Source organism: Ictalurus punctatus, chromosome 6 (genome assembly GCF_001660625.3).
Source record: "Ictalurus punctatus breed USDA103 chromosome 6, Coco_2.0, whole genome shotgun sequence".
In the NCBI taxonomy this organism is placed as follows: Eukaryota; Metazoa; Chordata; class Actinopteri; order Siluriformes; family Ictaluridae; genus Ictalurus; species Ictalurus punctatus.
The window spans coordinates 975,250-1,118,930 of NC_030421.2; the positions used below are offsets into that span (position 1 = coordinate 975,250).

General features: G+C 40.2%; 9 protein-coding genes across 23 annotated transcripts in view; 1 reads left to right on the forward strand and 8 right to left on the reverse strand.

The window, feature by feature from the left end:
• Positions 1-15,495: 15,495 nt before the first annotated feature.
• Positions 15,496-47,595, reverse strand: LOC108266882 (zinc finger protein 585A). 2 transcript variants are annotated; one of them, XM_017470702.3, is made up of 9 exons: positions 47,377-47,595; positions 46,811-46,883; positions 46,004-46,097; positions 45,759-45,881; positions 44,314-44,585; positions 42,222-42,289; positions 41,884-42,074; positions 29,178-30,756; positions 15,496-21,309 (listed from the first exon to the last, which is right to left on the reverse strand). In XM_017470702.3, the coding sequence occupies exons 2-9, from the start codon at positions 46,871-46,873 to the stop codon at positions 19,782-19,784; spliced, it is 3,918 nt and encodes a 1,305-aa protein (XP_017326191.2). In that variant the 5' UTR covers positions 46,874-46,883; positions 47,377-47,595; the 3' UTR covers positions 15,496-19,781. The 2 variants fall into 2 exon arrangements, with proteins under 2 accessions (XP_017326191.2, XP_017326190.2); XM_017470701.3 differs by lacking the exon at positions 29,178-30,756 and adding an exon at positions 22,339-22,401 and having other exon boundaries at positions 15,503-21,613; positions 47,377-47,591.
• Positions 47,596-52,904: 5,309 nt separating this feature from the next.
• LOC108266897 (zinc finger protein ZFP2) lies at positions 52,905-62,916 on the reverse strand. Its single transcript, XM_047155825.2, has 8 exons — positions 62,602-62,916; positions 62,117-62,177; positions 60,995-61,106; positions 60,749-60,871; positions 59,579-59,850; positions 56,106-56,173; positions 55,749-55,939; positions 52,905-54,804 (listed from the first exon to the last, which is right to left on the reverse strand). The coding sequence occupies exons 2-8, from the start codon at positions 62,165-62,167 to the stop codon at positions 53,714-53,716; spliced, it is 1,908 nt and encodes a 635-aa protein (XP_047011781.2). The 5' UTR covers positions 62,168-62,177; positions 62,602-62,916; the 3' UTR covers positions 52,905-53,713.
• A 1,912-nt stretch (positions 62,917-64,828) lies between these two features.
• On the reverse strand, positions 64,829-72,103 carry LOC108266891 (E3 ubiquitin-protein ligase TRIM39). Its single transcript, XM_017470716.3, has 6 exons — positions 71,438-72,103; positions 71,181-71,276; positions 70,858-71,088; positions 70,707-70,729; positions 70,502-70,620; positions 64,829-68,116 (listed from the first exon to the last, which is right to left on the reverse strand). The coding sequence occupies exons 1-6, from the start codon at positions 71,834-71,836 to the stop codon at positions 67,572-67,574; spliced, it is 1,413 nt and encodes a 470-aa protein (XP_017326205.1). The 5' UTR covers positions 71,837-72,103; the 3' UTR covers positions 64,829-67,571.
• A 5,162-nt stretch (positions 72,104-77,265) lies between these two features.
• LOC108266872 (histone-lysine N-methyltransferase PRDM9) lies at positions 77,266-91,731 on the reverse strand. 3 transcript variants are annotated; one of them, XM_053680635.1, is made up of 9 exons: positions 91,468-91,730; positions 90,874-90,952; positions 90,502-90,667; positions 89,720-89,991; positions 88,577-88,644; positions 88,257-88,447; positions 86,691-87,175; positions 86,304-86,514; positions 77,266-81,015 (listed from the first exon to the last, which is right to left on the reverse strand). In XM_053680635.1, exons 2-9 carry the CDS (start codon positions 90,940-90,942, stop codon positions 79,931-79,933), a joined length of 2,547 nt encoding a protein of 848 aa, XP_053536610.1. In that variant the 5' UTR covers positions 90,943-90,952; positions 91,468-91,730; the 3' UTR covers positions 77,266-79,930. The 3 variants fall into 3 exon arrangements, 2 of the variants coding, with proteins under 2 accessions (XP_053536610.1, XP_053536609.1); XM_053680634.1 differs by having other exon boundaries at positions 86,691-87,199; XR_008396508.1 differs by having other exon boundaries at positions 80,932-81,015; positions 83,405-86,514; positions 86,691-87,199; positions 91,468-91,731.
• Positions 91,732-96,301: 4,570 nt separating this feature from the next.
• LOC108266884 (histone-lysine N-methyltransferase PRDM9) lies at positions 96,302-107,568 on the forward strand. 4 transcript variants are annotated; one of them, XM_017470706.3, is made up of 7 exons: positions 96,302-96,571; positions 96,980-97,052; positions 98,527-98,686; positions 100,710-100,981; positions 103,892-103,959; positions 104,092-104,282; positions 105,768-107,568. In XM_017470706.3, the coding sequence occupies exons 1-7, from the start codon at positions 96,441-96,443 to the stop codon at positions 106,859-106,861; spliced, it is 1,989 nt and encodes a 662-aa protein (XP_017326195.2). In that variant the 5' UTR covers positions 96,302-96,440; the 3' UTR covers positions 106,862-107,568. The 4 variants fall into 4 exon arrangements, with proteins under 4 accessions (XP_017326195.2, XP_017326194.2, XP_017326196.2 ...); XM_017470705.3 differs by having other exon boundaries at positions 96,304-96,571; positions 98,524-98,686; XM_017470707.3 differs by having other exon boundaries at positions 96,512-96,714; positions 98,524-98,686.
• LOC108266903 (thyroid receptor-interacting protein 11) lies at positions 99,043-116,956 on the reverse strand. Of its 4 annotated transcripts, XR_008396515.1 has the most exons (11): positions 115,918-116,956; positions 115,703-115,806; positions 114,863-115,009; positions 114,513-114,605; positions 114,149-114,328; positions 113,896-113,988; positions 113,535-113,714; positions 113,142-113,225; positions 112,836-112,927; positions 111,532-111,732; positions 108,168-108,449 (listed from the first exon to the last, which is right to left on the reverse strand). XR_008396515.1 is itself a non-coding variant. In XM_017470729.3 (10 exons), exons 1-9 carry the CDS (start codon positions 116,084-116,086, stop codon positions 112,838-112,840), a joined length of 1,140 nt encoding a protein of 379 aa, XP_017326218.1. In that variant the 5' UTR covers positions 116,087-116,956; the 3' UTR covers positions 99,043-100,936; positions 112,836-112,837. The 4 variants fall into 4 exon arrangements, 3 of the variants coding, with proteins under 3 accessions (XP_017326218.1, XP_017326219.1, XP_053536638.1); XM_017470729.3 differs by lacking the exons at positions 108,168-108,449; positions 111,532-111,732 and adding an exon at positions 99,043-100,936; XM_017470730.3 differs by lacking the exons at positions 108,168-108,449; positions 111,532-111,732 and adding an exon at positions 107,691-107,813.
• A 3,197-nt stretch (positions 116,957-120,153) lies between these two features.
• On the reverse strand, positions 120,154-130,782 carry LOC124628225 (E3 ubiquitin-protein ligase TRIM35). 6 transcript variants are annotated; one of them, XR_008396512.1, is made up of 8 exons: positions 126,167-126,418; positions 123,769-124,148; positions 123,284-123,379; positions 122,961-123,191; positions 122,810-122,832; positions 122,605-122,723; positions 120,914-122,131; positions 120,154-120,532 (listed from the first exon to the last, which is right to left on the reverse strand). XR_008396512.1 is itself a non-coding variant. In XM_053680650.1 (7 exons), exons 1-7 carry the CDS (start codon positions 126,273-126,275, stop codon positions 121,587-121,589), a joined length of 1,503 nt encoding a protein of 500 aa, XP_053536625.1. In that variant the 5' UTR covers positions 126,276-126,418; the 3' UTR covers positions 120,154-121,586. The 6 variants fall into 6 exon arrangements, 4 of the variants coding, with proteins under 4 accessions (XP_053536625.1, XP_053536626.1, XP_053536624.1 ...); XR_008396513.1 differs by having other exon boundaries at positions 120,768-122,131; XM_053680650.1 differs by having other exon boundaries at positions 120,154-122,131.
• A 198-nt stretch (positions 130,783-130,980) lies between these two features.
• On the reverse strand, positions 130,981-133,980 carry LOC108266892 (E3 ubiquitin-protein ligase TRIM35). Its single transcript, XM_017470717.3, has 6 exons — positions 133,269-133,980; positions 132,783-132,878; positions 132,460-132,690; positions 132,309-132,331; positions 132,104-132,222; positions 130,981-131,624 (listed from the first exon to the last, which is right to left on the reverse strand). Exons 1-6 carry the CDS (start codon positions 133,665-133,667, stop codon positions 131,080-131,082), a joined length of 1,413 nt encoding a protein of 470 aa, XP_017326206.1. The 5' UTR covers positions 133,668-133,980; the 3' UTR covers positions 130,981-131,079.
• Positions 133,981-143,392: 9,412 nt separating this feature from the next.
• Positions 143,393-143,681, reverse strand: part of LOC108266894 (zinc-binding protein A33-like) — a 4,151-nt gene continuing 3,862 nt past the window's right edge. The window contains exon 6 of the mRNA XM_017470720.3: positions 143,393-143,681. This exon is cut by the window's right edge and continues 1,015 nt beyond it. The gene's annotated coding sequence lies outside the window, so the exon portion shown is untranslated.

Genomic DNA, 143,681 nt, shown 5'->3' on the forward strand with positions numbered 1-143,681 from the left:
CCTTATATACGCACACACGTCATCTACTGTGTGTTGTGTTTAATACTGTGTTACTGTATGATCATGCATCTCTAAATAAATATGTAAACTAAAGAGTGCTATGAGTGTGTATGCGGACGTGTTGTGAGCTCGTTAATGCGTAGAGTTGTCTTTGGGTCAAGTCTGAGACGGAGTAGGTTCTGTACCAGGCAGTGATGCTACAGGTCAGTTGAGGATGGGAGTGCGTGCAGGAAATAGAGATGCTGTTGTGCCTTTCTTCACGATGGATAAGGTGCTGAGGGACAATGACAAGTTGCCCATGTGTAGAATGGTGTGAGATACTCGGGTCTGCCTGAAGTCATCTCTTGCTAACATTCGGGCTCACTTATCTTTTTTTTTACCTCCAGTAAAGATGTGTGTAAATGTTTGCGAAAGCAAAACTCAACAAAAAATTTCCACTAGAATTCTACTCACGCATTAATTACCAGGCACGTCCACAGCAAAGCTGATTTCCATTTGGTGACGCCCATTAAACTCCATATAAGGCATAACTCGTACAACTGAAATGACGAGTAAACGGCAGAAAGTCAGAAAGACTTCCTCAGAAGTCGAGGGGAAAGTTATTTTGAGCTATATCTATAATAAAAAATATATTATGTAACAGTGTAAATGCAGCAGAAAGACCCGAATCTGGAGCTAAATTACAGAAGAAGTGAATTAGAAGTGAATTAACGTATTAATGTATTTCCTATATTTAAACATAATTCAGCGTGAGCTGATTAACACTCGGCCAAAAGAGGAGTAACCTTTAAAAATGTTTAAAGATGCACAGTCTTAATGAACTAGCGTTAGCTTTCGTGCTCATATGCTGTAAATAAAGCGACTTTACAGTGCTCATTTCATGGAAAAAAATGGAAGAGACAGTATGGAATGGAAGAAGAAGGTGTGTGTGTGTGTGTGTGTGTGTGTGTGTGTGTGTGTGTGTAGAACTCCAGTGGTGATTTGTGCCATTTTTTCCTGCCATTTCAGGAGCACATGCTACCTGCTAACTGTCATGTTCGCGTGGCGAATTGTACTGTCCTGTTCACATCCAGATAAAGAGGACACTTTGTAGAGCTCAGTGTGTGTTTGTGTGTGTGTTTGTGTGTGTGTTCGTGTGTGAACTCCAGGTGTGTTTATTCTTCACAGTTAGAGGAGCACATGGTAACGCCATGGTTCATGTTGCGACTCATACTTTCCTGTTCACATCCTGATAAATCTGGGGCTCTCTCTCTCTCTCTCTCTCTCTCTCTCTCTCTCTCTCTCTCTCTCTCTCTCTCTCTGTGTGTGTGTGTGTGTGTGTGTGTGTGTGTGTGCGCGCGCGCTCAACTGGACGCTAATAAACTCTTAAATCCATTCTCTCCACCCAGGCGTAGCCTTTCACACATTTAAACTGGAGAAATGCGTATGGAGGGAATGTATTAGCAGCTCACACACACACACACACACACACACACACACACACACACACACACACACACACGCTATATCATTGCAATATTCCAATGAGAATTATTTTTACATTACAGATGTCTTTTGATATTCAAGTGTGCTTTCTATTAGAGACACCTCTTAAAGAGCCAGAGGTCAAAGGTCAGAGGTCAGAGTATAGAAACTGCTACTTTTACGAATTCAATCACTTGCTAAAGAAGTGCTCTAAACCGACTTCTAGTCCTTTTTCCAAAGCGGTTACAACAGAGATGGTGTGTGTGTGTGTGTGTGTATAGTTATTGTAATTATTATTATTATTATTATTATTATACAAACGTTCACTTTACCGAACTGAGTGTGCACTTTTTTGAAACACACACACACACACACACACACACACACACACACACACACACACAGAGCGTTTGTCTAAATGTCAGATCGGATTAAAGCCGGTATTCAAACATTAAAACAGTGACAAACTTAAAACACAATGCCACATTACACACAGGTAGTGTTTACTTTCAAACGGCTGTGGCACTCTGACATTAGAACACACAAACACACACACACACACACACACACTCTCTCTCTCTCTCTCTCTCTCTCTCTCTCTCTCTCTCACACACACACACACACACACACACACACACACACACACACACGCACTGTAACAATACCAAATCAGCTTCAATCAGGTCGGTATTTATTATTAACGTAGAAATGAAATGAATGACGTTTATCAGAAACTTTGGGAGCCATTGAATACTTCACCAACAGTGTAAAAGTCAACATTTACACACGATGACTGGAGTAGTTCAATCAATATTGAATTTACGTTTACCTTTCAGCGCTCCATTGTTCACACACACGACTCATAAACTGCCCTTCAACACCCAACCACATGATATAATTAACTCTGTGTGCAAATGTCATATCTATGTTAAACATACTTCAGCACACTCACTGAACTCACTGTGTACATAATGACTTAAACCCCTGACAACTGACTTATTCCCACTGTAGTCATACATATAAAAACAGTAACGCAATATGTATTATTATTACTACTATTATTATTATTATTATTATTATTATTATTAACAGCAATTATGACTAATAATAAAAGAATGTGAACATTTTGTAACACTAAAACCTTGTGTCAGCTTTGACAGGAGTTCAAATCACAGGTTTATATTAATGTGTTCGTTCTAGCACATTAACACTAACTCACATGGGGACTTATATGGCGGAGGTCCCACACAAACAAGTTCAAATTCGGTGTCATCGTTAATACTAGAGGTCGAGTGATAGTGGCTTAATCAACCCATAGTTTTTAAAATTTTTACTGAATGAAAACATAACCCTCGAAGTAAAGCTTTATTGCAAATAAACAGTGCTGACTGTACCATGAAAATGTACTGTAGTTTTAAAAACGTTTTAATTAAAATTAACTATTAATAAATAAAGTAAATAAACGATATACGTCCGAACTGAACCAAAAAGTAACACTCCAAATAACAAATAAAAATAAAGACATCCAAAACCTTTACTACTCTTTAAAGAGTACTAGTAGTCTTTACTTCTGGTAAAGAGTAGGGGTGTAACCCCGGTGTCCTGGCAACTTCCCCCATTGGCCCTTCTCTATCACGGCCCCCTAATAATCCCCATCTCTGAAATGGCTACATCACTCTCTCCTCTCCACTAATAACTGATGTGTGGTGGGAGTTCTGGAGCACTATGGCTGCCGTCGCATCATCCAGGTAGAGGCTACACACTATTGGCGGTTGAGGAGATTTCCCCATACAATGTAAAAGCACTCTGAGCGTCTAGACAAGCGCTACATAAATGTAACTGTAACTAACTCACTAACTAACTAACAAAATGAATCAAAAAACACTTCAAATAACACAACAAAATTTGCCAGAATTTTTTTATTTCACCTCTAAAGGCCGCTCTTGTACTGTATAATGACAGCTCCTGCAGCGGACGCAAGCGGGAAAACTGTAGGTGTGGATTTTTGCTGATAACTGATAGTTCCTGCAATCAGTTATCTGTGCCGATTGATCGGCAAAACCGATCAGTCAGTCAAACTCTAGTTGTTATGGTGACGTTTTCTGTATGGAGATGTTTATGCAACATTTATGGAAGGAGTCTCGAGTGTCAGCGCTGTGTAACAGTCAGAGGTAAAGCTGCAACTTTACATTTTCTGACATCTTCAGGACAGAGGAGTTTACACTTCTTTACTGTTTCTCTGTAACACAACAGTCTCTGTTTTCAAGAGAGAGAAAAAGGTAGTAACAACAATAATGAGACCATATGGCCAAAAGTATCTGGACACCTGAACATCACAGCTATATGTGCCCATTCCAAACCATGGGCATTTACACAGAGTTGGTCCACCCTTTGCTGTTATAATAAGCTCCACTCTTATGGGAAGGCTTTCCACTAGATCTTGGGGTGTGGCTGTTGAGATTTGTGTTCATTCAAGAGTGTTATTGAGGTTGAGGTCAGGCGCTGATGTTGAGACTCCAGTTCCAGTTCTTCCCAAAGGTGTTCAGTGTGGTTGAGGACAGGGCTCTGTGCAGGACACTTGAGTTCTTCTTCCACCTTGTTCCAATCTTCACACACCATGTCTTCATGTAGCTCACTTTGTGCACTTTGTGTCTCGCTGGAACAGGTCTGGTTCCTCCTAGTTCTTAGGGAAATTTTAATGCTACATCATACAAAGAAATTCTGTGCAGTTTTGTGGCAGCAGTTTGGGGAAGAACCACATACTGTGTGGGTGTGATAGTCAGGGGTGCACATACTTTTACCATATAGTGTAACGTGTTTCATGGACCTTCCACAACATTAAATGTGACAAAAAATGCATAAAAAGTATGACAAGTATTCTTTAATTAATAAGATTTTTTTCCTTTTAGGTGAGTACATGTGTTTGAAGGAGTTGGTCTCTAGATCAGGGTTTCTTAATCAGTGGTCCGTGGACCCCTTGTGGTCAGTGGCATATTTACATGGGGTCTGTGCTTGTGTTTCTAAAAATATTTCAGATATGTCTAAGTACGTATGTGGTTTTGTTAAATATTTCAAAATATACTTTAAATATATATTTAGGCTCATTACATTTCAGAAAAGCCACCAATAATGATTCAGAGTGATAATCACATTGTGTGTCATGTTAGCAATAAAATGTCTGGACATTTTACTATTCACGCTCAGCTGTGAAAACCTTAACTTCAGGTTTGACAGGTGCTTTACAGGTGCTCCAAATGCACCCGTCTTTAAAAAAAAATACACTTTATAAATTAGTGTCCCATGTGTATCTCATTTTGAGACAATTAGTGTCTCATTTTGTCTCTTTTCCTCACAGGGACCAGCCAGATGTCCCCACAACATCAGATATTCCTACCAGAAGTTGATCTGAAGAGGATAATTATACTGAGAGCTCATTTGGCACAGTAATGATCGGTTCATAGCATGTAGCGTGGCCTGATAAATATCCAGGCTTTACATTGCAGATTTTTTTAGGATCAGAACTTTTTAAGGCAGTGTGTAACATATAATATGATGCTCACCATAATTAGCTCAGACTACAAGTGAATGCAAACCTAAATTACAGCAGCATATCTAGCAAAAGCTAACTTAAATTAGCTAGTGAACGCTAGCCTGCAAAGCTAACCTAGATTTCCTGAGAACGGCTATCGAAGCTTAACTGACCCATGATTATCTAGTGAGTGCTAAAAGGAAATTACCCCAGACTAGAGACCTAGATTACCTCAGAGTAGGCTACATAGCAAATGCTAAGCTAAATTATTTTCAACTAGCTTTAGATGAATTATTTTCACACACACACACACACACACACACACACACACACACACACACAACCCACTGAGCTATAGGTATGTGTATTTTCACATGATTTGTGTGGAAACATTTTTCATATTTGCTCACAGAAACAGGCCGGTGTGGTAGCTAGTCAGCTAGCTAGCTGTGTTTGGTAGCTAGAGTAATGCTAATTTATATTAGCTATTATTAGCCAGATTCCATGGCTACGTGGGTTAAACTTAATTTGAGCCATACTTTTCAAGTCAGTGCATAACGGTAGCCTAATATAGCAATGGATAGATTGCCACCCCAGCATTGATTATATCCCAATAATGGCACGTTCTGAAGTGTTTCATTTCTTACGTACCTTTTTTAATTTTAAACTTTTGTTGCATTTAATGTTGTTGAACATCCATGAGACACGTTAGTTCCAGTTCTCACTTATTATATCAGCTATAAATAATCATTCCCTCACCAGCCTCTATTTTTTTGTTCCTCTTAAAGTTAATAATAAAAACAACAAACACAAAAAAAACCCAACGCAGTTTGTCATTTTACTTAGAAACCAAGACATTTAATGTAAACCGCATAGTGTAAACTCCCCTGCTGAAAAAATCCCCACTAGAAACCATCACAGAAATTATAATGGTTTCCACTATAAATACCATTACAAACCATTACCATTATTGGTCCTTAATGATAGCCAGTAGACATAGCCAGCAATAGAAGACAGCAAATTACCAGTAGAGTCCCACAGGGACCATTACATTTTCCGTTAAAACCAATACAATTCCCATTATAACCATTAAAACCATTACAAATTCTATGAGGTGAAATTCTTTTCTGTTGTTGTCGTTTGTTTTGTTTTTTTACAGCAGGGTCCTTTTTCCTGTGTTAGAAAACTTAAAGTTACAGCTTTACTTCTGACTGTTACAAAGCGCTGACACTGGAGACTTCCATCAGAACCAGTACCACACAGCATCGGAACAATTTTTCTACACAACACTGTTCATTCATCTCATCCGTCTACAAACAAATCAGCAGAACTGACCTTCCCTTTCCACACAGTGTTGAATGTGGACCTACTCACTTTTGTAGTTCTTGTGCATTTACACACTTGCACATTATATGATCTGCTAAGTTAAATGCTTTTGTACGTGCATATTTGGCAAATTAAGTGATTGTGATTTTAATTAGAGAAGTTTTAGGCTCATCATGTCAGAGCACTCGGTATGGTGAGAAAACTTGTTTTCATTACTCCGACTTGAGCACTGCAGCAGATGGAGTGGGGTGTAGCTGCTAGTCAGGCTACCCAGCAGCAAGGAGTGCCAAGCTGTTTAAACACCCCAAAGTACACTGTCACTGCTAGCAGAAGAAAAGGATCTGCCCTTCCCCCGTTTGTTCCGAGGCTCCTCAACTCCTTCAGGTGGTGGCTGAGGCACAGCCCTGAAAAGCCAGAGGATATGGTTGATCGAATAGTGGTGGAGGAATTTGTCTCCTGAATTCAAGAAACAAAGAACAATATCATTCCCACACTCAGGACTGCCCTTGCTAAATCCTAAGTGAAAGAAGTCCCCGCAGGAAGCTTGATTGTGAGGACCGACACCCCTTGCTGCAGAAATGAGAAATCGCCCAGCAGATGCTGATGAGAGGAATGGCCAAGGGAGATGAGACTCAGCGTGTCATTGACACAAGCCCCCTGCAGCGAGCGACCCAATTCCTTCCATACCTATACCTGTACTAAACTCTCTTTTCTCTCCTCTCTTTCCCAGGGTGCTTCAGCAGCATTCAGAGCGAATGCACCTAATAACAGTCCATATTCAAGGACATAAACAGGCTTCAGAGGATTCAGGCTGTACCTAGATCCTTTTTGAGGTGCCACTCGAAATTGAATTCACGGGCCAAAATCATTAAAAAAGGTTCCCTACTTTTTCCACGGGGTAACTTCCGGAATTAATCAGTCCCTTCAGGATTTCACAATTTTGCGATCGTAGAAAGGGAGCGTGCAATTTTTCACAATTACCGCAGATGTTCTGCACATTCGGGCCGAGACGTGTCATGTGACATCATCACAACACGCATTCAGCCAAAACCCTCTTCAATTCACATGCATCGAACATGAGTACAGCTAAAAGCACTTTTTTACCAACAATCATCACTGTGAAAGCTGTGCAATTGCATTTTCAACCAATTCAAGCAATTTTCCGCAAATAAAAGCACTAAATTCTTTGAAGTTTTCTGAAAAAAGCTGCACCGAAATCAAGCATTGCTGGCCACGACAATCACAAAAAACCTCTGCGAAATCCTGTACAGGCTGATTTAATCAGCCAGGGTTTATTCAGCACAGGAGCAGTGTCCTGGCTAGTAACGCGGTGTGTAAACCCGATGTAAGGTTTGTGCTGCCCCAGCAGAGGATACCTTTGAACAGGTGAAATTTATGTGCACAGTATTCAGGCTGGGATCGTGCTGACCTTTCACCCATTTCAAAATTATTCACAATAAGATTTATAGAGTGCTCTCGAATTTGTTATAAAGACGTTCATGTATTGCCATTTTGTTCACTAGATAAAACTAGATAAAAGCAACAGTTGTAGTTTTTAACCTAATGTTCATGTTAAACATTAGCACAATATTTTCATAATCTTCAGTAGAATGAAGTGGTTTATCAGCTTGTATTTGTTATAAACTGAAATATGTTCATTTATATACAGTTGCCTTACATTCAGCCTGGAATTCCCAATCATTGTGTATGTTTACTTTGCACAATCACATTTCTATACTATAGTATAGTGTATAGTATCTTCAGTAAGCATTTTACTCTGGACAGGTTCATGATGAATCCGAGTCTGTCCTATCCTGGCCTGGGAACACTGGGAAATTACCCTGGATGGGTGTATATATGAACACAAGACTTTTTGAGGACAGTTTGAAGTCCATTACGCTTTTTTGCACAATTTGATTCCTCATTAGATGTTTGTATTTTAAGATGTTTATATTTTAATGTGTTCATTTTATATTAACACAATTAAATGTATTGAAATATGGTAATACAAAAAAAAAAGAAAAGATGAATGGACATAATGCATGTAAACACACGCACACAGTTTTAGCTCCATGCAACATATTCAGTTAAATAATCAGAAATGAATGAATGCCCTCTAGTGGACACGATAGAGAATCACAGCCTCTGTGGTGTTTTAGTGATTTATATATTTTAGGGTTTATGAATATATTAGCGGTGATGAGGGAGTTTGACAGTAACAGAGTTGGTGTTTATTACTCACACATTACGTTATTATTTTATTATCATGTCTCACATCAGTCTAACTGTATTGTTATTCAACGTTATTGTGTCAATGACACTGTACAGTATATAGCAGTGTTCAACTTCTAAACACCAAGATTTGTTTAAGAGGTGAATCTGCACACCAACAAATGTAGTGTCAAACGAGAAAAATACACACTAATGCACCTATTTAGCAAATGTATGAAGTGAAATAATGACATACGTCTTTGAAAGGAAAAACCATGTTGAATCGCACTAACCGGAAAACAATAATGAGTTGCATTAACAGTTTTTGCATTTTAATGCATTGTATTTTCAGGGGCAGCAATTCAACATGGTTGTATATTTGAGCTGTGAATATTTCAATTGGTAACATTTCACACACAATTTCATTATTAAAAATTAACCTTATAAAGTTCCTTTCCAAAATATTCAGTTTGTTTAAAAATACCACCTATAATATTTGATGGGCAAATTTCGGTCCATTTCATTACACTTAAAAAAATTCACTTCCACAAATTCAGTGGTTCTGATTCAACTGAAATATTCACAGCTTAAATATATAAACATGTAGAATTGAAGCCCCCAAAAATGCAAGCCCTGAAAATACAAATTGGATCGAGCTGCCAGGAAGAACATAGTAACTCATATAATCACTCTTTATAACCGTGGTGAGCAGAAAAACATCTCAGAACACACAATACATTGAACCGTGAGGTGTATGGGCTACAACAGCAGAAGCAATATAATGACTACATATTGAAATCTGTTGTGTCTTTTTGTCGAGACCTGAGGTTATTTGTTTGTTTACAGATGTTGGTAAGGTCCACATAATTGTTTTTAGACCCTAATAACTAAAAACATAGGATTGAAGAAGGGTGTACCGTTTGTTTTCTGACAACCAAGATGTTTCATTGCTTCTGAGGCTGTTCAGAGGTCATGTAGAGGTGAGTCAGCACGATGGTAACAGATTTGATTTCTCTGTATCCATGTACAGTGGTGCTTGAAAGTTTGTGAACCCTTTAGAATTCCTAAAAGTAGATAAAGAGAACCCAATTAAACAAATGGGACAAAAATATTATACTTGGTCATTAGGAAAATGATCCAATATTACATATCTGTGAGGGGTAAAAGTATGTGAACCGTTGCTTTCAGTATGTGGTGTGACTCCTTGTGCAGTAATATCTGCAGATAAACGTTTGGGGTAAGTGTTGATCGGTCCTGCAGATCGGCTTGGAGGAGTTTTATCCCGGTCCTCAGTACAGAACAGCTTCAGCTCTGGGATGTTGGTGTGTTTCCTCACATGAACTGCTCGCTTCAGGTCCTTCCACAACATTTCTACTGGATTGAGGTCAGGACTTTGACTCGGACGTTCCAAAACATTACCTTTATTCTTCTTTAACCATTCTTTGGTAGAACGATGGGTGTGTTTAGGGTCGTTGTCTTGCTGCATGACCCACTTTCTCTTCAGATTCAGATCACAGACAGATGTTCTGACATTTTCTGTTAGAGTTTGCTGATATAATTCAGAATTCATTGTTCCATCAATGATGGCGAGTCGTCCTGGTCCAGATGCAGCAAAACACGCCCAAACCCTGACACTACCGCCACCATGTTTCACAGATGGGATACGGTTCTTATGCTGGAATGCAGTGTTTTCCCATCTCCAAACATAACGCTTCTCTTTTAAACCAATAGTTCTATTTTGTTCTCATCTGTCCACAAAACATTTCTCCAACAGTCTTCAGGCTAGTCCATGTGATCTACGTATTAAACTGCAGACGTGCAGCAAGTTTTTTTGGAGAGCGGTGGTTTTCTCCTCGCAGTCCTGCCATGCACACCATTGTTGTTCAGTGTTCTCCTGATGGTGGACTCATGAACATTAACATTATCAAATGTGAGAGAGACCTTTACTTGCTTAGAAGTTACCCTGGTTTCCTTTGTGACCTTGTGGACTATTGGAGTGATCTTTGCCAGTAAAACCAACACAGGACTCCTTTTGGTTTCAGTGAAATTTTACAGCACTTATTGATGATATGGGGAAACTTGATAAAAGAAGCAAACATACGCATGGTTATGTGGGACGTATGAAGTCTGTAATTTAAGTCATAATTGTGACATCTTTCACCTAATAGTAGCCGTCAAAACATGACACTCATTCCATGGTGTTCCAAAGTACTGAAAGCATAGATAAATTCTGTATTTTTGTTTGTTTTACATTTCATTTAATTGGTCCCAGGCAGTGTGTTGTAGGAGGGGTATCGTAGCATTGTTCTTCACTTCCTGTATTCTATTTTGTCTGTATTTCTGACTAATTGCACATTTTCAAAGACTAACAGCTAATCAGAGACTATCAGCTAGAATAAAACACCATACTCTCTTAAATTGCCATTTGAACCAACTGGAAAGCAAAGACCTTTTAAAATGCACCGAAATTATGATGTTTCTTGATAGATAATGTGTTAACAGTGATGCTTGATTATTAATAGTGTTTGTGCTCCCTGGACTAAAGTGGTAAACCTCTGTACAAAATTAACCTGTAACCCATGAAAGATTATTTCAATATAAACAATACTTACTCATCATTGGGCTCACAAGTTACTACTCATGTCTAATTCATTGCGAAGAATTTCTTCAGTAAAAATTAAACGATGTGCCTTAAAACTTCACTAGCAAGCATTTAGACTGAAGAAATAACATTTTATACAAAACCAATTTAATAAACAACAGTGTGCGACATATAAAATACAAATAAAATGAAGTAAACAGGCTGTATTTTTATGTAATACTTTTAAAAATGCTCAAATCTACTAAAATCTGATCATATTTTATTTTGCTTCCATTCAAAAATGTCCAGTTGGGATCCCACTTCCTTTTTTTTTAACAAAAAAAATTGCATTTCTAGTGGCTCCTCACTACAAAGTTGTTTACATCTGGCCACAATGTCTGACATTTAGTCTCCTCGTTTAAAAGTTGTTCGAAATCGATTGTAAGCGTCCTCGTCACATTCTGCCAGCTCAGCAATACATGCTGAATCAGCAACCGTCTTCCTATCTATGCCAACTTTAGAATTGACCTCTGTCTTTGTAAGTCCTGATACCACTGCTTTCAGGACCCTCTGATACCGGTCCAGTGCATGATCTGGAAGGAGAACTGTGAGAGGAAAAACATCAAATTAAGTGTCGTAGCAGTAACACTGGTTAGAATCAATAACTCAGTACTGGTGGGTCTGTGAACAGACATCATGTTATATACTATGACTATATACTTACCAGTAGATAAAAGTACAGCACGAACTACACTGAACAAAAGATAATTAAATAAATAATCATTTTATAAAGATGTTTGTAGTAGGAGTCCAACTACATTAGGCAGAATGAATGGTAAATGGCACACTTATATAGTGCTTTTGTCCAAAGCGCTGTACACTGTGTCTCATTCACCCACACACACACACACACACACTCACACACCAATGGTAGCAGAAATTGCATCTGGAATGCAAGGCGCTAACTTGCCATCGGGAGCAACTTGGGGTTCAGTGTCTTGCCCAAGGACAACCCACCCTACTACCTGAGCCACAGCCACCCATAACATGTTAGGAATGGATAACGTGTTTGTTAATTCATCTTTAGGAACTGCCTTGTCAGGATTGTGGTGATATTTCAATTAGGCTATGATAATAGAAAATATCGCAGGCAGTAACAAAAAAATAATAAATGGGTTTTAAAAAAACATCTAATGCTGACACGCAGAGACTTGTGTTATGACATTTTTTCTGTTTAGTTTAATCGAATTCAGATGAATACTGTTTAATTCAGAGCAATACCGTTCAAAGTACATATTTAAGTGGAAATTTTCAATCGAATTTTCCCTCCATCCATTCATTTCCGTCTTCTATAGACGAGCTTGTGCTCTGACCGATATAGATTTTTTATAACCGATAACGATACAGATTATTTGCATGTTTATGTGCCGGATAAACGATATGACAACCAATATTTATTTATTGTTTTACTGTTCTGTTTTTGACAAAATGATACCAGTGAACTGAACAAACCGTTTTATTTATGACAATTTTGTCAATTTCACTTCCTCCTCGCATACAAAATAAAACTCTTATTTATACACCAATAAATAGAGTGGTTTGCAAGAGTGCAAAATATAAAAATAAAAAAAAACTAAAGTGTTACTATTACTAAAGTGTTTTTTTTTTTAAATAAAAGCTTAGATGAGGTAAACATTATATGACTCCATGAGTTTGTCTCTATTTCTTAGCAGGAAGCTGCTTAAACTCCATATCAAGCAGTGATGTAACACATCTCATTTGTGCATTAATGGCTGTTATGTTAAATAAAGTTTATTAATTAAAGCAAAGCAAGTAAACCTTACCTGTTGACTCGTCTCCCTACAGATTTAGTGCTGCAACAGCGCTCCTGCGCCGCGATTCTCAAAACTCCCAGAAGATGGCGCCATTTATCAATTTTTACTATATTGTAAAACCGAAAACCGATTATGGAAAAATGCTTAAATATCGATAAAACCAGTTACTGATCGATCTCTAATTTAAACACTATTTACATTGAAGTGTTTCGATACAAGAGTCGCTCAAACTGCTGAATACAGACGAGTTAAAACACTTCACAAATGCTTTCAGTGAGAATTCAGTTGGTTTATAATTAATTTATTTTTCCCAGCACTTTTCAGAACAAAATTAAATCCTTTTTATTTTATATGTATCATTCCTACACTGAAACCATGAAAGTCTGTCTTGTTTTCGGGCCTTCTTTGCTGTGTAAATAAGTAAGTTCCGGTGTGGGTCGTGCGAAAGCGCCCCCTAGAGGACATGCACATGTTATGTGCAAGTACAAGTACTCCAGCCTGTGCTCGACGTGCTCGCCGACACTCCTGCAGGTGTATAAATCAGCCCTAATGTCACTAATAATGCAAAATGTAATGAATGTATTGAACATACCTCTTTTCTGCCTTTTCTCACCAACCCTGCTCTTCTTTGTCTTTTCCTTTCCTTTACCCTTTTTATGCTTCTTTTTCTTTGCAGTGAAGACGATGATGAAGAGGACGAGGAAGGAGAGGCAGAGGAGGAAGATGAGCTACATTCCCTCTTTTTAGACACTTTTTTTCTTTGTCCTCATCACAGGTGCTTTTCTATCTTCTTCGAACACTGCGTCCTCTTCCAAACCAGTCACTTTCTTTGCAAGTGCTAAGGCAAAGACGTGCATAAGAAATATCTTAGGACTTATTGTGGGAGAAATTAGATAATGAACAGATCTGCACAAATGTAAATGTTTTTATTCCTTTTTTTGTAAACAATATCACAACTGTACATAAAATGTTATTTCTATACACCCTACCACTGACACCCACCCCTTCCAGTGTGTAAGAATCAAAATCACCTGCTGAAAGACTATTCTGAAGAAAGAAAAAAAAATCTTGTCAGCCTCAAGGGCAGCTACCCGCTCTTGAAGGATGTTCATTTTTTACCTTTAATCTTAACTTCTCATCCTGACCCTTTTGTATGCTACTTGAAGGTTTGAAGTAGCTCCTGCAAATAAAGTCAATGGTTGTTAGTTGGTGTCTCCCTAAACCATTTTTACATTGTCAAAATAATAGAGCACAACAAAATAAAATGTATAGGAAGATAGAAGAGAACAATGTGTACTTTATGAAATGTGTGACGAAGAAATGACTCCTTCAACTCTTGCTTCATTGTGTTATAGATTGGTGTGATTTAACTGACTTTTTTGGCCATTAATCTACATGGAACAATGTGTCAAAACAATGACAAAGCAAAAAACAACAACAACAACAAAAACGTTTTAAAGGATTTTTACGGAAAATTATTAAAAATCAAATACTGAATTATCTCATTTAGCAAAGTATTCAAACCACTTGGTTAAGTCACTCCAAACTGAGCTCAAGTGCATCCTGCTTGCTTTCTCGATGTCTCCCATACTTGACTGGAGTCCACGTGTGCGAATTCAATGGGCTTCTTTCATTCACTTAAGATTCATTTCAGTTTTAAAATAATGCGGCACAGTTTCTGATAACATCGATTGTTTGGAGCTGAGTGACTACCTCAAAGACTAATGCTCTAATTTTTCACATTTTCAATAAAGAATTGATTGAAATTGAAGTTATTTGACTAGTGATTGTTTTATATTGACTCATCCAGGTTATATTTGATGCCAAGTCTACTTACAGACAGGTGATACATTTTGAACAATGAAATGTGTTTTCCTTTAATTTGTCATCCTTCTGTAGAATGCTATTTTTTTATAGCACAATAGCATCTTATTTAATGTGATGAAGTACATATTATATATATATATATATATATATATATATATATATATATATATATATATATATATATATATATATATATATATGAATTAGACTTAGAAAAAGTGTAAGAACTGGTATTTGTTACTGTTAGAACTATGCGTTAGAACTAATTTCTATTTTGATAGTTTAAGATTTTTAAGTTTAAGTAGCCTTGTTTTTTTTAGTTTTGCTCAGATTCTGGTTGTCCTGGTCTTCTGGTTTGTCTGTTCCTAGTGTCCATTTCCCTGAAATAAAGAAATTCTGTATTTGCATCCACCTCCATGCACTCACTTCAATTTGATGATTTATGCTTATAATGTTTAAACTATTTGAACAGAATTCCACACGAATCCTTGGCACATGTTGAGTTCATCAGCCCTTAAGACATAACAACTTTTAGTTTTTTAAATAAAAATCTGTAAAATTTTTCACCAAATTTCTTTCAGATGATCTTCAGGTGAATTTACATGAAAGTTATAAGAAGGATTTTTCGTGTTCAAAACTGTTCTCCTGTAACATGCAACTGAATTGACAGAAGTCACCAAACAGGAAGTGAAGTCATATCTTGAGAGCAGCTAAATGGATTGGCATGAAACTTACTTACTTTAATTACATGTCATTTGAGCACTAAAGAGCACTGAAGCATGAAAACCTGTGTTTTTGCTCTTTGCTTTGGAGCCATTTTGTTCTGGTGTCATCTAATTTCCAACATGATGACCAGAATGCTTTCTGAACACATATTTTTACGTCACATTTTTAATTCTGTGCTTTGATTATAGTCATACAGTGGACACAAAGTCTAAACATTCCTGTTAACATTACACATCATCCTCACTAATACTGGCACCTGTGGTAAATATTTGGCTGCCATTTAGGCCAGCCATGCTCCTGTTGATGGAGCCTCTGTGGGGCAACATCGTCTAACTTCGAGGTTTTTGCATGGTGTCAGGAGGCTGAGACCCATCTGCAGGCCGTGCATACCTTCCTGGGACCTTTCTGTGGTCCTGGAAGGTCTGTCATGTGCCCCATTTCAGCCCTTAGAGTGGATCTACTGTCTCAAGCCGGAGGGCTGATTTATCACCCTCGCCCGGAACTATGGAAACTTTGGGTCTGGCCCCTGAGGGGCACCAGCTCATAGATTCTGGTCTCACAAGTGATGTTGTATAGACCATGTTGAACCCTAGAGCACCATCCATGAGGAAACTGTATGCGCTCAGGTTGCGGCTTTTTGTCTTGTGGTGTGAGGATCACCAGCTAGACCCAGTGAACTGCGCAATAGGTATAGTCCTGGAGTTCTTACAAGGATGTTTCTCAGCGGGGTGGGCTTCTTCTACAATCAGGGCTTACGTGGCTGCCATTTCAGCCAGCCACGCCCCTGTTGATGGAGTCTCTGTGGGGCAACATCCTCTAACTTTGAGGTTTATGCATAGTACAGGCGGCTGAGGCCCATCTGCAGGCTGCGCATACCTTCGTCAGCAAGCTGGCTTGTTTGGATGTCGATGTTACAGCTCTGCTGGACCCACAGGGTTTCCTTATTCTCCCGCTTATCCTATCATTCCATCGGTGACCCATGTTCATGCCTCCACTCAAACTGAAGCTCAACTTCTTCCCATAAATTCTGTGGAGAGCCCGTTTATTATTTCCTCTGATGATGACAGCAACTTGGCTACAAACACATCATATGACCTCTCACCTACAAATTATTCTCCTACAAGACCTATTCCCTCCCCAGAATATGTGTATGATAGTGATTCTCAATACACTACATAATCTGTTACCCTCGTGTTTTCCTGTCTTAAATTTATTCCCACACCTCATTACGAGGAATATGTGACACCTGTGTTATGTTTGTAATTGTTTGATATCTTTGAGAGCAGAGTATTTTTCTGATTTTTTTAACAAAAGATCAAAAGGTTAAACAATAAAGACAATTTTTCACAGCCTTCTTTGCTCATATTTACCAAGGTTGGCAATATTAGTGGAGGGCACTGTATATGGTTGAAATGACAATAAAGCCACTTGACTTGAAAAGAATAAGGTCACAGTAGGTAGTGGAAATGAGGTGATATGGTAAGGGACCAGGAATCAGCAACCAAAATAGTTGATTCTCCAAATGGAGAGAAGCCAGTTTAGGTAGTTTGCCCTGGTCAGAAGACCCGGGATCCACTAGAATGATTATGTTACACAGTTGGGTTGGGAACAACTTGGGTCCTGTGATAGATGTAATCTTTGGCTGGAGATCTCTGGGCTAACCTTCTCTTCATGCTGCCACCATTGCCCCAACAAGAAAAAGCAGAAGGAAAATCAATGGATGATTTATCCTTTGGAGGAATCCTATGTACATGTGAATAGCCTGATTGCCATTGCCCTTTCTTGGCTAAATACACTTTCACATACAAGGAATTTAACATTATCAAGCTCTCATTGTACAAGATACAAACAAGGATACTACTCAAAATTACTATTTTAATCATTAAGCATGTACAGTGTTAAAATCACATTTTTGTGATGTAAAAAATTAAACCAAGATAAATCATGTCAGATCATTTTCCATCTTTAATTTGCTACAGAAGCCTGTGAACAACATTCAATTGAAAAACAAGTAGAAAAATTTTAAGAAAAAAAGAAAAAGAAAAAACTTATAATCACCTGGTTGCCCAAGTCTGCACACCCCTTAACCAGTACTTTATTTATAAAAAAAAAAAAAAAATTAAAATTAAAAAAATAAAAATTTTGCTTGTAATACAGCACATAGTCTACCTACTTAGGACATTTTCATTTGGGAATTTTATTACACTCTCTATTGCAAAAATACTACAAGGTCTATGAAATAGCAAAGTAATCTCCTGTGCATGGCACTCTAAGTCATTCTACAAATTTTCAATAGGATTTAAATCTAGGCTCAGAGTGGGCCATTCCTAAATGGTGATCATAATCTGGACTTGGATTTGTGCTTTAGGTCATTATCATGCTGGAAGATGAAATTTCTATTTATCTTCAACTGTCAAAGAGAGGCCTGCAGGTTTTGTGCCAACATACATTGTGATTTGGAGCTATCCATGATTCCATCTGTTTTGAATACAGCTCCAGTCCCAGAAGAAGAGAACCAACCTGCCACCACCAGGCTTTGCCATGGGCATTGTGTTCTTTGGGTAACAAGTGTTATGTTTGTGAAAAACATATCTTTTAGAATTATGCCCAAAAAGTTCTACCTTTGTCTTATTAGACCATAACACGTTTTGCCACATGGTTTGAAACAAACTTTAGGATGGCTTGGATGTTTCTTTTCTGTGAAAAGGCATCTGTCTAGCCACCCTACCCTATTGCCCAGACACGTGAAGAATACAAGAGATTGTTTTCACATGCAGGGAGTGATCAGTACATGGTTTAGATATTACTTGTGAGAATGGCACCAATTAAAGAATAAATAGGGAATTCTCCAACCTTAAACAAGTAAATTATGGAATGCAACAAGGCTTTATCTTAGACCTCTTTTTTTTTTTTTGAACATCTCCCATGGAGCGATATATTTCAGAAGAGCAACATCAACTGTCACTGTTATATTGACATCACCTAGTTGTGCATGTATGTACACAGAGTCATGGCTATAATATTTAGACACTGACCAAGTTAGTTATTTTATCTGTATACCACAGTGTATTTGCATTTTAAAAGATCAACTCTTGGAAAGAAAGAACACAGTAGTGAGCTCAGGCACATCAAAACACCTGGAAGACCAATTGCGGGAGAGGTGCACTAAAATCTAGACAGACATTTGGCTACTGCCAAATTTCAGAAAGATAGAAATGGCCTAGCTTTTTCTTGCAAAGAAAATTCATTTAGTAAGGGAGCTTTCTTTCTAAGCCATAACACAGTGCCTGTATGTGGAAACGCCAAGTTTGCCAATGAGCAATTTTTAAATGACATTTAGTCCAAAAAGGGCTAAAACAGTCAAGTACAAACTCCCCCATGCATACACACAGCCAAGTTAAACAAGTTAGCCAGATGACCACGATCCAGCTGAGAGACAGAATTTATTGGGGGAAAAGCAGCCAGGACCACTTTGACAATACCAGAGATGTCGACAACCTAGACAGAAAGTGGAAACTTACTCACCAGATTAACAAACATGGGATAGCTCAACAAGGGCTCCATCCTACACAGCTCACAATTTGGATGCATTTACAATTATATGGTTACATGTATGATTTCAACTCTAATACACATATTTAGACAGCTAAAATAACAAAAACGTTGTCAGTGTCCAAATATTTAATTACCTGATGGCATTTTCCAAATGTGATAAGTTAACATAGGTCTCTAGGTTAGCAAGTGGCATTTAGGATACCAATGACTCCATGGCTAGGAATGTTCTTTTACTCAGAATGAATGTTTTTGTCCAAAGAAATAATTGAAATGATAACATTTGGATTACTATAATGTCCAGTGCCCTGCTGTATGTATCAACAAACCTTCGAAGTTGAGCATGGGCAAAAAGAGTTCTGAGATGTTTGTACTATTTCCACTCTATTGACATGAATCTTCAGTTAAGTGGCAATTGAAGTTTATGGTGCCTTAGGGAGCTCCCTTTGGATGGCTCTCCTTTATTCTTATCCTGCACTAGTTACTTCACTGACAATATAAATTATCTGCTCAGAAGTTATGGATTTAATGTTATGGCTATTTAAGAGGAAAAGGAAACAAAACAAGGATATTAATCACTGCAATAAAATTACATATGATAACTTCCACAGAAATTTGAGAAGGCAAAAGTATTTTTTATACAGATAATTTAAATAAGAGAGTTATATTTAATCTGACAAATGATTAAAATCAGATAATGGCTCTGTTAGTGCACTTGTGAATCTTAAAACTACTCTCCAGTGTGAATGCGCTGATGGACTTGGAGACTACGATGTTGAGAGAAACTCTTCCCACAATGTGAGCAATGAAACGGCTTCTCTCCTGTGTGACTACGTTGATGTCGTTGGAGATTACTCTGTTGAGAGAAACTCTTGCCACACTGTGAGCAGTGATACGGTTTCTCTCCTGTGTGAATGTGCTGATGTAGCTGAAGATTACTCTGGTAAGTAAAACTCTTCCCACACTGTGGGCACGGATACGGCTTCTCTCCTGTGTGACTGCGCTGATGTTGTTGGAGATTACTCTGTTGAGAGAAACTCTTTCCACACTGTGAGCAGTGATACGGCTTCTCTCCTGTGTGAATACGCTGATGTACCTGGAGGTTACTTGGAGCAGTAAAACTCTTTCCACACAGTGAACAGTGATACGGCTTCTCTCCTGTGTGATTGCTCTGATGGGCTTGGAGATTTTTATACTGAGAGAAACTCTTCAAGCAATGTGAGCAGCGATACGGCTTCTCTCCTGTGTGACTACGCTGATGTCGTTGGAGATTACTCTGTTGAGAGAAACTCTTCCCACACTGTGAGCACTGATGCGGCTTCTCTCCTGTGTGAATGTGCTGATGTAGTTTGAGATTACTGTGGTAAGTAAAACTCTTCCCACACTGTGAGCAGTGATACGGCTTCTCTCCTGTGTGACTGCGCTGATGTTGTTGGAGATTACTCTGTTGAGAGAAATTCTTTCCACAATGTGAGCATTGATACGGTTTCTCTCCTGTGTGAGTACGCTGATGTATCTGGAGATTACTTGGAGTAGTAAAACTCTTTCCACACTGTGAGCAGTGATACGGCTTCTCTCGTTTGTGAATGCGCTGATGTTGTTGGAGTTTACTCTGATCAGTAAAATTCTTTCCACAATGTGAGCATTGATACGGTTTCTCTCCTGTGTGAGTACGCTGATGTATCTGGAGATTACTTGGAGTAGTAAAACTCTTTCCACACTGTGAGCAGTGATACGCCTTCTCTCGTTTGTGAATGCGCTGATGTTGTTGGAGATTAATCTGTTGAGAGAAACTCTTTCCACAATGTGAGCATTGATACGGTTTCTCTCCTGTGTGAATCCGCTGATGTATCTGGAGATTACTTGGAGTAGTAAAACTCTTTCCACACTGTGAGCAGTGATGCGGCTTCTCTCCTGTGTGAATGCGCTGATGTCGTTGGAGATTACTCTGATGAGTAAAACTCTTTCCACACTGTGAGCAGTGATGCGGCTTCTCTCCTGTGTGAATGCGCTGATGTTGTTGGAGATTACTCTGATGAGTAAAACTCTTTCCACACTGTGAGCAGTGATGCGGCTTCTCTCCCGTGTGAATGCGCTGATGGGCTTGGAGATTACTCTGATGAGTAAAACTCTTCCCACACTGTGAACAGTGATACAGCTTCTGTCGTTTGTGAATGCGCTGGTGCAGCTGAAGATCAACCTTTTGATTAAAACTCTTTTCACACTGTGAGCAGTGATGTGGGTTCTCTCCTGTTTGACTATGTTGATGTGTTTTGAGAAGAATCAGATTAGTCAAACGCTTTCCACCATCTGAGCAGTGGTTTATTTCCTTCTGCATTTCTTTCTGAGAGGTGTCAGAACTGAGAGCATGAGATGATATTTGCTGAGTACTGGAGTCATTTGTGGGCATATGAATTTCATGTTTAATCTCTACTGATTTCTGCAGTCTCACAAACTCCTCATAGTGGCATCTCTTGATGTGTTTGTTGAGATAAATTTGCGATGCACAGGAAAGTGGACAAAAGCAGCAGGAGAAGCCTTGCGACAGACCGTTGTTTACTTCTGGAGCAGTGAAAGAGAAAATATGAGAAATGCAACAAAATTATATAAAACTAATGTTAGGAACTCTACCCATGTTTGAGAATTATACTCTACTATGTTATTATTATTGGCAAAATTCTAAACTGATGATAAATATAACTCAGATTGAAGCAATGATGAGCAAAGACAAACCTACAGTTGCAATCAAAATTATTCTATCCTCGCTGCAAATCAGGTTTATTGTCAAAATTTACAGACTTTCAGCTGTTTGCAATGAACAAATCCAACAAAAGCCATTGAAATAGTTCAACACAACAAATGCTTCAAGTGCTTTCGCCAAATTCAACTGAAAATGCAACTTATATTTAATTAATGATTAGTTAAGAACACTTTATGCTGGAATCCATCAACATGCCAGATGCCTATCATACTAGTGAATATTTAAGGGCCACATGGCAATAACCCTTTTAGTGTTTAGCTCTTTGCTTGCAGGCTACAATTTTCATGTATTTCAAAAACCCGCATGACATCCGCCCATCCTGCTTTGAGTCTAGTACTTGTGCTCTGGAAGAAGACAGGAGAGGAGGTCAGTCCTGAAGAGAGGGTCCAGTTTTGTATATTCTTGCACATAACCCTTATTATCAGTGCCTAGTCAATGGTGGATTCACGGGTTCTATTGTGCTCACAGACAACATGGGGATTCTCAGTGCCCTAAGAGAATTATGTCTCTTCATGTGTCTACTCACCTGAAAGGTTGCCTTGTCTCTGAATACCACTTGCTTGTGAATGTTGGGTTCCAAGTTCACCTTCTGCAAAAAGTAAAACTGTTGCAAACATCAAGTGAATTCTGCATCATCTGCAGATGATACGGCTTGTATTCTGCTTTCTGCTTATTGTGCCCGGAAGCAGGAAACAGTGCCCCTCTAGTGTCCCTTGAGCTGATGCTATTTTCTTCTAATTGCTATACTTTAGAAAAAAAAAAGCTATTTTGTACGTTTATAATGTTTACAAATATCACTGATACTATTTAAGATAAAAACAATCGTAACCAGTCCTCCTGGATACAGTTATATACATCAGCCTCGTTTAACTGGTGGAGGAGGTGTTGGTCTCACCCATAGTCAAAATCTAGGAGCAGAACTGTTTGAATAGCAAAATTAAAAAACAAAGTGTAGTGTGAACTGTATAGTAAACGTGTGCTTTGTTTAAATGACAAAATGTTAAAGTAGAATGGATTATAGGTTTATTTTAATAAAGTTTATTACTGCTGAAAAAAAAAAAACTAAATCCTCAAGATGCCATCTATTTGAAATGTCCCTTTTCGAGGAAAACACCTCCACACTATGATGCTGCCACCTCCAAGTGAATCCAGTGGTTGGAGCAGCAATGGCAGCCCCCAGTGCCTCCTGGAAGGCCAATGCTTGGCCCTTATGAAACCCACAACAAAGTTGAAGGGACCCAGAGAAGCCGGAGCGTGAGCTGATGCAGTACATTACCACACTGCACCTGGAACAAGAACCAACAATCTCGGTGATGGTCGGGAGGGAACTACAGGTGCCCTTCATGATCGACACTGGGCTACATATTTAAGCATTGGGAAAGAAGGCTCACAGCTCCCCCTCACCTCTAAAGCAATTCAAACTATGGGCTTCTCTGGGAAAATACAGACTTTACAACTTACGGAGCCCCAAGAACTCACGCTTGATGGTGTTACCATAAAGACTCCCCTATTATATCTCCGGGGGCACCAGTGAAATTATTAGGCCGAGACGCCCTGTGAAATTAGGGGCAAAGATTCAGTGTGACCCGACTGGACTCTGGGTCATGTTTCCAAGACCCATAGGTACTCAGTACTTGCTCCTCCAAGAACAAGACACTGCTACTCCAATGATAGACAAGGTGTATTGGCTGCAAGCGATGGACCTGAAAAGTCAGAGTTATGGGAGAAGTTTGGGCAGTGGAAGTTGTGGTTGAAATATATGCGACCGGACTGTCATAAAACACAAACTCCATTACATACATCAAGTATGACAATGGAGGACAGGATGAAGAATTTGCCCAGTTATTGGAGGAGCTTGAAGGAGGATATGAAGTGTCCATAAAGACCCTGGATTTAATAAGTATCCCACAGGAAATAACGGCCATGGTACTACCAGAACGACTAAGGAATTGGTACCAAGTGGAGGATGCGGTCCCCCATGTCTGCAGACAAATTCGAGTCTAAAGACCTAGGGCCAATGATTAAACGGGCGGGAGAAGTGTGAGAATGGAAACCAAGGGAGAACCCATATGTACATAGGTCACCAGATGGGCAAGTTCATATGCATCTCTTAGACAGCAGTAGACCCAATGATAGCCATTAGTGTAGTACTTCATGGCCAGATGAGGCCAACTACAGGGGGAAAACAGACGACAGTGGGAGAGGCAGAAAAAGTTCCCGATAAGAAAGAGTTGCTAGGGAAGGTGCCAGAAAAGTTGTGGACAAAACACCCAACAAATATAAGTCTAGTTAAATCAGCAAGATTAGCAAAAACAAAAATAAAGGAATACGCCCCTTACCTTTTAAAAGACAGTGTAGCTTGTTACCACAAGCAATGGAAGTTATAAGACCAACTATTCTGGGATTAATCTAAGCAGGGGTGTTGATTCACACTAGAATCCCTTGCAAAACTCCAATTTTTCCTGTCAAGAAACCCGATACAGAGAAATGAAGACTGGTAGATGATTTGAGAGCAAGAAATCAAGTAGTAATACCTGAAACTCCTGATCCGCATATGTTGTTAATGAATATACCGAACTACAGTAATTGATCTGTGCTCTGCTTTTTTATTTTAGTGTACTCCTACACCCGGATTCACAACATCTATTTGTGTACACCTATGCTGGTCAACAATACATGTAAACGAGGCTCCTGCAAGGGTACTGTGAAAATCCCTCAATATTTAATCAGGTACTGTCTCGTGACCTTGCTAATCTGAACTGTCACAGCACCCTGTTGCAGTATGTCAACGACTTATTACTCTGTAGCCTGACAAAAGAACAGTGTCAGGAAAATTCAATAAAGGTGTTGACCATGCTGGCCAAAAACGGCCATAAACTGAGTAAAGAAAAACTTAAATTCTGTAAAACAAAAGTGGAATACTTGGGCTGAATATTGGAAGGGGCAAGCAGTAAAATTTCACGTAAACATGTAGAAGCAATCAGAAAAGTGCCCCAAAAATGTTAGCATTTTTGGGAATGGCAGGATTTAGTAGACCATGGATGTATGACTTCACTTTTATTAGTCCAACCCTTATGCGACCTAATTAAAACTGCAGACCAAACTCAACCGAATGCTCCCCTTTCCTGGACCCCTGAGGCATTAGTCACAGTTGAATCAGTTAAAGCTATGTTAATCTTGGTACCCGCACTGGCAAACTTCTATGTATCAGAAAAACAAGGGTTCACCTCCGCCATGTTGACACAGCAACAATAAGGGGCAGGCAAACAGTGTATTGCGTATTACAGTACTGCGTTAGACAACATTGAAAAGGGAATGCCACAATGCCGCATTCGCATATCAGAATGCATCTTCAATCATCATGGGACATCTGGTTACATTGTACACGACACGTGTTACATGCGTTATTGACAAGCCAATCTTTTGATATTACTAACTCGCAGTGCACAGGATATGATGTTATTCTGACAGCCCCGGAGCTAAACATAGCGAGGTGTTATATAGTTTATCCCGCTGACAAAATGGTTACACCAGAGGACAGGTTACCTCGTGAATGCATGGGTAAATCGGAACGATTTCTCAAAGCACGGGCCGGTCTGGAAAACCAACCTTTATTAACCGCACAACGTGTGTTCTTTGTGGACGGGTCATGTTTTCGCACAGACACAGGAAATAAAGCCGTATATACAGACACAGAGGCTAAAAGCGATCCCGTTGCATTCAATGCAGTAAGAGGTCTCCCTACCGTGTTCAGCACAGTTGGCAGAAATAATTGCTCTCAAAGCTGCATGCAAATTAGCCAGTGGTAAAAGCTGCACAATCTACACTGACTCGGCTTATGCGTACAGAGTACGTCATGTGTTTGGGCCCATATGGGCACAGAGAAGGTTCCAGACAGCGGATGGGTCCACGATCACCCATGGGCAGATCTGATCTGTTGTATGCAATAACTTTGCCAGCCAAATTAGCTATTTTAAAGTGTGAGGCACACAAGACTGACGGCACTTTTATTACTAGAGGTAACTTTGTGCCAGACGAGGCAGTGCGGAAGGCTGCATTAGGGGAAACCCACATGATGGCACTGGTAAACCCAGGAGAGGAGGAGGTCCGACACCCACAAGAGGATAATGTGGAACGGATTGTGGAGACACAAAATGAGGCCAGTGAAGCTGAAATGGCTAAATGGATAGCTAGAGGAATGAAAAGGGAATGAGGCAGTGGATTGTGGTGAAGTATAGATGGATTATGTGCGGCCCCATTGAGCCTACTTCCATTGCTTATAAAAGAGGCACATGGCATACATCATGCCAATAGAGGGGAGACCTTGAAGAAAATTAGGGAAGTTTGGTGGTCCCCTTATTTAGCCAGTATGATCAATCAGGCAGTGAATCAATGTGAAACGTGAATTCGCAATAATGCCCGCAAAAGTTTCACCATGCCAACTGGGCATATTCCAGAACCTAGGGGTCCATTCAGGCATCTAATGATGGATTTCATAGATATGGGAGTCAACAATCAGAAAGAGGGCAAAAGATACATTTTGGTGGTTGAGGATCACTTTAGTCGTTGGGTGGAGGCAGTAGCAACAGCCAACCAAGATGTGTTGACCATGGCCAAGTTTCTGTGCAGGGAGGTTATATCACAGTTTGGGGTCCCTGATTTCCTCAGTTCAGACAATGGCAGACACTTTGTTAACTTAGCAATAGAAGCAGTAGCAAAAGCCTTGTGTATGGAGCATAAGCTGGGATGTGTATATCACTCTCAATCCCAAGGTATGGTGGAAAGAGCAAATAGGACAATAAAGCAGAAAGTTACGAAGATTCGCAAGAGTTCAAAACTTAACTGGGTTCAAGCACTACCACTGGCTTTGATGAAAAACCATATTACTCATCTAACTCCACTTGAAATGCTAACGGGGTGTCCTATACAGGGAAAGGAAGACTCCTACACACCACTGAAGGAGGGAAGGAAGACGACACACCCCCCCGATCTGCCGTGGTCGAGTCCTGAAAACGGGGGGATAGACTTTGAAAGTGACAGTGACCCGCAACAGGGAAGGTCTCATAGAACATGGGCGGAGACTTGGAAAAGGACAGAAAGACAAGCACGCCCACAGGTGACCAGTGCAGACAGATCTCTGCTAAGCTCTTTAAGCAGTGATGTAAGAGTGCCTTATCCATTGACGACACCCAGAGATGATTCATTCCCTGCTGAGGTAACAATACCCGAACCTGCCGGAATACCTGAATTTACTCATATTTGTCGGACAAAGAAGTAATGCAAAAAGTAATATAAGCACGTATTTTAACAACATAAAATAATCACATACAGTAGTCAATAGATGAAGTAGCAACTCACCTATAATAAAGGAATATGTTCCAGTAAAAGAATACATCCCAGGAAAACCAATACTCGCACAGATAGTTAGATCCTTACAGCACAATGGTCAGGAGGGGAATGCTGATGTAGAATGTGGAGATTTTCTTTTATGTCCAAAAAGGATGACAGGAAGATAAGGGGATTTCAAGAAATTGAAAATGGATTCTAAGGGTATTTTTAAAAAATGATGTAGACATTAAAGGCTTTCCAAATAATGATAAAGGATTTTAAGGGGATTTTAAAAGGAGAAAAACAGAACATAATGGGATTTACTAGAAGAATTGGTGGAAGTAAGAAAAGGGGCGTAGACCAGAGACACTGAACTGTATAAAAGGGGAAGAAACACAGATCAGAGATCAGATCACTTTGGGATGTCTCACTGTTTGGATCTCATGCTGCTATCAAGACAATAAAACTGGACTTTTGCTTCTCTCACCTTCCATGTTCGTGGCTTTATTTGAGCAGCAAGTTTAGAATAATTATTTGATTATTTGAAAAGGCACTCGGCACCCCTAGTCATTTCAGATACGACAAGCTACTTCTGGGTAAACTTAATCATAAACATGGTATTAGCTTCCACTATTTCAGCAAAACCGCAACCTTCTTTAATTCTGACAAGAGGAGCACTTGTACTAGGACCACATGCACCTTTCCGATTACATAGTAATTCAAGATGGCCTTTCTGTTTCATCATGTGCAGCATTAAAAGACCTTGGTGTTAATTCAGTGTTTCATTTGAAACTCACGTAGATAACATTACTAGGATAGCCTTCTTTCATCTCATAACTATTGCTAAGATAAGAAATGTAGTTAGTTCATTCTTTTGTTGCCTCTAGGTTGGATGATTGTAATGCCTTGGGATCTGGATGTTCCAGTATATGCAGAAACAAGCTCCAGTAAGTCCAGAATGCAGTAGCAAGAGTCCTTACTATATGCTGAAGATATAACCACATCAGCCCTATCTTATCCACACTGCATTAGCTCCCAATCATATTTCATATTTATTATAAAATACTACTACTGATCTATAAAGCACTTAACGGTCGTGTGTTGCAGTACCTGAGTGAACTTCTGGTCTTTTATAATCTGCAGTGCCTACATCGATCAAAAGTTGCAGGCTCTTTGTTGGTATCTTAAATAGTGAAGACTACAGCAGGGGGCAGAGCTTTCTCTTACAAAGCCTCACAGTTATGGAACAGCCTTCCAATTAGTGTTTGGGACTCAGACACAGTCTATATGTTTTAGTCTTGGCTGAAACGTTTGTCTAGTCAAGACTTTTGTTAATTTTTTTTTTTAACATAGGTCTCTAGTTTAGCAAGTGGCATTTAGGATACCAATGACTCCATGGCTAGGAATTTTCTTTTACACAGCAAAGATAAAGTTTTTGTTCCAAGTAAGAAATGCGAGTATAAAAGTTGGATTATTGTAAAGAACTTGAACTACTGTAAAGTTTAGTGCCCTGCTGTATGCATAAACAAACCTCAGCATCCTTTCTACCAATGTCTGGGATTCAGATGCATGCAGTAAAAACCTCCCAGTTTTGGCAGCAAACACTTGGCATTCTATATTCAAATGGGTAGAGGAAACTGAGCATGGGCAAAATGAGTTCTGGTGGCCTGAGATGTTTGTACAATTTCCACTTTATTGATATGCATTTAGTGATAATTGAAGTTTATGGTGTCTTAGGGACCTCCCTCTGCTTGGCTCTGCTTTATTCTTATCCTCCACTAGTTACTTCACTGACAATGTTGCATATAAATCATCTGTTCAGAAGTTATGCGTTAATGTTATGGCTATTTAAGAGGAAAAGGAAACAAAACAAGGAGATTAATTATTGCAATAACATTACATACTTTGGCTTCCACAGAAAACTGAGAAGGCAAAAATACAGTTGATACAGATAATTTAAGAAAAAGTTATTGCATTTGACAAGTTATTAAAATCATATAATGGTTCGGTTAGTGTACTTGTGGGTCTTAAAACTACTCTCCAGTGTGAATGCACTGGTGGACTTGGAGACGTCTATGTTGAGAGAAACTCTTCCCGCAATGTGAACAGTGATACGGCTTCTCTCCTGTGTGACTACGCTGATGTCGTTGGAAATTACTCTGAGTTGTAAAACTCTTTCCACAGTGTGAGCAGTGATATGGTTTCTCTCCTGTGTGAATGCGCTGATGTAACTGGAGATTATTCTGGAAAGTAAAACTCTTCCCACACTGTGAGCAGTGATGCGGCTTTTCTCCTGTGTGAATGCGCTGATGTCGTTGGAGAGTACTCTGATGAGTAAAACTCTTCCCACAATGTGAGCAGTGATACGGCTTCTCTCCTGTGTGAACGCGCTGATGTTGTTGAAGATGACTCTGTTGAGAGAAACTCTTTTCACACTGTGAGCAGTGAAATGGCTTCTCTCCTGTGTGAATACGCTGATGTACCTGGAGATTACTCAAAGTAGTAAAACTCTTTCCACACTGTGAGCAGTGATGTGGCTTCTCTCCTGTGTGAATGTGCTGATGTAGCTGGAGATTACTTTGATGAGTAAAACTCTTCTCACACTGCGAGCAGTGATATAGCTTCTGTCCTGTGTGACTGCGCTGATGTTGTTGGAGATTACTCTGTTGAGAGAAACTCTTTCCACACTGTGAGCAGTGATACGGCTTCTCTCCTGTGTGACTGCGCTGATGTTGTTGGAGATTACTCTGTTGAGAGAAACTCTTTCCACAATGTGAGCAGTGATACGGCTTCTCTCCTGTGTGGATGCGCTGATGTCGTTGGAGAGTACTGTGATGAGTAAAACTCTTTCCACACTGTGAGCAGTCATATGGCTTCTCTCCTGTGTGGATGCGCTGATGTCGTTGGAGAGTACTCTGATGAGTAAAACTCTTTCCACACTGTGAGCAGTGATACGGCTTCTCTCCTTTGTGACTGCGCTGATGGGCTTGGAGATTTTTATGTTGAGAGAAACTCTTTCCACACTGTGAGCATTCATATGGCTTCTCTCCTGTGTGAATGCGCTGATGTCGTTGGAGATTACTCTGATGAGTAAAACTCTTTCCACACTGTGAGCAGTGATGCGGCTTCTCTCCCGTGTGAATGCGCTGATGGGCTTGGAGATTACTCTGATCAGTAAAACTCTTCCCACACAGTGAACAGTGATACAGCTTCTGTCGTTTGTGAATGCGCTGGTGCAGCTGAAGATCAACCTTTTGATTAAAACTCTTTTCACACTGTGAGCAGTGATGTGGGTTCTCTCCTGTTTGACTATGTTGATGTGTTTTGAGAAGAATCAGATTAGTCAAACGCTTTCCACCATCTGAGCAGTGGTTTATTTCCTTCTGCATTTCTTTCTGAGAGGTGTCAGAACTGAGAGCATGAGATGATATTTGCTGAGTATTGGAGTCATTTGTGGGCATAAGAATTTCATGTTTAATCTCTACTGATTTCTGCAGTCTCACAAACTCCTCATAGTGGCATCTCTTGATGTGTTTGTTGAGATAAATTTGTGATGCATAGGAAAGTGGACAAAAGCAGCAGGAGAAGAAGACTTGCAACAAACCGTTGTTTACTTCTGGAGCAGTGAAAGAGAAAATATGAGAAATGCAACAAAATTATAATACTAATGTTAGGAACTCTCCCAATATTTGAGGAGTATTCACTTCTATGTTATTATTATTGGTGAAATTCTAAACTGATGATAAATAAAACTCGGGTTCCTTGAATTATTCATGAGCAAAGACAAACAAATATTCTCATAAAAAACATAATGTCTCTGCATACTCTAACTAAAGTAACAAAACATTAGTACATGATGTCAGCTGCTACACAGGATCTGCACCAAGAAGTTGGAACAGTTTTTCTGTTATTAAGCTGGTGTGGTGAACGTGATAAACATTCATTTATTCATTAATTAAATAAACACTTTTTGCTGGAATCCCTCAACATGTTACTTGCTCATCACAGTAATGCAGCCAGAACAGTGCACTTACAAAGCTGATCTACCTCACCAGTGAGATGCAATTAACATACTACAGGTTTTCCACTGAAAGCCAGTCCACCATGATAGCAGTTCAACCAGCTCCTGTGTATGGTTTCTGCTGGAGTCAGACAGATGAACTCATGGCAGTCCACATGTGGGAGAGCTTCATTCACTTGCCCAGTCAAATTAGGGCCAATCATCAAGAGACAAAACCTCTTGGGACCAGTGAACCTAAATGACCAGGAACCACACAATCTACGGGCAGGTGGCAGCTACCCTGCCTTAGGGGGAGGGAAACACCTTAGTACAAAATCCTTCTGGAATGTCACCAAGAGGGCATCTCTAATCTAGAGTACTGGAACCCTTCCATATGTAAGGGACCGATGCTAACCAACCAAGCATGCAAGAACTTGATTGTGGGAGAGTGCTGTCTGCCAGGACACTGTTGCATAAAACAGGTACTGTTTATGCAACAGTAAGAAAGAGGTGGACTGGGGGGATTTCTGGTACATGCATTGGTGGATGTACATGCACTCTCACACAGGCAGCGCTGCCTCCCAGATAAGATGCCCACTCGAGTTGGGACCATAACAATCTATGCATTGTAACATGCCAGGTGTCTATCATACTACTGAATATTTAAAACCTGAAAACCTGCACCCACACCAGCCCTTTACGGATACTATTGGACCCTGCTCTACAACATACAACATCTTAACATCTTAGGGAGTTTTTCCTTGCCACCGTTACCACCGGCTTGCTCAATTGGGATAAATTCACACATTTAAAATCTGTATACCATGATTTCTATGAGCTACACAAGACAGCTGTGCAGGTTATTTTCAACAATTCGACGTGTTTGTTGCTGACCACTGTTAGTAATCAGCATCTGAGCTAATGCTAATTTAAAATAAAATAATTTAGCCTGTCCCTATCTGGTCCTCCACAGGACTTGTTCTACGGACCACATCCCTGGAGACTGGAAAATCAATCAACAATCACTGCCCCCCCCGCCAAATCAACATTATCCAGTACTACATAAAACCTGACCAGAAGTGATTGAAAAGCAAAATTAAAAACAAAACAAAACAAAGGACAACTCTGTTATTGAAATGTCATAAAGCCATAAAATTCTTGAACCATTAACAGCATTGAGGCCTAGGAGAATTTCCTAGTTCTGTAATATATTTAGAGAACAAGCTCATGTTTGAGATGTCTACATGATGCCCTAAATAAAAGAAAACTAGCAAGTGACCAGCAATTTTACAGTACATATCTACATAGCAACTGCCCCTGCTATAATCTCAAAAGAAAAAAAACCTAAAACATTTTCATTTTGCTGTATCTCTATTTTAAATATACTAACCAACTTGATTTAATAGCTATAAAATATGCTGAGACTTACCCGTCAGACAAGATTTACCTGACTCAGTCGGACATAAATTGCTATTATATTAAAATTTAAAAAAGTGTATTCTTTAGCAGGGTTCTATGTAAGTTAGAATTGACAACTGCCCACATGCTGCTGATATTCTTTTACAGTTTGTAATAATCAGAAATGCGAAGGATTTAGGACAAGTAAGGTCGTTCTGCAAATGAGTACTCTGCCTTCTATAAAGAGATATAGTTGAAAAGAAAAAGTTACATACACCTAGTCTAAAGACATTCAAACTCAATTTTTCACAACTCGACCCAGTTCACATTACCATACATATCTTGTCTTAAGTCAATTAGGTTATCTACTTTATTTCCAGTAGAGCTCATTTCAAAATAATAGTTAAGAAACCTATTTATTTGCATTTTTATTTACTATATCAGAATTTGTTGACCACCTTGCTTAGACCTACATTCAGACCACAGATTTTCTATGGGATTCCGGTCATGACCACTGTGATTGCCACACCAATACTTTCACATTGTTAACTTTAAGCCATTTTAGTACAACTTTGGAGGTATGCTTAGGATCACTGGCCTGCCAGAAGACCCAGTTGCACCCAAGTTTTGGCTGATGTCTTCAGGTATTTTACATGATACTCCATCTTCAAGATGCCATCTATCTGAAATGTACCAGTCTCTTTTCCAGCAAAACACCTCCACAATATGATGCTGCCAACTCCATGCTTCACAGTTGGGATGGTGTACTTAAGATTAAATCCTTACTGTTTTCCTCTATACACAGTGCTGATCATTATGGCCAAATTACTTAGTAAAATGTTTTGTTTTATCTGACCAGGTAAGACTGCTCTAGGTTTGGTCTTCCTCCTGTTTATGACCTGCAAACTTCAGGCAGACCTTTTTGTACTACAGTAGTCTTGGAGTAGCAGCATCTTCTTTGCACCACAGCCTTTCAGGCCATGGCAATATAGGATTCTCTTAAGCAGTTATGCTCACCTACATAGAAATAACATTTATGAAATCTATCAGTCAGGATTTAGGCCTCATCATAGCACAGAGACAGCGCTGGTTAAAGTGGTAAATTACCCACAACTGACCACTGATCAGGGTTGTGTCTCATTGCTTATGTTGCTTGACCTTAGTGCAGATTTTGACACCACTGATCATTCTATTCATCTTGATACACTAGGAAATGTTGTTGGAGTTAAGGGAATGATCCACTCCTGGTTCAGGTCTTATTTGACTGATCGTTGTAAGTTTGTAGGTGTAAATGGTGACTACGCATAGTAAGGTAAAGTTTGGTGTTCCATAAGGTTCTGTTTTTAGCTCCACTGCTTTTTTCTCTACATATGCTACCGCTGTGTAAAATTTTTCATAAACATGGTATTAGCTTCTACTGTTATGCTGATGACACCCAGCTGTATATTTCAGGAAAGCCAACAACTTCTTTAATTCTGACAAGACAGGAGTCATTGTACTAGGACCACATGCAGATAGAAAGCTTAGTGTCACTTCAGACTTTCATTTGAAGCTCATGTAAATAATATTACTTGCAAAGCCTTCTTTCATCTCAGAAATACTGCTTAGATAAGAAGTATAATGTCACTACAAAATGGATGTTCCAGTAGATACATAAACAAGCTCCAGTTAGTCCCGAATGCAGTAGCGAGAGTCCTTCCTAGAACCAGAAAATATGACCACATACCCTTATCCACACTGCATTGGCTCCTAATCACATTTTGCATTTATTATAAAATACTACTACTTATCTATAAAGAACTTAATGGTTGTGCGTTGGAGTACTTGAGCAAACTTCTGGCCTTTTATAATCTACCACGCATACATCGATCAAAAGGTGCAGGCTTTTGTTGGTACCTTAAATAGTGAGGGCTACAGCAAGGGACAGAACTTTCTCTTACAAAGCCCCACAGTTATGGAACAGCCTTCCAATTAGTGTTTGGGACTCAGACACAGTCTATATGTTTTAGTCTTGGCTGAAACGTTTGTCTAGTCAAGACTTTTGTTAATTTTTTTTTTTAACATAGGTCTCTAGTTTAGCAAGTGGCATTTAGGATACCAATGACTCCATGGCTAGGAATTTCCTTTTACACAGCAAAGATAAAGTTTCTGTTCCAAGTAAGAAATGCGAGTATAAAAGTTGGATTATTGTAAAGAACTTGAACTACTGTAAAGTTTAGTGCCCTGCTGTATGCATAAACAAACCTTAAATTTTTTTCCTTAGGTAAAGGAGCAGATCTGGGGTTCACGGGCATGATATTCCTGATATTTACATTTTTAATGTGATTTCTTGATATTTACATCTAGATGTGTTAAACAATATAGAACATGGCACCTTTGTTGGTAGCCCACCCAGTTTTTAAGTATTGGAGCAGATATGAATAACCTTGCTTGTACCTCAACTTCATTCAGTTGTTTGTTTTGGGGGTTTTTCCCTTCAGGAGGTCTTCTTCTTGGTTGTCCGTCGTAGCGACGAAGATCATTTTGTCATCAGAGATGATGTGTGTGTAGATGGCTGGTCAGGCGAATCTTTGCACGGAAAGTCCTATGGCAAGTGGGACAGCGGATGGGGTGGACGTCTCCGGGAGGGTTGCTGGCATGGGTTTTTCTGGCTTGCCTCTTTCGTTCAGCAGCAGCTGTCCGATTTGTCTCACACAGCAAAGAGCCCTTGTGGATGAAGGAGCACCAGGCGTCACGATCCAATGCAGTCTGTTCCCAGGAGGCAGGATTGATGTTAAACGCTTTCAGTGAGGCTTTGAGGGTATCTTTGAAGCGTTTCTTTTGGCCTCCTTGGCAACGCTGGCCTTGCTGGAGCTCGCCATAGAAGATTCTCTTTGGTAGGCGCTGGTCTGTCATGTGTACCACTTGTCCTGCCCAGTGGAGCTGGGTCATCATCAAGATGGTGAAGATGCTAGGGAGGCCTGATTGATTGAGAACCACAGTGTCTGGGATTTTGTTCTGCCAAGTACTTTCCTGAGACTGTTAGTGTGAAAATGGTTCAGTTTCCCGGCATGATGTTGGTACACTGTCCACGTTTCGCGTGCATACAGCAGTGTAGGGAGCACAACTGCCCTGTACACTTTCAGCTTGGTCTGGATGGTGATGACTCTTCGGTTCCAAAACTTGGCATACAGTCTCCCAAATGCTGAGCTGGCTCTCGCAATGCGGACGTTAACATCATCTATTGTAGCACTTTGTGACAATGTACTGCCAAGGTAGGTGAACTTGGTCACTGTTTTCAGTCTCTGACCATTGACAGTAATGTTGGGCTCTGTATAGGGCTTCCCTGGGGCTGGCTGATGCATAACCTCAGTCTTCTTGGTGCTGATGGTGAGACCGAAATTTGTGCAGCCACTGGAGAACCTGTTAACGCTGCATTGCATGTCCGTTTCTGTGCTGCATTAAGGGCACAGTCATCAGCAAAAAGGAAGTCCCTGATGATGTCTGTCAAAACCTTGGTTTTTGCTTGGAGCTTCCTGAGGTTGAACAGATTACCATCCATGCGGTACGTGATGCCTATCCCAACATAACCATCTCTAAAGGCGCCAGTCAGCATTGCGGAGAACATGAGGCTGAAAAGTGACGGCGCCAGGACACAACCCTGCTTGACGCCACTGGAAACTAGGAATGGCTGAGACGCTTCTCCATTGGCTGGAACTCTTGCCTGCATGCCGTCATAGAATTGCTGCACAATGGCTATGAACTTCCTTGGGCATCCATACTTGGTCATGATTTTCCAAAGACCTTCTCTGATGACAGTGTCAAAGGCCTTGGTCAGGTCGACGTAGGTAGAGAAGAGGTCAGCGTTCTGTTCCATACATTTCACTTGTAACTACCGTGCTGCAAACGCCATGTCGATGGTACCGCGCTCTTTCCGGAATCCACACTGGCTCTCTGGTAGAAGCCCTTGGTCGAGGTGAGCGATCAGGCGGTTCAGCAGAACCCGGGCAACAATCTTGCCTGCGATGGATAGTAAGGATATGCCACGGTGGTTGTCGCAGGACTGGCGGTTTCCTTTGCTCTTGTACAAATGAATGATGGAGGCATCTTTGAAATCCTGGGGGGTCATATCTTGTTGCCACATCAGTAGGAAGAGTTGATGAAGCCTCTGTGCTAAAGCTATGAGTCCTTCCTTGTAGACCTCTGCTGGGATGGAGCCTGAGCAGGGAGCTTTGCCACTGGAGAGGAGACATATCGCTTTCTGGGTCTCAAGCAAGGTTGGAGGATCATCCAGTGCTTCATTGATGGGTATTTCGGGGAGACATCCGATGGCTTCATCATTGATGGCTGAAGGTGGGTTCAGGACATTCGGGAATTTTCTTCTCATCAGTGATCAATGTATTCCCATCTGCGCTGAGGAGAGGACATGAGCCTGATGACGTGGGTCCGTACACTTCTTTCAAAGAGTCATAGAATCTCTTCATGTCACGCCTGTCTGCATAGCCTTGGATCTCATCAGTTTTGTTGCTCAGCCATGTGTCTTGTATCTGGTAGAGTCTCTGCTGTACCAATCTGCGTACGCTTTTGTACACATCTTTCTTGGAGGTGGACGTAGGGTTGTTCAGGTAGGTTTGATGGAGAGGGTGTTTCTCGTTCAGCAACTGCTTAATGTCTTCGCTGTTCTTGTCAAACCAATCTTTGTGCTTTCTGGTTGAAAGACCCAGAATATCAGCAGCTGTGTCGTAGACCAGTTCTCTGAGAGCCGCCCAGTCAGCTTCCACGTTCTCGCTGTCCAGAGAGGTGGATTCCAGACAATCATCCAGGGCATCCATAAAAGACTGCTTGGTTCTACAACACTTCATCTTTGTAATGTTTACATGCTTAGGGGCCTTTTTCCCCTGTGGGCGTCTCTTTGGCTGGATACAGATGTTGAGCTTGGTGATGAGACGGTGGTCTGTCCAGTATTCGGCTCCACACATGGACTTGGTCACACGTGCATCCTGCCTGTCCCTCTTCCTGACGATGATGTAGTCGATGAGGTGCCAATGCTTTGAGCAAGGGTGTAACCATGACGTCCGATTACAGGTTGGGAGGAGGAATACTGTGTTGGTAATCAGCAGTTCATGTCCGGTGCAAGTCTGAAGCAAAAGGAGACCGTTGCTGTTGCAGTGACGCACCCCGTGCTTTCCTAGCACTCCATCCCAGGCAGAGCTGTTATTGCTGACTCTCGCGTTAAAGCCACCTAGAATGGAGAGCTTGTCTGTTCTAGGAACATCAGCGATGACAGAGTGGAGGTCCTCGTAGAACTTGGCCTTCACTTCATCTGGGTTGGTCATGGATGGTGCACAGCAGCTGATGATTGTAAGGTGCTTTCTTCCAGACAGGAGGGGGGGGTTTCATGGTCATGAGCCTGTCGTTGGCTTCCTTAGGAAGGCCTGCCAACTTGCCAATCAGCGCGGATTTTACTGCAAAAACGACACCAGCTTCACGGCGCGCGTCGTTATCTCGACCACTCCAGAAAAAGGTGTACCCAGAGCCCCTTTCACAAAGTTCACCTGTTCAGGGGGCTGCCGGACTTCACTGCTGCTCCCTTTCGTGAAGAACGACCATATGGCCTCAGCCGCCTGTGTGCAGGGTTGCGGCTACGGCTGCCAGTGCACCCACACCTGCCGCTTCATTGCTTGCCTGTCGCCACAGGATTTGGTGGTTAGGATGGATGGTAGATGACAAAATGACTTGCGCGGTTTCTTGGTAAAGTGAGAAAGAGTTGCGCATTTCCTCAACCTCTCACCCAAAACCAACTGGGTCTAACAGCAAGACAAGGTCAAGACGGCTGGAGTCGGAGTTTAGTGCAGTGGATGACCTTGACGACCTTTGTGACTCACCATGCTCTTAAAGCGCTCCACGACGCTTTGCTGGGAATTGCCTTTCTGCTCGTTGGCCTGTTAAGTGGTTCTTCCGTGCAGATTGCCGAGTCCAGTCTTTACTATTTACCCATAGCTGGGAGGCTCGTGGAGGATGGGAACGTCTATCTTCCCATGCAAGTCCTTATGACTTCCCCACTGTCCAAGGAGGTGAAATGCTATTGAATTGGTTTAAGAGCTGGTGATTGACTTGGTCAGTCTAAAATCTTCCACTTTTTCCACATGAAGTCCTTCGTTATGTTGGCAGTTTGTCTGAGTCATTGTCTTTCTGCGTGATGTTCCTCTCAGTTAAATTGGATGCATTTCTCTGTAAACTTGCAGACAGAATATATATGTAGACTTCTGAATTAATTCTACTGCTTCCATCATGAGTTGCATCATCAATAAAAATTAGCGGGCCTGTTCCAGAAGCAGCCATGCAAGCCATGGCACTAACTTCACTGTGCTTGACTGATGAGCTTGTACAGTGCTTTGAAAAGATATTTGCCCTGACCCTGATTTCTTCAGTTTTTATGTACATCTCATACTAAATAGTTTTAGATCTTCAAATGCAATACAACATAAAACAAAGGCGACCTGAGTAAACACACAACAGTTTTAATAAATTTTTTATTGAAGCAAAAAGTTATCCAACATCTATCCCCAATGTGGAAAACTATTTGCCCCTTAAACTTAAAATCTGTTTGTGCCACCTTTAAAAGAAATAACCGTCTTCCAAACAGTTCCATGTTTGACTCATCTACCCACAGAACATTCTCTCAAAAGGTTTGAGGATCATCTACGTGTGTTTTGGCAAAATTCAGATGAGCCTTAATGTTCTTCTGGATTAGCAGTGGTTTTCACCTTGCCACTCTTCCATGAATGCCATTTTTGCCCAGTGTCTTTCTGAGAGTCGTGTCATGAACAGTGACCTGTATTGATGCAAGAGAGGCCTGTAGGTCCTTTGATGTTGTCTTTGGCCTTTTTGTGACTTCACGGATGAGTCGTTGCTGTGCTCGTGGAGGAATTCTGGAAGATTGGCCACTTCTGGAAAGGTTCTCTACTGTGCCAAGTTTTTCCATTTGGAGAGAACGGCTCTCACTGAGGTTCTTTAGAGTCCCAGGGCCTTTGAAATAGCCTTGTAGCCCTTTCCAGACTGATGCATTTCAATCACCTTCTTCCTCATGATTTCTAGAATTTCTTTCAACTTTGGCATAGTATGTTACTGGTAAAACCTTTTAAACAATTTCATGCTGTTCAAAAAGTTCTATTTAAGTGTTGATTTGATTGAACACGGTTTGCAGTAATCAGGCCTGGTTGCGTCTAGTCCAGCTGAACCCCATTATGAATGCAGTTTCATACATTTGGGGAATTAGTAACTATGGGGGCAAGTACATTTTCACACAAGCCCAGTTGGTATTGGATAACTTTCTTGCTTCAGTAAATAACATCATATAAAAACTTTACTTTGTGTTTACTCAGGCTGCGTTTGTTTTATGTTAGATTTTATTTTAATTTCTGAAACAATTTAGTACATGAGATACACAAAAACAGAAGAAATCATTATTGGTCAAATAGTTTTTCACAGGACTGTATGTTTTGGATCATGAGCAGATCCTTTCTTTCTGCACACTTTGGCCTTTCCATCACTGAGGTTAATCATTGTTCCAGAACTTTTTTGGCTCATCAGATAACATTACCCTTCACTGGAACTGAAGGGCCCAAACACTGAAAAACATCTCCACACCATTATCCTTCCTCCTCCAAACTGTTGGCACGATGTATTCCAGTGGGTAGCGTTCTTCTGGCATTCACTAAACCATCAGACTGCCAGATCAGCAGTGGAAACCCATTTTATGAAGCTCCCAATCACAGTTCTTGTCCTAATGTTGCTTCCAGAGGCATACTGGAATTCTGTAGTAAGTGATGCAACATAGGATAGGCAATTTTTACATGCTGCAGAAACTTGGCAATCCCACTCTGTCAGTTTGCGTGGTCTAATGTTTTTTGGTTGAGCTGTTGTTGTTCCGAGATGCCACAGCAGGTAATTTCTATTATTGTGAAATGGAAATTTCACAATAATAGCACACCTGCTGTGGCAACAGGCTGGTGGCTGGCACACAAAAGGGAAAGCGCGCTCCTCCTGCAACTGGCGCTATGGTGCTGAAGAGACAGCCCCACCAATGTTTTGGACAGCCGGAGAACACGTGGCTGCTGGGCGAGGCCGCCGACACACACGGCAGGCGGCTGATGATCAGCGCGGCAGCTTTCCACCATCCAGCAGCCGACGGGAGAGTATAAAAAGGCCATCCTCCGCTAGCAAAGGGAGAGAGGGCTCCCAAGGCACGCATGCTAATTTTTTGTGTTTTTTTTTTTTTTTTGCAGAGGATTCCGTCGCAACAGAAGACTCCGCCCCCTGCCTGCACCCGCGGCGATGCCTGGCTGCAGAATGGGATCCCAGCTGCTCGGGAAACCCCCAGCATGGCCCCGACAGCCCCACAGACGACCCCGGCACCTAAGCACTTCACCCCACGGCATCACTTTTGCACACACCCCCTCACGGACTTTAAATAAACTTTCCACGTGTGACACTTAAACAGCCTCCTGTGTCTCTGTGCTCTGCCCACTGCTGGCTAAGTACCCTACACTGCCCAGAGCAGATCCAGCAGGGCAGAACTTTCATAAACAAGGTGACAAAGGTGACATCCTATGACAGTGCGATGTTTAAAGCCACTGAGTTATTCAGTACAACCCATTCCTCCAGCCAATACTTGACACAGGAGACTGCATGGCTATGTGCTTGATTTTATGCACCTGTTAGCAATGAGTGCGGCTGAAATACCTGAGCTCAATATTTCGGAAGGATGTTGAAATCCTATCGTCCATAGGATATCATGCCATTTTCATACAATGTAAGGTGGTATGACATAAATTTTTATGCCACATATTTTGATGATTAAAGTGATGACACTGGCTGCTGGGTTTTGCTTTGGGATTCTGGCTCATACAGTACTGAAATTGCTAAAAGTTAAGTCAATCTTATCAGGTTTAAGATTAAGAAAAATGAATTGCATTTTTTTTTTTTTTACTGGAACCTTACTGTTGAGCTCTACAGAATACAGGAAAGGTTTGCAAAGCTCTGACCACTGTATTTCTCCAGACTGTACATTATATACGTGTATTACTTTATAGATCAGTCATTTAGTTACAGTCTAAGTTTCTAAACTGTAATACAGGTGCAGAAGCATCCTGTATCATTCACATTGCTTGTTTCAGTTAGTAGAAATGAAAATGGAACAGAGTTCTAGCTCAGTGGTTCTGTTTTCTTGTTCAGGAGACCCTTGAAGTATAAAGCTACCTTTATCTCATCCAAGCTAAGACATACCAGACACAATACTTAGGTTTTAAATCATAAAATCTGTTCTTAAGTCCAAATATTTATCATAAAATCCCTAGACTTTACCATTTGTGGTGCACTTTTTGTTCCAGAGGTTGTCAAATGCAGGGCTGAGATCTTCAGCATAGTGTGCTTCATACCACACCAAGAGCTCCTGTCCTGGATTAATGGGTCGACAGCATCGATACAGAATTCCCCCTTGATACTGAAATGCCATAAGATTCTGCTCGCCATCATTATGAGCACAATTCACATACCTGAGAGAATGATGCATGGTGTCAGAAATAGCAAAAAAAAAATAAAAATTCAAAAGAAAAAATATCAAAAATCAGTTATACAAAGTGAGAGTAATCATGGTGCAGGTGTGAATGACAAGACTGTTCCCAAAAACGAGTATTCTTTACCTCATCCAGTTAGCATACATCTCTCTCTTGGCATCTATGTATTCCTCACGCTGCCCACTCCTGGATATCTGCACAAAAAAATATATATATATATATATATATTTTCTTCTGACCTCTCTTACCAACAAGTCGTTTCCACCAACAGAACTTTCGCTCACTCAATGTTTTTTTGCACCATTCTGTGTAAACTCTAGAGACTGTTGTGTGTGAAGATCCTGGAAGATCAGCAGTTTCAGCAACCGTATAACCATGAAATGCATTAGTTTTATCATGAAGACTATTTTGTTGAAGTAATCAACTGTTCAGTGATGGAGACGAGTGCAAAACTGTTTGTGGAAATTGCAGTCCTAAAGCCATCTTCATGCTTTTTAAGTGGTACTGTCCTCAGTAATCTCATTGATCTTTAGGCTGTCCATGTGGGGCCATCCTCAACATCAACTGCAACTCTTGACATGTACCTGCATGATTATATGCATTGTGCTGATTGGATAATTGCATAAATGAGCAGGTGTACAGGTGTTCCTATTAAAGTGGATGGTGTAAGACAAAATGAAGACCGCTCAAGGCAGCAAAATTAATGCGAAAATTTTTATTTAAAAAAATACATACATGGAAGTTAGAAGAAGCGCATTATAATATTCCCTGTAGTTGGCACACTCCTTCACCTATAATTCACAATACAGGACTTCTAATTGGAGAGAGACTCATCTCTGATAATCAGTGGGAAAATACAGTGCAGTATTTGCCCCATCCTCATTTCTTCTGTTTCTGTTATCTCATACTAAAATTGTTTCAGAAATTTAAACAAAATCTAAGATAAAACAAAGACAACTTGAGTAAACACGAAATACAGTTTTTCAATCCTTATGTTATTTATTGAAGCAAAAAAGTTATCCAATACCAACTGGGTCAGTGTGAAAATGTATTTGCCCCCGTAGTTACTAATTCCCCAAATCTATGAAACAGCATTCGTAATGGGGTTCAGCTGGACTAGACACAACTAGGCCTGATTCCCGTCAGTCTGGGAAGGGTTACATTGCTATTTCAAAGGCTCTGGGACTCGAAAGAACCACAGTGAGGGTCATTATCTCCAAATGGAAAAACTCAGTAGTGAACCTTCCAAGAAGTGGCAAACCTTCCAAAATTCTTCCAAAAGCACAGCAACTACTCATCCAGGAAGTCACAAAAGAGCCAAGGAAAACATCAAAGGAACTACAGGACTCTCTTGCATCATTAAAGGACACTGTTCATGACTTAACTATCAGAAAGACACTGGAGGAAATGACGTCCATGGAAGAGAGGTGAGGTGAAAACCACTCCTAACCCAGAAGAACATTAAGGCTCTTCTTAATTTTGCCAAAACACACCGTGATGGTCCTCAAACCTTTTGGGAGAATGTTCTATAGACTGATGAACCGAAAGTGGAACTGTTTGGAAGACAGGGGTCCAGTTACATCAGGCGTTAACCAAACACAGAATTTCATGAAAAGAACATCATACCCACGGTCTGGTCATCATACCCACGGATGGGTATTGACGACACGTTTATTTAGCGAAATCAAGAAGATATCTAGCTTGCCAGGTTCCTCCTCCTCCTTTTACTTGCAGCTTAGGTTCACGCTGAAAGCACATGCTGTCCCATGTGGCCACTCACCCAATTAGTGATTTTCTACTTTTCAGAAACAATTTAAGGGTAGAGTGTACAGATTTTAGCAAGTTTTGGAGGCAGCATCTATTACACCAGGCATTTTTGCATTCAGTCTAAACACCACTGCTTTATAGCCCAAGTATGTAACTAAAATGTTCCAAGTTTCTTGTCAGTTTCTTGTGTTCATTAAAGAAAAATGACATTCCCAATATCTTCTGGAAATAAAATTCCATGCTACAGGAGATTCGCAAGTTATGCCAGCAGCTAAACCTTTCAGGCATTTAAACACCATAAGCAGGACTTCAATGCAGAAAAGGTTATAAAAGCATAAAGTAGCTTTACAGGTTTCATCAAGCTCCAGGGCAAAATCAGTAACCTTTCTGCAAGCACACTTGGTACCCAAAATCCTACTTTAGTAATTATAATACATTTAAAATAACTCACCACCCAAGAGTAGCCACTGTTCATAGCTTCCTCTCGGTCTACCAGCTCTCCTTGGTAGGGTCCGAAGTGTGCACCAACTGGAACAGTCTCCCCTTTATTAAACACTCCCAGGCCTGCATCAGGAATACCGGACTTCTGAACCTCCAGACCAGGAGGAAGAGTTTGTCTGGCTCGGTCAGCGACCCCCATGGGAACAGGAGTATCAGTGATGAAGAGCGCCGGCCCGTGAACCTCACACTTTTTGAAGAAGAAGGATTTGCAAACTTCACAGTCTGGAAGGAGAGAAAACATAACTGGAAGAAACGATCTCCAAAATTATTTAGAAATCTGGAATTAGACACAAGTTTTAAAAAGGAGTTGCAAATGTCACAGTAGAGCCACTTTTGAGTTCTCCGAGTCATACATGCAAGGAGAACATGAGAGACCACACCATACAGACAGTAACCCATGCTCAGGACTGAACCCAGGACCCTCGAGCTATAAGACTTACAGCTTCTGTAGAATCAACATAACTGCATGTCCAGTCTGCAATCCAGCCCGTTTTCAAATAATAATAAACTGCATACAGCTGCATTGAAAGGTATTTACAGTTCATCAGCTGACTTATTTGTAGTTATTTTTTAGTTGTAAGCATTAATAAAACGTAAAAACTGGTCTTTACATTTTTATTACTGATATTAAATGAAAATATAAAATGAGACCACATTTTCTGCATAAACGGTAAAAAAGTAGTGTAAACACTACTTAAAAGGTCTCATATCCTACATTGTCTTCGTTTATCTACAATAGTGTGTATTTATCAAACCTGCCAAGCCTTAAGATGAAATATACCTGAAAGCAGCGATTAAGGGGGCCAAGCACTTTCTGTCACCACCCTTAGCGACAGAAGACTAAAAGCCATAGGGACGATCACCACTTGCATCCACGGAGATATTCTAAATTTGAAGGTAATAAGTCAAGCCATTGCTGAGGTTTTGCTTCTTAACTTTAGGTCATGCTCTTTTACTGTTGGTGTATTTTAAGTGATAACTTGTATCAGTGTACTCTGATGTTAAAAATTTGGCAGGTGTGAAAACGGATAACCTGCTGTAAAATGTCCAGGCAGGGCTAAGCTGCTATACAGTGACCGGATGGGGCTAAGCTGCTATAAAATGACTGGGTAAAGCTAACCAGCTGTAAAATGACCGGGTGGGGCTAAGCTGCAATAAAATGACTGGGAGGGGCTACGCTGTTATAAAATGACTGGGAGGGGCTACGCTGTTATAAAATGACTGGGTGGGGCTAAGCGGCTATAAAATGATTGGACCAATATCTAAACTAAATAATCAGAGAGAGAGGCTCATATATAAATGACTCCCTAGTGGACATTTAGTGCACTAGATAGTGTGTAGGGTAGAATAATCAGTGGGAGTGTTACTGAGCTCCAGAGTGACCCCATGTCTTACAGAGGAAGTCTTTATCATCAGCTTCTTCCACTTTAATGGAAGAAACTTCAGGAATGTTGTTCAGGTCGTTTCCACCGTCACAGATATTCAGCTCCAGCATCTCTTCTTTCTTCACACAGACTTCTAATATACACACACACACACACAGAGATTCTTACACACACTGTCAAAAATCCATCACAGAAATCCAGAATGAGACATTTACAGAGTTCAAATAAATTCATATCAGTAGAAAGCAGACTGACGAGGTGTGAGCTTCATATGGACTCCTCCATTCTGCTGGTCCACAGGGGGGGCCTGTTCCATTGAGCCTGTTTCTATTTTCACGTCCTCAGACAGCTAAAGATGAAGCAAGAGTAAAACTTATTCAGCAAAGTACATCAACCGAGAACATTTTTTTCATTTAAATCAATTATGATATAGTTTGAAATCTAACACTATCTCTTTACAAGTGTGACATGTTAATCATATTTTTCTCTCCAATAGTTATTACCTCAGAACTGTTATCAAATATTAACGATATAATTGAACACAGACTAGCTCCTGAATGATAATTTACTATATTAAATTTTAACATTGTTGATTAGCAATCAAACACTAACTGAAATGATCTGAGCATCCCTCTCTGTCTAGTTTCTAAGTCTAAGTGTAAAACGTTTAGCGATTTAGCAGCGTTAAACACACCGATGAGCTCTTTTAAAACACTGTCGTAATCATGACTGTTGTCTTGAGCTGCATCTCAAATCTAAAACTATGACCTGACATTCAAAAAGGATTTACTAATCTACACAGTTCAGTGGACTGGTATGCAAAACAGATCTTTCAGTTGGTTTGAAGGCAACATGAGAAGTTCTTTTTAAAATTCAAACACTAACTGTAAATAGGAAAAGCTGTTAGTGTTCGTAATCAGTAACAGTTTATATAAGAAAATATAATCCAACACTTGGGGGTTAACGTTAGATTTATAGGAGGAGTTGAACCAGGTCCTGCTCCACCCCGTGGACTTTTCTCACATAAATCCTGAGACTGTTAGACACATCATTGAGTTTTACCTGTGAAGGATCATCAGCCTGAGACGTTCTGGAGGAGTGTGGTCCGTCACCTGCTGAACTCATTATAACAGATCTGAAAAGAGATCAATAATAATAATAATAATAATAATAATAATAATAATAATAATATAAAGCTTTAAATATTCCTCTCATTAATTAAATTTTATATATGAGTGTGTGTGTGTGTGTGTGTGTGTGTGTGTATATATATATATATATATATATATATATATATATATATATATACACACACACATATACACACACACACACACACACACACACATACATACATACATACATACATACATATGTATAATATGATAAAAAGTGAATACAAATTTTTTCATCTAATGTTTTCATCTTCATATTTTAAACATGTAAATAAATAGGTTAGCTACATACAAAAATGCCTCGCTCCGGCAGAATTACACATCTATCCTGGTTAGATAAACAGTGCACTAGATAGGGTGTACACGTTATTATTTAATTCCTTATGTAGTGCACTTAACCAGTGAAGTAGAGATTCGTTTGGAATTCGGACACACAGCTACTGTTTACCTTACCTCGGGGTTTTAAAGCAAAATGAAGTTTTAAATCCTCAACCACAGACACAGTAATGTGTATTTTATTTCGAACTGGATCCAATCTAACTATAAAACTCTATCAGAAAAAAAAATATTTGGAGATTATAAAAACAATTCACGTGCTCAGGCGAGAAAGCTTTTGTATTTGCAGCGTCTTTTTCTTCCTGTGTTTTTTGGCGGTTAGAGAAGCGGATAATGGGCGCGTTACCGCCACCACCTGGACTGGAGGGTTTGACGGAGGCCTAACAAACTTCCACTCAGTGTCGGCCACGGGGGGGCGCCATTGGGCCCGGCCCGATCACCTAGATCACTGTACCCCATCACCTCTGGCAAGCACCCCACCCCACTCCCCCGCACGCAATTGTAGCCGCTGGGACTCAGTACCACGCCACTGTGCCCTATATTAACTATTTTTTGTAAATTAATTTAGTTTTACCATAAATACTGATTATGAATGAAGACTAGAAGTTGACTAGAATGTATTATTATTATTGTTGTTGTTGTTGTTGTTGTTGTTGATGTAATAATTCTTGGCAAAGGTAATATGAAATGTGAGCCTCTCTTTACACTACTCACAACCCAAAATTAACCCGCCGCCACCACCTTAACTGATCTTTATTGTGAGCATAGAATAGGTCCCAGTCGACTGCTGTGTAACGTCACCTTTCTTTTAATAGCACTCACTAAGCATTTGGGCGCTGAGTGGAGACACCTGTTGGTTAAGTTTAGCAAGCGGAATTTTCCCCCCATTCATCCATTAAGCATTTCTTCAACTGCACAACTGTACAGTGTCTTCATTGCCTTATTTTGCACTTCATAATGCACCACATATTCTCAATTGGAGACAGGTCAGGACTGCAGCAGGCCATGCTCACACCCGCACTCTCTGCTTGTCGCAGTTTCCCCTTTAAGCAGCGCGCTGGAGAGCATGTGGGCACACGTGCATGAGCAAGGTGCACGAGCACCTGCTTCTCGTTTGTTGACACTCATGACATTGTGTTGATTGGACACGTGCGTTTATGTTTCTGTTATGTCTCCTCCCTGTTCTGTCATTGGCTATTGTTTAAGGTGTGTCTAGATTGGTGTCAGCCGTCAGCAATTAAACGCGCTGATTATGTTTGTATATATATCGCGCGCCTCCCAGCACACGGCGCGGAATATTGTAGTAGATTAGAATAGTTAAGATACTTAGTTTAGATTCCTTACGATAGTTTACCTCAGTCATAGTCATAGTCCATGTTATGTTCCATGTTAGTTTAGTTCAGGGGTTCCCGAACTTTTCCAGGGCGAGGCCCCCAAATGGCATTAACATTTGACCGAGGCCCCCCTTTTGCAAGATGTCTTTAAAACACATTAAAAATACAGACTTCTGAATAGATCCCCCTTTTTTTTTAAATTAATAATTACCTCTTTCATCTTTACATTACATTAGGAATTGATTGTGTGTGTGTGTGTGTGTGTGGCTGTGTGTGTGTGTGTGAGTGTGTGTGTTTGTGTGTGGCTGTCAGAGTGAGAATCGTGTATTAATTTATTTTTCACACCAAATTGTTGAGGCCCCCCGGGCACCCCCTGGCAGCCCCCACTTTGAAAACCACTGGTTTAGTTCATTGCTGGTTTTTCTGCTCCCAGTTCCTAGTCATTGTTTATGTTTCTTGTTTTGTTTCTCGACCCTGTTTTCTGTGACCGCGACCTTGATTTGATCGCTTTGCCCGATTTATGCCTGTTTGCCGATTGCCTGACCTTTTGCATGTTTTGGATTACGTTTATGGATTACGATTTGGATTTACCTGCCTGTGTCTCCGTCTCCCTTTAATAAAACTGTTGAACTGCACTTGCATCCGTCCCTATCTGCGTTACATCTCGAGACGTGACACTGCTTATGCAACTATGCGCTTGTAATCTGGGCAGAATGTGGTTTGGCGGTTTACCGGTGGCAGGCGCCCTCGTGCATGACCGGTATCTGAAGCTTGCATAAAATCATGCCTATTTATAGGCCTGCCATGATCAGGTGACGTGGCAATTAAGCGCGTCGTGTGATATATAAATGACACCTGTGAACCACGCCTTCAGCCTTATTATCTTCACTGAGACTGCATGTCGGTTGTGTGTGTAACGTAAACAAAAAGATTCTTAATTTCCTTTTTTTCTCAAAATCTCTGGACTTTTCTATCCCTTTAAAAAAAGAGAAGGAAAAAAAAGAATGAGAAAGAGAGAAAGTATCAATGAGAGAAATCAGGATGTGTGTTATGCCTTACTCCCGTTTCATCAGGGGGGGACACACTTTCTGTGTGAAGTGTTTAGGGATGGAGCACCCCACGCCAACCCTGGAGAGGTCTGACGTTGCGCACTGTGAATGCCTTACATTAGACAGCTCCGCTTGCGACTTGCGCTCTTCTCGGCTGCAGGGAGTTGGGTTTCAGAGCCTCGCAGATCTGTTCGGCCGCTGCCGAGGCAGCTAGCCGTCTCAGGTCTGGAGGATCTCGTATGGATCTGGGAAAGAAGCCGGAGATGAGCGGTGCTCTATCTCTTGATCTGTCTTCGGGGTCTGGCTCTCCACTGGATTTTGGACCTCGCACTGTGACTCCTCCTTCCGCTATGCAAAGCCAAAAAAAAATAAACAAACAAAAAAAACCCACACACACAAAAATAAAAGATAATTCCTCTCTGACTCCGAGTAGCCTGAAGGGTGTGTTAAAAACTGAGAGCAGCATTTGAAGAGCTGCCTTAAGTGATTACTAAGGCTGGATGAGCTTTTTTTCTCCCTAGTGAAATAAATCACTCACATTGCAGAAAACTCCCCATTTTTTTCAGAAGTGCATGACAAAATATCAGGCTTCTGGGGGAGAGCATGCATAAGCAGTATTTATAACCCAGCAATGTCGGATTATTTGGCCATCACGGGGAATGAACGGCATGGCTATTTAGCTATGCTGAAGGTGAGGAGGCACTTGTGAGCTACCTCTCTACATCGACTGCAGGTAATTTGGGGGGGGCAGCTTTGCCATCCAAGCCGTGTTAGTTTGGTGGGCAAAGCCTATGCGTCAATGGATTACTCTTGCTTGTGGGTCGCTGCATACAATGGCAGTGTTGCAGGCCTACCAAGCAGACCTGCTAAGTGAGCTTGACATGCGGTGGCATTCAACCAGTTCCTTCCCTGTTGTGTTCAGTTCACCCGGGCATCCACGAGTGGAGCCGAGGCCAACGCTAGTGCAAGGGCGACGCATAGTCTGCTACTAGGCCTGATATGAGAATGGTCATAAAGGCCAAGCAGACAAAAGAGGAGTGGTCCTGAGGGGCTGTGGAGGGATGTATCAGGGGACATGAGGTTGTTAGGGCAGTTAGCCCCCAGTGCGACTGTGGGGCCTCACCTAGCCATGGCTGTCCCAAGTTTTCAGTGTTCTCTGGTCAGCGAGCTGTCACAGGGCAACGAAAATCTTTCCCTGATGCTTTCCCTCCAATAAAATGTGGAAAAGTTAACGTCACTAAAAGACCGTCTGGCAGCGTGGAAACTATGACAAAATTGTATGTGCTCAAATGGCAACTTTTTGTCTTGTGGTGTGAGGAACGTCAACTAGACCCAGTGAACTGCATAATAGCTACAGTCCTGGAGTTCATACAGGACATTTCTCAGCAGGGTTGGCTCCTCCTACAATCAGGGTTTACGTGGCCACCATTTCGGCCAGCCATGCCCCTATTGATGGAGCCTCTGGACGGCAACATCCTCTAACTTTGAGGGATATGCGTGGTGTCAGGTGGCTTAAGCACATCTGCAGACTTTTCTGTGGTCCTGGAAGGTCTGTCAGGTGCCACATTTGAGCCCTTAGTGTCAGCCTCTGTGAAGCTTCTGACTCTATAGGTAGCTCTTCTGCTGGCCCCGACACCTCTCAAGCGAGTAGATCTACAAGCTCACTGTTACGCCTTCCTGCCTTGACTTTACCCCTGGATTAGCCAAGGCCTTCCTGTATCCTAGGCTGGATTGTATTCCTAAAGTGCCTACATCTGCTGCCCAGCCAGTAGTGTTGCAGGCTTTCTGCCCTGCTCTGGTCCTCATATCGGAACAAGAGAGAATGCACCTGCTGGTGTAAGTCAGAGCAGCTGCTGGTCGGCTTTGGCGGCGACAGCAGAGGTGATGCTGGGAGGAAACAGTACATCTCTAATTGGATAGTGGAAGCTATCTTTATCGCTTATAAGGCGCGCGGTCTTGCTATGCCTCTGGGCATAAGGGCTCATTCCACTAGGGGGTTTGCCTCCTCAAAAACTTTGTCCAAAGGGGTATCTTTACAGGATGTGTGTGCTGTGGCGGGGTGGTCTACGCCGCACACATTCATTTGATTTTACAGCCTGGAAATACATTCTGGCCCAGGCTCGAGTGTCTTGCAGTGACTCTCGGGCTCGGGTCTTTTTGAACAGGCCGTACCCTCAGTATGACGGAGTGGGTATTGAAAATTGAAATGTTGTGGGGGATTTGAAATGGGCAGAACGTGCAAGAAAACCAACAAACATCTTGCAACTGAAAGAATATTGCATGGAAGAGTGGTCAAAAATTCTAGCAAGCCTGGTGGAAAATTATGCAAAATGCCTACAAGAAGTAATTTCGGCTAAAGGGGGCAATACTAGCTTCTGAGGCCAAGGGTGTACTTACTTTTTCCACAGAAGAATATCCCATCTATTGATACTTCTGTTGAACAAATGATTGAAAAATATATTTTCCTTATGCTTTTGTTCAAGTATATCACAGTATATACAGTATCTCCCAAAAGTGAGTACACCCCTCACATTTTTGTAAATATTTGATGATATCTTTTCATGTGACAACACTGAAGAAATGACACTGTGCTACAATGTAAAGTAGTGAGTGTACAGCTTGTGTAACAGTGTAAATTTGCTGTCCCCTCAAAATAACTCAACACACAGAAATTAATGTCCAAACCGCTGGCAACAAAAGTGAGTACACCCCTAAGTGAAAATGTCCGAATTGGGCCCAATTAGCCATTTTCCCTCCCCGGTGTCATGTGACTTGTTAGTGTTACAAGGTCTCAGGTGTGAATGGGGAGCAGGTGTGTTAAATTTGGTGTCATCGCTCTCACACTCCCTAATACTGGTCACTGGAAGTTCAACATGGCACCTCAAGGCAAAGAACTCTCTGAGGATCTGAAAAAAAGAATTGTTGCTCTACATAAAGATGGCCTAGGCTATAAGAAGATTGCCAAGACCCTGACACTGAGCTGCAGCACGGTGGCCAAGACCATACAGCGGTTTAACAGGACCGGTTCCACTCAGAACAGGCCTCGCCATGGTCGACCAAAGAAGTTGAGTGCACGTGCTCAGCGTCATATTCAGAGGTTGTGTTTGGGAAATATACGGATGAGTGCTGCCCACATTGCTGCAGAGGTTGAAGGGGTGGGGGGTCAGCCTGTCAGTGCTCAGACCATACGCCGCACACTGCATCAAATTGGTCTGCATGGCTGTTGACATTACATCAACACAGGCCTCAGTATAGAGGTGAAAAGTAACAGTTCTATTATGTTCTTTTATAGAGCTAGGTAAGGTTCTGTGATGCTATTAGTGTATCAAATTGATTGGAGGCATATACGATACCATTGCGATAATCTAGATTTTTGTCACTGCCACTGAATAGCCCAATAACAACAACAACAACAACAACAACAACAAGAAGCAGCAGCAGAATACAGTTTTTACATGGTGCAAAAAGTTTTGGTTTGCTTTGGAGAATGGGATAGGCGTATAAAATACATGATCTATGTGAATCAGGAAAACCATGCGATCATGAGAAGATTAAAAAGAAACGGAAATAAAAACTGATTTAAATTTAGAAACAGATGAATAGCTGGCTCAGCCCCACAGTTTAATGTTCAAGTACACTTGCACATAGCAAATTTAATTTTATCAAGTTCTAAACAAACCTTTATGCCCATTAAAACAAGTTTATAAAGAGAGACATGAACATTTTACTACTACAAATTGCTCTATGAAATATTAAGGAAAAAAACAAATGCAAATAATTGTTTGAGATTTTGTACTGTTTATAGAAATTCATTAATTGTACCTAACAGAATAAAATGTGGGCATCTTATCACACACGTCAAAATATAGCTTATATGCATACATTTATGAGTAAGCAATGGGTATTTTACGGTATTTAATGTCAAAAGCAAACATTAAATTAAGTATATTAATCAATGCAATAACATTACATACTTTTCCCTGCACAAAAATACAATCTACACAGATCATTTTAAGTCAAACGAGTGATGGCAAAAATCATACCGAATTTGATAAATAATTCATGTAATGGTTATGTTTTAGTGCACTTGTGGGTCTTAAATCTGAGTGAATAAGTAAAACTCTTTCCACACTGTGAGCAGTGATGCGGCTTCTCTCCTGTGTGAATGCACTGGTGTAGTTGGAGATTACCCTTTTGAGTAAAATGCTTTCCACACTGTGAGCAGTGATACGGCTTCTCTCCTGTGTGAATGCGCTGGTGGACATGGAGATTACTCTGTTGAGAGAAACCTTTTCCACACTGTGGGCAGTGATATGGCTTCTCTCCTGTGTGAATGCGCTGGTGGACATGGAGATTACTCTGGTGAGAGAAACTCTTTCCACACTGTGAGCAGAGGTACGGCTTCTCTCCTGTGTGACTGCGCTGATGTAGCTGGAGAGTACTTTGGTTGGTAAAACTCCTCTCACATTGTGAGCAGTGGTACAGCGTCTCTCTTGTGTGAATGCGCCGGTGGACTAGGAGATTACTCTGTTGAGAGAAACTCTTTCCACACTGTGAGCAGTGATACGGTTTCTCTCCTGTGTGACTGCGCTGGTGGATTTGGAGATGACGCTGAAGAGTAAAACTTTTCCCACACTGTGAGCACTGATACGGCTTCTCTCCTGTATGACTGAGCTGGTGGATTTGGAGATTACGCTTTTGAGTAAAATGCTTTCCACAGTGTGAGCAGTGATACGGCTTCTCTCCTGTGTGAATACGCTGGTGTTGCTGGAGAGTTTTCTGATGAGTAAAACTTTTCCCACACTGTGAGCAGTGATACGGCTTCTCTCCTGTGTGAATGAGCTGATGGATTTGGAGATTACCCTTTTGAGTAAAAGTCTTCCCACACTGCAAGCAGAGATACGGCTTCTCTCCTGTGTGAATACGCTGGTGGACTTGGAGATTACTCTGGTAAGTAAAGCTCTTACCACACTGTGTGCAATGATATGGCTTCTCTCCTATTCTGTGCGTCTGAATCTCATATTTAATCTCTCCTGATTTCTGGACTGTGACAATCTCCTCATAGTGGCATCTTCTTATGTGTTTGTTAAGGTTCATCTCCGACTTATAGGAACGTGGACACAAGGAGCAGGAGAAGACTTGCAACGGAGCATTGTTTACATCTGGAGCAGTGAAAGAAAAAATATCAGAACTGTTTTTAGGTACTATCCCAATGGAAAGACACTAACATTGTTTGAGGAGCAAAATATTATTATTATTATTATTAACAAAATGCAAAACTGAACAAAAATATCATATATTTTGTGAATTTCTGATGAGAAGAAATACAGTCCTAAGTAGGCTCCATATTCTGATGCATGAGGGGGAAGCATTCTACTATATGTGTGACTAGATCAATGTGAGTACAGGGCATCACTGTGTTCTCCCCTGAAGCCAGCCCACCATTACAGCAGTTTAGCCAGCTCCTGTTTATGGTTTGCTTCCGGAGTAAGCCATAAACTATTGATGGCAGTGTATTTCATGAAGATGGGCGAAACTGGACAGCTTCATTCACTTGCACCTAGCTAAATTAGGGCCAATCGTTAACAAACAAGTGACCATGTGACCCCTAGTGACCATGCAGCTCACCGAGACCACCCAAGCCACAGTCAAGTGCCAGCTCTCCATCCCAGAAAGAGGGACTCAGTACAAAGCCACTGACAGTGCATTTCAAATACAGAGTACAGGAACCCTTCCCTGCATAATGAGCCAATGGCAACCAACTACGTTAACAAGCATGCTTACAACCCAGCATACCAAACTAGGTCACCGATGCTAGGACATCGGTATTACACTACAGTCCAGGGAATGGGTCAATTACAGCCTGATAAAAATATATTCCTAGCATCTAAAGCTAAAGCACTAGTGGGTGGGTGTATGTGGCTAAACTGAGCTCTAGCTCAGTGGTTCTGTGTTCCTGTTCTGGAAAGCCTTGAAGTACAGAACTTCATTGATCCATCCACAACTCAGAGGACAGTGACCTGACACAATATTTTTAAGCTTTAAAACCATGACATTAATTGTAAGACCGAATATTTATAATTAAATAACTATGCTTAGACTTTACCTCTGGAAGAAAAAGTGTTCTGCAAGTGGTAGTCAAATGTAGGGCCACAATTTTTGTTATAATCCTCTTCATATAACACCAAGAGCTCTTCTCCTAGGTTTATGGGTCGACAGCAACGGTACAGAATCCCTCCTTGATACTGAAATGCTACAAGATTCTGCTCTTCATAATTACGAGCACAATTTACATACCTAAGAGAATGAGGAGAATTGAGAGAAATGGTTAAAAAAAAGAACAAAAAACATCAGAAGTCGGAGATACCGAGTGAGAGAAAGTATGGGGAAGATATCAGTGAAAGGAGAAAGACAAAGATCTCTAAATAATAAGGAACTGTAAAAAAAACAGTGTATTCCTCACCTCATCCAGTTAGCATATATCTCTCTCTTAGCATCTATGTATTCCTGACACTGGCCACTCTTGTATATCTGCAAAAAAAATTATTTGACATTTTATGCATTAAATCAGCCCATGTCTTTAAATTCAATGAGCTATAAAGGAACAAGAATGATGTTCCATGTAAATATTGATTTACTAAACATGACTTACTAAAAAACATCTCCCATAGCACAGGTTAATCATCTCCTCCCCTAGCACAGACTATGAACCTAAATGCTTTAAAGGGTCAGTCCATCTCAAGTGGTCCAAAAATTGTAAAGTTGGTTACTTGACCATTTTTTTAAATTATATACAAGTGATTACCTCTATGTATTGGCATTGCAAAACCATCAGTTGTTTTTTATTTCACTTGGTTTAAACATGAATAGATTGTATTTTATTTAAATATGGAATTATAATGTTCAGTTGGGTGTTTTACAAATGAACAGTGTCCTAAACAGAGCAATGGTGGTGTATTTCCTGTGATAAAAGCAGTAAGTGACTACAGCTTAAAAGAAAGGGAGTCACTGTATTGCACTAAAATGATACCAAAGAGGACTTATTTCTGTGTTTCCTATCTAGTCTCCACCAGAGTTATTCCACCCGAAAGTGAGGGGAATTTTTATTTTTTTTTTTTAAGGGTAAAGGACATTAAACACTGGATGGTGAATCCTCCTACTTAATTCTGTCAAAACAGGTCCTACTAGGTATGATGGTAGCTACCAGGTGGTAGGGCACACAGACAACAACAAGTAAGCTTTCTGATTACGTAGTGACTCTGGATGGCCTTTCAGTTACATCACGTGCAGCAGTGAACATGCATTTGAAGCTGATGTAGATAATATTACCAGAGTAACCTTTTTTATCTAAAAAAAAAAATCTCAAGATATAACAGAAATAAAGATACAAAGAAATGTCACTACACAAATCAGAAAACAAGGTAATACTTTTCTTTCCTCTAGGTTGGACTATTTTAATGTCTTGCTGTGTGGTTGCTCAGAGTCCTGACTAGAACCGGAAGATTTCTTCACATATCCCCCACCTGACCTATAAAGCACTGAATGGCCTTGCACCGCAGCACCTACGTGAACTTTTGGTCTTTTATGATCCACTATACCTATTTTGATCAAAGGTGCAGGCTCTTTATTAGTAACATTCCACTCTCCCACTGCTGTATATTTGTGCACACCCATCAGGTTTGCAGTCGAATTGGATCTCAAAGATCAATGATGAGTCCGCCTACCGCAAGGAAGTCGCATGACTTGCAGCATGGTGCACAGATAACGTGGAGTTGAACATTCTCAACTGTGAGATGTGCAATGCTTTCTGCATAGACGAACTATCCACATCTGTTTGTCATCAGCACCAATGTAAGCGCTGTTGAATCTTTCAGTTTTCTGGGCACTACTATTATGAACACCCATAAGAAGCAGGAGAATGTTACATGGCTGGTCAAGAAGGCATAACAATGGATGTTTTTTTCCTGATACAGTTGAGAAAACTCTCAGGCAATAATGGTTTAGTTTTACAAGGCCATCATTGAGAACATCCATACACCCTGCATCACTGTGGATCAGACAACATTCCTGGCAAAGTGCTCAGAAGATGTAAAGATCAGCTGGCAGATGTTTTCATTGACATCAAGCTGAGCAGCACCATTGTTCAAACATGTTCAAGGCCACCACCATTGTTCATAGACTTCAGTTCAACATTCAACACAATCAGTCCTCAACACCTGAATGGAAAGTTGAACCTGCTGTGCTTGAACACCTCCCTCTGCAGCTGGATCCTGGACTTCCTGCCTGGGAGAAATCAGTTAGTCTGGATCAGGAACAGCATCTCCAGCACCACCACACTGAGCACGGAGCTCCCCAGGGCTCCGTGCTCAGTCTATTGCTGGTCACTCTGCTGACTCATAACTGTGCACCAATGCACAGCCCGAATCTCATAATCACATGACTGTGGTGGGTCTCATCAGCAAGAACGATGAGTCAACATACAGAGAGGACACACAGCAGCTAACGGACTGGTGCAGAGCCAACAACCTGTCTCGGAATGGGGACAAAAGACAAGAGATGGTTGTTGACTTCAGGAGAGCTTGGAGCGACCACTCTGCTGAAAATTCACAGCTCCTCCATGGAGAACGTCAAGAGCACCAAATTCCTTGGTGTTCACCTGGTGGAGAACCTTACCTGGTCCTTCAACACCAGCTCCATAATTAAGAAAGCCCAGCAGCGTCTCTACTTTCTGACAAGTCTGAAAAAGCCCATCTCCCACACCTTATCCTCACAACAGGGCTATTGAGAGCATCCTGAGCAGCTGCACCACTGAGTGGTTCAGAAACTCCACCGTATTGGATTGCAAGACCCTGCAGCAGATAGTGAGGACAGCTGAGAAGATAATTGGGGTCTCTCTTCCCTCCATCATAGACATTTACACCACATCCTGTATCCACAAAGCCACCAACATTGTGGATGACCCCACACACACCCCTCAAGCAAACTCTTCACCTTCCTGCTGTCTTGAAAAAGGTACCGAAGCTTTCAGACAGACGGTGTAACAGTTTCTTCCCCCAAGCCACCAGACTCCTCAATACTCAGAGACAGGACTGACACACACACACACGCACGCACACACACACACACACACACACACACACACACACACAGAATCAAACACCATCCCACTCTCCTTGCAATTTTTACACATTTCTGTACTGTCTACCTGGAATTTTGCTGCTAATGTACTCATTAAAATATCATTTAATTTCTTGTCACCACTATCCTCTTTACCTGGCTACTACCACAATAACTGCTATATCCATATATGGTATAAGCTAATTTGCTAAATACTGTGTCATAGTACGTTATCTTTACAGTCACAGTATTTTTATTATATTGTTATAATAAATTCTTTTGCACTACCTGTTATATCTGACACTTCCACAATAGAACTGTGTACTGGTAGGTGCTACACTGTCACTTACTGTGCCTATTGTCTTGTTTTAGTAGCTATTGCACTGTCTTGTGTTGTTTGCACACATTTGTGTCGTCTCATGTGGTTAGTGTGGTCTTTTATGTAGCAGCATGGTCCTGGAGGAAAATTGTTCCATTTCACTGTCTACGGTACCAGCTGTATATGGTTGAAATTACAAAGCCACTTGACATGACTTAACATGAGATCATGTAAGTGCTTTTCTCTGGTTTGATGACGTGACAGTGCAGGAGCACTGAGGACATTTTTGACAGCCAGTATCTCTTTACAAACTGGAATCATTTTGTTTTTCTAAGGCGTGTTAAATGAGGCAAAGAATTTTCAAAATGCGGGCAAACTCGTTAGCTAGCGAGGTTTTGGATGTCTTTAGGCTGACTATTGCTGTGAAAACTGGCTCTTTAATCTATTTGAAAACAGAATATCTACCGTTTAACATTTATAATAAATGAATAATAACTCACCACCCAAGAGTAGTCACTGTTTATAGCTTCCTCTCCATCTACCAGCTCTCCCTGATAGGGTCCGAAGTGTGCACCAACTGGAATAGTCTCTCCTTTATTAAACACTCCCAGGCCTGCAGAAGAAATACCAGACTTCCGAATCTCTAGACCGGGAGGAAGAGTTTGTCTCGCTCGGTCAGCGACTCCCATGGGAACAGGGGTATCAGTGATGAAGAGCGCTGGACCGTGAACCTCACACTTGTTGAAGAAGTAGGATTTGCAGAGCTCACAGTCTGGAAAGAGAGAAAACATAACAGGAAAAAATTATGCCCAAAATAATTTTGGAATATATCAAAATAAAAGAGAAGTTACAGTCTGAGCTCTAGATTACTTTTGAGCTGTCTACATGTTCAGAAATACATGCCAAATTATGTTGGATGTTTTTCCTGAATTCTCAAGAATGTTACATGATCAAATGACAGAACATCTTATGCTGTGCCTTTATCACTGAACAACTGGTCTGTTGACACAGAAACACAAAGTACTCTGTGGCAGCTGTAGCAGCAGCAGCAGCTGTAGACGAAGGGGAGGCAGGTCAAACAGCAGATAACGCGTGATGATTCTCACCTGCGTGTAATTAGTGACAGTTGATTTGTTTGTGCCTCTTTATGCTTTCAGTTGAATCCTGTAGACGCCAAAGTTAGAGAGAGCCATGGGTGTGCGTGGATGTGTGATACTGTACTAAAAGTCTGCGTAATCGATAGATGTTTTGAAGCTAAACTTCACTGCAGACAAATCAGCATGATCAAAAACTTCTACGATCGTATTTTCCCTTAAAGTAACAAGTCAAGAGAGTGACTAACGTCTATCGAAGAGGGAATTTGATTACACTACATCAGATAGCCCAGTGATGCATTTTGGAAGCCCGACCTTAAAACATAATAGGCCCGGGACGTCAGGCTAGCGATGTATATTTATTCTTATTTTCTTTTTTATAAATATGTGTATATGTGTATGTATTGTTAAATAACTCTTAGTATACGTCTAACTCCATGTGCTGCTGTAATAGATGAATTTCCCTCTAGGATGAATAAAGTTATGTATCTAACTACATTTAGTGCACTAGATAGTGTGTAGGGTAGAATAATCAGTGGGAGTGTTACTGAGCTCCAGAGTGGCCCCATGTCTTACAGAGGAAGTCTTTATCGTCAGCTTCATCCTCTTTAATGGAGGAAACTTCAGGAATGTTGTTCAGGTCGTTTCCACTGTCGCAGATGTTCAGCTCCAGCATCTCCTCTTTCTTCACACAGACTTCTAAAGCACACACACACACACACACACACACACACACACACACACACAAACGGATTCTTACACACTGACATATCAATCAGAAATGAGACAGAGATCATATCTCAGTGTGGTAACTGGACTGACGAGGTGTGAGCTTCATATGGACCCCTCCATTCTGCTGGTCCACAGGGGGGACGTGTTCCACGGAGACTGATGTCACTCCATCTGAAGTTTCTGTTTTCACGTCCTCACACAGCTATAGACAAAACAACAGCAACACTTATACATAATCGAATAAAAAAGTGAATAAATATCATTAGCTAAGAAGATTTCACAGTTATCTATACATTAGTTGCCGTGGGAACACAGTTTATAATTTGTTTATAACCTTGTAGACTGGGGATTGCTTTAGACTTTCTTATTCACTCCTTATTAAACATACATTCTTGCGTGTTTAGCAGGACAGCTTGCAGACTACCAGTTACGAAGGGGTTTTTCTTTCTTAACTAAACAATTAATACTGAAAATTAAAAATAAATAAATAAATACATAGTTAAATGTGACTAATAAATAATATCAAACTTAAACTGGGGCATAAATGATTAAACGTGGCTTGAAATTGTTTGTTTGCTATTTAATTATTTAAATATTTATTTTGTTTCAATGATGCCAAGCAAGCCATCATTAAATACTCCCTGAGAACTGTCACTTTCATAGATCAAAGTCGAGAGGGTGGGCTCTCATACAGTTTTACGATTGGTGCATCTTCATGCATTGAGATGGAGAGAGCTGTAACTGTGGATCATCTTGTAAGTATAATGCTTAATACAGACAGGGAAATGGAGGCTACTGAGAATATATCTGATTTCACGAAACAAAAACAAACTAGGCTACACACAGTACGCTCTGAGGTCACTGAGATGCAGAGATTAGCTGAAGAAAGGTGTAGGTTATGGAGGGCTGATGTTAATCATGAGGAAATCAAAACTGAGAAGTTGAGCCAAAAGATCGTCTTTTGGACTTTGAATTTTTTTTTTTTTAAATAAATAAAATATTTTTAATTTCAGGTAAGAAGGTGCATCTTCATAACTGGACGGATCCATTAGGTATTTAGCTAGGCTAGGGAATCAGAAATGGCCACATACTTAAAAGCACATTGCATGGACATCAGTGAAAACAATGGATATATTTAATTACCTCATTAACTATTTTAATTTCATCAAATATTTAAATTTTGAGTCTGTTAGACACATCATTAAGCATTACCTGGGAGCGAGACTTTCTGAGGGAGTGTGGTCTGTCTCCTGCTGAACTCATTATAACAGGTCTAAAAATAAATCAATAACACCATTAATAATAATAATAATAATAATAATAATAATAATAATATAAACATTGTAATTAAAAATGAAATTTCTTATACGTATTTTGTTCATAAAAATGCATGAAATTCGGTTAATATATCAAATTTTAGTAAACCATGTTTATGCAATTTTATATAATCTTATTGTAAGCAGAGTGACTTATTTGGAGCAATATAAGTTTATTAAAATACTTTAAACACACAAATAAATAGGTTAGCAACTTACATTTACACACCTCGTTAAGTGTAAAAAAAAATGTATCGTCGTTAGATAAATAGTGCACTAGATAGGGTGCACGCGTCATTATTTCATTCCCTATGTAGTGCACTTAACCAGTGAAGTAGAGATCCATTTGGGATTCGGACACACAGCTACTGTTTACCTTACCTCGGGGTTTTAAAGCAGGCCGGAGATTTAAATCCTCAACCACAGACACAACGCCGAGCTTTGATTTCTGACTGGATCCAATCTAACTGTAAAACTCTGTTAGAAATTATTTAATGTGAAGATTATTAGCTCAAGTAGAATAACTCAGCTGTTCAGGAGAAAAACCTACAGTGTCTTTAATGTTCCTCGGTATTTTCTGACGGTTGGAGAAGCAGCTATTGGGCGCGTTGCCGCCACCACGTGGACTGGAGGGTAGTTTACGTTTACATGTATTAATTTAGCAGATACTTTTACTCAAGTGAGTTGCAGTAGTCCAAATTTGAGATAACATGAGCCTGGACTAGTAGCTTTGTGGGGTAATCAGTGAGTTATGGTCTGATTTTATTGATGTTATAGAGAATGAACTTACAGAACCGTGCAGTTATTGAAACATGGTCTGTACAGTTCAAGTGATCATTGAACGTCACCCCAAGGTTTTGAGTGTGGTTGAGCCTAGCTGTACGGTGAGGTTGTGGTTGATTGAGGAGCAGGCAGGGATTATGAGAAACTCCAGTTTTGCCAAATTGAGCTTAAGATGGTGTTGCTTCATCCAGTTCGAGACGTCAGACAGGCAGGCAGAGTAGTGGACCCAGAACTGATGCATGGGGAACTCAAGTTGTGAGTTGCTCAGATTCAGACACCCCTCCATGACACCTTGAAGGATATACAGAGAGATAGGACAGATGCCCTGTTGAAATAAACCAAGTCAGCTAACAGCAGCTAAATTTCATAACCATTTGTTGACTGTGTGCTAACTAGGGGTGGACGATAAAGCAAAATTTAGTATCGATCCGAAACCAAGTAAATACAGGACAAGTATACTGATACTAAAGCAAGCACTTGAACTTACATGTACTTTCGTATAGGGGAGAGCAGTGTGTCAAGATTTATGAGGTGAATGCATCATTAATATGCTAAATCTGAATACATTTTCATGACCACTTAAAGATTTTGTGATTTTTGTGTTCCTGACACGCCTGTAAAACCCAGGACAGATTTTTTAAAGCACTTTTAAGCAAAAATAAAAATATATATATTTTTATGAAATAAGTAAATATTAAATATTAATATTAAATACTTTTATCTAAATAAATAAAATCACTGGAAAAGAACATACCTTAGTGTTGATATTTTAATTTGGTAAATTATACTAAGTTACAGGCAATTTATTTGCTAGTAAAGTTAATTAAATATATAGAGCTATTTTGTAAAATATTTACTGCACTTAAACAGTAATTTTACAGCGGAAAATATATTTTAATACTGCAAATCACAGTCTCATCACAGCAAAATAACATTGGATTACTGTAACATTGAAGTAATATAACATAACAACTGCTGGAATAATTACACTAAATTAACATCAAAATAAGTGTACAATTACAGTGTGTATATAGTCAAATAAACCCCCCACCTCCCAAAAACATGCCAGTAGGTGGATTGCCTTGCCTGTATTTATATCTACGATGGAAACCTCAACACGGAGCCAAATGGCAGATATCACTATTCACTTACCAAGCACTTTATCACTTGATAGCACTTTATAAAGTCATTCACACTGCACATGAAATAACAATACATTGATGATAAAAATCTCTCCAGTGGATTATCCTGCAAAAATGTGTGGGCTTTCCCCCCATGTTAAGTCATTTATTATTCTCCCAATGTGACTAGTCCTGTTATACATAATGGGGCTACTGAGAGATATAACAGTGGGGATAATAGTCAGATTTAACACACAATCTTAGTGAATATTGTTTAAAAACGAGAAAAAAAAATAAACCTCTACAATTAGCCGAAATATAAAAATATCTAATACACAGTCAGACTATAACAATAATTCTCACTTGCGTTTAACTCTCACGCTTAGCTGTTTCAACTAAACATCAGGATGCTCCAGTATCTCTTCTCCACATCACCCAGTTTCTCTCAATTATCACACCAGTTAATGGTAGAACGAGCTCCGTAGCTACAGTAGATACGCCCATGAATATTAATGAGTCTCCTCCTGCCATTCAATGTTTTTGAATTTTGCAAATAACATGCAAATCCATCTGACCTTTTCAAAACTACAAACTAAAGCAAAATTTAGAGCTTGTATTCTCCTCCACTGCACAGTTTCACACACAACACACACATCCAGCTAAACACTGCACCCAGGATTAACAGCATACAGTAAAGACACCAGTCTTCAAAGTCTCACTTTATTTAAAGTTATTTAAAATACATCGATAAATTTAAATCTATTCCAGATTCTACATTTAAACAGATGTTTATGATTTTAATTTCATCCCGTGGTTTATTTGTTTCTGGACCTGAACTAAAAGTGTGTGGGGGGGAAGTGTTATATTTGAACTTTATCACGTTATTTTGATTTAATTAGTTTAGTTTAGTTTAGTTTATTGATTTATAAAGCACATTTAAAACAACAGATGTTGAAACCAAAGTGCTGTACAAGAAATATAACACAGAATTAAAACAAATTAAAAGAGTAAACAAAACCAAAAAAGACCAATGAAAAATTTACACCCACAATTAAACCATAAAGAATACAAACAGTCTTCAAAGAAGATTTAAACACAGAAACAGAAGAGGAAGATCTAATGTGAAGAGGAAGACTATTCCAAAGCCCAGGAGCAGCCACTGGGAAAGTCCGGTCACCTTTAGCCTGAGAGCGGGAGTGAGGAGAGAGTAGAAATTGACTAGATGATTGAAGGGGTCATGAAGCAGTGTAGGGGTGAGAAGATCACAAACATACTGCAGAGCAAGTCCATGCAAATCTTTAAAAGCAAAAAGCAAAATATTTGAATCAACACGGAACTTGACCGGTAACCAGTGAAGAGAAGCGAGCACAGGTGTAATGAGCTCACGTTTTTTACTGACAGTCAGTAATCTGGCTGCTGCATTTTGCACCAATTGCAAACCATCAACAGTTGTTCTAGGCAAACCCAGATAGAGTGAATTACAGTAGTCCAACCTAGATGTTATAAATGCATGAATAACAGTTTCGAGGTCCCTCTTGGAGAGCATCATCTTGATTCTAGCAGCAGATCTTAACTGAAAGAAACTGCTTTTTACTACAGCACTAATCTGCTTATCAAAGCACAGTGTCGAGTCAAAAATGACACCAAGGTTCTTGGCACAGTCGTACACATTAGAAGAGAGGGGACCAAACTGTCTGACCCTGTCAGAGGACAAAGCTGATGGACCAAAGACGGTTATTTCAGTTTTGTTGTTGTGAAAACATTCATGTCCATCCAGCGCTTAATGTCATGCAGTCAGACAAACAGGTCTTATTTTTCACAGGTATATAAAGCTGAGTGTCATTGGCATAGAAATAATAGGATAAGTGGTGTCTCTCAATAATATATGACCTAGAGGAAGCATATATAGAGAAAAGAGAAGAGGACCCAAAATGGAACCCTGAGGAACACAATAGGAAATTTGAGCACAGGATGAGAAACACTTCCCTACATTAACAGAAAAAGTTCTCTCCTTGAGATAAGAGGCAAACCACTCCAGCACAGACCCCTGAAAACCAACTACATGACCAAGTCTTTGTAAAAGGATATCATGATGTACTGTGTCAAATGCTGCACTCAAATCAAGCAAGATTAAAATACAGCAAGAGTCAAGAGTGAGTAAGATATCATGGGTGACCTTCAACAAAGCAGATTGAGTACTGTGAAGTTCCCTGAAACCAAACTGAAATGAATCAAAAATACTAAAAGGACTTTTTCTCAGACTTTTGAAATGGAAGATAGTTTGGAAATGGCTCAGTAGTTTTTCATGACATGCTGATCAAGATGATGATTTTTAACAGCAGTTGTACTATAGCATGTTTAAAAGTGACCTGCACCACCCCATTTACTAGAGCGGTATTAATAATAGCGGTCACGACCGGACTCAAAGCAGGAAAAGCCTCTTTAAAAATATGAGAAGGAAGAACATCAGAAGAGCAGAAAGAGGATTTCATACTAGAAATAAAATCAGAAAGCTGTGAAGGAGACACTAGTTGAAAAAGCAAATGACTCATTATTTCAAAACAGTATGCCATTATTTTAACTTAAAACCACTTCAAATTCAACTAATAACTAAGGTATATCAATATTTGGAGATTATCTTATTATTAGTACTCATTCTATCAATATTCATGAGGTGAATGCATCATTAATATGCTAAATCTGAATACATTTTCATGACAATTAAAAGATTTTGTGATTTGTGTTCTCAACACGCCTGTAATTAGTCATGAGTGTTAAAATCTAGGACAGATTTTAAGTACATTTAAGCAAAAATAAATAAATAAATAAATAATTGTACGAAATAAATAAATATTAAATAGTAATATTAAATATTTTTGTCAAAATAAATAAAAATCACTGGAAAAGAAAAGACCTTAGTATCGACATTTTTATGTGAGGATTGATTCTTTCGATACAACATCAGTATCGAAAGTATCAATACTTCAGGAAACTCTAAGTAGCTTGGTAAGGTTAGCCAGTCACTTATCCATCTACAGAGCAAGCGGAGCATAAACAGCGCACTTCTCAATTTAGACGGGTAACTCACTGCAGGGTTCAGAGCTAGATGGAAAGAATAGAGTGCAGTGATTGATTGAAATGCTGGATAATGTCAGCTAGCTAGCAATTTGCTGTAGCTGTGTCAAATTATTATGTTTTTTTTTATGTGAATGCATTTACTTTATTGTCTAATTATTAATACTCAGAATAAGAAAATCCAATTATTAATTTCCAGTTTTCACATTATTTTTGATGTAATTGATAAGGTGAGGGTGAAATCATGTCATAACAATTTTTAAAATTTTTTTTTTTTTTTCAGTACTTCAGTAAAAACAGACTTTCACAAAGAACATGAATCTTTTCATCAGCAATATTTCATTAATGAATTGGAATAAAACAATATCAGCTCTAACTGATCTGATTCACTCTTACAGAGCACTGAAGTGGGAGGAGCTTTACAGGAGATTTTTTACAACTAACCCTTATATATGGCAGTAATTTATCAGTAAAAGTGTGTGTGAAAGTGTGTATGTGTGTGTTAGTGAGAGGGTTAGAGAACGACAGCTTTCCTCTGTTCCAGTCCAGCTGCACTCTGATCCTCTGGAGCTTCTGTTTTACTGAGAGGAGAGTGAATGACTGTGGTGTAGAACGTGTTCTATATTTACCATCAAAATACCCCACACACCAGATACCACTTCTGGAGAATATATCTCCCTTCCTCTGAGCAGATTCTGTCATCACACCCACTAACCACCGTGTACAGTCTCCTACTTCAACGTCCCAGCAGTGTGTCCCTGAGTTAAAGACCTCAGAGCCCAGGATACAGCCATAAACATCAAATCTCTCTGGATTATCAGGAAGCTTCTGTTCCTCATCACTGCGTCTCACACTGGTCAAATCATCAGATACAGTGAGTTTAGGATGAGCAGTGTTGGGGTCCAGAGTTACAGGTGCTGAAAACACACACACACACACACACACACACACACACACACGCACACACACACACACACACACACACACACACACACACACACACACACACACACACGAATAAGAAATAAAAAGCTACAAAAGAAAACCCATTGTGACTGTACGTTGTGTCTTTTCCATTTCATTAGATTCCCTTTTTACATTTTCTGTTGATGGAGCTAAGCTAACTTAAACATTACGTTAGCATGGAACTAGCTAACATTAACATAAACCAAAGAAATGATAACTAAAATTACAATATTAATGAATAAACATATATAACCGTGTGTATTTAAATTACAAATGTAAACAATCTTTATAAGAATTGTAAATCTAAAAGTTTTGTAAGCCGCTGCTTACAAAATGCAATGCTCCATTTTTTAATGTGTTATAGTTTTGATCTTGTTCTCGGCCTCGTTATCGATTCCAGTTTAGCCTTGTTAATGCCTGTTTGCAGACTGCATGACCTATTGCCTGTTTTGACCACACTATTGTCTCATGTTTTGGATTTGTCTGCCTAGCTCTTCTTTAATAAAGCTCTTATCTGCATTTGCATCCATCCTCGTCTCCATATGTGAAAGAATACTTTGCCTTCAACATGGAAGCAGCAGGAGAGTGAGGAGAGTGCATGGAGATGTATGGACATCATTCATGTCAGTCCAGTTCCTGCTAGAGTCAAGTCAAGTCAAGTCAAATCAAGTTCCTGCTAGAGGTCAACGAGGTAACCTCCAACGCCAAGTTCCAGTCTGAGGTCCAAGAGACGGCCTCCCAAGCCATGTTCCTGTCTCAGGTGGAAGAGACGGCCTCTCAAGCCAAGTTCCTGTCTGAGGTCGACGAGACGGCCTCTCAAGCCAAGTTCCTGTCTGAGGTCGACGAGACGGCCTCTCAAGCCAAGTTTCTGTCCGAGGTCGAAGAGACAATCACTCCAGCCATGTTCCTGTACGAGGTCGACAAGACGGCCAACCAAGTTCTGCTCACTCCTGAAGCTGACGGCCAACCAAGTTCTGCTAAAGCTTGAAGCTGACGCCACGGCCAACCAAGTTTTGTTTACACCTGAAGCCAACATCACGGCCAACCAAGTTATTCCCATGCTTGAGACTGACATCATGACCAACCAAGTTATGCTCATGCTTGAGTCTGCTGACACAGCCAACCAAGTTCAGCCTGCAGAGTAGCAACCAAGAGCTCCGCTTTGCTTCCCTACTCTGCCTTGGACGTCACTATGCCAGGCTTCTCTACAGACATCACTCTGCCATCCTACTCCACTGAGGACACTGTTCTGCGTCCGCGCTCCACGGAGGACGTTGCTCCACGCTCAAGAAATGCCGACGAGATGGCCCACCAAGTCAAGCCCCCGTCTAAAGCTGACAACACAACTTCCCAAGCCTGGGTCTTGCCTAATGACACCGGCAAACCAGCCCCAGCCTCATGTCTGCTCCTCAGCTCCTTGAGGAACCTGCTACTTGTTGGACAATGTCTGCATTGGAACCTGAGGGGCTGTGTAAACATTTTGCCCAGAGGACCAGGACCGCCCGGGCAGGGAGGGTATTTTGCCGCTTTGGGAAAAGCGTCCTTGGGGAGGGGTTCTGTCATATCACAGAAAACCAGTAACTACATTTCCCGTCCTGCACTGCAGCCTACAAACATGGCCGCCATGGACCGCAATTCCCAGAATACTCACCTTCATGCTAATCACGTACACCTGCATCCTATTCACAGCAGAATCACAACCACAGTATAAAAGGGACTGTTTGTACACAATAACTTTCCAAAGTATTACATGAGTTTACGTATACCAAGCGTTTGTTCCTCGATCATGTGTTATAGTTTTGATCTTGTTCTCGCCCTCGTTCTCGATTCCACTTTAGCTTGGTTAATGCCCATTTGCAGATTGCCCGACCTATTGCTTGTTTTGACCACCCTGTTGTCTCATGTTTTGGATTTGTCTGCCTAGCCCTTTGTTAATAAAGCTCTTATCTGCATTTGCATCCGTCCACACCTCCATACCGTGACAATCAGAAGCCTTTCAAAATAAAACTTACATTACATGAGATCAGAATAAAAGCCCCACACATTTGCAAGTAATAATAAATAAATAATAACTATCAATAATAATAATAATAATAATAATAATAATAATAATATCATCATTATCATTATAATTATTTTTACTAAACATTATACAAATATAACATGTCATTATAATGACCACATTAGGGTTACTAACAAAGGCAGAAAAACAGTGTTTGTGTGTGTGGGGGGGGACTATTTATATATAACACACACACACACACACACACACACACACACACACACACACACACACAAAGAAAGAAAGAGAGAAAGAAAGAAAGAAAGATTGTTACTGTATTGGACGGCGTCCTGCATCTTCTCCCAGACTCTGAACTTCAGGTTGTCCAGATGTTTTGCCACATGGATCAGTGGTCCTGAAAGATCCTCTGGATGCTGCAGTGTGCACTGAGCTCTGCAAAAACATTCAGGAGTCAGTGCTGCTGTGGGTTTGGAGTCAGAAACACAGAGAACGAGAGAGACAGGAAGAACATCACTCACCTTCTCACTGTGGCCTTGTAGTTCTGTAAAACAACAAAGCAAATATCAGTGGATCTGATTGACATTTTTACACCACTGAAATGTGACGTTTCTGATGATGGAAAGAAGTTTTACTTTCTCACAGTATAAATACTGACTAAATGATCCTCACTTGTAAGAACGAGGCGTCTTCAGCTCTCAGCTCCTCTTCTACGCCTCTGATTGTGTCTGAAAGAGATGATATGTTTCTGCTCAGATTCTCAATCTTCTCCTTCATCATCTGACTCTTCTGCTCCTCTTCCTCTCTCAGTGCAGCTATCCTGGCTGCCTCTTCATCTCGTAGAACCTGGTGAAGCTTCTCAAACTCCTCCTTAATCTGCCGCTCTGTGTGTTGGGCCTGAATCTGCAGTGAAGAGGAAATCAAATGAAATAGAACTGATTATGCAGTGACGCAAAATATCATTCTAATATCAAAGCCATCTTATTGATTCTAACCTTTATATGTTCTGCAGTCTGACTCCAGTTCAGTTTACAGTCTTTAAAGATCTTCAGTTTCTCCTGTAGGGGCTTCAGAGCAGTTTTCAGCTCCTCCTGAAACAAATCAACACACTGCATGGAGACTCTGTGTTTAGATATTATTTAAAATCAGATTAAATAAATGAAATAAATTAATTACAAAATAATTGTAATAATTATGAACAAAAGCATTTGTTCATATGCGAAACATGACCTCACAGGAACATTTTATTTACCTTACAGTCTGTTAATGCCTCATCAATGGGGCAGAATTTATGGTTGGTGTGTATTTTTGAAGTTTGACACACCACACACACCGGCTGTTGATCATCCAGACAGAAGAGTTTGAGTTTCTCACTGTGCAGACTGCAGACTGTTTCAGACGCTGATGAAGATCTCTGACTTCTCTCCTGTAAGAAAGTCTCACACAGGTTCTTTAAGGCCAGATTTGAGGGAGGATTCTCCATAGACGACTTCCTCCTACAAACAGGACATTCTCGGGATCCTTTGGTCTCCCAGAACTTTTGCAAACACACTTTACACACACTGTGACTGCAGAGCAGAACAACAGGATCCGTGAAGATTTCACAGCACACAGGACAAGAGAAATCCTCCTCTGAAAACTTAGAAGCCATTTTATTTTGCTGCTGTTGTTGTTCTCTCCAGTCCGAATGTTCAGATTCACTTTCACTTTGATCAAAAGTAATCACACCCTGATTTCAGGATTGTTTAAAGTTAATATACGACTTTGCAGGTCCAGTTAGTAATCACTTCCTTTCACAGAGCTGAAAATGAGACTCAGAATTCTCCATAAACCGAGAATAAAACTAAACTCACCAGAGCAGAACACTGCAAAAGGACTGCAGTCATCTCGGACTCTGTACTTCCTTAATGCGAGGAGTTTTAGAGAGACAGGTATGACCTGTTACAGTCACCTGTTAAAGGCATTCTTCCGGTTACTGCACCTTATCCTCAAACCCAGAGGTAGCCTAATTAAATTAGCTATTAGTAATAATATTAATATAAAATACAAGTTAATATTATAAATAATTTTCTAATTATGAAGATTTTCTGTGGTACTATTTTGAACGCAAAATATTCCAAAAGAGCAATTTTCTTCCCTGAATAAAAAGCCAATGGTCATGTGAATCCGGAATGACTGACAGGTGTGAAGGTGTTTTGAGTCTCCTCTTGAAAGATGAGCTGATGGGTCTTTCTCACTTTCTGTCACAAAATCGAATTCACATTAAATTTAAAATAAAATCTATCAACGTGTGTCTGTCTTAAAGACAATTAAATAAATATATAACACCAGTTAACTATATTTAGTTTGTTGTTACTCTCTAAAATACTTTTGGTTATTTTTTCTACCCAAACGCTAGGTTGAGTCTTCTGGATCATTTAGTTGGATTATTTTCTCAGTCTTGGCTAGTTTTTGGGTAGTTTTGTGTAACCCAACTGCTGGGATAGTGGCTGGTCATTTTCACGGACAGGTGAATCAATGCACCCCTCTCCCCTGCATATCATGTACTGCTTCCTCAGTGTTGGTGTTACACTACTAGTATCATGTGTTTATGTTAGCTGTAAAATATGGACTGAGGTTATTTTATAATTCTCTGGGTCTGTACCTTATCTGAGGCTCAGCATCAGGGTTATCTAACTGGATGCTGTCACCAGTAGGGATGAGTGATGCTAACCTAAACACACCTGAGGTAATATTACTTTAGCATACAGCTCAAAATATCTTTAGATATTCCCATTCCATTTTTGAGAGTTAACAATAACATAGCATTTCAACTATTCATCATGATGTAATACAGAGAGTGGGCTAACGTTAACTACATTTAGCAAGTGTTTTGGACAAGGCAAGCTGTAGTAATTAGCATTAGAAGGGTGGGTTACAGCTGTGTTTCTTCATGTATTTGGTGAAAGTTAATGCTGGTTAACATTTGCAGACAGTCAGTGGCTAATGGAACTTAGCTAGCTCGGTAATGTCGAGGCCAAAAGTTCTTCACAAGTGTGAGGAAAATTACTCATTTTTACTTTGTAATAATTTTGTTCTTGTTCTGTTTCATACTCATAAGAAGATAACGCCTAAGAAGGCCACGTCATGTCACTGAGATCAGTACAGTATGTTTATCTGCTTTCAGAGACACAAACATGTTCTTATGTTCAAGGTTCATCTAAACAGCTTCAAAGATCCTAAAACAAAGCCTGTTTGAACTGCCTCAAACTGCTTCTTATCGGTACACAGAATTATGTCATGCTCTGAGTTTCATATATAATGTAGTGGTTTAGTACAAGGGCTTCAGAGCGCTCTCATTATTCTGTCCTGCTTTATTCTATCCTGTATTAAGCATCTTTCTGTAATAAACCTTTTTACCTTCAGAGGACAAGTCTGTGAGTCTGTTGTCTAATTTCCATGACAATTTGGCATTTCCTGGCTGGGCTGTGCGAGTATTTCAGCTTTTCTGGACAACAAGTAAACCGGAGGATGCCATGAAAAAGTTTCACCCTGAAGTCAGTGTTGACACGCAGACGGTTTTCCCTTTAATGTGCAGAGCGAAAGACTGATGCAGCCTTACCACTGACCGGTAGGAATCATCAAGAAACAGCCTTAAGGTAAATTTGAATTTTATAAAGTCATTGTGTATTGCTGTCTGTATGGAAGGGAGTCAATGATATTAGAAATGCATGTATTACATTGAGAGAAGAATTACATGGAGGCGATTTCTTATAAGAGGTTTCAGGAACTTCGCCTCAGAGATGGCAAAAAGATTGGTGTTTCTTAGATCACAGCTTCAAAACTAAGATATATAGCGACTGGAATATATATATATATATATATATATATATATATATATATATATATATATATATATATATATATATATATATATATATGAGAGATAATAATGTTAAAAATATTTGTTAAAGGAAAGAGTCCAGTATTTTTACAGCGGATTATCATCAAGTGGCATGCTCCACTGACTCATTCCATCATATCAGCGGAACAAATTTAACGCATAAGTAAATTCTACTGAGACAAAAAATAATAATAAAAAAAATAAGGGAAGAGAAAACTCTAAGTCCTACCAAATTGCTGTATGTGGACTCGCTCTCATAGGTAAACTTTTACATTACAAAAGAAACTTTTACATTCTTAAGGTTTCCTTAACCTTTTCTGTTTGTGCACGAGAATACATATTCACTTGATTTTCATAGCATGTTAAATTGAATAAAACTTTGAAAGTTATAGAAGCTGTAAAAGAAGAAAAAAATGGGAACAACATCCTGTGACACATGCTATGGTATGTACAGGGTGCTCATATGTTGATCCTAATATCACATTTATGCATGTGAATTATGGGGAAGGATGTTTGAACCAATCTGATGTATGGGTTAAAGAATGTGCTTTAAAGAATGGGGGGGGGACCACTAAAACAAAGAGCGAAGTGCAGTTTTTGGCTGACTGGAAGTCATTTGCTGAATGGCAGAGAGAGGCACATAAAAGAGAGAAACAATGTCAGGCAGGGCCCTCCTCTGTTTCTCAGTGTTCTAAATTGCAGAAAGCCGATCCCGACCTGGACTCCACCACCACCGTGACGCCCACAGCCAGTAAGGATGGAGGAACCTGCAGTTGCAGAGCCACCGAACTATGCTCCAGCCGTCCTATCCTCACCAGTGGCATTAAACACGAGATCCCAAGTGAAGATACCAACAACATTGCTGCCTGAGGGCTTCAGACCAACAAAATTGGACAGAGAAGGGACAATACACGCCGTGGTAAATGCCCTAATGCTAGAAGTGGACAGAGAAGGAGGCCCTATGCTAGTTCACAGACCCTGAGCATTGGAAGACATCAGGAGCAGCATGACGCATCTGTCGGCACTCCACGAAGTAGGAGGATGAAAGTTTGGGGATGAACTATCAAAATAATATGTGGTAATAATATGCCATAAATGGTGTCCATTAAATGTAACTTTTTTAACCAGGAATATTCTTTAAAGGGAGCCTAGAAATAGATGTGTAACATTAAAAACTTCTATCAAATTAAAAATTTTTTACCTGTATTTTGCTCTAACTGTTGTGCCTATCATCGTTCATTAGAGAATGATGACAACAGCAATATGGATGAAAGTTCCAGTTCAAGCATTCATGTGTCTGCAGTAGAACTGGATGATGAGACAAGCAGTCATCCAGTTGAAGCAAAGAGAAAGGGTAGCAAATCCAACCAAGAAGAGAAGAAAAGTTCTCTACAGTAAATTATAGTACCACTGTGATTTCATCAGTCATCGAACAGCAGAAGAAGGACCATGAGCCTTTTTGCTGAAACAAGAGGAACAGCACCAGAGAGAATTGGTGCTGGAACGAGAGCATTACAAGCTCCAAAATGGAAGAGAGGCGACACCTTGTACAGGTTATGATGAGGATGCTATGTCAAGTGATGAGCTCAGCTGTAACTCACCCTATTCCACCTATGCACACACCATTTTACCCCAGTGAAATGGTCTCTCAAACCCATCCAAATGTAGAACCATCTTATCGTAATTTGAGTGAAATACACCAACCAAGTGCTTCAGTTACTAATCAAGGAGCCCAGAGTACCAGCAGTAGTGACACTGTCTTCTGTCTTGCATGAGTTGAACAGCTCTTGAATTTTCCATGATGTTGTTTTTGTTTGTTCTTGAGAGAAATACTTTATCCACTTACTAACACACATGACCAGACAATTTTTGTTTTGTTTCTAGAGGGTACCTGATTTTATGTAACTTTAAATGTCTTAACATATATTGTAGCTGATCTTATAGCTGATCTTATAGCTCAAAAGTATATCAAACCATGTGATATGAGGGAGAAAACTAACCTTTGAGGAAAGCTGCCTTCAGCATCACTGAAGCCATCATCATATGGTGAAGTCCCAGAGATAAACAATGTTGCTTTTGCAGGAGTCGTTTTCACCATATTTTTATTTTCCCTATCCACTGCATTTGTTTGTGTTGTGCTTTGATTTTTTTTATTATTATTATTGTGTTCTCTATTTCTCTTTTGCAATTTTAAAAACATGTACAGGAAAGTTAGCACATGTTTTGGGTCAGCCATCTTGCATGATATTACTGTACCCACAATGCACAGCACTGCAAGAGGACTTACAAAATCTTGTGGAAGCATTCAGAGGGTCAAGAATATTATAACATCAAAGGGAGGACTACATAAGGAATGAGCCTTATGAGTTGATACTCTGGTGTTGACTTTTAGCTATGTAGTGCATGTTTATCCTGTGTACATAAACTGTTGCCCTCAACTGCATGGACTGTCGGAACTGCTCATCTCCCATACTTTGTGTCATTCAGGTACAATTTGATATTTGTCTCGTTGTGTCTAAGAAAAATGGTAAATTGTCTGCACTTATACAGCACTGTTTCTGATTTACCTATTCACACACAGTCACACTAATGGTAGCAGAGCTGCCATGCAAGGCGCTAGCCTGCCATCGGGAGCAACTTGTGGTTCAGTGTCTTGCCCAGTGACACCGCGGCATGTGGACCAGAATTGAACCACCAAACCTGTGACTGGTCGACGACCCACTCTACCACCTGAGCCACAGCTGCCCCAAGATGTTAATCCAAAACTGCCTGGCTTTTTTTTATTATTATTTTTTAAATGTTTTAAAAAGACTCTAATCTGGTTTCCTGTTTTGGGGGCTTACCCATAGATTACATCTTGTGGTATTGACTCTGGTGAAGCCTTCGCTTGAATGCTAACTTTGACACAGCTACATCTACTTCTGGAGAATATTCTTCATCCAGCAAACTGTTGTGAAGTGGTTTTCTTCATCAGAGAAATTCTTCTGCCATCTATCACAGTTGTTTTCTGAGGTCTTCTGGACCCAATTAAATTGGGTGTACCCTCTTGTTGATGATTATCAAAAGACTTTTCTAAAATAAGGTTGACAAAAGTTTCTGCCATTTCATGCCAAAAAAGCTGCTAGCTGAAGAAAGCAGTGCCAGTTAGCTAGCTAAACTTATAAGCAACATCTTTTAGAAATGAAGGGAAAGAACCACACATGTATACTTAGTTTATTTACAATGTACAAAGATAAAATAACAATTAATGTGTAAAATGGCTTTGGATTAGACTGCTCAACTAACCAGTATTGCAACTCCAAGGAATTCCAACTGGTGCTGATAGGTTTAAATTTGAGATGTTAAGTCATGGTTATTACTGGTTCAGCGATTGGCAGTTGGTTACATGGTTCCACCCATTTTATCTCCCAATTACCAATTCTCTATATACATACAATTATGAGTGTGCAGTTAATACAGTAAAAGTACAGTAATTGTACTTAAGTACAGTAAATGTCCAGCCAACAAAAAGTTGGCTAGCATAATATTACCATTTAATTCCAACTCAGCACTGACTTCCCCTGTTGCGTAGTGGACACACGGTCATATCCAGTTACAGGACCTGACCTAGGTGTCTATGTTAGCAAACCACATTAAGGATACCCATACACAGTTACAAATACCAATACAGAACAGAATATTTTTTCTTAAGAATGTACTTCAAATATAAACTTTAGATTACCATAATGAACTTTTAGTCAGATGGCCTGATGCATGGCCAGTAAATGTACTTCAATGTCCAAAATTCAGTAGCCTTTTGAGTAATGTTTGGGATGATTCAGACACACCTACACTTGTACACCTAGCAGAATTGGCAGCATATAGTTGACATCTATGCAAATTCCCACATGCATCTTCCGTTTAGTGACAGTGGAACTTTCTGGTGTATGAGATTCTGCTTTATTCTTACCCTGCGTTCACATTCTTGGAGATAGGGTAGTAGCCAAAATGTATATCTTATAGAACAAGATTTACTACTAATATATTTGTCGTTAAATTGTACAGAACTCTGATAAGTGAAAATAGTGTTAAACCTTTTTAGGTTGTCTGATATTCCAGGCTTCATAATAGCATTGTTAGCCATGCAAGCTAACTGTACTAGCCACTAGCTACCAGAAGCACTACCATATGCCTATATATCTATACATCTTTAACTTATTAAACACAAATTAAATAACACAATCAATATGAATATTAGGTGCTTGATTTATATGTTACATGCTAATCTTTGTATTAGCTATTAGCAGCACAATCTAACAGTCATAGCTACAAACACTCCAGAGTCACCAATGATTTCTGCTGCTTCTTTCCAAGCTTTCTCTATACTCGTTTAATGAGTCATACACCAATCAACCATAACATTAAAACCACTGAAAAGTGAAGTGAATAACACTGAGTATCTCACTACAGTGGCACATGTCCAGGGATGGGATATATTAGGCAGTAAGTGAGCATTCAATTCTCAAAGTTGATGTGCTGAAAGCAGGAAAGATGGGCAAGCGTGAGGATTTGAGCGACTTTGACAAGAGCCAAAGTGTGATGGCTAGACGACTGGATCAGATCATCTCCAAAACAACAGGTCTTGTGGGGAATTATGCAGTGGTTAGTACTTACCAAAAATGGTCTAAGGAAGAACAACCGGGTGCAACATCAGGACAATCAGTTGACACAGCATCTCAAACATGGGCCATGACATTCTAAAATGCTGCAGCCAGAAACTTTGTGAAGTGTCTCTCCACCAATACCTCCCAGACCCATGGGCTTAATAATATAAGGGCAGTTATAGAGCCATATAAAACAAGCAACTGCTTGTCTTCTGATATTTCATATAATTGCAATTATTTGTGAAAATAAAATGCCAATTTCAATTCATTGTCGAAATACTGTCTCCATTTTGGATGTTACTTTGACATGTACCACCTACCTAAACATTGTTGCAGACCAAGTACACCCCTTCATGGTAACAGTATTTCCTAATGGCAGCGTCATCTTTCAGCAGGATAACGCTCCCTGACACACTGTAAAAATTGTTCAGGAACGGTTTGATGACATGACAAAGAGTTCAAGGTGTTGACTTGGCCTCCAAATTCCCCAGATCTCAATCAAAAACTTGCAGGACCTAAAGGATCTGCTGCTAACGTCTTGGTGCCAGATGCAACAGCACACCTTCAGAGGTCTTGTGGAGTCCATGCATCCATGTGTCAGAGATGTTTTGACAGCACAAGGGGGACCTACACAATAGTAGGCAGGTGGTTTTAATGTTATGGTTGACTGCTATATATGACATGATAAGGTAAAAACAGTTGTAAAACAAAATCTGCCACACACACACACACACACACACACACACCAACAACAATTGGTAAAAGGAATCATTTGAGTCAGTCATTTGGTCCGAGGTATCATTCAATCAGACATTTGAATTTGTTACTTATTTGTCATACGTAATTTACATCAAGTTAAGAAAATCTCAACTCACATGGCACTTGCTGTGCTGTCACTTTGTCATTCACTACTGTTTCTGAAATCATGGTTGCATGTCACATGTATACACAGAAAATTAATCACCACCTGACATGCTGTACCTTGCTAGTGTGAATGCAGGGTTACGCTGCACTATGGACTATAGTGACTTAAATTACCGTCACAGAATTCATACTTTTTTTGTTAAGGTAATTAAAATCAAAAGCAAATATTAAAATAAGAATATGAATCATTAAAATAACATTATATGCTTTGTCTTCCACAGAAAGAAGATAAATAAAATGCAAAAACACAGTTTACACGGACCATTTTAAGCCAAGAAAGTAATGATAGTCATATTTAATTTGACACATAATTCAAATAATGTAATGGGTCTGTGTTAGTGCACTTGTGCGTCTTAAACGTAAGTGAATAAGTAAACCTCTTTCCACATTGTGAGCAGTGATACGGCTTCTCTCCTGTGTGAATCCGCTGGTGTAGTTGGAGAGTACTTTGTTGAGAGAAACTCTTCCCACACTGTGAACAGTGATACGGCTTCTCTCCTGTGTGAGTGCGCTGGTGTCGCTGGAGATGACTCTGATGATTAAAACTCTTCTCACACTCTGAGCAGTGATACGGTTTCTCTCCTGTGTGAGTGCGCTGATGTCGTTGGAGATGACTCTGATGAGTAAAACTCTTCTCACACTGTGAACAGTGATACGGCTTCTCTCCCGTGTGAATGCGCTGGTGGACATGGAGATGACTCTGTAGAGTAAAACTCTTTCCACAATGTGAGCAGTGATACGGCTTCTCCCCCGTGTGAATGCGCTGATGGACGTGGAGGTTGCTCTTTTGATTGAAACGCTTTCCACACTGTGAGCAGTGATACGGTTTCTCTCCTGTGTGAATGCGCTGGTGTAGTTGGAGATGACTCTGATGAGTAAAACATTTCCCACACTGTGAGCACTGATACGGCTTCTCTCCTGTGTGAATTCTCTGGTGTTGCCGGAGATCGCTTTTTTGAATAAAACTCTTTTCACATTGTGAGCAGTGATACGGTTTCTCTCCGGTGTGAATGCGTTGGTGTTTTCTGAGATTACTTTTTTTATTAAAACTCTTGTCACACTGCAAGCAGCGATACAGCATCTCTCCGGTTTGACTGCACTGATATGTTTTGAGAGCACTCTGCTGAGTAAAACCGTTTCCACCATCTGAGCAAATGTGAATTTTCTTCTGTAGTTCTTTCTGAGAGGTGTTGGAACTAAGAGTACCAGATGTTTGCTGATTACTGGGGCTGTTTGTTGGCATCCGACTTTCTCCTGATTTCTCGCTCATGTACTCCTCGTAGTGGTAGCTCTGGATGTGTTTGTTGAGGTAAGTTTGAGACGTATAATAAAGTGGACACAATGAGCAGGAGAAAAGTTGAACTGGACCTTTGTTTACTTCTAGAGCAGTGAAAGAAAAAAAACAAATAGAAAAACATTAGAAACAAATTGTACAAATATAACCATCCCTTTGTAAATAAGTGTAAAAAAGTAAAACAAGATGTATTATGATTATTATTGTTGTTATTAACAAAATCAAGAACAGGAACAAGAAGCACTTATAGTTATTACTTATAGGTATTTTAAGCTCAGGTAGAGTACCAAACATACTCCATGGCCAGACTTAATTGGGAGAACTGTAATAATGAACAGGCTGGTGATCAAACGCTTGTAAGAAGTCTTCATATCCTCAAAGAGAAAAATGTGGAGCAACATTATTGCTGTGATTATGCTTGTAGGCCTTTAACTGGTCTGAGGAATGTGATGGACATTTCTAGACTAATCCAACCTGACGTTCCATACTGTGAATAAGAGGGAGTGTCCAGGATCACAGATAAATGTGTTTAGCTGATTAGCTTCAAATCAGACAGAAAACTTGCCAATGACAAGTGTACATAAAAACTATGCATTGACAGGGTTCTGTTGTGCCAATATCTGACTCAACAGCCAACAGCATACTTAACTTGCCATCTGAGACAGGGTATCCTTCCTGAGTGGGATCTGTCACAGGAAGTACCTGGGAAGGCTCTGGTGACTGCGAAACAGCAGCAGCATTAATCATGCTCTGTCTGTTCAATATGACCAGCATGGATACGACAGGAAAGAATGCAGGGGCAGTGGGTCATGCCTTTGCTGAAGAACAAATCTTTTGAATATGTGCAGTTCATGGAGCTGTTCCCACTACCATGAACCGCCTTGAGAATGAATCAGTCATCGCCAAGCCCAGGCAAATAATTAGCATGGAAGCAAGTGAAGCAGTGAATCATCTACGTCAGTCGTACCAGACATTGCTTCCCTGTCATGTTTTCTTACTTAATCGGAAGAATGTAGTGCTTCAGTCCTTGCATTAAGAACACCATATAGCCAAAGTTTTGTGGGCACCTGAGCTCACTCACGTTCAGCCACAAGGGCGTTTGTGAGATCAGGAACTGATGTGCCTTTGGCGTTCCAATTCATTCCAAAAATGTTTGGTAGGATTGTGGTCAGGGCTCTGTGCAGGCCACTCGGCTTCAACCTTCATAAACCATGTCTTCATGCACCCAGAATTATCTACCAGGTCCCTCTACACTCTTCTTCTTGTCCATCCCTGATGCACCCAATCACTTCAGAATCAATCGAGAAATTCTACAGGTGACAGAGGTCTGATTTTTTCTGTAAGTCCGTGTTGTTCAAGGGGAAGAGGAAGGGGGATAGCACAGTGGTGCTCCGGTGCTGCTCAGTAGTAGTTCAGGCAGGCAGCTCCCCTGCTGCATGAACTGAGGTCTGTCTAGGAGGTTATCTGTGACCCAGCAAATCATAGTGTCAACCTGCATTCTACCCATCATCTCACTCAGCAAAAGAGTTTGGATGGTGTTGAATGCACTTAAGAAATCAAAGAATGTGTTGCGGCAGGCCAGATGGGATTGGGCCTTCTGCCTAACACTTATTGCAAGCAAGGTTTGTACCGTAGCATCTTTCAGTTGTTTGATTTGGGGGTTTTATCCCATCAGTCTTCTGGTCAGGATGTGAAATAAATGCTTAATTGGGTTAAGGTCTGGTGATTGACTTGGCCAGTCTAAAACCTTCCACTTTTTTTCCACCCAGTCCTATGTTGTGTTGGCAGTGCATTATGTATTACCAGGCTGCGTCCAACCATCAGCATACTACGGGGGGTCCTACTGTGGGTCCAGTGAATCACATTAGGGGAAGACTAAATTAATAAGGTGGCCTGCTGCAATGTGGTGGTAGGGGGCAAGGAGGAACTGAACAAGTATGCTAAACAAGTTGGATATTATTCCCTTTTCTGTCACGCTGGTCAAAACAATCAACCGGGCAGTGGTAGCTCAGTGGTTAATACAATGGACTCCTGATCAAAAGGTCCTAAGTTCAAATCCCAACACAGACAAGCTTCCACTGCTGGGCTTCAGCAACTGCTCAATTGTATAAATGGGATAAATGTAAGTCGCTCTGGATAAGGGCTCAGGGTGCCTGCCAAATGCCGTAAATGTAGCCCCATCCACCTGCAGATGATACTCAGGCGAGAAAGGTAGAAGCCCACACTTACACACAACCTGACTAACAAATGCTCCCACTATCAATCACACATGACCAACGTCCTATTGTAGAATTGTTTGTGGATGGAACTCCACTCACATGATGTTTTAACTACCTATGATGTGTAATCAGGACCCAAGAGTGCAGCAGCTGTGGTCACTCTGACCCCCAACCAATAAAGCACAGCCTTGTATGTTAATCACACTGTTCCACATATCTAGAATTTTTTTTTTATTTGAGTGTGCAGTGGGCTTACCTTGGGGCACCCTTTTAGTCAATACTTTGTGCTAGCTCCCTTTGCAAAGATAACAGCTGAGTCTTCTCCTATAATGCCGGATGAGGTTGACTAATATAAGCAAGGGATCCGAGACCATTCCTCCATACAGATCCTTCAAATTCCGAGGTCCACGCTGGTGGACTCTCCTCTTCAGTTCACCCTACAGGTTTTCTATGGGGTTCAGGTCAGGGGACTGAGATGGACATGGCAGGACCTTGATTTTGTGGTCAGTAAACTATATTTGTGTTGATTATGATGGATGTTTTGGATTATTATCCTGCTGGAAGATCCAACCACGGCCCATTTGAAGCTTTCTGGCAGAGGCAGTCAGGTTTTCATTTAATATCTGTTGATATTTGGTAGAGTCTAGTATTCCATGTATCCTAACAATATGTCCAGGTCCTCTGGCAGAAAAACAGCCCCAAAACATTAAAGATCCACCATGATTTAACTGTGGGCATGAGGTACTTTTCCATATGGCTACCTCTCTGTGTGACCAAAACCACCTCTGGTGTTTCCTGCCAAAAAGCTCTTTTTTTGTTTCATCTGACAATAGAACCCGATCCCATTTGAAGTTCCAGTAGTGTCTTGCAAGACGCTTGAGTTTGTTTTTGGATGAGAGTAGAGGCTTTTTTCTTGAAACTCTTCCAAAAAACTTTGAAGTAGGTGACTTCTGATTGTAGTTTTGGAGACTTTCTGACCCCAAGACACAAAAACCTTCTGCAGTTCTCCAGGTGTGAACCTTGGAGAATTTTTGGCAACTTGAACCGTCCTCTTCACAGTGCGTTGAGACAATATATACACACGTCCAATTCCAGGTTGATTCATAATATTTCCAGTTGACTGGAACTTCTTAATTATTGCTCTGATAGTGGACATGAGCATTTTCAATGCTTGTGCTATTTGCTTACAGCCATTTCCCATTTTGTGAAGCTCAACAACCTTTTGCCGCACATCACAGCCATATTACTTGGTCTTACCCATTGTTATTTATATTTATACCCCTATGAAAAAGGAATCATGGTCGAACAATTTCCTATTCCTAGTCACCCAGGTGTATTTTTATTTATTTATTTATTTAGTTATTTATTTATTAATGGGAATATACTTAAAATATATTTTTCCCAAATTAATTTCATAGGGGTGCCAACAATTTTGTGATTTTTTAAACAAAAGATCAAAAGGTTAAACAATAAAGACAATTTTTCACAGCTGTCTTTGCTCATATTTACCAAAGGTGCCAATGTTAGTGGAGGGCACTGTACAAAGCTCAGTACCCCTTTAGCAAAGAAGCTGAGGATGGGTTAGTACCCATTGTGATGACATGTTTCTTTCAGAAGATTCGGACGCGACGGAGGATTGCGCCCCCTGGCTGCACCCACGGAGTTCCCTGACTGCAGAAGGGGATCTAAGCTGCTCTGTAAGCCCCCAGCATGCCCTCTGCAGCCCCACGGACGACGCCACTGCCTGAGCACTTCACACCATCCATGCATCTAGAGTCCAGAAAAGCTAATGTATTGTGCAAGATCTAAGATTAGTAGAATAGTACTGTACATTCTCCTGCCCCTGTAGTATCAAACCCAGTCACTATCCTTTTATAAGATCCATCTGAAGCAGCATGGTTTACTGTTTTTAACAATTTGGCAAATGCCTTCTTTAGCGTCACAATCCACCTTTATTCTCGACATTGGTTTGAATGGGCTTTTACAATTAAAGGTAAACAATGTTTTGTTTTTAGCTGCCATGGATTAACCCTCTTACCCCTTAGTTCCCACAGTATTATGTCCCACAACCCTATATTCCCCATAAAAACAGCATGCCAACCCTGAGCTCCTGGGCCAAAATTGGCCCCAAAATCAACATATTAATTTTAACATTTTTAGGCCTTGAAACAACTTATAATAATACAAGCATCAACGTGGTCAATGCCTTTGAATAAATGCATTTTAGCACCAAAAGTCAACTTTCTGGTGATAATCAGACCAGCAGGTACTGTTTTCACGAATGCACAGAAATTGGTCGCATTCCCGACAACGAAAAACAGTTTTTGATTCCTTGTGGGGGTTGTTCTTCTTTTCAACGGAAGGATTTTTCTTGGCGAAGTGTCTAGCCTTCTCACGACACACAATGCATCTGTTGTTGCCAGTGGCTCCAGTGGGGCGCTCAGGTGTATGTTGGCCGACATTGAGCAGGCGTGGAAGACTTGATGAAGTTGCTGAACGGCGCCTGAAGAGAGTCGGCGAACGGTAGTCACCTATCAGACCCAGGACAAGTTCATCAATGAAATCGTAGAACGTGTAAAGTCTCTTGCCTGGTGCATTCGGTTTGTAGTAGCTGCGAATCACATACGCGTTGTATGACGCCCAAGTAAGACATTTGAGCAACATTCTGCGTGGCCAGCAATAGTGCTTCATTGATCCGTAGAGTTTCGTCATCTGGTCATTTCTGTCGCAGCCTCCCATGTTCTGTGTGTAACTTGCAACCATTTTCGGGCATGGTACTTGCTGCACCGTTCCATCTTTACTCTTCCGATTTACAGTTGTAGTTAGCTGTGGATCATGGAAGGTGGTAATGAAATACAATGGCTTGCGATCACACCAAACAATAACTGACAATCCATCCAGACTCAAGTAGTCGTAGTCACCACGTTTCATATCTTTGTTCTTTCTTATTACACCCTTTGGAAATCCCTTTCGATTGGTCACTATAGTTCCACAGCTGTGAATCTTCTTGGTCATCAGATATTTTGACAGACTTGGTGAATTATAAAAACGGTCCATATACAGTTGATAGTTTTGACCCTCAACACAACTGACTAGCCGAGCAACGACGCTGCCAGTGGCTCCAAGTTCTGTAATGAATGTCCCCCGTGTCTTACCGGAATAAATCTCGATGTTGTAAACATAACCAGTTTTACTCTCGCACAGGAGAAAGCTCTTGATGCCCCACTTGACGGGTTTACTGGCAATGCACTGCTTGATAGCAAGTCGGTTCTTTGCAGGTATCACACCTTCATCGAGTGAAAGATCCTGAGCTGGGTTGTAGTTCTCCTGGGACTTCTTGATTATGTTGTTCAACAGTGGAAGAATCTGAAACATAATGGATGAATACAATATAGTGACCACAAAAATGAATAATGGATAAAAAAAAACTAGTTTTTTATTTCGACAAGTAATTTATTATTATTATTCCTATAATAATTACTTCATAATTACTTTTATTATAAAAACATGCACTGAAACACTTATTTCTGGTGTTTACTTACTTTGTACAACTTGTCCTGCTTGTCCATGCTTGGATCATGTTCATCAACGACATGGAGAAATTTCCAAATGGCAAGAAAGCGGTCTCGGCACATCACGTTGCGAAATCCTGGCGTTTTGAACACGTATCCAGTCTTGTAACTAAAATACTGTTCGTAACGCCGCTTGATGACAGCATATTCCATCGCCAACCGCAGTCCAACAAAAGCCTTCAGCTCTGGTACTGTCAGTGGTTGCCACTGTCTGGCATAGTAGTCTGCAGGTTTCACAGTCTCAACATGTAATGCATTCAAATTGGTCTTGTCAACAATCAACTGCCATATGTCGTCGTCCCAGAAAAGTGTAAAGTATTCCAGTGCACTAGTGTCAGCGGTACAGTTTGCGGCTGCAGCACGAGGACCAGGTGCCTCATTTGATTTGAAAGTTGAATCCATCAGGGTCACGGTATGACTCCAAACCCCTGCCTTGTCAGTCGCACTGGTTGATGCTGAAGATGAAGACGGATCAGGGTCTGAATCATGAGAGTTTGCATCACTATCAGTTTCGGTTTCAACATCGCCTGAACTTCCACTACTGTCACTATCTAGAATCCCTGCTCTCGCCTGTGTAACTGTGTACCTTTTCCTTTTTTTCCACTCTTTTAGATGTACCTGTGTTCACTTTAGGTGTAACTTTAGCCTTTCGCTTTGGCATTTTTAGTTAACTTCTACTATTACACCATAAGTTTATCAACAACATTCATGCTTGGATCGGCTTCAATGTAATGACGGCGTAATGACGTCATCAACCTTCCGGGTCAAAAATAATAATTAAATAAGTAAGGAATCATAGCAGAGTAATGCCGGTATACCAGGCTTACGGGGATTACGTTTACACTGTAAAGCTGCTATATAGGCCTTACGGGTATTTGGCATAGACGACCAAGCCGGTATATCGTCCTTACTGAGCTATGATTTGGGCAGCCTCAGCATCAAGGTCTAGGCCTTCTAGTCTTTGTTGACAAGTTTGCATATGCTTAACTTCGCTATCACCATGGGGTTCTTGGAGTCAATATGAGATAATTGGTACAAATCAGATGGAGGTCCTTTTGCACTAGGAGGTTCAAACAGTGGCTGCATGAGTGTAGATCGGTGGGAGGGCACGCAAGGGATGGAAGCAAACTCTCCATTTCTGTAGTGCCTGTAGTGATGAGCAAGCCACTAATAAGATACCAAACAACAGAATAAGTATCTCGGACACTGCAAAAGTGTTGAGAGAAAGTGATGAGAATCTATTACAGCTTCGGAGAACAGAAAGATGTAGCTCCAACCAAAGTCACGAGCCGCACGGGATAGCTCTGAACAAGTAGAGAAAAGGAACTGTAGAGGCGTTTACATGGGGTACATAATACTACATCTCCAGAATCATGGTAAAAGGTCTGGACATATGTGCACATGCACAAGAGAACACCCAGGTCCACAACTCAGCTCAAAAAGACAGTGACCTGACACAATTCTTTGAGATTTTAAATCATAAAGTTTGTTTAACTCAAAAATATTTATCATAAAATCACCACTGTTAGACTTTACCATTTGTAGAGCATTGTTTATTCCGGAGGTAGTCAAATGCATGGCCAAAATCTTTGGCATACTCCTCTTCATACCACACCAACAGCTCCTGTCCTGGGTTGATGGGTCGACAGCAACGGTACAGAATCCCACCTCGATACTTAAAGGCCATGAGATTCTGCTCTTGTCCATTACGAGAACAATTCACATACCTGAGAGAATGGCAAAGGGGAAGAATGTGTTCAGCTAACCTCAGAAGTCCAAGATATGGAGTGAGAGAACAGTGACAAATTTCCAACAAATAAAGAAATGCAAAAACAAAGTCCAAACCACTAGCTCACCTCATCCAGTTACCATGCATCTCTCTCTTGGCATCTATGTATTCCTCACACTGACCACTTCTGTACATCTGAAAAACATTACACATTTACATTTTATCCTTTAATTCAAACATATTTTCCCCTTTGTTCTGTCTAAGCACTCCTGTCTTGTTACAACCTAAGAGAGTGTAAATCAAAAGGTATGTTTCTTGTGTTCATTAAAAAAATGGCACTTCCAAGTTTAGGGATGATATAAGATAAACATTAACCAGTGGCTGGGGTGCAAATGGCCATTGGGATTAACAGTAGACCTGCCTCACCCAAGAGATAGCCTAAACCACTCCAGAAGGTTAGCTAGATACACCGGAAAAGAATGAAAATTCAAGAAAAATATGAAAATTAAATATAGTCGGTGGTCAATTCTGTGTCTGTTAAAATTCAATGAACTTGAAAATTTAATTGAAAATGTGAAAATTCATTGGCTCTTCCTGTATTTTTAGAACGGACATTGATCTTGGTTTAAATTTATTTATTTTTACAAAGAATTGCAAAAACATGCAATTTTAAGAGGGGTGTGCAGACTTCTTATATCCACCGTAACTCATGCTTGCATACGCTGATGTTAAATTGCAGCGCTCCTGTGCAAAATGTGTTAATGTTGGCAGGTCTGGTAATATATCATCAGAGCAAACATCACTGGATGGCAACTTAATAATACACAGAGACAGTATAATCGTTATATTGCATAAGCCAATCAATCAACAAGCTAAATCAATACTTTCAGCTCCTTCCTCCAGACAGAGTTTAAAGTGATTTGAGAGAGAAATAATTCAAGTGCAAGTAAGTTATTTGCAGGTCGAGGCGTGTGTATAATCGCCTCCAGGTATCAGTAAAACTAAGAAATTAATATCAACTTGATATTAATGTATAAATAATTATGTTCACCTAGTGAAGGGATTCTGCTGCTTAAATTTTTTTTTTGTGGCTCCAATGAAATGGATTATACCATTAAATAGTAAAATGGGGAGCATGACACACTATGCACTCAGCTGAAGTAAACCGGCGAGAGAAGCACAGTAGGTAGCAAAATTGCCCCCAAAGTTTTCAGTAATCTACTGCACACTACCCAAAACAATTGACCTTATAATATTTATAAAAACTCACCACCCATGAGCAGCCACTATTCATAGCTTCTTCTCCGTCTACCAGCTCTGCTTGGTAGGGTCCGAAGTGTGCACCAACTGGAATAGTCTCTCCTTTATTAAACACTCCCAGGCCTGCGTCAGGAATACCAGACATCCGAATCTCTAGACCAGGAGGAAGAGTTTGTCTGGCTCGGTCAGGGACCCCCATGGGAACAGGGGTATCAGTGATGAAGAGCGCTGGACCGTGAACCTCACACTTGTTGAAGAAGTAGGACTTGCAAACCTCACAGTCTGGAAGGAGAGAAAATGAGAGGAGAGAAATGATGCCCGAAATGGTTCCCCACGCCCAGTGTTTAATATTATTTACTAGACACTGGATTTTATCACGTTGTTTTTGTGGACATTTTATAAAAGCAATAAGCCACATAATGGTATGTGTTATAAAGACTTATCACAGAGTTCAGAGAGCACTTCCTGCTGTGAGAAAATCCACTGTAATTCACACCCTCTCCTGATTCATTACTTTATTGTACAATTGTTTTACAAAATGAGGATATCAGGTCTGTAGTCCAGTCCATCAGCTGCTCAAGCTAATACACTGTAGTGAAAAATATTTACCGTTGATCAACTAACAAATTCATACATCAGTACACTATAAAAACGTGTCTTTACACATTAAACACCATTCACAGGGGCTACATCCAAAATGGCTCTCTAATGTACGTTTAGTGCACTAGATAATGTGTAGTGCAGAATAATCAGAGAGTGTTACTCAGCTCCAGAGTGGTGCGATTATCTTACAGAGGTAGTCTTCATTGGCAGCGTCTTCCTCTTTAATGGCGATAACTTCAGGCGTGTTGTCGAAATCGTCTCCATGATTGTACATGTTCAGCTCCAGCGTCTCCTCTTTCTTCACCCAGACCTCCGCCTCTCTATCTGAATTCTCTGTTTTCACATCCTTACACAGCTAGATGAAACAATTGCAAGAACACTTATTCATATACTATGACTTATCATCTGAAAACCTTAGCTTTAGATGTATTTAATGAGTTACGAGTGATTAAGGAGGACAGGTTGCAGACTAGCAATGATACAAAGCAGAAAGCTATAAAAAGGTCAAGTTTGATTTCTCACATAAATCCGGAGACTGTTAGACACATCATTGAGTTTTACCTGCGAAGGTTCAGGATCATCAGCCTGAGACGTTCTGGAGGAGTGTGGTCTGTCTCCTGCTGAACTCATTATAACAGGTCTGAAAAGAGATCAATAATAATAATAATAATAATAATAATAATAATAATAATAACAACAACAATAACAATAGCAACAACTACACTAAATATATAATTGGAAACAATAACTTTTGATTAATGAAAGAGGAAATTAAAGGGAAAAAAGTAAAGCCATTCACACACACATACACACAGATATACACACACATACACAGAAATAAAGTAATTTTAACTGCAATGTCAATAAGCTAAAGTAAAGAGTTTACACTAACTGCTTCATCACTAGATAGACTGACCCAAGATTATGTATAACAAGTTAGGGTTATTTAAATGCTTTAATTATACAAATAAACAGGTTCGCACAAACACAATAAAACACCTCGCTATGGCCGAATAAAAGAAAATCTCTCGTCGTTAGATAAATAGTGCACTAGATAGGGTGCACGCGTCATTATTTCATTCCCTATGTAGTGCACTTAACCAGTGAAGTAGAGATCCATTTGGGATTCGGACACACAGCTACTGTTTACCTTACCTCGGGGTTTTAAAGCAGGCCGGAGATTTAAATCCTCATCCACAGACACAACGCCGAGCTTTGATTTCTGACTGGATCCAATCTAACTGTAAAACTCTGTTAGAAATGATTTAATGTAGAAATGATTGGCTCGGTCGAGTAACTCAGCGGTTCAGCCTAGAAACCTGCAGCGTCTTTTACTTCGTCAGTGGTGGTTGGTGATGCAGCTACTGGGTGCGATACCGCCACCACCTGGACCGGAGAATGGTGGTGCCTTTCGATGCTAGGTTTCAACTGCCCTTTTAATGTATAGTACGTAGACTTTTCTAACTTCTTTGTGTCATAAACAATTTTCCCCCAGGGGTCACGTGGCTTAATGGTTAGCACGTTTGTCTTACACCTCCAGGATTTGAGGAGGGCTCAAATCCTGCCTCTGCCCTGTGTGTGTGGAGCTTGCATGTCCTCCCTTTGCTTCGGGGATTTTATCTGGTTCTCTGGTTTCCTCCCCAGACCAAAGACATGCGTTGTAGGCTGATTGGCATTTCCAAATTGTCTGGAATGTGTGGATGATTGTGAGCAGTGATGGATTGGCACCCCATCCAGGGTGTTCCCTGCCTTGTGCCCCAAGTTCCCGGGGATAGGCACCAGGATGGAAATACACCCACCACATAAATTGCAGCATCATCTCTCTGATTCAGAGCCTGTTTTTTTTTCCCAATAAAAGCAAGCAGGACATTAACCTTTAACCCTAAAAAATCCAAGACACAAGCTCAGAGTACTAGCCCATCAAATATATCCGTGTAACAGCAAGTACAATTACAATGCTAGACCTTACGCATATTTACTTGTTGACCTGAAAACGCAAAAGCCAGAAGAACTCCATTAAAAACTGAGAGAACAGACAGAGAGAACACAACTTTGCCCAGCGATCCTACTGAGTTTTTACAGTTTATCTTCTTCTGCCAACCATCTTCAGTTGAAAAAAAATCTTGTTGAAATTATTATACTGGTCTCCACCTTGAAGGAGAATGGATATTATTGAAGGAGAATGGATATTATTGTACACATTATGTGATGCACCCACAGATTTTATACTGAGCATATGACCTAGCTTTAGACATGTTCAAAGGGAATATATACTACTGACGAAATAGTACTGGGTTTTAAAACAAAAAGGAAAACTATTAATCAATCTGGAGGATTTCTTCTGCCTTTGTTCAGTGTAACGTTCCTTTTATAAGAAGCTTAATCGCATCCCATTAACAACTGTAACAAGACTGCAGAGAAAATATATTTAGTCCCGCAACATCAGCTTGATCAACTTGTGAAAGCTTAAACAGAATCAAAACACTGCTGAAAACAACTTAGATGAGGCAGTACAGCACATTTTGTCAAGGACTGATCTGAATGATTATGAGATTATGAGATTATGAGATTATGAGGCAAAACTCTACACATCGGCCCTGCAAAAAAATTTCAAACTTGGTCAAATTAGGAGACCAGGAACTGCCTCGGCTGACCCTGTCCCTGCCAAAAATTCCAGAAAGCAAAACAGAAGCACCAGTGATTGAAGGTCCACAACTGCCCAAAGATGAAATTGTACAAGATGTGCTTGCTAACATTTCTTCAAGGAACAAACAAAATGCTTCTCATATTATAGAAAATATATTAAAATCCAGTGAAGTTGCTTCATGGAATGATAACAGTGAATTTGTTTTTAAAGGAAAGTCTACCGAAGGGTATCACATGGTGAATTTCCTTAATCTCAAGGCTGATCAAAGTATCTGATGTCTCATGGCATGTGTATGTTACATGTGGATCTACATACTTAAACCGTGGATGAATTTGTATTATAAAAATGTTCATGAAAACCATCAGGCCATTTCTGGATGTAGATCTCAATTGTTATGACCAACAACAGTTGCTTATGTGTCTCAGTAAGCCAATTCCCTAGGTCAGATGTAAATGGAAATACATACAGTAGGTCACGAATTAGATATTGTTAGTCATTAGGTTACCATTTATATTTTATGCATGAATTGTTGTCACTGCATTTGTGTGTGTGTGTAAAAAGGCAATTCATTGTGCCAAGACTGTATGCCTGTAATGTCTAAGGTTATTTTTTATTTGTGTCTAAGCTCTGAACAATATGAGATACAGCAGACAAAATAGCAGTTAGGAACTACTGTATATAATAAGCTTTTCATTGATCTTGATGGTGTTGAAGAGCAGACCACGTACGCCTTCTGAGCCTTCCAAAAATTGACATTGTTCATTGCCCGTAGAAGGATATCAACCTGCTTTGGCCTGGAACATGGATGATGTAGATGTGATTCCTGCTTGCACAGCCAGCTGGTGTTCAACTGAGTACAGACAACCACACTCCTTTGGACCTTTTCCAGCTATTCTTATCTCCCGATGCTGTGGACATACTGTGTAGTGACACCGATAAGCAGGCTTCCAGGAAAATCTCAGGAGGATGGAAACACAGATGGTTCTACAAAGATGTCAGACTAATTTTCTAGGAACTGGACAAGATGAAACTGTTCAGACTGATACCCCTCATGGACAGGATTTGACCCACTTGCAAAGATTTCTACCAACTATGGAGAAATCTCTCTCTGAATGAGAGAAAGGTTGACACCAAGGGGAAAACTGGCATGGCAAGTCACTGGAAAACTGAAGCTGTTTGTTCTGGATGACTCATGCCACAGACAAACCCTTTGAAAAAGGACAAGGACTCTCATACAAGGCTGTTATTTCTTTGATGAATAAAGCCTACCTAGGATCTGGGAAACATATGTACATCAGAGATTTCTATACCAGACCGAAGCTATTCAAGCACCTGTACAAACAAATTTGGTGCTTGTGGACATACAGGGACAATAGGAAGGACTGTTCACACACCACAAAGTCATTCAGAGGAACCATCACATGGCTCAGGGATGGTCCATTGGTGTTTAAAGTGGATGGATACACGAGAAGTCTGTTTGCTTCACTAGCTATGTAGCTTTCACTGGAGATGTCATGCAGTGACTTTTCCATGGCCTTCCCTCATTAACTACAATGAACTGGTGATTGACGCTTTAAAACACTGCTTTGTGAAGCTTCAAAACCTTTACAAATCTTTTGTTTACAATCAGTGGTTTGGAGTGCATATTAAATGGGCCAAGTCACATGATTTCAGCAAACAAGGCTTCGTTACATTATACTGTTTTGAAATGTTTAGAAAGTTCGATGGTACTCCAGGAGGGTGTTGATCTCAAGGTGAACCAGTGTTTAATATATTTTTAACTGTTCTTGGGGTCATTTTTATTATGTAGGTTTATACAACTGAAATTATTCAATAGTGTTCTTACTGATCCATGGTCAGTGCTCGCCTCAGGATGCCTTGTTAATCGTCTGACGTGACATCTCACCAAATTTGTTGATTGTGTGCTGATTTTGAACATATAAAAGAGTTTCATAATTAAAACTATCAATTCATTTTTTTATTTATACAATAAATGACACAATTTACATTATAGGTCAATATATTTTCTCATTAAGGAACTGTATTTTTCATTCCTCTACTTGTTTATAAAATGACTTTTATATCTTTAAAAAAGTAGGGTTTTTTTTCAAACCTCCCATAATTTGCAATTAACTCGAATATTTTCAAAGATGCAATTCTATTAATTTCTTCTTTTAAGTCCAAAGCCAAATCAGATTTAAAAAAAATATCTGTGTATTCAATTCTAATAATTTTTAATTTACTCAGCCTTAAAATGAAGTTTCTGATGATCTAAGTGGCGTCAGTAGTCTATTAAAACTTTAATCATGTAGCATGTAACTTTAAGCATATTGTTTACATAAATTCTGTCAATTCTGATTTTACACATATAATCAAATTTACTCTATCGAATACATTATATTCCTTCATCACTGGCTTAAAGTTGCTTCCTTTCCGATTTTACAGAAAGTTAAAGAGATCTTCTGAATTTTTATCAGTGATTTGTTTAAAATCACACATAAAGGCTTTCATACTTAAAAAGTTCACATTTTATCTATGCACATATCTGTACACATTAATACTTGATTCTAATTTAGTTAAACTAATTTAAAAGTTCAAAACAAAGAAAAAATGGCTGTAAAAATGTGAATTTGTTAAATACACCACAGATCATTTTTATTTAGTGTCATATTCACATTTACATTTATTAATTTAGCAGACGCTTATATCCAAACCGACTTACAAATGAGGAAATACAATCAAAGCGATATATCAAGCGGAAAAGAATGCAAGTAGTGCTACTGTACAAGATCTTTTAATAGAGTTCTAGAAAAGCAAAGTGCACAGAGTAGAGGTGTAAGAACCAGAATAAGTTTTTAATTTTTTTTTTTTACTTTTTTTTTTTTCAAGGATAATGTGAATTTGGTGTTTTAGGGGTTAGTTAAGTGTTCACGAAAGAGGTGGGTCTTTAGCTGTTTTTTGAAGATAGTGACAGATTCTGCAGTCCGGATTGAGGTTGGAAGGTCATTCCACCGCTGAGGGACAGTTAGTGTGAAGGTTCTGGAAAGGCACCTTGAGCCAGACTGAGTAGGCACTACTAAGCATCAGTCGTTAACTGATCGCAGATTGCGTGAGGCGGCTACAGGAAGCCAGTGGAGGGAGATGAAGAGGGGTGTGACATGGGTTCTCTTGGACTGGTTGAAGACTGCATTCTGAATCAATGAATGAGTCATGCTTATATAATTCAATCATACAAAATTCACATTCAAATAATTTTGTCACATTCCAAGCGCCTTAATTTTGGAAATAAGTGATCTCAACGCTACATAAATGGACAGAAAAATTGTTCCTGAAGCTTTTTTTGGCAGACAAAAAGAAATATAATTTTCAGTGTAGATCTTACAGTTCACCTGCATGTCCTGTTTCATGTCCTGTAGTGCTTGGGCACTTATAAAAGGACTTTCCCCAATGTAATCCACACAACTGCTAATAATTATGATAGATGTCCTCCAAACTGGAATTGCCCTCCAGACCAGGTGGTGGCGGTAACGTGCCCAGTAGCTGCTTCTCCAACCGTCAGAAAACACCGAAGAACAAAAAAGACACTGCAGGTTTTCCCCCTAAACAGCTGAGGTATTCTACTTGAGCTAATAATCTTTACATTAAATAATTTCTGACAGAGTTTTACAGTTAGAGTGGATCCAGTTAGAAATAAAAGATCGTCACCGTGTCTCTGTTTGCGGATTTAAAGCTCCGTTTTGCTCTAAAACTCAAAGGTAAGGTAAACAGAAGCTCGAATCCCAAATGGATCTCTAGGAATGTAGACCCTATATAGTGCACTATTTATTTAATGAGGAGAGATCTGTCATTCTGCCTTAGATCAAACAATTAGTATAAACATTTTCATATTTTCAGGTATCTAAGTGTAAGAACAGCTTCAAATAATCATCTACGTTCCCTTTATATTTAATTAAATATGTATTATTATTATTATTATTATTATTATTATTATTATTATTATTATTATTGATCTCTTTTCAGACCTGTTATAATGAGTTCAGCAGGTGACGGACCGCACTCCTCCAGAACGTCTCATGCTGATGATCCTTCACAGGTAAAACTCAATGATGTGTCTAACAGTCTCAGGATTTGTGGGAGAAATCAATAACACGATGATAAAGTTTGCCTTTTGTATTTTACTACTCCGCTGAATAAGTGTTATTCGTTGTTTTCTCACAAATTTTCTGAGGATGTGAAAACAGCCCTGTTGGAAATAAAAACAATAGAAGCTGTCACATAAATTCTAATGGTTTCCACTACAAATACCATTAAAACCATTACCATCAGCGGTGGATTTAGTGATTTGGAGGCGCTAGGCAAAGTATAGTAATGGGGCCCTCATTTCAGTGTTTTAACATGGATTTTTTAAATTTTCCGCATACATAATTTAGCATTAATAACAATAATTAGGGGTGGACTGGGATCAAAAAGTGACCCTGGTCTTTCTGGCCCTGAGCGGACCACCAGACCCAGCCCACAACACGGTACATCATAACACACCTGCTCATTGAAGGTAGCATTGAACAGACATCAAGTCATATTTGTAAAATAGGCAAACAGAAACGGAAGAACAGTGTGACAAAGAATATAAAACAATCAAGACGGCTAGTCAGGGGCGTCATCTGGGTGCAGTGTAGTAGAGCTGCACCGCTCAGCTGTACATCTCCTCAATCAGGACCGAAACTTTATTTTTAAACATGAATCCACATCTGAATGTACACGATCATCCTGTAGAGTTCAGGGTTTCTTTGGGGAGGAGGTCAGCGGAGCTTTAGGAGGGAATGAGGAGGAGGTGAAGAGGGGTGTATATATACGAGAGTGTATATATGTGGATGTGAAAGTGTATATTTGAAAGAGCATGTCTGTGTGTATGAGAGAGGGAGAGAGAGAATGAACCCTGCTACCTGTCCCAGCCTTGCTGTTCCTTGATTGTAATACTAGATCCGTCAGCACCTGCAGAACTGCAACTTGCCTTTACGGCAAAGGCAAAATCTGTTCATTTAAAACACTTCACACCACCTACCTCTAACGCTTTATACTTTTTTCAACAGAGCTTTTTAAGACCCACCTTTTCTTTTCTTCCCTTCCTTTTTTTCATCCATGGAAATCAATCTCATTGTCTATGTGAATTAGATGTAAAAGAGGGCGTGTTTGAAAGTACGCAGTAGCGCAGAACAAACTGTTTTTTGAGAGTGGGAGGTGAACAATAGATTAGAAGCATTTTGAGTAGACAAACAACAAAACCCAAACCCTCCTTACCAAGTTGGGCCGTGCCGGTGACTCGCCACTCCAAAGGAAAGAAGACACAATATTATTGATACTGTCAATGTTGCCTACATTTGCCTAGTGCTAAATCCACCCCTGATTACCTTTACCATTATTGGTCCTTAATGGTATCCACTCGACAAAACATGGGACCAATAGAAGGCGATAAATGACCAGTAGAGAGTCACAGGGACCATTACTGTTTGCATTAAAACCGTATTTTTTTATTCTGTTGTATTTTGTTTTGGGGTTTTTTCCAGGAGGGAGAGACTTCAGATGGAGGGACATCAGGAGGGACAGAGGTCTGTGTGAAGAAAGAGGAGACGCTAGACCTGCACATCTACAACCATGGAGAAAATCACAAAAACATACCTGAAGTTATCTCCACTAAAGAGGAAGAAACTTACAATGAAGACTACCTCTGTAAGACATCAAGCCAATCTGGAGCCGAGTAACACACTCACCGTGCTGCATGGGGAAAAATATATTACAGAGATTGTTGCATTTTTGCAATGTGATCATGAGGGAGGAAAAACGCTGGTTGCAGTATTTTTTAAAAGCTGCTGCATTCTGACCACATTCAAATATAAATAATTAGCTTAAAATTACAGCTTAATATTAACCTGTAATATAATATATGCTGGTGTTTTTGTGTCTTGTGTGTGTTTTTCTTTCTGATTGCTAAGATTTTCTTGTTAACAATGTTGACCTACCTATTTCTGTTTTGGAGAAAAAAATAATTTACCACCTACAGTCATGCCAAAAAAAAGTATGCACACTTCAATTCTATGTTTTTATTTATCATTTACATTTCAGGCATTTGGCAGACGCCCTTATCCAGAGCGACTTACATTAATCTCATTTATACACCTGAGCAGAGAGGGTTAAAGGCCTTGGCCAAGGGCCCAACAGTGCTAGCTTGGCAGTGCTGGGGCTTGAACTCCTGACCTTCTGATCAGTAGAGCCTTTAACCACTGATCCACCACTGCCTTACCAGGGTCTAAATAACAGAAACTTCTATAAAGAAATAAATAACCTCAGGTGACCACAACAGATTTCAATATGTAGTCACTCCCCCGACAGAAAAAACAAAAAAACAAAAAAAAAAGGTAAACCAACATTTAGAAACCAGGTCAGGGAAAAAATAAGTGCATCATATAATTCAGTAACATGTAGAACCACCTTTAGCAACAATAGCTTTAAGTAAACATTTTCTGTAGAAGATTCTCAATCTCTCAACATTTTGGAGAAATTTTGGCCCACTTTTCTTCCAGCATTGCTTCAGTTCATTGAGGTCTGAGGGCATTTGTTTATGCACAGCTCTCTGCCACATCATCTCAATGGGGTTGAGGTCTGGACTTAGCCATTCCAACACCTTGATTTTTGTCTTCTTTAGCCATTCAGACGTCGATTTGCTGCTGTACTTAGGATCATTGTACTGTTGCATGACCCACTTTTGGCCCAGCTTACGGTGCTGGACAGATGGCTTCACATTTGTCTCAAGATTATTCTGGTACAAAATGGAACTCATCATCGTCTTAATGACTGCACGTTTCCTACTTTCTGTCGCTGCAAGACAAGCCCAAATCATCACCCCTCCACCACCATGCTTGACAGTTGGTATGAGGTGTTTGTAGTGATACGCTGTGTTTTTCACCAAACATCTAAACCTTGGTGTCATCAGTCCAAAGGATATTGTTCCAGAACTTTTCTGGTTTGTTCATATGCATTTGGAGAGAAGGGGCTTTTTTTTCCTAGCCACGCTTCCAGGAAAGCCATACTTGTTCAGTCTTTTTTTCTAATTGTGCTGTCATGAACATAAACATTTAGTGTTCTTATAGAGGCCTGTAGGTCACATGATGTAGCTCTTGGGTTTTTCTTTATACGGTCTGACCTTGGACTGAAATAGCTGGGAGACTGTCTTGAAGGCTCTCCATTTGTAAACGAGCCTGTAGAACGGTGAATTTCAAATTGTTTGGAGATGGCCTTATAACCCTTCCCAGATTGACGAGCAATCCTGTGTGCTCCAGAACATCAAATTGTCAAAGCTCTGCTTTTATAGAGGTAGTCACAACTCTTGATGATTTGCTCATCTTGTGCATTTCATTGGTAACACCCTGCTACTAATTACGCTGTTTATACCTTTGGAAGTAGGATTGGTGTATGTATTTTTCCCATCTGGTTTCTGAATGTTGGTGTACTTTTTGTTGAAAAAATTACTACTTTTATTGAAATCTGTTGTTTTTTGTTGTTGTTGTCACCTGAGGTTTTTTGTTTGTTTAGAGAAGTTGGTGAGGACCATGCTTTGTAATTTAGGCCCTGATAAATAAAAAGCATAGTATTGAAGGAGGGTGTTTTTTTCCATGACGATATGTTTGCACACTAAAACATTACAGAATTGCATTTATTGCAGTTCATTAATTAATCATATTTTCTCTCCTTCCAGACTGTGAAGTTTGCAAATCCTTCTTCTTCAACAAGTGTGAGGTTCACGGTCCGGCGCTCTTCATCACCGATACCCCTGTTCCCATGGGAGTCGCTGACCGAGCCAGACAAACTCTTCCTCCTGGTCTGGAGATTCGGAAGTCCGGTATTCCTGACGCAGGCCTGGGAGTGTTTAATATAGGGGAGACTGTTCCAGTTGGTGCACACTTCGGACCCTTCCAGGGAGAGCTGGTAGACAGAGAGGAAGCTATGAACAGTGTCTACTGTTGGGTGGTGAGTTTTTATACATTGATAATAAATGTTAAAAGGTTAGTCCTCTACTTTTCAGTGTGTACATTTTCAGTGCAGTACATTACTGAAGAAGTTGGGGGCAGTGTTGCATCGAAAAATTTATGTTTAGAGTGTATAATACGTCATTTTACTATTTAGTGGTATAATCCATTTCAGTGGAGCCACATAATGCATTTTTTAAGCAGCAGAATGCCTTCACTAGATGAACATAATTAAAATTTTAACATTTCTTTGTGCCAGTGATATGTGGAGGCATGCACAAATGCAATTTCAGCTGCTTCAGAATGCTTATGATGTACTGTCACTCAAACAAGTATACACTCTAAACCCAATCTAGCAGAAGGAGCTTATAACATTGATCTAGACTATGCTTGCATGATATACAAATTTAACTGTCTCTATACGATCTAACACTGTCACAATATCTAGTTTTTACATTAAATTACTAGACCTGCCAACCTTTATGCAGGTATAAAGCTAGTATGAATTGTCATCTCCCATTTTATTGAGGAAAAAGGCGGCTCTTTTAGTTTATTTTTCAGTGACTTATACTAGCTTACTCTGCAGTTCATAAGCTAACGTGTTTAGTTTAACTGTATTTTTGCACAGTGAAATGCTACTTTTGAATATCTCAAGACTGTAGTAATGACCATGGGACCAGAAAAGACCAGAGGCAGCTGGAACAAATGGGCTAGCTGTGCTAAACACCTCCTATTTTTCAAAAACAAAAAAACTTGAAGTACGGTATTTTAAACTATTTACACCAACTTAGTTTCAGAGGACAGCTGCCTACTTTTATTGACAACTTTTTATCTAACAGACTTTTTCAAATCAGGGTAGGAAATACCCTCTCTGACTTACACAGACAAGAGCTAGGAGTGCTTCAGGGTGGTATTTTATCTTTTTAGTATCAAAATAAACAACATCGCAAAAGTAATCGGGCCAGCGATCTACTGCAGCCATTATGTGGATGACATCTGTATTTTGTTACAGAGGTAAACCCGTGCGTAGTATTGAATGGAAAATCCAGCTAAAAATCAATGAAATGCAGGCTTGGTCCATATCAAATGGCTGCAAGTTCTGAAAGACCAAAACTCTCTGTGTGCATTTTTGCCAATTACGCTCTCTCTATCTCGACCCAGAATTATTCTTAGAAAGAGATCCTATCAAAGTTGTCAAAGAGACAAAATTCCTTGGCATAATAAATTGTCTTTTATCCCCCTTTTCAAGAATTTAAAACACCGTTTTAAAACCATGAATATCATAAAGTAGGGAGCTGAAAGCTCAGTTTTGCTAAAACTCTATAGCACAATGATTCTTTCACATCCGGACTATGGGAGCATGGTGTATGACATGGTGTATGGTATCATATATCCGGCTGTTGGACACAGTTCATCATCAAGGCATACGTCTGTCCCTGTGGCCCTTCAGAACATCACCAATCCAAAGCTTATATGTTAAGGCTAATGAACTCTCTCTGGAGAACAGACATCTCCGATTAGCCCTGCAATACAAAACAAAACTATCAGCTAATAAAAATACTTCAGCCTATCATGCAGTATTCAATAAAGTCAAGGTATATTCGTCTGTGCGGACTACGGCTCAAGCCCCATGTTGAAAATATGAACGTCTATGAAAGGACAGACACACTGGAAGCAGCCCCCCTGGAATGTGTCTGTGTGTATATATATATATATATATATATATATATATATATATATATATATATATATATATATATATTATATATATATTATACTCTGCTTTGTGGTCAACCATCAGAAAAGTAGACTACAGATTCCAAGCCATAATTCAGTTTTTACAACAGAAGCCAATGCTACTAATTCTCTAAAACTTCTCAACACTGGGATTTCCTAATAATAATAACAGACTCAAAGTCTTCTGAAAATGAACACCCAGCTTTTGTAGAAATTGTAAATGGACTTCGGTTTTTTGGAGGCACAGAATTTTTAAATAATTTTTTGTTGGGTACCAGGGCATTGTGGAATTCCAGGGAATGAGCAAGCAGATGCTGCTTCTAAGGAGGCCTCATCTTCAGAGCTCAAAAAATGCCCCATTCCTCCTTGAGACCTCAAAAACATTATAAACTCTCATGTCTTCAAAAAATTTAAAACCGATTGGGATCAATATTACAAATTACAAAAAAACCTATAAATCAGCCCTATTGTTGGGAGAAAACGTTGTTTCCACTTGAATAATCGCTGGGACCTTGTCATCTACACCTGTTGCTGAATATTCCACTCCAAACTCACTCACAAGTATCCGTTAATGGGTGAAGATCCTCGACCTTGTGCCAAAGTCCACTATCTCTGAGGTATATTTTAATGGACTGATGGTTTCATGTTCTAGTAGATTCAATGACCGTCATGTCAGGTGATTCAAGGAGTAAAACGGATATTTTTCAGCCAGATTTCGCCACTCGTGTGTTACACGTCATCAGCAGTGTCGCAGACTCAGTGGCAGGTGTAATGAACGTGAGCAAGGTGGATTATTTACTGCATCGTTGTCCAAGCTTCCCTTCTGGTGTTTGACTGAGACATAGTCCAACCTCTAGATTGGACTATTCGGTGGTTTAGCTCCAGTGTATTATCCTAATCTCCTGAAGCAGTATAATCCATCCCTAAGCTGAGGCAGGCCTACTTTTAATTACAAGGGGCACTCGCAGCTCAGCTCCTGGCTGTTTTTCTTAAATCATCCCTAAACTCTGAAAGTGTATTCCTGAAGATAGTGAAAGTTCCAATTTTCTAAATGAGAACACTTTTTGATTTAGGCTACTCTCTTAGGCTATGACGAGGCAGAAGTGCTTAGAATAAACACAAGAAAAAAAAGCATAAATTAACAGATCAAATGTAAATGTGTAATTTTTTGCAGGTATACAGGAGCAGGCACTGTGAGGAATACATAGATGCCAAGAGAGAGATGTATGCTAACTGGATGAGGTGAGGAAAATCCTTATTGTTGGGTATTTGTTTTTAAATTTAAAACCACTTAATTGTGGAGACTTATTATTCTCTAACATCTGATTATTACCTAGCGTTGCTTTCTCTAACTTCTGATGGGTTTTTTTTTAGGTATGTGAATTGTGCTCATAATGGAGAAGAGCAGAATCTAGTGGCATTTAAGTATCAAGGAAAGATTCTGTACCGTTGTTGTCGACCCATCGACTCAGGACAGGAGCTCTTCGTGTGGTATGATGAGGAGTATGCCAAAGATCTCAGGCATACATGTGACTACCACAGGAGCACAAAGTCCTCCACAAATGGTAAAGTCTAACCTTAATCATTTTAGTTTTCTCATTACTTACCCCAGTCAGGATATCCATTCCTTTTTCTGTTGAACCGTCAGCTGTGAATTTCTAGCTAAAACTACTGTGATTCATAGCTTCTGGAATACCCAGGCTTTTGTTTTGCTCTTTTAGTGACTTAGCTTGAAGCTACAGGACTGCAGCATGTGCCTCTTTTTCCTTGTTCTTCCCCTTAGCAGAGGCTTAAGGGCCTTATTCAGTGGCCTAATGGTGTCAGCTTGGTGGTTCTGGGGCATGAACACCTGACCTTCTGACCTTCCGTTTAGCCACCACTGCCCCACATGTCATGTGTATAGTATAGTCCTAGATGAATTCTTTCTTTTTTGGACATTTCAACAAATCAGTCTTCTTTTAAATCCAATGTCTTTTGTTTACATTTCACCATTGCCACTACCGTGTTTGTATCTGTCCCTAAGACTACTGATTTCAACTCATGACCAAAGGTTAACACCACTGATCTCAACTCCTGTCCTTTGCGATGTGCACTGCAAAATCGGGCTGAATATCATACAGTGTAAACCCAGCTTATCTTTACAAAGCCTATCAGTTTTCTCCAGTTTTGTAACAAATTTTAATCAATGCTTTTTAGCTGGTTCACAGGCTTTAGCACTCTTCATCAACTGCTAGTTGTTTTTTTCCACCTCCTCCTTGATGGCTCACAGTTGCCAAAAATTCTCCCAGTCAGGTTCTTATATAGTGCTGGGTAATGTTCGGTTGGGTGAGGTGGTGGTGGTGCTGGTCTTCCAACTCTCACAGGTCTGGCCATAAATGGATGAGCTCTAATGGTGCAGGCAAGTCCTGTAGAAGAGCCTTTATTGAGCAACCAGGGATAGGCTACATGAGTTGTTGTTGTTATTGTTGTTTTCTTCCTCAAGTTTATATGATCTATTTGCTCACCTCAGCATTTTCTGGGTTGCATTTGTGTGATAGTGGGCTCCAAGTGACTGTGTATGTGCCAGGAGAGGACAACAGTACTGTAAAGAAAACTGGAGTGGAAGTAAAAAGCAGCAGATTGACTTTTGATGAATGGCTACCAGATTGAGTTTGGTGCAAAGAAGAAAAGGTGTTGTAGGGATAAAGGTCATCAGTCCCCCACAATCACAACAGTATCTTTGAGATTATACATTAACCACATTTATGCCAGTTTTGTCAAAACAGGCTTGGTTAATAACAATTGCAGAAGCAACACTGGGCAACCACAAACAGGCTTGTTGTGTACATTACAAATGCCCTGATTAACTGTGGGTATGGAGTATATTTGGTGGATTTCCTTAGCGTACTTTACTTGAACACTCTGTGTTTCTTGTTGCTAATTATTGAGTTTGCCAATACTACTACTAGTACTACTACTTTTAAATTTAATTGTGGTAGTTCTTAACAATAGTTTTATACTTCTATGTTTCTAATGTATATATATATTTTTTTTTTCTTTCACTGCTCCAGAAGTAAACAACGATCTGTTGCAAGTCTTCTCCTGCTCCTTGTGTACATTTTCCTGTACATCTCAAATTGACCTCAACAAACATGTCCAGAGCTACCACTACGAGGAGTATCCGAGACAGCAGAAATCAGAAATTATTAAATATGAGATTCAGGTGGCCACAAATGGCTCCAGTGATCAGCAAACTTCCTCTGGTTCTAACACCCCTCAGAAAGAAATGGAGGAAAAAATTCACAACTGCTCAGAGTGTGGAAAGAGTTTTACTGATCAGAATGCTCTCAAAGCTCATCAATGCAATCAAACCGGAGAGAAGCCGTATCGCTGCTCATATTGTGGTAAGAGTTTTAATCATAAGAGCGTTCTCCGAAAACATCAGCGCATTCACACCGGAGAGAAGCCGCATCGCTGCTCACAGTGTGGCAAGAGTTTTATTCAAAAGAGTGATCTCCAACAACACCAGCGCACTCACACTGGAGAGAGGCCATATTACTGCTCCATGTGTGGGAAGAGTTTTTCTCATCATAGTCATCTCCAACTACACCAGCGCATTCACACAGGAGAGAAACCGTTTCAGTGCTCACAGTGTGGGAAGCGTTTCACTCAAAAGAGTAATCTCCAAGTCCATCAGCGTGTTCACACGGGGGAGAAGCCGTATCACTGCTCACATTGTGGGAAGAATTTTACCCTTCAAAGTAATCTCCAACTACATCAGCGCATTCACACGGGAGAGAAGCCGCATCACTGTTCACATTGTGGTAAGAGTTTTACTCATCAGAGTACTTACCAGCGACACCAGCGCATTCACACAGGAGAGAAACCGTATTACTGCTCAGAGTGTGAGAAGTGTTTTAATCATCAGAGTCATCTCCAGCGACACCAGCGCACTCACACAGGAGAGAAGCCGTATCACTGTTCGCAGTGTGGGAAGAGTTTCTCTCAACAAAGTTCTCTTCATGTACACCAGCGCATTCACACAGGAGAGAAGCCGTATCACTGCTCACAATGTGGAAAGAGGTTTACTTATTCACTTACGTTTAAGACGCACAAGTGCACTAACACAGACCCATTACATTATTTGAATTATTTGTCAAATTAGATATGATTAAAAATATTTTTTTAAAGGAAAAATAAGACTTTTAGCTTTAAATAATCTGCGTAAACTGTATTTTTGCTTCTTTTTATTTTGACATTCTGTGGTAAGCAATGTTATGTTGTTTGTATTAACTGGCTTTAACGTTTGATTGTTACCATAGCCATAACATAAAATGCAGAAATATTGTGGAGATGGTTTAAAAGTAACAATGACTACGTTTACATGGACAGCAGTAATCTAATTATTGACCTTACTCTGAATAAGATAACAATATGATTAAGGTGTTTATATGAGACGCTTTTAGAATACTCCTGTCATTTTCCCGTTTTACATGGAATAGAACATAATTAGATTAACGGCACACGTCACTATGTCACCGCGCCACGCCGTCCGATGTCCCTCCAGAATATATATATATATATATATTCAGTGTGAGAGAGAGAGAGAGAGGAAAAAGCAATTATTAGACTTTTCTATTAAATTCTAATAAACTACACGAAGTCAATATTTTGTATAAGAACCATTTGCTTTTTTAAATGCATCGGTAATCTCCAGTACATTTTATACAATATTGGCCTTTCGGTAATTTCTTTGAACTATTCTTTTTCTGCGGCAGAATGATTGTACAACATACAACATCTTTAATATAAAACAAGAATTTGGTTTACAAGTTTTAATTTATTTGGGGTTTTCTGTACACCTAATATTTAGTTGAATGTCCCTTAGCAAGTTTCACCTCGAGCAGAAGCTTTTGGTAGCCATCCAGCCATCCATTTCACTACTCTTCTTGGCAGAATTGGTAAAGCTCAGTGATATTTGTTGGTTTCTTGACCCTGACTCGACCTTTAAGCATAGTCCACAAATTTTTGATAGGGTTGAGATCAGGATTTTGGGAAGGCCATTCCAAAAGCTTGATGTTAGCCTGTTTTATCCATTCCACAACCAGCCGTGACACCTCAAAATACATGCACAAACACAACTTACATATACATACATACATACAATTTTTTTTCTTCCCTTTTGTGTGTGTAAATATGTACAGTGTCCTCCATTAATATTGGCACCGTTGGTAAATATGAGCAAAGAAGGCTGTGAAAAATTGTCATTACTGTTTAAACTTTAGATTATTATTTTTTTGTAAAATAAATAAATAAATAAATAAATAATTTTAAAAAAATCACAAAAATACTCTGCTCTCATGGATAGCAAACAATTGCAAACACAACACAGGTTTTTATATATATATATATATATATATATATATATATATATATATATATATATATATATATATATATATAAAAACTTTTATTGGCACCCTTTTAGTCAATACTTTGTGCTACCTCCCTTTGCCAAGAGAACAGCTCTGAGTACCTCAACTCTCTCCTGAAGGCTTACGTTCTCTCACACAATCTGCGATCAATCAATGACCGACGCTTAGTAGTACCTACTCAGCGCAGCTCAAGGTCCCTTTCAAGAACATTCAAACTAACTGTTCCTCAGTTGAATGAACTTCCAACCTCAATTCGGACCGCAGAATCTGTCACCATCTTCAAAAAAACAGCTAAAGACCCACCTCTTCCATGAACACCTAACCAACACACAAAAATTAAAAAAATAAATAAATAAAAAATACTCTTGGCATTTACACCTCTACTCTGCGCACTTTGCTTCTTCTGGAATCTTGTGTGGTAGCACTACTTGTATTGTTCTCTGCTTGATATATCGCTTTGTTTGTATTTTCTCAGTTGTAAGTCAATTTGGATAAAAGTGTCTGGTAAATGGGTAAATGTAAATGTAATGTATGAATTACTAAGCATCATCTCTTTAACTAGGAACAATAATTATAAAAGATAAAATTGTGTGGTTGTTAAGTGCATAAGATCACACAATCCTGTACTATACCTTTATTTACAGACTTGATTAATAAGAACTGAATCACACATACAGGGATGTAAAATCACATCATGTCTAAGACTTCGTCATGATCCTGTGCATGAGCCTCATTCCATATCAGGATGTGTATTGTTAGGATTCTGGGCTATATAGACTTTGGTCACTAGGTGGAGACATTCTGCATTTGTGTTTTTCATTTTTTCCACTTGCCTGTTAACCCAAGTTATTGTTTTCACCTGACCACGATTTATTAGATTATTTATACTCTCCATTTTCTTTGTTCATTGCTTAGTCTTCGTGTTTTACTGAGTTCACTTACTTTTACCCCGGGCTGTTTGTGTATAATATTAGTATAATAAGAATCAATATTGGTGTGTACCCTCAGTATACCCACTCATTTTGCTGCTTCAGAACTCCATAATCTACTTTATGTTGTTGTTTTTGTGAAACTTGCGATTCTTTATTGTAACTGGTGTATTTTATTTGAATTCCACCCTTCTCAGTCCCTGACAACCGTCGTTACTGCCGTCATTGACCGAAGACGTCAGGCTATGTCTGGATACTGTATGAACGTATACTTATGTATGAATGTAAGAAGTTAGAAATCAAGATTGCTTATCAATGTCAATAACTGCTGATAATTGCTGATAATTTCTGGTCAATACTGATAATCGCAGACAATTGCTGATGAATGTCGATAAACGCAGATTACCACTGATAATCACGCAATCCTGATAAATGCTGTGAAATGCTGATAAACGTTGATCCATACGGGTAATTGCAGATTTAAAAAAAAATTCTACACGATTATGCAAATGAAATATTTGCAGGTGGTGCTGGTCTTTAGGGGTACACATTCCTTTTGCCTAAGCAGTGCAAACCTATCGCCCCATAGCAATGGCAAAATCATCACAGTGTCTAAAAATACCTGGGGTCCCCCAGAGTAAGCTGGGACAGATTAAGGTCAGAGGAAGGTATAAGGTGATGTATTTACCTCGGTTTCAGGTCAGCAAGTCTAATTGTTGTGTTTGTAAGCAGCTGGGGAATAGGACAAAAGACATGTCTGTAGTGTCAGGATGCAGAGTGGTCTAAGGCGCCAGACTCAATGTTCAGACTTTTCCCCTGCCTAAAGGAAGATCCTGGTCTTGAAATCTAGTTGTAGGTTCAAATCCAACTTCTGACAATTTTTTTTTAATGAAAACTCAATTAAGATAATGGCTTTTAATTCTTATGAATAGGTTATTATATATGGAGCAGGTGGAACTTTGGCCCACTCTCATTTGCAAAGGTGGTGCTTCGGTTCAGTCATATTGGAGGGTTTTCGAGCATGAACTGCCTGTTTAAGGGCCTGCCACTGCATCTCAAATGGTTAAAGTCAGGACTTTGACTAGACCACTCCATTCAAAGGTGGATTTACTCCTACGCTTTGGATCATTGCTTTGCTGCATAATTCAGTTGCGCTTGTGTTTCAGTTTAGGGAAGACTGGAGATTTCTGTTAGAGAGCAGAATTCCTGTTATCTTCAATTATTGCCCAGGCCCTGAAGCAGCAAAGCATCCCCACACCATCAAAGTGCCACCACCATGCTTGACCAGGTCTTATATTGACCAGATGAGTAGCAGATGCACCTGGATAACTGGTCGAATTTCTATGGCCAGTGATGTAAAAGAAACCCCTTAATTGTTTTTACCCAAATATCTCCTGGAGATTGCAGCAGTTGTTTAAAGAAACATACTTGGATAAGGAAATGCTTCACAGTTTGTCAAATTCCAGATGTAGTCAGCAGGATTTGAAGCAGTGCAAGGAGACTCTAATGGATTTCTAATCCATCTCCTTAACCACTTGGTCAAGACTACATAAAATGTCTGAATCAGTGTGGACTAAAGTCTGGCTTCAGTTAGAGACCATGCTCAGGTTTTTCATCATCAACACAACAAGGCAGAGTAGTTGGTTCACTGCACAACCATCTATGGGCAGTGCTGTAAAATCAAGCCAGTGCTTGTAAATATACCTGAGAACCGGCTGCAATGACCAGTTTGCACCCATCTACTGACAAAGAGAAGCTCAGACCTTCTCTTCAGCATTCAAACCTGTGCTTTGGAAAATGCCTGTTTCAGCATGCCCACGTCTTATGTTGACCACACAAGCAGCTATGCACTTGGTTCACTGTTCAAATAGCTATGGGCAGTGATTTAAAAGATGCCACTGCATTGTTTAACAACCCAGATTTCTCCAAGAGAGCAGCAGCTTTTTAAGGAAACAGACCTGGAACTGCTCCATTGTTTGTCATACAAACTTGGGTAAAAGACACCCCAAACCAGAGTTCCTCTTATGCAAGAGGAATTTTGGACATAGTCAGCCAGATTCAAACCTGCATGAGGAGACCCCAATGGATTTGTAGTCCATCACCTTAACCACTGTCCCATTTTTCGGAATTGTGATTATGCACTGAAATTAGGAACACTATAGTAACACTGGGTAGGTCCCCCCTTTGCTCTCAAAACAGTATCAATTCTTGATGGATTACACAAGATGTTGGAACCATTCCTTTGAAAATCTGGCCAATGTTGTCATGATTTCATCACACAATTCCGGCACATTTTTCAGGTGGACTTTCATGCTGTGAATATCATATTCTTCTACATCCCAAAGGTGTTCTACTGGATTTAGATCTGGTGACTGGGAAGAACACTGAAGAACATAGAACTCATTCTCATGTTCATGAAAGCAGTGTGTTACGACATTTTTCATGCTGTTTATATCATATTCTGACCCTACCAACTGTGTGCCTCAGCAGAAATCAAGATTCAGACCACGCTACGATTTCCAGTCTTCATCTGTCCAGTTCTGGTGAGCCTGTGCTCTCTGCAGCCTCAGCTTTCTGTTCTTGGGTGACAGAAGTGGAACTCGACGTGGTCTTCTGCTGTTGTAGCCCATACACCTCAAGGTTCGACGTGTTGTGTATTCTGAGATGCTTTTCTGCTCAACACAATTGAACACAGTGGTTAACCTAATTACTGTAGCCTTTGTGTCAGCTTGAACCTGTCAGGTCATTCGCTGTCGACCTCTCTCATCAACAAAGAAGTTTCCATCTGCAGAACTGCCCGCGCTGGATTTTTTTCCTTTATTGCAACATTCTGAATATTGTTGTGCATGAAAATCCCAGGAGTTCAGCAGTTATAGAAATACTTAAACCAGCTCATTTAGCACCAAAAATCATGTCACGAACAAAATCACTGAGATCACATGTTTTCCCCATGCTGATGGTTGATGGGAACGTTACCTGAAGCTCCTGGCCCGTATCTGCATGATTTTATGCATTGCACTGCTGCCACATGATTGGCTGATCACATAATTGCATGAATTAATAGTTATACATGTGTTCCTAATAAAGTGCTCTTCGAGTGTAGATACTTGATCGAAATCTGGATTTTAAAACGTGAGTTACTGAATGTTGAAAAAAAATTGGACTTTTAACGAGACTAATTCAAAACCAATAAAGACAAATATATGGTTCTCAACCCGATATATAGAATTATTATTATTATTATTATTAATAATAATAATAATAATAATAATAATAATAATAATAACAACAACAACAACAACAACAACAACAATAATAACTAGAACGGTACATTTCCTGAAGAAAATGTGTGTGGTGCCTGCCGTGGCAAAATTCGAATCGGGCGCCAATACTTTTGAGAGCCAGATGTTGCAAGCTCCAATACTTTTGAGTGCCGAACATGTAGGGCGCCAATACTTTTGAGAGCCAGACGCGCAGGGCGCCAATTTTTTTCGCAACCCAATGCAAGTCTATGGGAAATTTTCAAATACGATGGAAAAACTACTGATGAAAAACTATTTCAGACATTTGACCTCACTGTGACCTTGATGCTGTTTGGATCAACACCAAAATCTAATCAGTTCATCTGATGGTTACTGTGATAATTCCACATACATCCTACAAACATTCAAATGTTCTTGAGACATCGCACTAATGAGAAACTTGGACGTACGGAAAGCCAACCCTCGAAAACATAATGCCTCCATCACCAAGTGGCAGGGATATGAAATCTTACCTTTAGCAACTCCTTGTGGAGCGTAAATTTTCCTTCATCTGACTGTACTGTGACATCAGCATACTGCGAGCCTGCTGCTCACGTTCACACTCCTAAAACACAACCATGGAGCAGAAGAGGGTTACATTTTTGGGCTAACTGGGCTACTTCACTTCAGTGAAACAGGAGGAAGTTCAAAGTAACGTGAATTTTGGTCAAGTAGAAATTGAGGACTTGACGCCACATGGACTTTTTTTATTGCATCTCATAAAAAAATTGCCATAGCAGTCCTACAGCATTCATGGTTTAATGAGAGAAAAAGCTTACCTTCAGTAACTCATCACGCTGGTTTAATGTCTCCTTGTACTGTGACTGCAGGATGCTGTAAGCCTCCTCTGCTCGCTGATGATCCTAAAACACAGCCATGGAGAAAAGTAGGATTCAGATTTGTTCACATCTACAATGGGCCACTTCTGTTTCCCTTTTAGAACATGTGTATTGAACAGATGCAGTGTAAGGGTGTAACAAAACTCAAATCTGGAGATGCATTTTTCCCTCACACATCTTTATTTTTTAACTTGAGATCTTAAATGTTCTACAATGCACCATTTCTATTCACTTCTATTCTAAACTAGCATCTTAAACTACAAACGCAACTTTTATTTTGTTCAAGTACATATAAGCTGTGGTGTAACTCATCATGCAGATTTTCTCACTCACCCGTGTTATCTTAGCAAGACTGCGCTGGTTCTTACAGAGCTTTCCCTCCAATTGGTGCATGCTGTCTTGCAGTACTTCAGAGTCAGATATCAGGCTGGAGTTCTCTTTCTGTAGCTGAGCATTGCAGTTCATCACCTGCTCACGCTGCCTCTTAGCTAGATCCAGAGAGACCTGCATGTCCTACAACCAAAACATGTTGGCTTAATTTACTTCTACACACAACACACATTCAGACACTTTTGAGGACTCATCTCATCACTCATTAGAACAGCTTGAAATGTTTTGGGGATAAGAGATAAAATGTCCCAAAAAATGTGACTACATGAGAATGGACACACACACGCACACAGAAAAAAATTACATTTAGTGACTCCTTGGCGTGTGTTAAATTTTCCCTCATCTCTTCATACTCGGATTTCAGGATACGATGAGCCTCTCGCTCTTGCTCACAGTCCTAAAACACAGCCATGGAGCAGAAGAGGTTTAAACGTTAGTAATTGTTGTTGACATACACAAACAATTATACACAACTTTACTAAAAGAATGATAAATGAGGCTCACTGTGAGTACTCACATTATTGCTAAAGGAACTGTTAATGCAAGCATTTCCTCACCATTGTTATCATGTGACACTTCTTGTGTGCCTCACAGAGCGCTTCCACATAATCCTGCACGGAGTCTTGCAGCTTGTCCGAGTCAGATGTCAGGTGGAAGTTCTCTTTCTCTAGCTGAGCATTGGACTCCAGCACCTGCTTGTACTTCCTCTCAGCTTCAGCCAGAGAGACCTGCAAGTTCTACAACCAGAACATGTTGGCTTAATTTACTTCTACACACACATTCAGACACTTGAGGATTCATCTCATCACTCATTAGAACAGCCTGAAGTGGTTTCGGGATAAGAGATAAGATGTCCCAAAAAACCTGACATGAGAACGGAAACACACGCGCGCACGCACGCACGCACGGAATAAATCTTACCTTTAATGACTCCTCGTTGTGTGTTAAAGTTTCCTTCATCTGATCGTACTGAGACTTCAGGAAACTGTGAGCCTCTCGCTCCTGCTCATACTCCTAAAACACAGCCATGGAGCAGAAGAGGTTTCAAATTTAGTGCTTACTTTTCACCTTTTCAATGGGCCACATGCATTCAATAAAAAAAGAAACCCAGCATTTAAAACTAGAAATACAATTTTTATTTTGATCAAGTACATATCGCATGTGGTGTAACGCTTCATGCAGCATTAACATTGAGCTTCATTTATCAAGCCGGATACGAATGGATTTATATGTTTAACTTTTACTATTTATATGAGGTTTGTGTAGCTCACCTTGGTTTTTATATCACACTCTCTGAGTATCTCACACAGTTCCTCCAACTCCCTCACTCTGTCCTCCAGTTTGGACCTCTCGCTGTCCACCGGAGCACTGGGCACCTCGTCCTTCTGATTCTTCTCCTCAGCCTCCCTCGGAGAAACCTGAAAGTGCACCATGCAAATGTTGTAATTGTTGTTTTCATTTACACACACATTCAGACATTTCTGAGGACTGACAAAGAATCCATGGTTTTATGCATTACGTACTGCCACATGATTGGCTGATTAGATAACTGCATGAATGTGCAGGTGTTCCTAATAAAGTGGACGGTGAGTGTCTGAACAAATTAAACCAGGGGAAAAGCTATACAGGAGAGCTGGGAGCATTTATTTATTTACCTAACAGCCTACTAGCTTATACAGCACTCAGTAACTGCTCAAGTATAAATGTTAAAGAGGAATTATAACCAATTTTCCTTTAAAAACTGGAGGCTCCGAGTGATAACGAGTCTCGTTACATGCTTCACCTAAACCTTAACCAGGACAACATCTAACAGCTGAGCTAATGTAGCTACACTGCTAATACTTAGTTCATGCAGACAACATTTTAATACTTATTTATCTGAGTTATCTAGTGAAAAACATTCCATTTGATCTCGTGTTAGATGATTTAACTCTTATTTAAGAGTGTTTGGGGTTGCCCCAGAGGATGTGCTGGAAGTAGAGCCTGAAGGGAGTTTTTAAAACAGATCAGGAACATTTTCCCCCAGGTCTCATCCAGCACTCAAACAAAAAGTCAGCAAAGTGTCCATAATGTAGAAGTAGAGATGGAAGTGATTGTGGTTTGGGGAGTACCTCAGGGACAGTGCTGTCAGTCTGTGTGACTCTGACTCCATCCACATCAGACGTCAAGTCTGACTCCACCAAAGCAGACTCTGCACACACCATCTGCACTGGGTCTAAATACAAACAAACACAACACCACATTAACCTGCACTCATCGTTTGTATAAAAACAGAGAGAACTGTGACTGAGAAAGAAAGAAATACAGAGAGAGAGAGATGGTGTACCCTCGGTGAGAGGTGTGTCCGCGAGCTCCGCTGTTCTCTCTCCATCTTCACGCTTCTTAAAATAATAATAAACCCCTGCGGCTGTGACTGCAGCTCCAGCCGCATACAGCAGGGGGCGCACTGGAAGCTCTGCCGCCAGAGAGCGAGCTGAACTCATTAAATTCCGCATTGTAGCACTGAACTCGATTAAACATCATGTTTCTGTTCTTCATCTTTTTACAGCGGCTTCCTCTGTCGCGTCATTCCAGAATATTCTCAAGTTCCATCATCACCCAGGTTTTAGAATCAGAATCAGCGTCATTACCAAGTGCTCACACACACAGGGACTTGATTAGTGAAGCTTCCGGTGTGTACACAAACAGGACCGACAGCAAGACAAAATTATGTGTGTGTGTGTGTGTGTGAGTGACCTTTTCCTCCTAATTATTGCATCAGTACTCCACCTGCGCACGTGTGTAGAGGTTTGTGCCGGTTTGGCGGCTAGTAACATCAAAATGAGTAGGCTGAGCTGATGTTTTTCCCTTTTAGAGTTTACGCTGATGTGGAAAGTTTGTTGTGGTCTGCTGCTGCTGCTGGTGGTGGTGCTGGTGGTGGTGCTGGTGGTGGTGCTGGTGGTGGTCTGCTGCTGGTGGTGCTGGTGGTGCTGGTGGTGGCCCTTTCCCAGCATCTCCTCTGCTCCCTTTCGGGTTCGCGGTATTATTGGTGTGGTCTTAAGTACTGATAGCGTTATGATTGTCAGAACCACATAAAGGTAGACGACTTCTTCATCATGTTCTAAGTGGAGGGTTAAATAAGAGTGTCCCAAATACCCGTATACGTGTCATTTACTAGGAGGACTAATTTGGGTTAAAAGAAGTCTTGGTCGTGTAACAGATATAAGAAAAACAGGAAATAATATTTATTATTATTATTATTATTATTATTATTATTATTTGTGTTTTTCATGGCATGTGTTGGACAGTAAAATGTATTAATTTCGCCGAAATCCTTCACAGTTATTTAATATTTTGCCATTCTTGGTGTTGGGAGTACTTTACTTGTGTTAGAGCTCTTTGCTGATTGTTACAGACGTATTGCGTCATTTCCGGTTTCTCGTAGTTGTTGATCTTGACTGTGAGAGGTGTGTATTTAAGGCAGCGCGAATATAAAGTTCGGATTTTAAGCTTTAAAAGTTGTTTCAAGCACACAAACCAGTTTAATCATGTATAGTATTATTAGGATCGACGGACTGAGTCGTTTCTGCTGTGTATTTTACTTGTAAAATTAGTTTTTAAAGATGAACAAATTAACACGTTTTTATTGTGTGTGTGTGTGTGTGTGTGTGTGTGTGTGTGTGTGTGAGAGAGAGAGAGAGAGAGAGCTAGCTGTCGCCATTTTATCTTCTTATGGTCGAACATGTTCACGGTATTTTCTCATATTAGGTGTGTTGTGAAGATAAATCCTGTATGACGACGTTTTGCTCTCTCTGAACTCTAAATAAGTGTGTGTATGTGTTTTGTTCTCCCAGTACCATGTTCAGTAAATGTATTATTTTAATCAAGTTCATTGTATTAGGTTGTTGTGGTACAGGACATTTTTCATGATGGCTGTGGGCGCTTGTGTTTCCCTTTCTTTCATGGAATGTTTTTTTGTTGTTGTGTGACAGTTAATGATAAATGTGCTTCCATATGATTTATATTTCATTTTAATATGTATTAAGTTTAAAATGAACTGTTATTAACAATATAATTGAATGTAATAGAATACAAAGTGATAACATTTGTTATTTATATCTTTTGTATTTTATTAACATGTTTTGAGTTAGTCTCATGTTGATAGAGAGTCGGTGTTGAACTTGACTGCGAGATGCGTGTTGTGAAGATAAATGCTGTAAACTGAACTGCTAAACTGACCTGCGAGGTGAAACTGATCCAAAGGACAGAGCTGTAGTTCTGCATGAATGTGATGTGCTCTGGATGTTCCGGAGAAACAAAAAGAGAAAAGAAAGGATTATATTTTCCAGCTGCAGTATTTCCAGAGGCGGGAAGTAACACTCTATATACAAAAACAATGTGATTTTAAGAGTAGGTTTAACTGGCCGTACTTATACTCTTAATCAAGTTCATTTTGAATTACAGAAATGTACCTTTACACTCGGTGGCGCTCCTGTGTTATTGTTAAATAGTAATGAATATATGTAGTTTTAATAATTAGTTTATATCTCGTATATTGAGGTTGCGGTTCTCGCCATACGCTGCAGTGTCTGAATGCAAACGCAACAACCCTCACTTTTATAACGGCTCAGTCCTGGAAGATAATGACCGACGAAGCGAGCGTGTCGATACACGCGTATATTTATTCTTATTTGTTTCATTTATATGTCTTCTTTCTCTCCAGGAGCCGGCCAGTCTTGGTGGGACAGGGGAGGCTAGCTGCATTTATTCGGTGGTGTGTGCAAACACAGCTTCCTTATGGTGTAGGTAGTGTTTGATGATTTTGGTGTGACTTGAGGTGGGATTGGATGACCTTGCGAGTTGTAGCTGGCCTGCCTTGTACCTGCCAAGCCTGGGCCTGGAGAAGTTCTTAGTTTAAAAGTTCTTACTGTGCTTCATGGAAAAGCGATTTTATATTTTCATGTTAAGTTTTAAATGATGCTTAAGTGTCATAATAAAATATACATTTTTATATTCGTATTCATGTCTCACTCTCGTGTTCCTTGCCCCGATTGGTGATACTTATCTATGTGCCTTTATTTGGGAGTATTTCCCTGGTTCTCCCCCAGGGTGAAGTAGTTGGATTTGCTGAATTTGGGATGGACGTTTTCCCTCCACTTGGAAGATTGCCACATATGTAAGGTTCTGTGCTGAGCGTAGTAGTTCAGAATGTAGCTTTCAGATAAATACACACATTTAAGAGGAGTTGTGGATCTCCTCAGGATGTCATTTAAGAGGAGTTGTGGATCTCCTCAGGATGTCATTTAACAGCAGTCATAGAACCGTCGCGTGCAGCAGCAGGTCAGAGCCGGAACATTTCACCAGTGAATCAGGTAACACTTTCCTCATTAATATGAGCATTCCCCTGCCATCCTATGTTTCTGAAATTCAGAAACAGTTTACTCTAATCGGAAATCTGGTGATAGTGATGATCGGTCATGTGACTGGTCATGTGATGTGTTTTTACTTCACTGAGAATCATGGGAATTGGAGTTTGTTTTGAGGGTTGTAGATGATTTAGTTCTTGGATGATCTCTGTGGAAATATGGATGAATTACGTGATGAACAGAACTTGTGGTTAAAGGACTAGAGAAAAGTATTACTGTAAAATTGTTTTTAGCACCTTTAACATCTGACTCCCCCCCCCATCACTCTCTCTTCCACATCCGCCCCACATTCTCACTGTGAACAAAGTGATTATTTCATTCTGAATTGCATTTTAAGTTGTGAATCAGCACCTAATGCAGGATTGACTAAAGATCAGATGGATCTGTATCACAACCACAAACTGCTGGTGGAGGGAAATTTAGAGCTCAATTTGAATTCTCCTCCACTGCACAGTTTTACACAACACACATCCAGCTAAACATTTCACCCAGGATTAACAGCATAGCGCTAACAATACAAATACAGTAAAGACACCAGTCTCCAAAGCCTGTTTATTTACAATGATTTAAATTCAGGAATAAAATGAATAGAGATAAAGATCTGTTTAAACATGTTTTTAAATTCATCCTGTGGCTATTTGTTTCTGGACGCCCTGAACTGAAAGTTGTGGGGAAGTGTACTATGTAGTTATTTGAACTTTCACATTATTTTTATTTAATAAGTCATTATTTCAAACACAGTAGGTCGTTATTTTCACTTAAAATATTTCAATGACTATATTGGAATTAAAAGATTAATATCCGAGATATTCTTTTGAGTTTTCACATTTTGATGTAATTGATAAGGCGAGTCAAAATAATAATACAACACTGTTACGCTACCGCCGGCAGAGGGCGCTGCGGTGTCGAAGCGCAAAGACTGCTGTTGAGCGCGCGCACGAGACTCTTGTATATGGACACGCGCGGTTCGTTTGTTTTGATTCTGTGTGCAAGCATTGTATAACCCTTATCACGAGGTAGTAAGAATATACATAGGTGTAGTAGTCTGAAGTAGTCTTAGAGGTTATCAGTAATATGAATTTGGACCAGAATCAGAAGATGCTAAATTGTTAAGAGCCTGAGAACTGAAGGTCAATAAAAAGAAAACCACATCAGAATGACAATTTGCATAAGATGTATTAAACACACATGGGCTGGTACATACATATACAAAACAGTTATGGAAAAAAATAAACTAAAATAAAGTGCGCACGTAAATAAATCCCCTTGAGCTCAGTTCGTCCTCAGCTTCACTTGCCTTTGTTGACAAGAGTTCAGTCACCAACGTTGGGCTCTTTAGTTCGTGTTAGTGTTTGTCCTACCACCATGAAGATGATCCTGGCAATCCGTCTAAAGTCAGTCACACAAACACGGTTGGCTCGCCACCCAGACTGGGAATCTATGAATCTCTTGGAGAACGCTTGGAACGTGGGGATCTGTATCACTCCGTGGAAAGGATCCCTGCACGATGTTTCCAACTCTTTACCAAAACCAGACCTATAAATAAGGCCAGATCATTTCTCTCAATTACCATTCAGTGAATAAATGGACTGCTACAGGCTACTATAAAGTGAGATAATACTTCAGTACACCTATAATGCAATGTCAAAATCTCTCGTTGTACAACAGCTCTTATGTTTCTTCTGAAGTATCAAGACTATATGAATTTCTCTCCACGAATTAGAATAAATGCTAGCGAACTCAGAGGCCTAGCGCCAGGTAAACAACTCACTTTAGCAGAATTCACTGCCTTCAGCTCCGTGACAAGAGGATTCAAGCACAGCTCTCTTTTACTCTCCATATTACAACAAGGTATAGGCAGTATATGCAATAATGAGTACAGAACTTTAATTCACTCCATGTCGTTTTTCGTCTTACCAAATGGATAACGCAGCCTCCTATGCTCAGACGCAAGCGCCAAAAAGAACGTGCCGACATTAACCTAGAGGTGTAACTGTAACAGCGCCTAGCTGGCAACTGATTGGTCAGTTCACTGCCTCATAGAGTTCACCCATTTGCTCACTTATAAATCCATCAAAGATAAGAAGAGAATCAAAGTTAACCTGTTTGTGACTTGGTTAGACAGCTAAATAGTGTTTCTCATTATTAAGCCTGGGCTACAATTGGTTGATTTACTCCAGGTGTCGGTGATCTAGTTTAATTCTGTTGGTTATTTAAACCCCTTGTGCTGCTGCTCACTTCGCGCAGTATTAGATCTATATGTTTGAATGTAGTAGCGAATGCGTGCAGCATGCTAGCGGTCTTATTTCCATGTCCTGTTTTGGTGTAATGCCTAGACTCTAGTCCATGTGTAATCTAGCTAGTCTAGTTCAGTATAGACCGCGTTCCCTGTGTTTTATTTGCTTGGTTTATTAATAAAGACATTGCTCCTGCGCTTACTTCCTGTTAACCGTCTTGTGTCGTTACACACTTCAAAATAAATTCCACAATGAAGTGTTCAGAGCTTCAGTAAAAACAGACTTTCACAAAGAACATGAATCTTTTCATCAGCAATATTTCATTAATGAATTGGAATAAAACAATAACAGCTCTAACTGATCTGATTCACTCTTACAGAGCACTGAAGTGGGAGGATCTTTACAGGAGATTTATTACAAGCAACTCTTATAAATGGCAGTAATTTATCAGTAAATGTGTGTGTGAAAGTGTGTATGTGTGTGTTAGTGAGAGGGTCAGAGAACGACAGCTTTCCTCTGTTCCAGTCCAGCTGCACTCTGATCCTCTGGAGCTTCTGTGTTACTGAGAGGAGAGTGTCTGGCTGTGGTGTAGACCATGTTCTATATTTACCATCAAAATACCACACACACCAGATTCCACTTCTGGAGAATATATATCCCTTCCTCTGAGCAGATTCTGTCATCACACCCACATACCACAGTGTACAGTCTCCTACTTCAACGTCCCAGCAGTGTGTCCCTGAGTTAAAGACCTCAGAGCCCAGGATACACCAACAATCATCAAATCTCTCTGGATTATCAGGAAGCTTCTGTTTCTCATCACTGAGTCTCACACTGGTCAGATCATCAGATACAATGAGGTTAGGATGAGCAGTGTTGGGGTCCAGAGTTACAGGTGCTGAAAACACACACACACACACACACACACACACACACACAATGGAGCTAAACTAACTTAAACACTATGTTAGCATGGAAGTAGCTAACATTAGCCTAATCCAAGGAAATGATAACTGTAATTACAATATTAATGAATAAACATATATAACCGGGTGTATTTAAATTAGAAATGTAAATCTAAAACTTCTGTAAACCGCTGCAACGATCCATTTTTACACTCGTGCTTCAACCACTTAACAGTCTGACGCATCAGAAGCCTTTCAAAATAAAAGTTCCCTTACATTACATCAGTTCAAAAGGTGACCAAATATGTGTGGAGTAATAATAATAATAATAATAATAATAATAATAATAATAATAATAATAACAATTCCAAAACATTACACAAATGAAACATCACAATAAAAAACACTTTAGTGTTATTAACTAAGGCACAGAAACAGAAAGAAAGAAAGAAAGGAAGATTCTTACTGTATTGGACAGCGTCCTGCATCTTCTCCCAGACTCTGAACTTCAGGTTGTCCAGATGTTTTGCCACATGGATCAGTGGTCCTGAAAGCTCCTCTGGATGCTGCAGTGTGCACTGAGCTCTGCAAAAACATTCAGGAGTCAGTGCTGCTGTGGGTTTGGAGTCAGAAACACAGAGAACGAGAGAGACAGAAAGCACATCACTCACCTTCTCACTGTGGCCTTGTAGTTCTGTAAAACAACAAAGCAAATATCAGTGGATCTGACTGACATTTTTACACCACTGAAATGTGACGTTTCTGATGATGGAAAGAAGTTTTACTTTCTCACAGTATAAATGCTGACTAAATGATCCTCACTTGTAAGAACGAGACGTCTTCAGCTCTCATCTCCTCTTCTACGCCTCTGATTGTGTCTGAAAGAGATGATATGTCTCTGCTCAGCTTCTCAATCTTCTCCTTCATCATCTGACTCTTCTGCTCCTCTTCCTCTCTCAGTGCAGCTATCCTGGCTGCCTCTTCATCTCGTAGAATCTGGTGAAGCTTCTCAAACTCCTCCTTAATCTGCCGCTCTGTGTGTTGGGCCTGAATCTGCAGTGAAGAGGAAATCAAATGAAATAGAACTGATTCTGCAGTGATGCAAAATATCATTCTAATATCAAAGCCATCTTATTGATTCGAACCTTTATATGTTCTGCAGTCTGACTCCAGTTCAGTTTACAGTCTTTAAAGATCTTCAGTTTCTCCTGTAGGGGCTTCAGAGCAGTTTTCAGCTCCTCCTGAAACAAATCAACACACTGCATGGAGACTCTGTGTTTAGTAATAGCTGTATTCTCTCTTACAAGCACTCATTAGAGCTTTTCAAATGCACCAAGTACAGAAGAAACAATGAAAAGTGTAGACTTATAGGATGTGGGTTTATTGGTATACACTGCTTTAGTCTAACATGGAAGATCTGCTCCTGTTTATACAGGAGACACTTCAGATGCTGAAAATCTGAAGATGATGGAATAGCAGCCTCACATTTGTTATTATTTACTAAATTTATCACAAGATAATTATAATTTATTATTTAATTATTACACTGTGTTTATATTGAACCTGTAGATATTGATATGTAGAATAATCTCTTTTTTACATGTACCTTTTACAAGAACATTTTATTTACCTTACAGTCTGTTAATGCCTCATCAGTGGGAGAGAATTTATGGTTGGTGTGTATTTTTGAAGTCTTACACACCACACACACCGGCTGTTGATCATCCAGACAGAAGAGTTTGAGTTTCTCACTGTGCAGACTGCAGACTGTTTCAGACGCTGATGAAGATCTCTGACTTCTCTCCTGTAAGAAAGTCTCACACAAGTTCTTTAAGGCTAGATTTATGGGAGGATGATCCATAGACGACTTCCTCCTACAAACAGGACATTCTCTGGATCCTTTGGTCTCCCAGAACTTCTGCAAACACACTTTACACACACTGTCACTGCAGCGCAGGAGAACAGGATCCGTGAAGATTTCACAGCACACAGGACAAGAGAAATCCTCCTCTGAAAATTTAGAAGCCATTTTATTTTGCTGCTGTTGTTGTTCTCTCCAGTCCGAATGTTCAGATTCACTTTCACTTTGATCAAAAGTAATCACACCCTGATTTCAGGTTTGTATAAAGTTAATATACGACTTTGCAGGTCCAGTTAGTAATCACTTCCTTTCACAGAGCTGAAAATGAGACTCAGAATTCTCTATAAACCGAGAATAAAACTAAACTCAGCAGAGCAGAACACTGCAAAAGGACTGCAGTCATCTCGGACTCTGTACTTCCTTAATGGGAGGAGTTTTAGAGAGACAGGTATGACCTGTTCCACTCATCACTGACAGCAGAAACAGCAGATCAAGATCACTTCTGTTTAAATACTGAATACGAGTTCATTAACAGCACTTGTCTTCTGGACTGAGAATAAAAAGTTTGGAGGGGGAGAGACGTCTGCAGCTGGAGGGGGAGTGGGGTCTGCAGCTGGAGGGGGAGTGGGGTCTGCAACCACTGCACAGTTATGAGGTGCCCTGTATACGCCAGTTAATTACTACTATCATAAATATTGGCACCCAAGCCCCTGTCCTAGCCAGTTCCATGTGTGATTAATTAGAGCTGTTATGTAGGCTTGGGAGGTAAAGCTAGACTTGATTCCTTTGACTTCCATGATCTCTTGGATCTTTCTTTTCTGATTACGACAGCCAACTAAATGACACCTTTCAACAGTTCGATGCTGACCCGACAGCCCGAAATTACTCTTTCCTCATCAGTATGTCCACACGGGTCTGTCTGATTCTGCCGTTCTGCGCATGTACGACAGAGTGGAAACATAAGCTTACCACCAGTCCTATAGTGAAGGACGGGGTGAAGCAGTTTTTGTGGTGGCAGCACTGTAGCTTTGACAAATCCATAATAATTTTCAAGACGCTCAAAATCCTTGAAAATTATTTGGGGATGTCCTATGGGGTAACATTTTTTGGCCTGGCAAAGGGACTACAATCTTGTAAAAAATATATATATATTTTTTTCACTAATGTCGGCTTTGTCAGACAATTTGAATGCGTTACTATGACCACCAAACAGAGCATTGCGCGGTTTCAGTCTTTCAAGATGTGTGTAAGTGGACATAAAAGCCATTACAGAGACATCGGTCTGTTTAGCATTTTTCCAATCACACTCCCACATTACCTCAACATCCAGACCATACGCTTTTTCTAATATTTTGACTTTGTCATCAAATTGTCTCCTGAGCAAGCCGTAGGGCACTTTTGATAACGGATGTAAATGGTTAGGATTATAACAACAATAATGCCCGGGAAACATACAACCACTGAATTCGAAAGCTTTTTTGACACCATCCTCTTCATAATAAATATCGAGATTGTCACATCTCGTGATGTAAGGAAGATGGGACGGATGCAAATGCAGTTGGAACAGTTTTATTAAATGAGAGAACACAGGCAGGTAAATCCAAACAGTAATCCAAAACGTAATCCACAAACGTAATCCAGTAACATACAAAGTTCAGACGATCGGCAAATAGGCATAAACGAGGCAAGGCAGGAATCAAAGTCGCGGTCACGGGATAGAGGGTCGATATACCAAACATGAAACATAAACAAAAGCGAGGGACTGGTAGCAGAGAAACCAGCGTTGACTAAATCTAATGTTTAACCTAACTAACTTTAACAAAGAACCTAACAAGGACATAAACTAGGACTATGATTAACTATGGTAACGAATCGAGTCTAAACATGAAACATGACAAGGGCTATGACTATGGTTAACTATAGAAAGGACTCTAAACTAATCTACTGTAATATATCTTATCTATTCTATTATTCCGCGCCGTGTGCTGGGAGGCGCGTGGTATATATACAAACATAATCAGTGTTGTAATGGCTGACGGCTGAGGGCGATTCAGACACACGTGAAACAATAGCCAATGACAGAACGGGGAGGAGACACAACAGAAACATAAACAAATGTACGTGTTGAAATGTCATGATTGTCAACAAGGGAAAAGGAGGTGCTCACCTGCTCGTGCACGCGCGCTCACATGCTCCACAGCGCGCTGCTTAAAGGGGAACTCGTGACAAACACCCCCAAACCCCCCCCACCAAAGGCACTTCTCCCGGAGTACCATGAAACATCCATCTCCATTGGCGGCCCTGGCCCCATGGGCAGAATGTCCCAAGCAGAGCCAGGAGACTGCACGGCGTTCTTAGCGAAACAAAAAAGCAGAGTGACGTACATGGCAGAGCAGGAAAGCAGAGCGATGTCCTCGGCGGAGCAGGGAAGCAGAGTGACGTTCACTGCAGAGCAGGAAAGCAGAGCGTCGTTCACGGCAGAGCAGGAAAGCAAAGCTACGTCCTCGGCGGAACAGGACAGCAGAGAGACGTCCTCGGCTGAAGAGGAAAGCAGAGCGACGTACTCCGCAGAGCCTGCAGGCTGAACTTGGCTGGTCATGTCAGCAGACTGGGACGTGAGCAGAGCTTGGTTGTCCGTGTCAACAGACACTTGGTTGTGCATGTCAGCAGACATGGACGTGAGCAGAGCTTGGTTGTCTGTTTCAGCAAACTCAAGCATGTGCAGAACTTGGTTGTCCCCGTTTGCTGACTCGGGTGTGAACATAACTTGGCTGTCCTTGTCGGCGGACTCGGGCGTGAGCAGAACTTGGCTGTCTTTGTCGGCGGACTCGGGCGTGAGCAGAACTTGGCTGTCAATGTCGGCGGACTCGGGTTTGAGCAGAACGTGATCGGCCGTGTCAGTGGACTCGGGCTTGAGGTGAACGTGGTCGGCCGTGTCAGTGGACTCGGGACTGAGGTGAACGTGGTCGGCCGTGTCAGTGGACTTGGACATGAGCAGGGCTTGGTCAGTCATGTTGGCTGACTTGGACGTGAGCAGGGCTTGGTTGGTTGTGTTAGTAGACTTGGACATGAGCAAGGCTTGGTCGGTCATGTCGGCTAACTTGGATGTGAGCAGGGCTTGGCTGTACGTGTTAGTAGACTCGGGCTTGAGCAGAACGTGGTCGGCTGTGTTGGTAGACTCGGGCTTGAGCAGAACATGGTTGGCCATGTCAGTAGACTTGGGCTTGAGCAGGGCTTGGTTGTCCGGGTTAACAGACACTTGGGACAGTAACTGGGCTTTACAGTGGATCTGTGGAGCTGAGACCCCCTCCTGAACCTTAGGCTGGAGCTCTGGGGCTGGGGCCTCCCTGTTGACTGGCTGGAGCTCGGCGGGTGAGCCCACCTCGTGGGTCTCAGGTTCGAGCTCTGAGGTCGCCAGGTTAACCTCCGGCTGGGGCTCTGATGCTGGGGCCTCCCTGTTGACCTCTAGCTGGAGCTCGGCAGGTGAGCCCACCTCGTGGGTCTCAGGTTTGAGCTCTGAGGTCGCCAGGTTAACCTCAGGCTGGAGCTCTGGAGCTGAGACCTCCCCGTAGGTCTCGTGCTGGAGCTCTGAAGCTGCCATGTGGACCTCTGGCTGGAGCTCGGCGAGTGAGACCTCCTCGTGGGTCTCAGGTTCGAGCTCTGAGGTCGCCAGGTTCACCTCCGGCTGGGGCTCGGATGCTGAGACTTCCGACGGGAGCTCCGAGGTCACCCTGTTGACCCCGGGCTGGATCTCTGCACGGGCTCTCTGGTGGAGTTTCTTATGCTCCCAAAAGCTGCTCTTGAAGCATTCATGAGAGCAGTAGAATGCTTCCTGGAGACCCAGTTTTTTGCAGGTAGGGCATTGTAGCTTGGTCTCCCTCCTGTAGCCCTCAGACATGCATGTCGGTGCCACCTCCACCACACTGGCTGGAACCTGAAGCGGATCGGTGGAGGCTGACCTGTCAATCCCCTCATAATAGAGGTTAAATGGCAGGTCAGGCTGGGGCTGTCCATTGACTCTCCACCCCAGTAATTCCAGACCATGAAGCTGCCCTGGCTGCGTGAACTCCTCCATAAAAAGTTCTGCAAATTGAGTGACATCCTGGAGGGCAGAGGACCCAGTGCTCACCAGCTGCTCCGCCCAGTCACGGGCCGGACCGCAAAACCTGGACCTGTTTAATAATTCCAACAACGTATCAGTGGTAGACTCAGATCTATTCAGATCCTCCACTGTCCGAATTAAATACTGTAATGTTTCTGTGTTACCGCGTTGTTCAAAGAAACACAAACCGTCGTTGTCGCATTTTCTAGATTTAATTACTGCTCCCTGATTACAAACTGATTCCCCACAACGCTTTGACATTTTTAAACCAGTTTTGAAAATTTAAACAAAACATTTTGAAACAACTATGGTTATAAAAAAACTAGTAAAAATAACACAAACAGTAAACAGTATCGAATCAACAATTAATACAAGCAAACACACAGATGTATGAAAACGTATTGTACAACTCACCTGAGGTTTTTTTTTTTTTTTTTTTTTTAAGTATGTGTACAACCTGCTTGAACAAATCCATCATCAGGTTTTGGTTATGACCAACGTGGCCATTCTCTCCAGCATGGAGTCTCTGTGTAGCTATAATATGTTTATGCGAGATGGTGTGTCGTTGTAAAGTATCCATCACAGATTGATTATAAACACTATGCTTCTTCTCAATGCCGTCCTGACGCTCCTTGATGACAGCAAAACGCTTTTCAAGGTCCGCAATATGCCCCTTGATTGTCTTGAAACGGTTTGTATTAGCTCAAATAAGGCTCTGTTGTCTTTAACAACCGGCGACTCACGACTGTAAACTTCTTGGTCTGAAGGTAGAGTCTCAGAGTCGTTGTCTTCCGCAGTCAGACATTCACTGGCACGTGTTTCTCCATGAGCCTGGGAAAGTGCACAAGCGTCCCACGATTCAAACAACTCGTGATCCCAGCTCAAAACGGACTCTATATCGAACTATTCAGAGGGAGCTCGTTCATTCACAGCTGACTCTGAAAAAGTAAACATGAGTTAGGAAACCAGTACGAATTAGGAAGATACAACTCTCTTTTTTTAAAGACATACTACATACCGTCTGCCGGCCCAGGGGAACAACTTGACCACTTAAGTTCCGGTGTTGTAGGTGTCACTAAGTCTGTGTCTCTCAAACAATCATCAGTCGGAGCATGTACCTGAGCGATCGTAACTGTTTTATGTTTATTCCTTCTAGGCTTTGTCGATATACTCCGGTCGCTAGCACCCACCACACAATTTTAGAATTCTGGAGCGTCGATCTTGTTTGCAAGATTTGACAATCCTTGAGCAGTAAACAAACACACATTCAAAAACATAAGAAACAACATAAGACCGCATTTAAAAAAATAACCGTCAATAACTAAGCATTACAACACTTACTGAGGACGGGGTTATCCGACCTGACTCGCGGAGCCTCTCCGCCTGAGTTCGATCCTTTATGTAAAATAAAAGCATAATTATTCTACACATACACAACACATCATACACAGGCACAAATACTTCTAAATAATAACACATGTATGTACCGCTTGCCTTGTGCAGAAATTTTATTTCCTCAACGATGTCCAGAATAGACACAACGTCAGCATCACCTGCAGTGCTAGAGACCTGTTTAACCATTACAACAGTCCCATGATTCGTTTATTAATAAATAAACATTCTTAATAATAATAATAATAATAATAAAACAACACTTACTGGTACGATAGACAGACATCTCCTATTCCTCAAAATAAAAAGCCAAAGTTTCCTAAAGCCATTAACACCCCAGACACTGACTCATTAACATAAACAAAGTGATAGGATTACACCCCACGCCTGGTCATAAATTAAGTGTAGATACAGAACTGTCGGTCAGGAAAACACAAAGAGTCATAAATTAGGCTCACATACAGAACAGTCCGATAGAGTCATAAATTTACGCGATCTACAGAAACTGTCTGCCGGTGAAACACGTGTGGATGGGGAGTGTACTGAGAGAGAGAGCTGAATTGTTTTTTAACCTCATTCCTGCTTTATCCAACGATCGGAAGACATCTCGCGAAAAACTTGTCTTCTAGTTTAAACAACACGTGTGATTCTTTTAGTCAAAACTTTAACATTTTAACTCCTAAGGGTTATATTTAGAAGGTATTTAATACGCTCGATTCTTTTAAACAGCTTTTTTAATCAAAGTCAACCCATTCTCCGGCCAAAATTTAATGAGATAACAAGAGCCGGTGTGAGGTAGGGTGGGATTTTCTTGATGTTGTACAGGATGAACCTACAGGACCCTGCAGTTGTTGAGATGTAGTCTGTAAATTTCCACGCAGTAGGTCGTTATTTTTACTTAAAATATTTCAATGAATATCTTGGAATTTCAAGATATATTAATATCTGAGATATTATCTTATAATTTTGAGTTTTCACATTATTTTGATGTAACTGATAAGGTGAGTCGAAATAATAATAGAACACTTTGTTACGCTACCGCCGGCAGAGGGCGCTGCGGCATCGAAGTGCAAAGACTGCTGCTGAGCGCGCGTGCACGAGACTCTTGTATATGGACACGCGCGGTTCGTTTGTTTTGATTCTCACTGTGTGCGAGCGTTGGTTGATTTACTCCAGGTGTCGGTGATCTAGTTTAATTCTGTTGGTTATTTAAACCCCTTGTGTTGATGTGCACTTCGCGCAGTATTAGATCTATATGTTTGAATGTAGTAGCGAATGCGTGTAGCATGCTAGCGGTCTTATTTCCATGTCCTGTTTTCGTGTAATGCCTAGACTCTAGTCCATGTTTAATCTAGCTAGTCTAGTTCAGTATAGACCGCGTTCCCTGTGTTTTGTTTGCTTGGTTTATTAATAAAGACATTGCTCCTGCGCTTACTTCCTGTTAACCGTCTTGTGTCGTTACACACTTCAAAATAAATTCCACAATGAAGTGTTCAGTGCTTCAGTAAAAACAGACTTTCACAAAGAACATGAATCTTTTCATCAGCAATATTTCATTAATGAATTGGAATAAAACAATATCAGCTCTAACTGATCTGATTCACTCTTACAGAGCACTGAAGTGGGAGGATCTTTACAGGAGATTTATTACAAGCAACAGTTATAAATGGCAGTAATTTATCAGTAAATGTGTGTGTGAAAGTGTGTATGTGTGTGTTAGTGAGAGGGTCAGAGAACGACAGCTTTCCTGTGTTCCAGTCCAACTGCACTCTGATCCTCTGGAGCTTCTGTGTTACTGAGAGGAGAGTGAGTGACTGTGGTGTAGAACATGTTCCATATTTAACATCATAATACCACACACACCAGATTCCACTTCTGGAGAATATATCTCCCTTCCTCTGCGCAGATTCTGTCATCACACCCACTAACCACCTTGTACAGTCTCCTACTTCAACATCCCAGCAGTATGTCCCTGAGTTAAAGACCTCAGAGCCCAGGATACAGCCATGATCATCAAATCTCTCTGGATTATCAGGAAGCTTCTGTTTCTCATCACTGACTCTCACACTGGTCAGATCATCAGATACAATGAGTTTAGGATGAGCAGTGTTGGGGTCCAGAGTAACAGGTGCTGAAAACACACACACACACACACAATGGAGCTAAGTTAATGTAAACATTACTTTAGCATGGAAGTAGATAACATTAGCCTAAACCAAAGAAATAACTGTAATTACAATATTAATGAATAAACATATATAACCGGGTGTATTTAAATTACAAATGTAAACAATCTTTATAAGAATTGTAAATCTAAAACTTTTGTAAGCCGCTGCAACGATCCATTTTTACACTCGTGCTTCAACCACTGAACAGTCTGACGCATCTGAAGCCTTTCAAAATAAAAGTTCCCTGACATTACATCAGTTCAAAAGGTGACCAAATATGTGTGTAATAATAATAATAATAATAATAATAATAATAATAATAATAATAACAACAACAACAACAACAATTCCAAAACATTACACAAATGAAACATCACTATAAAAACAACTTTAGTGTTATTAACAAAGGCACAGAAACAGAAAGAAAGAAAGAGATTCTTACTGTATTGGACAGTGTCCTGCATCTTCTCCCAGACTCTGAACTTCAGGTTGTCCAGATGTTTTGCCACATGGATCAGTGGTCCTGAAAGCTCCTCTGGATGCTGCAGTGTGCACTGAGCTCTGCAAAAACATTCAGGAGTCAGTGCTGCTGTGGGTTTGGAGTCAGAAACACAGAGAACGAGAGAGACAGGAAGCACATCACTCACCTTTTCACTGTGGCCTTGTAGTTCTGTAAAACAACAAAGCAAATATCAGTGGATCTGACTGACATTTTTACACCACTGAAATGTGACGTTTCTGATGATGGAAAGAAGTTTTACTTTCTCACAGTATAAATACTGACTAAATGATCCTCACTTGTAAGAACGAGACGTCTTCAGCTCTCATCTCCTCTTCTACGCCTCTGATTGTGTCTGAAAGAGATGATATGTCTCTGCTCAGCTTCTCAATCTTCTCCTTCATCATCTGACTCTTCTGCTCCTCTTCCTCTCTCAGTGCAGCTATCCTGGCTGCCTCTTCATCTCGTAGAATCTGGTGAAGCTTCTCAAACTCCTCCTTAATCTGCCACTCTGTGTGTTGGGCCTGAATCTGCAGTGAAGAGGAAATCAAATGAAATAGAACTGATTATGCAGTGATGCAAAATATCATTCTAATATCAAAGCCATCTTATTGATTCTAACCTTTATATGTTCTGCAGTCTGACTCCAGTTCAGTTTACAGTCTTTAAAGATCTTCAGTTTCTCCTGTAGGGGCTTCAGAGCAGTTTTCAGCTCCTCCTGAAACAAATCAACACACTGCATGGAGACTCTGTGTTTAGTAATAGCTGTATTCTCTCTTACAAGCACTCATTAGAGCTTTTCAAATGCACCAAGTACAGAAGAAACAATGAAAAGTGTAGACTTATAGGATGTGGGTTTATTGGTGTACACTGCTTTAGTCTAACATGGAAGATCTGCTCCTGTTTATACAGGAGACACTTCAGATGCTGAAAATCTGAAGATGATGGAATAGCAGACTCACATTTGTTATTATGTTACTAAATTTATCACAAGGCAATTATCATTTATTATTTAATTATTACACTCTGTTTATATTGAACCTGTAGATATTGATATGTAGAATAAACTCTTTTTTACATGTACCTTTTACAGGAACATTTTATTTACCTTACAGTCTGTTAATGCCTCATCAATGGGGCAGAATTTATGGTTGGTGTGTATTTTTGAAGTCTGACACACCACACACACCGGCTGTTGATCATCCAGACAGAAGAGTTTGAGTTTCTCACTGTGCAGACTGCAGACTGTTTCAGACGCTGATGAAGATCTCTGACTTCTCTCCTGTAAGAAAGTCTCACACAGGTTCTTTAAGGCCAGATTTGTGGGAGGATATTCCATAGATGACTTCCTCCTACAAACAGGACATTCTCTGGATCCTTTGGTCTCCCAGAACTTCTGCAAACACACTTTACACACACTGTGACTGCAGAGCAGAACAACAGGATCCGTGAAGATTTCACAGCACACAGGACAAGAGAAATCCTCCTCTGAAAACTTAGAAGCCATTTTATTTTGCTGCTGTTGTTGTTCTCTCCAGTCCGAATGTTCAGATTCACATTCACTTTGATCAAAAGTAATCACACCCTGATTTCAGGTTTGTTTAAAGTTAATATACGACTTTGCAGGTCCAGTTAGTAATCACTTCCTTTCACAGAGCTGAAAATGAGACTCAGAATTCTCCATAAACCGAGAATAAAACTAAACTCACCAGAGCAGAACACTGCAAAAGGACTGCAGTCGTCTCAGACTCTGTACTTCCTTAATGGGAGGAGTTTTAGAGAGACAGGTATGACCTGTTCCACTCATCACTGACAGCAGAAACAGCACATAAAGATCACTTCTGTTTAAATTCTGACTACAAATTCATTAACAGCACTTGTCTTCTGGACTGAGAATAAAAAGTTTGGAGGGGGAGAGAGGTCTGCAGCTGGAGGGGGAGAGAGGTCTGCAGCTGGAGGAGGAATGGGGTATGCAGCTGGAGGGGGAGAGGGGTCTGCAGCTGGAGGGGGAATGGGGTCTGCAGCTGGAGGGTGAGAGAGGTCTGCAGCTGGACGGGGAGAGGGGTCTGCAGCTGAAGGGGGAGTGGGGTCTGCAGCTGGAGGGGCAGTGGCGTCTGCAACCACTGCACTGTTGCGAGGTGCCCTGTATATGCCAGTTAATTACTACTCTCTTAAATATTGGCACCCAAGCCCCTGTCCTAGCCAGCTCCATGTGTGATTAATTACAGCTGTTATGTAGGCTCGGGAGGTAAAGCTAGACTTGATTCCTTTGACTTCCATGATCTCTTGGCTCTTTCTTTTCTGATTAAGACAGCCAACTAAATGACTGTATTTAAGTACTTGTAGCTTCTGCTTGTTAGGGTTTTTGCAGCAAAACCAGAAGAAGTGAGGTAGTTTCAGAAAGCACTGTGTGTGTGATGAGATGTCAGTGTTCTGATTTATCATTACATCTCTCTTAGGCTGCATTCATGTAATCTTGAAAAGGAAAGCCATGCAATTCTGTCCAGAGTTCTCAGTTCTAAATCCTCCAGTCTGAGGGAACTGTATCTGAGGGGCAATAACCTGCCAGAGTCAGTAGTGAAGCTGCTCTCTGAGGGACTGCAGAATCCACACTGTACCCTGGAGATACTGCGGTAAGTTCTCTCTCTTTCTCTCTCTCTCTCTCTCTGTCTCTCTTGCTGTCTCTCTCTCTGTTTATCTCTCTCTGTCTGCCTCTATCTCTGTCTTTGTCTCTCACTCTGTCTGTCTCTCTTTTGATCTCTCTCTCTGTGTCTGTCTCACCCAGCCCTGGGGTAAAAGTAAGCGTATGGTGTAAACATGAACTCGATCCCTGAATGATTAGCCCTAGTGATGCCCCTGAATCCAACTGTGTACCGTTTATTGTATAGTCCAAAAACATGTAATAAGCAAAATGCAACAGCAATTGGGCAGGGGCAGATGCAGTGGGGCAGATGCAGTGGGGCAGATGCAGTGGGGCAGAGCAGTGGGGCAGATGCAGTGACAGGGGCGGCAGTGCAGCAAGGTACTCACATGAAAAACATGAAGACTAAGCAATGAACAAAGAAAATGGAGAGTATAAATAATCTAGTAAATCGGGGTCAGGTGAAAACAATAACGTGGGTTAACAGGCAAGTGGAAAAAAGTAAATGCAGAATGTCTCCATCTAGTGACCAAAGTCTATATAGCCCAGAATCCTAACAATAACCATCCTGATGTGGAAGGAAGCTCATGCACAGGATTATGATGAACACTTACACTGCAAAGACGTGATTTTACATTCCTGTATGTGTGATTCTGTTCTTATTAATCAAGTCTGTAAATAAAGGTATAGTACAGAATTGTGTGATCTTGTGCACTTAACAACCACACAATTTTATCTTTTATAATTATTTTTCCTAGTTAAAGAGATGATGCTCAGTAATTCACAGTTCTCTATTGATGTAAACACTGTATATACTGCAAACTTACAGTATAGTAACATTAAAGTTACTTAAAGTAACATGGCCAAAATTGTTAAACAATTTGACACCTTGTACAATTTTATCTGGCTTTAACACAATGTACCTTCTTATATAAACAATACAAAATAAAATAAAAAATAAAGCAACATTTTGTAATACAAAACAAACTTATAGCATTTAGATTAAAACATATAATTCAAACCCACCAATTGAACTCTAATATTTTCTAACATTAGCTCAGGCTGTTCGGTAGTTATATCATACACTTTCTGTCAAACTGCCAATCAAAGTTGTGTGCTGATTTATAACTCTTTGTGCTCCCCTGATCGACAGGTCTGTAGGTACACCTCATTTATGACCAGGGGTGGGGGGTAACCCTATCGACTGTGTCAGTGGGTCATTCTGGCACCTTTCCGGGGGGGGGGTCTCCCCCAACAAATGTGTTTATGTTAATGAGACTGTTGTGAAATGTGTTTCTTCCAGTGTTAATCACACACAAATGTATTCCTTTTTGTGGTATAAGAGAATGTTTATTTTCTGAAATTACTTTGTTGTGATATTGTTTTATTTGAAGCTTAAGGATGGTTTACGTGAAATATGTCTGATGTAAGAAAAGAGTATCAAATGGTTAATATTGGGTATATGTGTGTGTGTTACTATGTGGGGGATTTCGTTTTGTGTAACTACACTGTTAGAAAAAGCATGATGGTTGAATGTGAACATATATGAGCAGAATATTTGTTTGTGAAATAAATGAAAACAACTGTTGATTAAATTTTTTGGGAGAATGGGTTGACTTTGAATAAAAAATTTAGGAGGTAAAAGGTTAAAAAAATAATAAATAAAAAAAAGCTGTTTAAAAGGATTGCGCGTATTATATACCTTCTAAATATAACCCTTTAAGAGGTAAATGTTAAAGTATTGTATAAAAGAATCGCACGTATTGTTTAAACTAGAAGACAAGTTTTTCGCGAGATGTCTTCCAATCGCTGGATAAAGCAGGAATGAGGTTAAAAAACAATTCAGCTCTCTCTCTCAGCACACTCCCCATCCACACGTGTTTCACCGGCAGACAGTTTCTGTAGATCGCGTAAATTTATGACTCTATCGGACTGTTCTGTATGTGAACCTAATTTATGACTCTTTGTGTTTTCCTGACCGACAGTTCTGTAGGTACACTTAATTTATGACCAGGGGTGGGTGTAATCCTATCACTTTGTTTATGTTAATGAGTCAGTGTCTGGGGTGTTAATGGCTTTAGGAAACTTTGGCTTTTTATTTTGAGGAATAGGAGATGTCTGTCTATCGTACCAGTAAGTGTTGTTTTATTATTATTATTATTATTATTATTATTATTATTATTATTATTATTATTATTATTAAGAATGTTTATTTATTAATAAACGAATCATGGGACTGTTGTAATGGTTAAACAGGTCTCTAGCACTGCAGGTGATGCTGACGCTGTGTCTGTTCTGGACATCGTTGAGGAGATAAAATTTCTGCACAAGGCAAGCGGTACATACATGTGTTATTATTTATAAGTGTTCGTGCCTGTAAAATTGTGTGGTGGGTGCTAGCGACCGGAGTATATAGACAAAGCCTAGAAGGAATAAACATAAAACAGTTACGATCGCTCAGGTACATGCTCCGACTGGCGATTGTTTGAGAGACACAGACTTAGTGACACCTACAACACCGGAACTTAAGTGGTCAAGTTGTTCCCCTGGGCCGGCAGACGGTATGTAGTATGTCTTTAAAAAAAAAAAGAGAGAGTTTTATCTTCCTAATTCGTACTGGTTTCCTAACTCATGTTTACTTTTTCAGAGTCAGTTGTGAATGAACGAGCTGCCGCTGAATATGCCGTTTTGAGCTGGGATCACGAGTTGTTTGAATCGTGGGACGCTTGTGCATTTTCCCAGGCTCATGGAGAAACATGTGCCAGTGAATGTCTGACTGCGGAAGACAACGACTCTGAGACTCTACCTTCAGACCAAGAAGTTTACAGTCGTGAGTCACCGGTTGTTAAAGACAACAGAGCCTTATTTGAGCTAATACAAACCGGTTTCATGACAATCAAGGGGCATATTGCGGACCTTGAAAAGCGTTTTGGTGTCATTGAGGAGCGTCTGGACGGCACTGAGAAGAAGCAGAGTGTTTATAATCAATCTGTGATGGAAACTTTACAACGACACACCATCTCGCATAAACATATTATAGCTACACAGAGACTCCATGCTGGAGAGAATGGCCACGTTGGTCAGAACCAAAACCTGATGATGGATTTGTTAAAGCAGGTTGTACACATACTTAAAAAAAAACAAACTCAGGTGAGTTGTACGATACGTTTTCATACATCTGTGTGTTTGCTTGTATTAATTGTTGATTCGATACTGTTTACTGTTTGTGTTATTTTTACTAGTTTTTTTTTATAACCATAGTTGTTTCAAAATGTTTTGTTTACATTTTCTGGTAAACTGGTTTAAAAATGTTAATATTAAAATAGTGGTGTTCCATAGAACGTGTACTGGTATGTTGGAACGGTATACGTCCAATTACGTGCCTCATAACAAGACCTTGTTCTTGTATCTGCACAATGACCATTATTTCATGATTAAGAATCTGAAAGCGTGCATAGGTACACCATACGTGTGCGACTACTGTCACAGTTTTACTAGACGTAGAGACCATAGGTGTAAATATGTTTGTGATGTTTGTAATGCACCTGATTGTCATAAATACGTTGTCAAAACGAGGCAATGTCACGATCGTTTGCGTTACTGCAGATCTGCCTATTGTTATAAAGCACATAAACAAACGCAATTAGGACAATAGTACGCCCAGTGTGATGTCACTAAATACTGTCAGAAATGTAATAGTAACTAGGAATCTCTAATTCTCAGTCATGGGCTGGTGGCTCTTCATGATCCTAGTTATATTGCAGTGGAATGCCAGGAGTCTTATAGCTAATGGACAAGAATTCAAAAAGTTTGTGACTGATCTGTTAGATAAACCTCAGGTAATATGTGTGCAAGAGACGTGGTTAAAACCACAGTTAGACTTTGTGATTTATGGATATACTACAATCAGAAACGATAGGGAAACGGGTAAAGGTGGAGGGGTAGCAACTTTTGTAAGAAATGATGTGAAATATAACCTAGTCAATAAAGGGAAAGAACATGAATCTGTGGTAGTCAGAATACAGACAGGAAAAGACAGTATAATGATAGTCAACTTTTATAATCCCTGTAATAGACTGAGCACTGATACACTGAATGCAGTATGTGGGGTGACACAAGGGAAAACAGTATGGTGTGGGGATTTTAATGCACACAGCACGATATGGAGGAGTAAGAACACAGATATAAATGGGTCAGTAATAGAGGAATTTATAGATGATAAAAACCTGGTATGTGTTAATGACGGGAAGGGCACACAGTATAGTAGTTCACATAACACAGAAAGCGCTATTGATCTGACGATAATGTCAACTGAAATGGCAGGAATCAGCTTATGGGAGGTTTTAGACCAGTCGACAGTAGGTAGAGATCACTATCCAATAATAACCAGGATAGGAGTAGAGATACACCAGGATAGCGAAGTGAAAACACCAAGGTGGAGGTTAGATAAAGCTGACTGGCAGATGTTCCAAATGCTAAGTGAAATAAAATGTGTGGAATTAGTGAATAAGGATATTAGAGATGTAGAAGAAATGAACAGGAAAGTGACTAGGGCAATTATACAAACAGCTGAAGAAACAATTCCTAAAAAGACAAGAATTGAACAAAGAAAGAGCGTGCCATGGTGGAATGAGAGCTGTACTATAGTAATTAAAATGAGAAATAAAGCTTTTAGGCAACTCAAAGCTCACCATACACTGGTAACTTTGATCAACTATAAAAGGGCACAAGCAGTAGTTAGGAAAACAATTAGATCAGCCAAACGTGGGTATTGGAGACAATTCTGCAATAAAAATTTTAAGTGAAACCCAGCTATCAGACATATGGAGAACAATTAGGAAAATGAGCGGAATTAGAAACAGTGTAGAAATACAGTGTCGAGTAGCAATAATATAAATGCGATCAGCAATGCAGAAAAAGCAGAACTCTTGGTAAAATCTTTTGTGAAGATCCACAGTACTGAAAATCTATCCTCAACAGCTAAGCAGTGCAGAGATCAGACACTTGCCCAAAACCCAGGGATAGTGGAAAGAAGGACTACATCAGGGGGAGAGTTGGACTTGCCATTTACTCTATTTGAATTAAAAAGGGCCACATCAAATGCACGGCAAACGACACCAAGGAAAGACGGTATATGCTGTAGCATGTTAGATCACATGAGAGACACCACACTTGATATAGTATTAAGACTGTTCAATATGGTATGGAATACAGGACAAATCCCACTAACATGGAAACAGGCAGTTATAGTTCCAATACTCAAACCTGGAAAAGACCCGTCAGATCCAGCAAGCTACAGACCCATAGCATTAACGTCACAGCTAGGCAAAACTATGGAGAGGATGGTAACAGATAGACTAGATCACTATATAGAAAGTAAAGGGCTTCTTTCACCATATCAGTCAGGATTTCATAAAGGGAGGGGGACAATGGATTCTATATTATGCCTAGAGTCAGAAATTAGGAAAGCTCAAACTAAAAAAAAGTGTAATTGCTGTATTTTTTGATGTTGAAAAAGCGTATGATATGCTTTGGAAGGATGGACTTCTATTTAAACTTGACAAATTAGGAATAAATGGTAAGCTGTATAATTGGATGTTAGACTTCCTGAACAGAAGAGCAATAGAAGTTAGAGTAGGTGCAGAGTACTCAGATAAGTATGCAGTGGAAAATGGTACCCCACGAGGCAGTGTATGTAGCCCAATACTGTTTAATATTATGATTAATGACATATTTGATCAGGTCGGAGGATATATATCAAAGTCACTTTATACGGATGATGGGGCACTCTGGGTTAGGAGTCGGAATATAGAATATTTAAGAAAGAAAATGCAACATGCAATCAGGAAAGTAGAACAGTGGGCAAATGAATGGGGATTTAACTATCAATTTCAAAATCACAAGGTATATGTTTCTCTAAACGTCATAAAACAGTACCACTTAAATTATATGGGCTAGATCTTGGAACAGGTCAAGGCTGTGAGATTTTTGGGAATGTTTTTTGATGTGAAGCTGACCTGGGGTCTGCATATTGATAAAATGAAAAACAAATGTAAAAAGATTAGTAATGTTCTGAGATGTCTGTCAGGGTGAGACTGGGGAGCAAGTAGGGCATCGCTCATAAATATATATCACGCTCTTATGAGGGCCGCCTTTGATTATGGCTGCCTAGCATATATGTCGGCATCGCTATCAAATCTTAAAAAGCTCGATGTGGAACAGGAACAAGCACTTCGGATCTGTACTAGAGCATTTAAATCATCACCAGTGACTGCATTACAGGTGGAGACAGGAGGGATGCCGTTGTGTATCAGGAGGGTTAAGATCATGCTGGCATATTGGGTAAATCTACAAGGGCATAGCAGGGTTCACCCCACGAAAGCCATCTTACAGGAATGCTCAGAGTTTTATAGGACTAACTTTAATTACTTTGGATGGTTAAGAAATGCAAAGGCACAAAATGCAGGTCTCAATCAGCTACAAGTAATCCCCATTGTGGTGATACCAACTGTACCACCGTGGAGATTCATAAAAACATCTGTAGATACAAGATTACAACAAATATTAAGAGAGAATTTGAAAATAGCACCACAAGGGATAATAACTCAAAACTATATGGACCAATATCAGGATAAATTACTCATATATACAGATGGGTCAAAACAGCCTGAGACTGGCCGCACTGGTGCAGCTTTTTTCATTCCTCTGTATGAAGTAGCAGTCAAAAAAAGGGCGACCGAATATTTATCAGTGTACACTGTAGAATTGTTAGGAGTCCTACTGGCACTGCAGTGGTTGGAAAAGCCAAGATGTCGCTATAGCTATAGACGACATGGGCAGAGTTTCAGCGGTCCTCATTCTATGAGGCTGAGAGGCAGAGGTGGATTGTTGAAAAGAGAAAATAACTCTGTTGTGAAACACAGTATCTAAGGTCTGTGCATGGCATGTCTAATTGCAAGCCAAGCACAAGCTTGGATTTTGATAAATAGCTACAAATCCTGTGTAATACTGTTTTCCATGAATCTCATTCTACTTGTTCTGTGCGCTCTCGCTCTCTCTCTCTCTCTCTCTCTCTCTCTCTCTCTCTCTCTGCCATGGAATTGTGTATAGACAACTTTGTATTTAAAAAAAATTCTCCTGTGTATTTGTAAATATGTTTTATCTAGCTTGTATTTGTAAAAGTTTTTAAACTCTTAGTCCTTATTTGCAATACATTTTCAATAACTTACTATAACTCACTCTGCATATATTATTTAGAAAGTTATTTTAATTTTGGCAAACTGTTAATTTCATGTTCTTCTTTTACAGTTAATTTTACAGACTGAATGTGTATCAAAATAGTAAATGTTGATAATGCCTCTTAAAAAAGGTTACATAGCTACAATATGTAACAGATACTATAATAAAAATATACTAAAACATGATAAAAACATCAAACTGTTGTGTAGTGTGTTCATTTTAAATATAAATATCTAAATATTTGAAATAGTAACTACTAATGACAATGACCCCATTAATAATGGTTTATTAATGATAATTTTTACAGTTTGCTCACCTTAAACAAGGAAAACTCTTGGGAAATAACTTTGTCTTTATTATTATTATTATTATTATTATTATTATTATTATTATTTTACATCATATTGTTTTCATATGTTAATCATATTTTTATGGATTCGAGATTAAAACAAGTTTTTTTTTTTAAATCACATTTTATCCAAGGTGGGATTCGAACCGATGTTTTTACGTTAGGTTCGTCCGACCCGCCTCCCGGATTTTCCTCGCCTTCTATTGGCTAGTCAGTGCTCTACACCTACGTGCGACTGGCCCTCCCACTTCTGACAGGTTTTTATTCCCTATAAAAAAATAAAAAAACCCGTGTGAATATTAAATAAACGAAGTTAGGATTTTAAAATGTATTTTGTACGTATGCAGTAAATTAAAGATGAAGACTCTCAACACTGGAAAAGTTTAAATGAGAGGAGAACTTATTTATATGTGTGGCAGGGTAAGTGATTTGGCTATCCTATTGGCTCTGCTTGGGATATGGTTTCGGCAGACCAATAGGATGAAAGCTACCCGATTAATTAAGGACCCCTGTTTTGGCAAGCAGATAGGTGTCTTGGTGATTCCGAGTCCCTCGCGGCACTGGCATTTCTGGTTCCCACTTCCGTGCAGGTACATTCAGGCTTTGTTATGGCATAATGAGGTGGACACCTCAGGGTTAATTTGTTGTTTTTATAATCTTAGAGCGGCACTGGTGGCACGTGCATTGAGGCGAATTGACGCCGGAGAAAACGTGAAGTGATCGCAACATTTGGCCGGTGGACGAATGATATGTGTATGTATGTCGATCCACGGTACCTGTGAGTACAGTGCATCTGGAAAATATTCACAGCACTTCACTTTTCCCACATTTTGTTATGTTACAGCCTTATTCCAAAATGGATTAAATTCATGATTTTCCTCAAAATTCTACAAACAATACCCCATAATGACAACATGAAAGAAGTTTGTTTGAAAGCTTTGCAAATTTATTAATTTTTTTTTTTAAAAAAAGGACATTTACATAAGTATCATGTACTATGTAGTTATTTGAACTTTATCACATTATTTTTATTTAATAATTCATTATTTCAACACAGTAGGTCGTTATTTTTACTTAAAATATTTCAATGAATATCTTGGAATTTCAAGATATATTAATATCCGAGATATAATCTTATTATTTTGAGTTTTCCCATTATTTTGATGTAACTGATAAGGTGAGTCGAAGTAATAATAGAACACTTTGTTACGCTACCGCCGGCAGGGGGCGCTGCGGCGTCGAAGCGCAAAGACTGCTGCTGAGCGCGCGTGCACGAGACTCTTGTATATGGA

Bases quoted from the DNA above. Each gene is read 5' to 3' on its own strand.
- LOC108266882 (XM_017470702.3), bottom strand. From the start codon at position 46,873: ATGAGTTCAGCAGGTGACGGACCACACTCCTCCAGAACGTCTCAGGCT. The intron at 45,882-46,003 runs GTCAGTCTGCTT...TGTGTATATTAG, and splicing joins CCATATGAAGCTCACACCTC to AAGTCTGTGTGAAGAAAGAA. The intron at 42,290-44,313 runs GTGAGTTATTTT...TTTTTTGTGCAG, and splicing joins ACAGTGGCTACTCTTGGGTG to ATATCCAGGAGTGGGCAGCG.
- LOC108266897 (XM_047155825.2), bottom strand. From the start codon at position 62,167: ATGAGTTCAGCAGGAGACAGACCACACTCCCTCAGAAAGTCTCGCTCC. The intron at 61,107-62,116 runs GTAATGCTTAAT...TTTTGTCTATAG, and splicing joins TCAGAAAGTCTCGCTCCCAG to CTGTGTGAGGACGTGAAAAC. The intron at 56,174-59,578 runs GTGAGTTATTAT...TTTTTTTTGCAG, and splicing joins ACAGTGACTACTCTTGGGTG to ATATACAAGAGTGGCCAGTG.
- LOC108266891 (XM_017470716.3), bottom strand. From the start codon at position 71,836: ATGGCTTCTAAGTTTTCAGAGGAGGATTTCTCTTGTCCTGTGTGCTGT. The intron at 71,089-71,180 runs GTTAGAATCAAT...TCTTCACTGCAG, and splicing joins AGACTGCAGAACATATAAAG to ATTCAGGCCCAACACACAGA. The intron at 68,117-70,501 runs GTAACAATCTTT...GTGTGTTTTCAG, and splicing joins GCAGGACGCCGTCCAATACA to CACCTGTAACTCTGGACCCC.
- LOC108266872 (XM_053680634.1), bottom strand. From the start codon at position 90,942: ATGAGTTCAGCAGGAGACAGACCACACTCCTCCAGAACGTCTCAGGCT. The intron at 88,645-89,719 runs GTGAGTTTTTAT...AATGTTTTTCAG, and splicing joins ATAGTGGCTGCTCATGGGTG to ATGTACAGAAGTGGTCAGTG. The intron at 81,016-86,303 runs GTAAGACACGGG...TCACTGCTCTAG, and splicing joins CAACATCGAGATTTATTCCG to AAGTAAACAAAGGTCCAGTT.
- LOC108266884 (XM_017470705.3), top strand. From the start codon at position 96,441: ATGTCCTCCAAACTGGAATTGCCCTCCAGACCAGGTGGTGGCGGTAAC. The intron at 96,572-96,979 runs GTATTCTACTTG...ATCTCTTTTCAG, and splicing joins TTTCCCCCTAAACAGCTGAG to ACCTGTTATAATGAGTTCAG. The intron at 104,283-105,767 runs GTAAAGTCTAAC...TCACTGCTCCAG, and splicing joins CACAAAGTCCTCCACAAATG to AAGTAAACAACGATCTGTTG.
- LOC108266903 (XM_017470729.3), bottom strand. From the start codon at position 116,086: ATGCGGAATTTAATGAGTTCAGCTCGCTCTCTGGCGGCAGAGCTTCCA. The intron at 113,989-114,148 runs GTGAGGAAATGC...GCTGTGTTTTAG, and splicing joins AGTGTCACATGATAACAATG to GACTGTGAGCAAGAGCGAGA. The intron at 113,226-113,534 runs GTGAGTGAGAAA...GCTGTGTTTTAG, and splicing joins GTCTTGCTAAGATAACACGG to GATCATCAGCGAGCAGAGGA.
- LOC124628225 (XM_053680649.1), bottom strand. From the start codon at position 128,074: ATGGAGGAGTTCACGCAGCCAGGGCAGCTTCATGGTCTGGAATTACTG.
- LOC108266892 (XM_017470717.3), bottom strand. From the start codon at position 133,667: ATGGCTTCTAAGTTTTCAGAGGAGGATTTCTCTTGTCCTGTGTGCTGT. The intron at 132,879-133,268 runs GTAAATAAAATG...GATTTGTTTCAG, and splicing joins AGGCATTAACAGACTGTAAG to GAGGAGCTGAAAACTGCTCT. The intron at 131,625-132,103 runs GTAAGAATCTCT...GTGTGTTTTCAG, and splicing joins GCAGGACACTGTCCAATACA to CACCTGTTACTCTGGACCCC.